The sequence below is a fragment of the Martes martes genome (genome assembly GCF_963455335.1).
Source record: "Martes martes genome assembly, chromosome: 14".
Taxonomy (NCBI): Eukaryota; Metazoa; Chordata; class Mammalia; order Carnivora; family Mustelidae; genus Martes; species Martes martes.
The window spans coordinates 86,357,535-86,501,189 of record NC_137902.1 but is presented as its reverse complement, the minus strand read 5'-3'; the positions used below and the strand labels follow the sequence as shown (position 1 = coordinate 86,501,189).

Genomic DNA, 143,655 nt, shown 5'->3' with positions numbered 1-143,655 from the left:
AAGGAGAAAATAAAACAGAGGAGAGAGAGGAAGTATCAGGCTGGGGGAATCACAATTCTAGGCATGGAAGTGCCCCGAGAAATTGAATTTTGAGTGCATATCTGGAGAAGGTAGAGGAGCAGGCCACGTAGGCCTTTGGTATTTGAAGGAGGGTTTGCCAGAGAACGGAGTTGCAAAGCTGGTGGAAACTTTCTCAATGTGTCTGGAGAACAACAAAGGCAGATCTGGCTGAAGATGAACGCGTTGAGAAGAAAGTAAATAGAGCTGAGGTCAGAGAGTCATGAGGGTCAGATCACATGAGGTCACTGTAAATACTCGGGCTTTTTATGAGGAACGAGAAGGGAGCCTTTGCAGGGTTACAGGCACAGGAGTGATATGATCTGACGTATGTTTTTAACAAGACTGTTACGGTATGTGTTTGAGAAAAAGTTAAAGGCAAATAAGGAAAGAAGCAGGAGGACAAGTTAGGACGCTTTGGCCATATTCTGCATGAGGAATGATGGTGGCTTGATCTGGGGAGGCGGTGGTGGGAATGGTGAGAAGGGGTCAGATTCTCGATGTATTTCCAGGAAAGAGCAGGCAGATTTGCTATTGGACCAGACTGGGGTGAGAAAGAAAGAAAGAGAAGGGACAATACAGCATCCAGACCTGGGGCTGACTCCCTGGAAGTAGGGAGCCACCATTTCTTGACATGGGGAAGACGTCAAGAAGAGTATATTAGAGCAGGATGCTTGTCACACATCGAAGCGAATGTGTCCCAGGCACAGATGGACACGTGTTTGCAACTGAATGCAGAGGTCGAAACTGGAGATAGTGATTTGGGAGCCGCTAACATACGACAGCATTCAAAGTGACGAGAAGAAATCGCACGGGAGTGAGAGTAAATAACAAAAGAGAAGGCCGTCCTGAAAGATTCATTTATTCATTTGAGAAAGAGAGAGAGTGAGTGTTCCTGAGTCGGGGAGCGTGGGAGGGGCAAAGGGAGAGGGAGAGAGAGAACCAAGCAGGTTCCCCACTGAGTGCGGAGATCATGACCTGAGCTGAGATCAAGAGTTGGAGTGTTTTCTCTCTCTCTCTCTCTTTAGGATTTCACTTATTTACTTGACAGAGAGAGACAGAGAGAGAGTGCAAGCAGGGGGAGCAGTGAGCACAGGGACAGGGAGAAGCAGGCGTCCCTCTGAGCAAGGAGCCTGTCATGAGTCTCAATCCCGGGGCCCAGGATCAGGACCTGAGCCGAAGGCAAGTGCTAAACTGACTGAGCCCCCCAGGCACCCCGAGAGTTGGAGTCTTAACTGACCGCACCAACCAGGGGTCCCAAGGAGGCTTTATTTAGAGGTCGTGGAATTGAGGACAAACCAGCAAAAAGACTGAGAGGAAAGAAAAACTAAGGTATAGGAGCAAAACCAGGGAAGTCATGTGAAGAAAGTGTTTCAAGGAGAAGGTGCTCAGCAGTGCGAAATGCTGCTTTAGGTCAGATCAATGAGTCCTGAGAACGGGCGTTGGTTATAGCAATAAAGAAGTCAGTGGGGAGCTTCCCCAAGAGCAGTTTTGGTGGGGCAGTGGGGGCAAACGTTTAATTTAAGGGAGTTAATGGGAGAACAAGAGAAGCAGAACTGAACACAGCAAATATAGATAACTAGTTTAAGGAGGGTTCTGTAAAAAAAGAAAGACATGGCAGAAACAGGGCCAAGAAAGTGTTTTTAAAAGGTGGGAGTACTTTCAACATGTTTTTAATACTGACGGAATCCGTCTGCAGGGTGGGAAATCCATCATGCAGAACACAATGAGAGAATTGTTAGGGCAATGCCTTTTGGTTGGCAAAGGGAACAGAGCTGGGTGTGAGGGGTGGAGGCACAGGAGAAAAGGCAGATGCAGGTGGGTAGGTGGGGAGGGGAGGGGGTAGGGGAGGCGGTGGGAGACATGGCTACACTTTGGTTTCTATATGCTTTTCGGAAATGAAATAAAATTTCTGGTTAACGTACTTCTTTTTTAAATACAAAGATAGCCATGGTAGAGGTACTGAGCCTGGGATGAAAAGAGTATCTTTATAATCTGAAAAGTCTGCACATTGCTAATGATGTCACCCTGAACAGTGAGACAATGGTGTACTAATATTCCAAGACAGCCCAGTGGCTTTTCTCCCAAATAATTCTTTCTGACACTGTTATCAGACTTTTTTTTTTTAAGATTTTATTTATTTATTTGACAGACAGAGATCACAAGGAGGCAGAGAGGCAGGCAGAGAGAGAGGAAGGGAAGCAGGCTCCCTGCCGAGCAGAGAGCCCCAATGCGGGGCTCGATTCCAGGACCCTGAGATCATGACCTGAGCTGAAGGCAGAGGCTTTAACCCACTGAGCCACCCAGGCGCCCCTGTTATTGGACGTTTTAAAGTGTTTTTTCTTAACAATCAACTCTATTAAAATAACCCCACAATAATTAGTTCTTTTTATCTAAACATCAGCCAGTTGCTAGTTCAGATCTTTGAGTCAGAAAGTTTTTCTTGCCATCTCTTTTTTCTCAAAGTGTGTTACATTCATGTCTCCTGGGCATTAGTATGTGTAGTCTAGTCTATTTCAAAAGTTGGTGATAGGGGCGCCTGGGTGGCTCAGTGGGTTAAAGCCGCTGCCTTCGGCTCAGGTCATGATCCCAGCGTCCTGGGATCGAGCCCCGCATCGGGCTCTCTGCTCAGCAGGGAGCCTGCTTCCTCACTTCTCTCTCCGCCTGCCTCTCTGCCTACTTGTGATCTGTCAAATAAATAAATAAAATCTTTAAAAAAAAAAAAGTTGGTGATATATGGCTATTGATTGCTGCATTCATTCAATTTGCAATCTATAGCTACTTTCCAGTTCAAGCTATTAAATGTGGGAACACGGGATAATGGGCCATTTGCTGATTGCGGATACTGATGCTCATACTGCAAATTGGAAAGGATAATCCTAAAATGTTTAAACAATGTTAGGAAAAGGCTTTTTGTTTGATCATTGGTTGAGAATAAAAGGTCCAAGTAGAGTGCTCTATTTTTTAGGTGGACTCACTGAAAGTCAGGATTGAAAAACTCGAAAAAATCACCTGGTCTCATCATTCATTTGATGCTTATGCCCCCTTATAACCCCCCACCCCACCCCCCGCCTGCTGAGTGGTGGCCTGTGCTTAGCTCCAGCACCAAGGAAGTGACTACTTTATTCCTCTACGTCATAGAAATTCATCAACTCTGAAAAACAACCTGAGGGTTTTGAAGGGGTGGGGGGTGGGAGGTTGGGGGAACCAGGTGGTGGGTATTAAGGAGGGCACGGATTGCATGGAGCACTGGGTGTGGTGAAAAAACAATGAATACTGTTATGCTGAAAATAAATAAAAAAATAAATAAAAGTTAAAAAAAGAAAAGAAAAAAAAGAAATTCATCAACAAAAACACATTAGTAGCTTTCTATTCAAAATTACTTTTGGAACAGTCAAGAGATTTTCCAGTTGTTACTCAAAAAACGTAAATCAGAATTAGGCTTTTTTACGTAAATACAAAATGGGATTGCAGATGGCATACATATTTTGTGGAGTAGGGGGAGGTGCAGAGAATCCTCAGCTAATCTTGGTATGAAGTGCTAGTCCTTTAATAGGTGAGTGTACACAAGGGTATACGGACTCTGAGCTGTAGGGTGCTATCCCAAAGGAAGGCTATCTTCATTTCCTTTCTTTTTTTTTTTTTAAGATTTTACTTATTTGACATCGAGAGAGGGAGAGGAAGAGAGAGAGAGAGAGTGTGTGTGTGTGTGTGTGCACAAGCAGGGGGAGGGACAGGCAGTGGTAGAGGGAGAAGCAGACTCCCCACCAAGTAGGAACTAGACCCATGTGGGACTCCATCCTGGGACTCTGGGATCATGACCTAAGCTGAAGGCAGATGCTTAACCGAATGAGCCACCCAGGTGCCCTATACCTTCAATTTCTTCCATAACCTTGACAGTGCTATGGACACCTCTCTTGTCTCTGCCTTAGTACAAGATATCCATATTGCTACACTCAAAATCCCACCCTCCGTCATAATTGTGGTCAGAAGATTGAACTGATGATAAATAACGTTTAGTCAGATAACTGGACACCACTACACATCTTTTTTTTTCCCTCTTGAAATCACATCATGCACAGTGAAGAGAAACCATTTCAGTTTAGTTGAATTTGATGTTTTGCTTTGTTTTATTCTACATGGTTAGAATTAATTCCGACTGATACAGATTTTTCCATTTATGACATGAACCTCGGGGCAGGAAAGTTGATGAAAAAATGATTTCCCTGAGGAGAGAGACACCAATAGAGCACAGGATTTTCAAGGCAGTGAAACTATTCCACCTGATAGGACAAGGGTGGACACATGTCATTACACATTTGACAAAACTCATCAGGTGTATAACACACAAAAACCAAACCCTAATATCAACTATGGGCTTTGGGTGTTAATGATGTATCAGTGTTGGTTCACCGATTATAACAAATACGCCATTCTAGTGGGGGATGTTGATTATTTGGGAGGCCGTGCAGGTTGATGGGAGGGGTAGAGGGGAACTGTATTTTCCACTGCATTGTGTTGTGAACATGAAACTACTCTATTAAAAAATAATTCCACAAACCTTTCGGATACAAACATAGGTTTTTGAAGAAGTGGGACCTCTCATTTCCAAAGTGTTCTCTTGTCATTAAAAACCTTAGAGCCATTCTTGATAAATTAATAAATTTCTATACATGGCAATTAAAATAGTACAATGAAGGCATTTGAAAAGAGGGCTTCTTTGATAAATAATTTTGTACAGCAAAGAATCACGCTAATTTAGTGGTATGATAAACCACTAAATGTCTGGAAAAAAGCACCACAGACTAGGAGCATGAGATTTTAAGACATTTTAAAAACAGAACCTGAAAATTGGGGGAAAGATTGTCTCAAGTAATTGTAAAGTTATCTTTAAAATAACTGACTATTTTCTCTGTGTTTTCTGACTGTTTCATAACTCAGCGGCAATTGCAGCCTCATAAAAATTGGTAGTATTTTCTAAGAAATTGTAATTGATTTTTTTTAAAGATTTATTTGCTTATTGGGGGGTAGAGGGAGAGGAAGGGAGAACCCCAAGCAGACTCCATGCTGAGCACAGAGCGTAATTGGAGGCTCCATTCCAGGACCCTGAGATCATGACCTGAGCTGAAATCAAGAGTCAGACGCTTAACTAACTGAGCCACCCAGGTATCCCTGTTGATTTTATTATATAGCAATATAGTGAATCCTTGGGATCATGGAAGAAAGGAGAGGCATAAATGACCCATTTCATTCTCGGGGGACTAGAAAAGTCCCAAGGATGTCATCTAATGTGGTGGGTCATCCCGCTTCTGTGGGGGACTGTGGATAGTCACAAACAATGAGAATCCCACTGGGATTCCAACCCTGAGAGGAATCATGTAAAAGGCACTTATAGTGCCTTGAGGAGTATATGTTATGTTCCCCTTTTATTTTTTTTTTTTTTCCCTGAGAAGAGCACGAGGTTTTAGGTAAGATTCTACATGCAAGATGGACATCCTGCTCAAGCAGAAGGGAAAGATCCTTCAAGTCTGCATCTATGAGAGGTCGTCAGAAGTTCCCAAACAGAGGAAAGAAAATAACACAAAAGGGAAGCCAGCAAGTCTGTGATTCTGTTAAGGCCAAATGGAATCCAACTCTGGACCAAGATGTTGGCCAGTGAGAGAAGACAAGGCCCGGGAGGTGGGGAGCCTACACGATCAAATCGAGACTCCAGGGCTGCAGGCAGTGGGGAAGAGGGGCCCGCAGGGCAGCAGTCGGGGAGCAAGCGTGAATGTGAGCCTTGGAAAACAAGCGGCAGCACCGAGCAAGGACGAGGCAACCGGCTGGACTCAATATACACATGAGACTGAGCTCGGGAAAAAACAACTGGATCTGGAAAAAACTGACACTTCTCGAGGTTGCAATGACTGCGTGGGAGCGCACTGACAGGAGGGAACTCAGCTGGGGCCCACACAGAAGCACCTCCGGCGGCCACTGACGGCCACCAACGGCCTTCCCTGCCTTTGCCTCCCTGCCCTCCCTGTCTCCATGACCCTGGCCCTCTCTACCTCCTGTAACGTTCATCTTCACATCGTAAGAACATCTGCGGCGGTCGCCCTCACGCACCGTGCCCGGGATCAGATGCAGAGTGGACTGCAGTGAGAGCTGGACCAAAGTCAGACAGTCCCAGCGTGCAGGCAAGTGGCAGAGAACTTTGGGATTATGTGAAGTCTTCTGCATTATAGACATTAGGTGGGAGAGTGAAATTGGCAAAATAATGATTCTCATTTTCCCCATTATTACATTTTATAGATTTCCCCTGTGATCGCATTCTATATTAACGTCTAACATAATGCCATGTGTTTGTTACGTAAAAGAAAGTTTTGTGCAAACTGCATATATCTCCGGATAAACTCCTTTAGAAATGGAAATAATTCTAACGTGCTCAAGTTTATCAGCTTTAATGCTGTTAAGTGAAAATACTTGAGCATGTCACAGCTGAGTAAATATTAAAGAAAAACAGTGAATGCTTTACATAGGTAACTAATAGCAAGCCACAGGCCAGCCGAGGTCTTTCGTTTTAATTACTTTTAATCCCTATCCCTTGTCAAAAGAACGGGAGAAGAGATGTCCTCGGTAAAATTCAAGAAATCCTATCACCAAGCCAAAATTCCCTTTATAACTAAGTTACAGGTGGAAATCGCTTTTTTAAAAATTGCCATTGGCAGGTTGTTAACACAGCAGTACTATCTGCAAATACACTTGTTTAAACACAACAGATTGCCTCTACTCAGCAGACTCATTAATCACAATTCAGCTTGCTATCAGGAGTGAAAATTACTGATGTTATTAAATTTCCACCCCATTACCTTGACTTTCATTTGGAACCACACATCAATGATTTCCTTCACTAGAAGTCACGAGTTCACCAAGCCAAAAAATCATCAAAAAAACACAATACATTTGATGGTATCTCGGAACCCTAAAGACCCAGTGCAAAGTCTCTTAAGCATTATAGTAATCTGCTCAAGACCATTCTCACACCATTGCTTCAACAACCTTGGGTGTAGACATTTCAAATAGTGTTTGAGAAAAAAACAAAACGCTTAAAGTAATGAATTTCCAGTAATGGGTTTCAACCAACCCTCTGACAAGTCTGTTACTGTCCTCAGTCTTTTTGATAGTTCCCAAATACACCTCTGCTTAAGGAACTGGAATCCCTCACCTTAATGAAAGGCTGTCAGTTTCCTCTTACTGCCTCCTCCAGGAATGTTCCTGTCCAATGACCCTATTTCCCAGCTGTCCACAGGAAACGTTCAGGGGTACCCAATCCAGGTTTGGTTCTGAGACAGATACCTTCTAAGAGAAATTGAGATTGTAAGAAACAGTAACCAATAGACAAACATTCATCAACTATTGTTCATGGGAGCTGAGATAGCCACTAACGAGGATATAGTACAAGAGACAGAGTCTTCTGAAACTTTACCGTCTAGATGTCTATAATACATGTATACGCAGCAAAAGCTAACTCGGTTCAGAATAGCAGATTGTTAGTGCTGAATGAATATCATGGGTTGGGACAGAAATCGGACTCTAGAAAACTCACTCCAGGTTACGGGATGAGATGCGCCATCCTCTCAGAGAAGGGAGAGGTATGGAGTATAAAGGAGGGAAGGGGAAACAAAGGGATAAAAAGGGGTGGGGAATCATTTGTATTTGAGAGCTAAATGGAGAGATACTGCAACAAATATTAGTTTGGTTTTGTGCGTGCTGTCAGTGTGTCTATATTTCAAAAATGAATAGGATTAACCTTAAGCACATTTTGACACTATTCATTTAAAACCTAAACTGCACGGGTCATCCTCGGGACACATAGGTGGATTCGGTTTGGCTCCATTAAGAATCATGGGAAAGAGAGTCATGGCTAGTCCTAGTGGAATTACCATCTACACTAAGATTGTTGCTCCAGGCTAACCCCCTCCCATAATCTGTCCCAACCAAATCAATGACAAATTCTCATTGTTTGTCATAAGGGCCTTGTACCGACTAGCTTCATAGCTGGCCCTGCCCCTTCTCAGATTAATAGATCTGGGAGGTCCATGAATTCTTCAATTTGCAAAATGATGTCACTTTTAAGATACCTTAGTTCCAGAAAATTAGGTCCATCCAGTCCAGATGCGGCTGGTAAAATCATAAGTTTCATAAACTGCAAAAGGCAAATTGTTGCTATTTCTAAGCTGCCAGTATCCAGTATCTGAATACAACCACGTCTTCCTGAAGGCAAGGGTCATGTCTGACCAGCATCTCTTCCGTTTTCTTTCTTTCGTTCTTTAGATTTTGTTTGGTTACTTAGAACGAATGAGCACACGCATGAGCATGGGAGGGGCAGAGGGAAAGGGAGAGACAGAATCTCAAGAAGGCTCCACATTCAGTGCAGAGCCAAGGCAGGGCTTAATCTCATGACCCTGACGTCATGGTCTGAGTCGAAATCAAGAGTTGGAGCTCAATCGACTGAGCCACCCAGGCGTCTCCCCCACCCCTTCCCTTTCTACTAAGAATTGAAGGTAGTAGCACTCACTGTGGATTTGTGTAACATTTTGCTCATTCCCTGTAGACTTTCAGGGTTGTCAGTCAAGGGGCTTGTTCTGTCCCTCCAAGCTAAATTCTAGAAGGAATTTGAATTTTGATAGGAAGGACAAAGGACTAAAAGCAATTGGCATTGATGGGTCCAATGGCAGTGCCCTGGGAAAGACTCTGCTTAGTGCCCCTGAATGCTGTCCTCATGATCTTGCCTTTCTGGAAGCATGAACAGTGAAATCTTCCTCGGTACTATAAGCACTTCTACATTTTTGTCATTTGCTATTTTTTCTTGGAAAGTTTAGCAGGAGCTGGTTTTTCTTTCAACCAATGAGGATTCGTGTTGGCACTTTCTTTCCTCTGTCACAACTTCCAGCCACAGCGTTCAAAGTGGAAAAGTTCAAACTGAGTGTCATCGGGGAACTCTGCTGGAAGCAAGGAAGACATCACTGGTACCTTGCACAAGCTGGTTTCAGTGTTGTTGATTTTAGGGAAAGCAAAGGTACACAAAGAGGCAGGGGGAGAGGACAAATGGAACAGTTTGTTCACAAAGGAACAACCCCCCCTCCTAACACTCATAACAATTAACTGTAAGACAGATCTCAGTAGACGTCATTAGGTATGCATTTGGGTGCACCATATCTCATGCAAAACACCAACACTTTCTAATTTCACTTGCTTGTTACTTCCTGGGTTTGATAACCAGGAAGACAATAGCTATTGGGCCCCTGCACTGGAGTTCTGTGACCCCTTACCTTCTTCCATCCACTGACCACTCAAATTGTTCCGCAGGAACAAATCTAGAAGGACTCTAACTACAGGCCGTGGTTGCTGCCCTTGATTTCAAAAGCACTAGAGGACCTGAGATGAAAGGTCCACTAGAGGACCTGAGATTTTGTAATAAGAAAATGTATAGTCTAAACGTTTTTTTCCCTAACCTTTTTTTTTTAAACCACAACAAAAAATTCCCAGGATTTTTTGTATTAACATAATCCCACAAAATATGTGTTAGCAATAAAATCAAACGTGGTGCAGAGATGAGGAATCTTGGAAAAAAAAAAACAACACTCCACTGGATTGGACAAGAGAAAAGCTTTAGCAGAATGGGGAGAGATCACATTTATATAAGGGACAAAAGGAAATAAAAAGGATAAAAGGATAGAAAATAGAGGTTTGGCAAAGAAAAGAGGAAGCGTGAAAAAGTAGCTGGAAGGGTCCAGCAAAATTTCCAAGCTGCTGGAGAGGAAGAGGACTGACGTGGCTGGCTTCTGGAAGTGCGGCCAGTGCGGCCACACGGGGCTCCGCGCTCAGAAGGGCCCTGCACCTGCTTGAATGCTCTGTTGTCTCTGGTTGAAATTCTTCCCGTCTTTTAAACCAGGACCCTGAATTTTCATTTTGCACAAGACCCTCAAATTATGAAAGGCTCAGAAAGGTATAACACACTATGTGTTGGCTGATCAGTGTCCCCTAAACATGTGTCCACCCTAATCCCCAAAACCTGTGAGTTTGTTACCCTATATGGCACGAAGGACTTTGCAGATGGGATTAAGAATTTGGGGGTCTGGTGCCCACCTACCTACCCAATACATTTTTCTCCTGAAAAATTAAAAAATAATAATTTTGAGGTTGAGTAGATTATCCTGGATGATCTGGGTGGGCCCTGGGTAATCACAGGGGTCTTTATGAGAGGGAGGCAGTAGAGTTAGGGTCCGCAAGAGAAAGAATGTAACGATGCAAGCCCAGGGAGTGCAGATGTGACAATGTGGTGTCCAGTTACGAGCTGTACGGAACACAGGTGGCTCCTAGAAGCTGGGAGGGGCACGGAAACGCCTTGTCCCCTAAAGCCTTTAGAAGACGCAGCCCCGCTGATCTAACTCGGACTTTGGATGTTCAGGACTCTGCGATAATACATGTTTTGTGTGCACCAGTAAGTGCGTGTCCATTTGTTCCAGAAGCAGCGGGAGTCTGAGACCCACGACACGCGTGCAAGCCGATGCGTTGCTAGTTTTCTAGAACTCGAGGCTATTAGTAAAACGAGGAGCAGCCGTCGTTGAACTTCTTCGTGCAGGCACCGTCCAGAGCCCGTCAGGTACGGTCCTGCGCGGCCCCGAGACGGTTTGCGGTGGGTATTGCGCGCGGGCGTCCCGGAGCCTCCGGCCGTCGGGGGCCGCGCGAGAACCCGGGCGGCTGCAGAGGCGGGGCGGGAGCCGGGCCGCAGCCCGCCCCGGTCCTCCGCGCGCTCGTCCCCGCCCCACACGTTCGGATCCACTCGGGGGCTTGGCCCCCTCCGTCCGCGCGCGGCCTCCCCAGGGACGGGAGCGGGCCAAGGAGGGGCCGGGGCTGGGCGGGGCGTGGAGCCGAGGAGGGGCCGGAGCCCGCGGGGCGGGGAGTCGAGGAGGGGCCGGAGCCGCTTCGCGCAGGGCCGGGCCGGGGCGGGGAGGGGGGGGCACCCGCCGGGCGCCGGAGGCCGCGGCCGCTGCCGCACACGCAGAGCGCGCCCCGGACGCAGTCGAAGGCCCCGCGGAGCGCGTCCCAAGGTGCCCGGGGTCGGGCGCGTCCGGAGTCCCCGCGCTGCGCGGCGTCGGGGACCGGCCCCCCAGGCCTGCCCCCGGCCGGGACTCCAGAGCCGCCGCCGGGGAGGGGGCGCGGCGCCGCGGCCGGCCCAGGGGGACGGAGCCCCGCCCGCACCGCCTCTTGTTTTGGAGGCTCGCGTGGTCCCGCCCCATTGGCCGCCGTGGGGGAGGCGGGGCCGCCGCCGCGCAGGGACCACAACTCCCACAAGGCCCCGCGCTCGGAGGGGGCGTGGCCGGGGCGCAGGGGAAGCCGGGGGCGGGGCCGCCTGGGAGATGAAGTGGGGGCGCCCGGCTCTCGCGCCTCACTCGCGGCTGCCGGGAGCCGGGGAGGGCGTCCCCCGCGTCCGGCCGGCGCCGACCTCTGGCCCTGGGGCCCCTCAGCCGCCGGGAGCCGTCCCCTTGGGTCGTCGCCCGGGCCGCCCGCCGTTCCCCGGCCCCGAGGGGCCCGGCCGGCCGCGCTGTGGGGAGAGGTCAGCATGAGCCGGGGCGCCGGGCGGGGGGCGGCGGCCGCGGTGCCGCTGCTGGTCACCCTGAGCTTGCTCCCGCGCGTCGTCGAGGCCCAGGTGAGCCGGGGGCCGGGGGGCGGGGACGCGGGGCCGGACGCCGGCGCTGGCGGCGAGCGGGCCGCGGCTGGGGCGCGGGCGGGGCCGGGCCGGACCCGCAGGGGCTTTGGGGGCCGCGCGGGCGGGGGGCCGCGACCCGAACCGCCGCGTCCGGGAAGCGTCCGCGAGACGCACGCGGTGAGTGCGGGACGGCGGCGCGCGCGGGGGCGGCGGCCGGCTGAGGGCGACGGGGACGGTTCCCGGAGGTGTTTCCGCTTTTCCTTCTGGTTTCTGGGGCGGCGGCGAGTGTGCGGGACCCGGGGCGGGAGGGAGGACGCCATGCCCTGGTGGGAGGGGGACGCGCGGGGGGGAAGCCCGCCCCTCACGGGGGGGGGGTCCCCGCGTCCCTCCGGAGGGCCGTGGGCGGGGAGGGGCGCCGGACCCGCGTCCCGAAGCTTTTGCGCTGGAGAGCCCCGCCGCGGCGCCCCGGCCCCGCCGTCCCCCGCTCTCGGGGCGCCGCGTTCTCGCCGCTGAGCCGGTCCGCGGCGTCCGGGGAGCCCGCGTGGGAAGCTCGCGGACAGGGCCCGTGGGTGACGGGTGACGTCTGGACGGTGGGCCGGCCCGGGGGGCGCCTCGTGACCCCTGCGGGACAGCGTGCGCTGGAGGTCGAGGGGTGGACGTCAGAGCCTTCCGCAGAGAGCCCCGGTCGCTCCTTTCGTGCAGTGGCAGGTGGCTGTGCCGGTCGCCCCTGCTGCGACGTGGGGGGGGGGGGTCCCGGAGGCTCGACGGCGAGTGGCGACGTCGTGTGAGGCGGTTGGTGCTCCCGGCTGGGCACCGCTGAAGCCGTGAGTGCGACCGTGGAAACGTGTTTTTCTGACTTTGTTCACACACTTCCCTCGTGGCGTCACGGGGTCGTGCACTAAATCCCAGAGAGCGCGAACATTGCATTTGTGTGGGTATGTTTTAAATGAGTGGTTTGGTAAAAACCGAAGGGGCAGACTCTCGGTTTCGTTATTGCTGAGCGTGTTAAAAATGCAGATTGTCTGGCCCCGTTGCCACCTGTGCGGACTTAGTGGCTCTGGATGGGACCCACGATCAGCAGTTTTAAACCGGTTACTTACAACTTGTTTGTAAGTAACTGTAACGCAGTTATCCTCCGAACTACCTTGTGAGCCCGCTTAGAAAACACTGAACTAATGGAAATCTGGAAATCTTCTAAAGAGTAAATTTTCCAAATTGTCTTTAGCAAAATTATCTTCTAGCGACTGGTTGGGTGATAGTTTTCGGGTATACATTTAGATATTTTTCTAAAAGGAGACTTTTCTCATTTTTTTTCTTTTTATAGCCTATGTTAATTGTATACTTTGTCATCAATCTGAAAACTTCACTTTAGGTTTTTCTCATCTACTAATTACATGTGTTACTGTTTTATAATTGCATGTTTACTTTTATTATATCCAAATGAATACGTATCATTTTATCATGTCCAAATGAATACATATAGTTCAAAAATTAAAGATTTGTGCATATTCAAAGGAACATTTTGTGAAACAGTCCTCAACAGTGGATACATCTGGTTACTGTTTCCAGTGGTATTTTCTAATACAGTGTTGGAGCATGTTATAGATAGTATTTAATCTCCAATGTGTTTCAATATATATTATCTCATTTTATTGGATCTGTCTCCCAGAAGTGGGGCTGGTTTACTGGTAAAAGCAAATATTCATTTCCTCTGAAAGAATTTATTTTCAACCCAGGCCCTAAAGAATTCTTGAAGATACAGTGTCAAGGAGAATAAGCAGCTAATAGCCAAAATCACCAAACACTAGGCTCCATGAATGAGGTACTAGAAATATAGACTGTGGAAAAAGACCTGTGATTTCTAGAGCTGAAATTAAAAACTCAATGGATGGATTAGATAGCTGATTATATCCAGCAGAGAAATGATTACTGAATCATGCTACCATTTTATGTCTTTTTCTACTTAATCCTCCAACACTTCCCCTTTTCTTAGCTTCATAGTTCACTAACAAAATTGGAGTCATCAGTGTAATCCATATGTGTTTACCTATTAGTTTTTGTATCCACACGTCATGACTTCCAGTGGATTATCGTAGACGAACTGTGAACTCTTAACAAAGGTCAATCCCTGTGTCTTCTGCATTAGGTCCCGTTCCCTCTTTCAAGCACGTGGCTCAACAACTCTTCCCTTTCTCTCCTGGATCTTTAGTTTTTCCTTCTCTGATGGACTGTTACTGTCATTCTAAAACACGGTGTTAATTCTAGTTTACAGTTCCCTCTCAACCTGCCCATCTCTCCTGACTCTGCTCCATTTTTCTGTTCTCTATCCAAAAAACTCCTCAAAGGAATTATCCTTACTCCTTCCATCCTGGTCCTCTCTTTAGCCTACTCCAGCTCCTCGGAAACTGCTCTTGTCAAGGTCAGTAGTGTCTTCCTTGTTAAAGCCAATAGTTTTTAAACCTTAGCTTTACCTATAGACAGCAGTTTTTTCCCTACGGTTCATCACTTACTCTCCTTGAAATACTTCTTCTCTCTGGGCTTCCAGGATGCTGTACTTTTCTGATTTTGTCTTGTCTTTCAGGCTAGTCTTTCCAGTATCCTTTGCTGGTTTCTCCTCTTTGGGCCCCACCCTTGACCACTAGGATGGCGAGAGGAGTGCTAGAGAAGGAACTCTATAAAAGCTCTTAAGACAAGATTGATGCATTTCCAGGTGGGCGAATAGACCCTTGCTGGGAGGGTGGGTTGGAGGCAGAGAAGGTCTGTACTTTCACCTCCTAATACCTTGCCCTACGCCCCTATCTATTCTATTTGGTACTTCCTGAGTTGTATCCTTTACAGTAAACATAAGCGTTTCCCTGGTCCTGTAAGCCATTGCAAATTACTGAACCAGAGAAGAGAGTCATGGGAACCCCGATTTATAGCTGGTCAGTCAGAGGTACAGGTGGCTTGGAACTTGGGACTGATATCTAAGGTGGGGACAGTCTGTGTGTCTGAGCCCTTAATTCTGTGAGGTCTGCTCTGACTCCAGGTGGTATCAGAACTGATTTGGGCACTCAGTTGGCGTTGGAGAGTTGGAGAATTGGTTGGTGTGAGAAAACCCCGGGTTCCAGTAAAGCCAAAGTCTTATAATGGTCTCTTATTTCTCCTTTTCACCTACTACATAGTCCCCTTTATTGTTCCTCAGAAACATTGGGCAAGCTGACTGCCTCGGGGCATTTATAGTTTGTGTTCCCGATGCCTGGAGTGCTTTCCCCCACTCTCCCAAATCGTGTGGCTTGTTCCTTTTCCTCCTTCAAGCGTTGCCAAAATTTGACTGAGACCTTTTGTAACTCTTCTTTTGAAAATAGTAGCAACTCAGTCCTGCAATGCCTGTTCCCTGGTTTTCCTGTTACGTTATTACCATCTGACAGACTCTGTATGTGGCTCATTCTTTTTTTTTTTTTTTCCCTTTCCTATGAGCATGTAAGCTCATGGAGGGCAGAGATTTTTGTCTGTTTTTTTTTCTTTCTTTCTTTCTTCTCTTTTTGCACTCCCAGCAGGTAGAACAGTGCAAGGCTTATGTGAGGCAGATTCTCAAATACGTTGAATGAATGAATGAATGAATGGAAAATAAAAGCATGAATTATTCAGAAGGAAGCTCAGAGAGATAATGGGATAGTAAATTTTAAAGAGAGCTTAAGAGACACAGTCTAATATAATATGTCAGGTTGGAGTTCCAGAAGAATGTACCAGAATAAGGAAAAAGTATTGATTCCTGCATGTTAATATGAAAAAGACAACCCAGGAGAAAAATGAAAAACAGGTATTTCACACAAGAAATACACGTGTCTTATGGAACATAAAACATTATACTTCATTAGTACAAAAATCAGATACCCTTTTCTGCTTACTCTGTTGGTAAAAATTTTTAAAATATCAAATAATGGTGGTGCCTGGGTGGCTCCGTTGGTTAAGCAGCTGCCTTCGGCTCAGGTCTTGATCCTGCGGCCTGGGATCGAGCCCCACATCAGGCTCCCTGCTCAGCGGAGAGCCTGCTTCTCCCTCTCCCTCTGCCTGCCACTGTCTACTTGTGCTCTCTATCTCTCTGTCAAATAATAAATAAAATCTTTTTTTTTTTTTGAAGATTTTATTTATTTGACAGTCAGAGATCACAAGTAGGCAGAGAGGCAGGCAGAGAGGGGGGTGGGTAGGCAGGCTCCCTGCTGAGCAGAGAGCCCGATGTGGGGCTCGATCCCAGGACCCTGAGATCATGACCTGAGCCGAAGGGGGAGGCTTAACTCCCTGAGCCACCCAGGTGCCCCAAATAAAATCTTTTTTTAAAAATATCAAATAATGGTAAAGATATGATTTAGCAGTAACTTCTATCTGCTGTTGGTAGGATTGTAAAGTGGTATACCTGTTTTGGAAATGAGCTATAGTAATTTCACTTGTAAGCATATAAGCTGGAGAAACTCTTATAAATATATACAGGGAGATAAAGAAAAAGTGTTTGTGTAGCATTATTCTTTAACTTAATCTGGAAACAAGCTAAATATGGATTGCATTAGTTTCCTGTTGCTGCTCTAACAAATTACCACAAATTTAGTGGCTTAAAATAATACAAATTTATAATCATGTAATGCTGTAGGCCAGAAGTCTGAAAATGGGTTTTACAGGGTTAAAATAAAGGTATCAACAAAGCTGCATTTCTCCTGGAGGTTCTAGGGGAGAATCATCATTCCTTCCCTTTTCCAGGCTTCTAGAGGCTGCTGTGTTCCTGGCCTGTGTCCTTTTCCATTGTCTTAAAAGCCAGTAATGTAGCACCTTCCAGTCTGACTCTGACACTGTCTTCTTCTTTCAAGGATCTTATTATTGAGTCTGCATAAATAGTCCAGTATTAACTACCATCTCAAGATCTTAATCACAGGGGCGCCTGGGTGGCTCAGTGGGTTAAAGCCTCTGCCTTCGGCTCGGGTCATGATCCCAGGGTCCTGGGATCGAGCCCCGCGTCGGGCTCTCTGCTCAGCAGGGAGCCTGCTTCTCTCCCGGTCTCTCTGCCTGCTTGTGATCTCTGTCTGTCAAATAAATAAATAAAATCTTTAAAAAAAAAAAAAAAAAGATCTTAATCACATATGCAGAGTCACTTTTGCCATGTACTATAACATATTCACTGGCTTCTGGAATTATGGCATGGTTATCTTGGGGGGCCATTATTCTGCTGACCTTACAGGTCAACAGTAGAATAAATACACTGTGATATTTTCATATAATGCAACGTTTACAGCAGGGAAAGTGAATGACCATAAAACTCATTATGGTGGGTAGCTGTCAAAAATATTAGCAAAAGAAGCATGTCATTAATATTAAAGTTCAAAAACAAAAAGAACCCTCTATATTGTTTAGGGATATATCATATGTGATGAAATTGTAAGGAAAAGTAACTAACAAAAATAAGTTATTCTACCTCCAGGAGGAGGGAGATGACTATAATTAGAAAGGGACTTAAAAGATAATAGCCAGATTCTATTTCTATTTTGTTTTAAGATTATTTATTTTCGAAAGAGAAGGGGTGGAGGTGGGGAGAGGGAGAGAAGCAGGTTCCCTGCTGAGCAGGGAGCCTGCAGGGACGGCCTGAGGCTCCATCCCAGTACCCTGAGATCATGACCTGAGCTGAAACCAAGAGTCAGATGCTCAGCCAAGAGGCACCCAGGCACCTATTTCTGATTTTAAAAATTTGGTGATATGCAGGCTTTTGTCTTAGTATTTAAGAGTTAGAAATAAGTACGTGATAATTTTGTATACCTTACCCCAGCCTCTACCACAATTAAAATATTTTTTAAAAATATGATGGTTTACTAAAAAGGAACAATTAAGAAATATTTTTAAGAAAGAGCAGTCACTGGATAAAGTATTTTTAAAACCTAGAAAGTTGTCAGTTGGTATTTCTACTCCCCCCACTCTCCACAATTACTTAGAATTTGAAGTTTTACAAATAGTAAGCTAGAGAAATGGAATAAAATGCCATAGAGTTAGTGACAGGATCTTAGTAACTAGGATAGTAAAGCACCTGGAATTCTAGAGCCAAAATTGTTGTGAACGATCCTTTGTTCTTTAAAGATCATATACCTCTGACTGTTTATGTTGTAGGGAGTTTGGGGACACATTTGCATTCCTAGGGGGAAAACATGAGAAAAAAATAACTGGGAATTTCTGGTTTCCATTTTTTGATCATCTGTGCATAGATTCCTCTAATGGATCACACGAATGATCTTTAACAACCTGAGTCCCCCTTTTTTTTTTTAATCGAGGTAAGTGCAGGTTCCAAACAGTTGTAAGAAATAATACAAAGAAATGCCACCTACACTGTATCTAATTTCACCCAGTGGTATCATTTGGCAAACATACAGTGCGGTATTATCACCAGGACATTGACACTGACGCACCCGCTGATCTTACGCAGAGCCCTCCTAGTCTCCCTTGTGTCTGTTCACTTTTATCACCGTATCCACCACCATAGTCAAGATACTGAACAATTTCGTCACCACAAGGATCCTTCCTCTTGCCCTTTTTAAAATAATTTAATTTTTTTTAGAGAGGGACTGGAGAGGGGCAGAGGAGGGAGAGAGAGAATCTCAAGCAGACTCCCCACTGAGCACGGACCCATTGCGAGTCTCAGTCTTATGACCCTGAGATCATGACCTGAGCTGAAACCAAGAGTCAAAAGCTCAACCGACTGAGCCACTCAAGCACCTCTCTTCTTGCCCTTTTATAACCACCCTTCCCTCCTTTCTGCCCCCCTCCCTGACTCCAATTCCTCTCCCTATTCCAGTCCTTAAGCCCTGGTAACCAATAAACTTTTCTCCATTTAAAAAATGTTGTAGGGGCGCCTGGGTGGCTCAGTGGGTTAAGCCTCTGCCTTCGGCTCAGGTCATGATCTCAGGGTCCTGGGATCGAGCCCCGCATCGGGCTCTCTGCTCAACAGGGAGCCTGCTTCCCCCCCCCCCCCCCCGCCTGCCTCTCTGCCTACTTAAGATCTCTGTCAAATAAATAAACAAAATCTTCAAAAAAAAATAAAAATAAAAAATGTTGTATAAATGAAATCACATAATATGTAACATTTCGAGGTTGGCTTTTTTTCACTCAGCCTGATTCCCTGAAGATTCATCTGAGATGTGGATGTCAGTGAGTCCCATTTTTAAATTCAGCTGAAGAATGTTTTATGGAAATTTTGGATTCTGAACTCATTTTGTAAATATCATTTTCTGTTCAGTTGATGTATACTTTGAGTAGTGGATAAAGCATATATGTATATATATATATATGTACATATATATTATTTGGGACTAAGTCTCATTTTTACTTTGGAAAAATTATTTTAACTATGCTAAGCGTTAATTTTCTTATGTGTAAAATGAGGACAATAATACCTATTTCATAGGTAACATGTAATGTTCTTAGCACTGTGCCTGTCACATAAGTGTTTCATAAATGGTAGTAGAAAAGAAAGATGGGGTTACTACAGCAGTATTATTACAGTCTATGACTTTTAGGTTAGTCTTGGAAGAAGTTGCTTTAGCATTCCTACTACATTTGGATTTTATGTATGTTCGGGGAAGGGGAGGAACATTCAGTATATTTCTCCAGCCACTAAACAATAATGCTTAGTTCTTCAGAATAGGTATATCTAATCCTTCTGCTGTTCTTTATCTAATTGGCTATAGTAAAAAGTACATGATTGTTTTAATGTTATGTATCTTTTTTTAAAGGATTTTATTTGAGAGAGGAAAGGAATGAATGGGTGAGTGGCAGAGGGAGAAGGAAAAACAGGCTCCCTATTGAGCCTGTTCTTGATCCCAGGACCTTGGGATCTCTACCGGAACTGAAGGCGGAGGCTTAACCGGCTTAAAACGACTTAATCGACTTAACCGACTTAACCAACTGAGCCACCAAGGCACCCCTTTAATGTTATGTATCTTAACAAAGACTAGTTACCTCAAATGAATAAACTGTCTTTTTATACAATAGTACAGATTTGCTAAGGTTGAAATATCTATAATTCACATATTTTAAATTTTATATGTATATATTCCCCACCCCCAGGTTACTGGAGTCCTGGATGATTGCCTGTGCGATATCGATAGCATCGATAACTTTAACACCTTCAAAATCTTCCCCAAAATAAAACAATTGCAAGAGCGAGACTACTTCCGTTATTACAAGGTATAGTTATAATTCTTGCTTCCATTAGTAGCAAAAATTTTAGTATATGTGCTGCCGAAGCGAGCACAGTAGCAAAAATTTTTACATAGCTCTCTACAGAGGTGACTTTTATGACCCTTTTGAAAACGCATTTTGACTTCTCGGAACGCTCTGTGTTGTTGTTTTTTTATCATTGGAATATATTAAGTGTTGCAGTGAAACCTGATCATCGTTTTGAACACTAAGAACCTGAACCACCTTCCTGTGTTTGGGAAATTCCTCGTCTTTCGGTTTTGGTTTGGAGACAGAGACTGCTTCCGTAGAATCGGAACGTGCCACAGACTTATCTGTCAGCCTTCATTGTAATTTAGGCTCCACCATCTAGACCCCTTCCCAGGCTCTGTGTTGTGCGCGTGGCCCGTCCTGTGTTAGTGCTGTTCGCCGTGTAAGTACCACAGCAGCAGACGGTGCCCGGGGAGCTCACTGGAGGGGCTGCCGAGCCAGGCTGAGGGCACAAGCAGAACAGCCTTCGTAGTAACACTGCGCAGTTGGTTCTTAAATTGAGCGCTCTGCTCTAGACCTTTACAGAATAACCAGTGCTAGTTTAAAGGTAGCAACAATAAGCAGTATTCAAAAGCAGTATTTTAAATCGAAGAACAGTATTTTAAAAGCTGCTGTTATGCTTTGTTTTGCACTTGCTCTCAGTATTCAATTGGGTTTATAATTTCTTTGATATTCATTTTTAGTTTCTTTTAAAAATTGAGCATGATTTTCTTTCTTATCCTGATTCTATATAGCTATCTTCATCTTTAAATATTTCTGAGGATAAAAAAAAATTAGAGCAGGAACTAATGGCCATTATTTTTATGTCACCACCAAAATTTTGGCACCATTAGCCCTTTTTTTTTTTTGGAAGGTGACAAAAAATTTTATTATGTCATGTGCCTAGCAAGAAATGCAGTAGCCATTTCCCGTGTTTTTGCAACACTCTATATCAAATTTCTGGAAGAAATTCCTCCCTAATTTCTGGAAAAACACTTACACAGGTGTCTAATTGGTCTAATTGACCAAAAGAGGGAAAGACACTTTGGTTAACAATCCTATATGCATAAATATAAGGGGGAGTGATTGTTTCTCGAAGTAATGTTAGGGGTTACAGGAGGAGGAAAAATGGAAGTTCGATAGGCAAACATCACAGTATTCTAAGAAAACGTTCTAATCAATTTGATGAAATTATTCCATATGTAATGGGAACATCCCCTTACTTCCCAAGGGAGGGTAATGCAGTGATCTAGTTAATGCGTTTGTCTCCGAGTCAAGGATATTCCGGTGGCGATTGTTCCGTTTTCTAGTTCTGCCAACCTACAAATTAAACAAAAAGGGCATTTAACCACCGCCAGTATACTCTTCATACACTAGTGGCAGAAAAGGAAGGCAAAGAAAATAGGTTAATTTTAAACATGTGCAAACATACTGATGGTTGAACAAGGATGCCTAGGTGGAAGCCACAGTCCCCCTGTCAACTGCTCAGTTGGCTGCTGAGTTGGTATTTACAGTTTCTGACACTAGCCACTCCATTTCTTTATTCACCGAATATTTGTTGAATAATTACTGTGCAGTAGGCGCTCTTTTTTTTAAGAGGTTTCCTATTTTTATTATTATTATTTTTAAAGATGTTGTTTGTATGTCAGAGAGAAAGAGGGCACAAGCAGGGGACGTGGCAGGCAGAGGGAGAAGCAGGTTCCCCGCTGAGCAGGGAGCCTGATGCGGGGCTTGATCCCAGGACCCTGAGATCATGATCTGAGCTGAAGGCAGACGCTTAATGACTGAGCCACCCAGGCGTCCCACAGAAGGTGCTATTCTAAGTGCTGTGGCTACAATAGTGAATAACACAAAGACTCTGACTTCATGAAGCTTTTATTCAGATTAGGAAGGCAAACAATAAACAGTGAAATATAATTTCATATGGTTATTAAGGTTAATGCTATGGAGAAGAATAAAGTAGGAGACAGAATAAATTAATGGGGTGGGGAAGTTAGGTGGCTTTACTGTTAAAGAAGATGATCAGGAAAGGAAGGTATTCGTGCTGTGCCATTTGGGTAAAGACCTACATAACGTGAAAGCCATGACAAGATATAGAGAGAGAACATTCCAGGGAAGGAGAGTAGAGCTACAGGTATAAACGTCTTGAGTGCAGGCATAAAGGTTGAGTGTGTTTGAGGAATAAGATCAGCCTGGCTGGAGCAAGGTGAGTAAGATACGGAGAGTCGGAAAGTAAGAGCCAGATGAGAAAATCTTATGTAAGGATGTTGAGTTTTAGTGTAAGTGTAATAAGCTTTTGGGGGGATTTGTACAAAACAGACTCTTAGGGTGTGAGATAAGAAATAGAGAAACCGTGTAGGTTTTTGCATGAGACCAGATGGAAAGTGATAGGGGTTTGGAATAGGGCAGTAGAGTTGGAAGAGGTGAAAAGTAAGCAAATGAACATCGTATATAAGAGGTAACACCAACAAACTTACCTGATAGGGTGAATGTGTGCTGTGAGAGTAGAAGTGAAATCGAAGATGATGTGGAGTTTTAAGCATATTACAGAAAAATATATCCTGACCAAGTTAATCTTATTCTAAGAATGCAAGAACAAGGCTTTTAGGTCCTCAACACAGTTCAACACACATTCCTAATTTTTAAAAAATTTAATAGGAATGATGGATACTTCCTTAACATCGTTTTAATCTTAACCTTAGCATTGCCACCATCTTGCTTGTTGGGAAATAGTAGAGGAATTCTCACTTAGGTGAGGGACCAAGGGTACCCACTGTTCTTTACTGCTGGAGATATTAATTAGCATACCAAACAAGAAAGAGCAACCAGAGGCATAAACATTTTAGAGAATAAGTGAAACTTTCTCCATTTATAAATGACAAAAGAATACTAGAAAAGTCAAATAATGAACAAAAATGATTAAAAAAATGCATTAAGATAGCAGGCTATAAGCTTAATATCCAAAATTCCATATCTTCATAAATGTAAACAATAAGGTATAACAAACAAAATCCCCATTTACATTAAGCAGTCAAAAAAGTCACTATCCACCAGCCACATTATTTTCCATCACAAAACTCTGGATGTTCCTTTGTAGCACTTACTACAATTTGTAATTAAACAAACATATATGATTTCTGTTGCCTCCAGTAGACTCCAGGTGGGTGAAGTACTTTTTTATATCTCTTCTTTGCCCTAGACCCTACACAGTGCAGATAGTGGGTGCTCAGTGTACACTGAAGCGGGTGGGCGCTCGAGAGAACCCTAATGGGTAAGGTGCTGACAGACATCAAAGTAAAATGCTGCCCAGGGTGTGCAGGTGAGCAGTGTACTTGGACTTTATTCCTTTTTTGAAGTGTCAGAGGACTAATAACAGTTACTTTTAAAAAATTAATATTACAACTGGGTGTCTGAAAAACTGCAGTTTAAAATTTTGAACCCTACAGATGCCACAGGGTAGGAAGCTTTTTCTTCTTCCCACCACCACGTCCGTGGTGCCCAGCACAGGGACACCTAGAGAGTGTTGAAGAACTGTGCCATACGTGTGCTAACATTTATCCAATCTTTCTCTCAAGGTCAATCTGAAGCGACCGTGTCCTTTCTGGGCAGAAGATGGCCATTGTTCAATAAAAGACTGCCATGTGGAGCCCTGTCCAGAGGTAAAATAAATTAAAAAAAAAAAAAAAAGAAAACATGGCTTCCTCTTGGGCTCTTAGATAAGCATGAATTTATATTTTAGGCCACTGTTAATGGATTTAGACTTGTCCTCAAATTCATATGCTGTCAGCTCTCTCTTTTTAATCACGTTATTGAAGGTTTATTTTATGCTTGTCACCAAAATGGGTTTGAAGAAACTCTTGTACCCAGTAGTAGTGATCGGTTGTGGACGTATAGAACGGTTCTAAGTCCGGTGGAAGCCTGGGCAGCCTGTTCTAGGACCGGATCTACAATTGGCAAACTCTTATTTCATGTTTATTGAATATGCATCTTATTTCATAAGAAAAGTGATGTTACTGGACCTTAAATTTTACATTTAGAGTGGGAATTAGAGTGAGTAAAGTAGAGGAATTTCAGGCTTGGTATGAGGTCTTCACTTGGTGGTTTTGTTACATTAAAAAAAAAAAGCTATACTTATATTTTAGACTTTGTTTTTTGACATCTACCATAATTAATTCTTCTTAAACAGTAATTCATTATAAGCTCTGTTTTCATTTCACTTACTTTTCTTACCTAATCAATTAATCTAGTTTGTTATCCTTAAAAATGGGGAAAAAACCTTCTTAACCAATGTTCTTTCTAAAGGGACAATTTTAAAAATTCTCTTCATTTTCCTTTAAGAATAAATTTTTTTTAACTTTTTAGTCAAATAATTTCAGACCTACAAAAAAATTGGGAGAATAATACCAACAGTCCTCATTTATTTTTATTCAGATTCCCTGAATGTTTATCACGTTTGCTTTATTATTCTTTGTATATATTATTTCCTGAACTATTTGGGTATAAATTACCAACGAGGTGATACATTACCCCTAATTACTTGTGTTTCCTTAAAAACAAGATTATTCTCTTATGTAACCACAACATAACTAACAAAATCAGGAAATTAACATTTTTATAATACAAATGTCTAATCTATAGACCTTAGTCATATATTGCTGAATGACTTAATAATGTACTATATAGCTAAAAAAAAGTGTTAAAATACAGTGTTACATTCACTTCATGTGTACAAAATAGTGCTTCAGTAGTTCCATATACTACTCAGTGCTGATCAAGATAAGTGCGCTCTCAATCCACTTCACCTGTTTCAGCCATTGCCCCCTCCTTATCTCCTCTCTGGTAACCATCTCTTTGTTCTCTAGTTAAGAGTTTGTTGTTTTGGTTTGTCTCTCTTTTTTGTTCTTGTGTTTGTTTTGCTTCTTAAATTCCATGCATGAGTGAAATAGTATGGTAATTCTCGTTCTCTAACTGGCTTGTTTCCCTAAGCATTATACTCTCTAAATCCATCCATGTTTTGCAAATGGCAGGAGTTCATTCTTTTTTATGGCTGAATAATATTCCATTGTATGTGTATACACCACATCTTCTTTATCCATTCATCTATTGATCGACACTTGGGCTGTTTCCATGGGTTGTCTATTGTAAATAATGTTACTATAAACATAGGAGTGTAGGGCACCTGAGTGGCTCAGTGGGTTAAGCCTCTGCCTTCGGCTCAGGTCATGATCCTAGGGTCCTGGGATCGAGCCCCGCATCGGGCTCTCTGCTCAGCTGGGAGCCTGCTTCCCCCTCTCTCTCTGCCTGCCTCTCTGCCTACTTGTGATCTCTCTCTGTCAAATAAATAAATAAAATCTTTAGAAAAAAAATAGGAGTGTATATATCCCTTTGAATTAGCGTTTTTGTATTCTTTGGGTAAATACCTAGTAGTATAATTGCTGGATCATAGGATAGTTCTGTTTTTAATTTTTCAAGGAACCCGTATGCTGTCTTCCACAGTTACTGCACCAGTTTGCATTCCCACTAACAGTGCACGAGTGTTACTTTTTCTCCACATCTTCGCCAGCACTTGTTTCTTGAGGTTTTGAGTTTAGTCATTCTAACAGATGTGAGGTGATAGTTCACTTTGTTTTTGATTTGCATTTCCCTGATGATGCGTGATGTTGAGCATCGTTTCATATATCTGTTGGCCATCTGGATACTGTCTTTGGAGAAATGTCTGTTTGTGTTTTCTGCCCGTTTTTTAATTGGATTATTTGGGATTTTTTTTTTGGTGTTGAGCTGTATAAATTCTTTATATAATTTGGATAGTAATCCTTAGTTGGATATGTCATTGCAAATATCTTCTCCCAGTTAATTAGGTTGTCTTTTAGTTTTATTGGTGGTTTCCTTTGCTGGGCAGAAGCTTTTTATTTTAGTGTAATCACAATAGCTTATTTTGCTTTTGTTTTACTTGCCTCAGGAGACATACCTAGAAAGATATTGTTATGGTCAACATCAGAGAAATTACTGCCTGTGCTCTCTTCTAGGAATTTTATGGTGTTATTTTATGGTCTCACATTTAGGTCCGTAATCCATTCTGAGTTTTTGTGTGCAGTGTAAGAAGTCCCGTTTCATTCTTTTGCGTGCAGCCATGCAGTTACCCTTTGTTGAAGAGACTTTTTCCCATTAAATATTCTTGCCTGCTTTGTCAAAGATTGACAATAGCATCGTGGGTTTATTTCTGTGCTTTGTATTCTGTTCTGTTGATCTAAGTATCTATTTTTGTGCCAGTACCATACCTTTTTGATTACTACAGATTTGTAATATAATTTGAAATCTGGAATAGTGTTCCCTCCAGTTTTGATTTTCTTTTTCAAGATCGCTTTGGCTATTCAGAGTCTTTCGTGGTTCCATACAAAGTTTAGGATGTGTTTTTTCTAGTTCTATGAAGAATGCTGTTGGTATTTTGATAGGGATTGCATTAAATGTGTAGCTTGCTTTGGGTAGTATAGAAATTTTAACAATATTTGTTCTCGTAATCCATGAGCATGGACTGTCTTTCCATTTCTTTGTGTCATCTTCAGCTTCTTTCATCAATATTTTAATAGTTTTCACAATCAGGTCTTTTCACCTCTTTGCTAAGTTTATTCGTAGCTGTTTTTTTATTTTGGGGACTATTGTAAATGGGATTGTTTTTTTAATCTCTCTTTCCACTGCTTCCTTATTAGTGTATAGAAATGCAGCAGATTTTTGTACATTGATTTTATGTCCTGAAACTTTACTGAATTCATATTTAGATCTAGGAGTTTTTTGGTGGAGTCTTTAGGGTTTTCTACATAGAATATCATGTCATCTGCAAATAGCGAAAGTTTGACTTCTTCCTTAACCAGTTTGGTTGCCTTTTATTCCTTTTTGTTGTCTGATGGCTGTGGCTAAGACATCCAGTACTACGCTGAATAAAACGGGTTAGAGTAGATATCCGTGTCCTTTTTCTGACCTCAGGGTAAATGCTCTCAGTTTTTCCCCCATTGAGTATAATGGATTTTCTATATAAGGCCTTTATAGTTGAGGTATGGGGGTAAAGGTTGATCAGGGTGAATGATTTTTTTTTTTTTTTAATGGATTGTTGGACTTGGTTTGCTAGTATTTTTGTAGAGGATTTTTGCATCTATGTTCATCAGAGTTATTGGCCTATAGTTTTTTTTAATTAAAAAAATCTTTTTGTTATTTTTTTAGTTCTGTTTTTTTTTTTTAAGATTTTATGTATTTATTTGACAGAGATCACAAGTAGGCTGTGGGGGGGGGGGTGGAGCTGGCTCCCTGCTGAGCAGAACTACAGAACACTCATGAAAGAAATTGAAGAAGCCATAAAAAGATGGAAGACCATTCCATGCTCTTGGATCGGAAGAATAAATGTTGTCAAAATATCTATATTGCCTAGAGCAATCTATACTTTTAATGCCATTCCGATCAAAATTCCACCGGTATTTTTCAAAGAGCTGGAGCAAATAATCCTAAAATTTGTATGGAATCAGAAGAGACCCCAAATTGCTAAGAAAATGTTGAAAAACAAAAATAAAACTGGCGGCATCACGTTACCTGATTTCAAGCTTTACTACAAAGCTGTGATCACCAAGACAGCATGGTACTGGCATAAAAACAGACACATAGGCCAGTGGAACAGAGTAGAGAGCCCAGATATGGACCCTCAACTCTATGGTCAAATAATCTTCGATAAAGCAGGAAAAAATATACAGCGGAAAAAAGACAGTCTCTTCAATAAATGGTGTTGGGAAAATTGGACAACTGTATGTAGAAGAATGAAACTCGACCACTCTCTTACACCATACACAAAGATAAACTCAAAATGGATAAAAGACCTCAACGTGAGACAGGAATCCATCAGAATCCTAGAGGAGAACATAGGCAGTAACCTCTTTGATATCAGCCATAGCAACTTCTTTCAAGATATGTCTCCAAAGGCAAAGGAAACAAAAGCAAAAATGAACTTTTGGGACTTCATCAAGATCAAAAGCTTCTGCACAGCAAAGGAAACAGTCAACAAAACAAAGAGGCAACCCACGGAATGGGAGAAGATATTTGCAAATGACAGTACAGACAAAAGGTTGATATCCAGGATCTATAAAGAACTCCTCAAACTCAACACACACAAAACAGATAATCATATCAAAAAATGGGCAGAAGATATGAACAGACACTTCTCCAATGAAGACATACAAATGGCTACCAGACACATGAAAAAATGTTCATCATCACTAGCCATCAGGGAGATTCAAATTAAAACCACATTGAGATACCACCTTATACCAGTTAGAATGGCCAAAATTAGCAAGACAGGAAACAACGTGTGTTGGAGAGGATGTGGAGACAGGGGAACCTTCTTACACTGTTGGTGGGAATGCAAGTTGGTGCAGCCACTTTGGAGAACAGTGTGGAGATTCCTCAAGAAATTAAAAATAGAGGTTCCCTTTGACCCTGCAATTGCACTACTGGGTATTTACCCCAAAGATACAGATGTAGTGAAAAAAAGGGCCATCTGTACCCCAATGTTTATAGCAGCAATTCCCACGGTCGCCAAACTGTGGAAAGAACCAAGATGTCCTTCAACGGACAAATGGATAAGGAAGATGTGGTCCATATACACTATGGAGTATGATGCCTCCATCAGAAAGGACGAATACCCAACTTTTGTAGCAACATGGACGGGACTGGAAGAGATCATGCTGAGTGAAATAAGTCAAGCAGAGAGAGTCAAATATCATATGGTTTCACTTATTGGTGGAGCATAACAAATAACATGGAGGACACGGGGAGATGGAGAGGAGAAGGGAGTTGAGGGAAATTGGAAGGGGAGGTGAACCATGAGAGACTATGGACTCTGAAAAACAACCTGAGGGTTTTGAAGGGGCGGAGGTTGGGAGGTTGGGGGAGCCAGGTGGTGGGTATTAAGGAGGCCACGGATTGCATGGAGCACTGGGTGTGGTGCATAAACAATGAATACTGTTATGCTGAAAAGAAATTTAAAAAAAAACATAAAGAACTGGATTTATAAAATAAAAAGGAAATCAGATCCTGAAAAAAAAAATACTCATTTGAATTTAAAAAAAAAAAAAGATTTTATGTATTTATTTGACAGAGATCACAAGTGGGGGGGGGGGCTGGCTCCCTGCTGAGCAGAGAGCCCGAGGCAGGGCTTGATCCCAGGACCCTGGGATCATGACCTGAGCCGAAGGCAGACGCTTAACCCACTGAGACACCCAGGCGCCCCATGTTGGAAATTTTTTGATTACTGATTCAATTTCGTTGCTGGTTATCAGTCTGTTTAAATGTTCTTTCTTCCTGTTGCTGTTTTGATAGATTATATGTTTCTAGGAATTTGTCCATTTCCTCTAGGTTGTCCGGGTTTGGAGTATGTAATTTTTCATAATAGTCTTCTGTGTTGCTTGTATTTCTGTGGTGTCCATTGTTACTCTCTTTCATTTGCAATTTTGTTTGGGTCCTCTCTCTTTCTCTCTCTCTCCCCCTCCTTTTTTTAAATGAGCCTGGCTAGAGGTTTATCAATTTTGTTTATCTTTTCTAGGAACTAGCTCCTGATTTCATAGATCTCTTTTATTTTGTTTTTAAAAAATTTTCTTTATCATTTATTTGTGCGCTAATCTTTATTATTTCCTTCCTTCTGCTGGTTTGGGGTTTTGTTGTTCTTTTTGTAGCTCCTTTATGTGTAAATTTGGGTTGCTTGAGATATTTCCTGCTTCTTGAGGTAGGCCTGTATTATCCTAAACTTCCCTCTTAGAACTGCTTTTGCTCCATCCGCAAGATTTTGGACCATTACGTTTTCATTTTCATTTGTTTCCATGTAATTTTTTATTTCTTTGAGGTCTTGGATGACTCATTCATCGTTTAGTAGCGTGTTATTCAACCTTGATGAATTTGCGCTCTTTTCAGATTTTTTCCTGTGGTTGACTTCCAGTTTCATAGTGTTGTGGTCAGAAAAGATGCATGGTATGATTTCGATCTTCTTGACTTTGTTCAGGTTTGTTTTACGGGCTAATCTGTGATCTGTTCTGGAAAATGTTCTGTGTGCACTTGCAGAGAATATGTATCTGCTGTCTTAGGATGGAATGCTCTGAAAATATCTTTTAAATCCATCTGGTCTGGTGAATGAAGCCATTGTTTCCTTGTTGATTTTCTGTTTGGACAATCTGTGCATTGATGGAAGAGGGCTGTTACAGTCTCCTGTTGTCATTGCATTCCTGTCGATTAGTTTTTTTATGTTTGTTGTTAACTGTGTATTTGGGTGCTCCCATGTTTGGTAAATATTTATAATTGTGTATCTTCTTGTTGGAGTCTCCCCTTCATCATCATATAGTGTTCTTCTTCATCTCCTGTTACAGTCTTTGTTTTAAAGTCTATTTTTTTTTGATTCAAGTATTACTACTCCAGCTTTCTTTTGACATCCATTTGGGTGACGAATCTTTCTTCATCCTCTTACTTTCAATTGGCAGTTGTTTTTAGGTAGGAAATGAGTCTCTTGTAGGCAGCATTATAGATGGATCTTGTTTTTTTTATCCACTCTATGTAATCCAAAGACACCCTATGTCTTTGGATTGAAGTCTCTAGTCCATTTACATTGAAGTAGTTAATGGAAGATATAAATTTATTACCAAGTTGTTACTTGCTTTGTGATTGTTTTGTAGTTTTTCTCTGATCTCTCTCTCGCTCTTTTTTGTGGTGTTTTGGCTTTTCTTAGTCATATACTTGTATTCCTTTCTCTTTATTCATTATCTATTGCTGGTTTTTGATTTGTGGTTACCATTAGGTTTGTATATAACATCTTCTGCGTATAGCAGTCTGTGTTAAGTTGATGGTCACTTTAAGTTTGAACCCATTCTTTATTCCTTTCTGCTTAACATTTTGGACATATGGTGTCATATTTTATATCCTTTGTGAATCTCTTGACTGATATTTACAGATATTTTTATTGCTTTTATGTTTCCTACTTTTCCTACTCTTAATTACAGTTTTTTCTTTCCACTCAAAGAGTCCCCTTTAACGTATGGCTGGTGTAGTAGTCATAAACTCCTTTAGTTTTTGTTTGTCTGAAAAATTCTTTATCTTTCCTTCTATTCTGAATGATAGGCTTGCTGGATAGAGTATCCTTGGCTGCAGATTTTTCTTTTCAGCACTTGAAATCTATCATGCCACTCTCTTCTGGCCTACAAATCTTCTGGTAAAAAAAATCAGCTGATAGCTCTATGGGGTTTCCCCTTGTATGTAACGGTTTTCTTTTCTCTTGCTGCTTTAAAATTTTTTTTTTCTTTATCACTACTTTTTGCCATTTTAACTACTATGTGTCTTGGTGTGGATCACCTTGGGTTGATTTTGTTGGGGGATCTCTCTGCCTCCTGGATCTCAATATCTGTTTCCTTCTCTAGATGCAGGAAGTTTTAGCTATTATTTCTTCAAATAAAATTTCTGTTCTCTTCTTTTTCTTCTTCCAGGATCCCTGTAATTTGAATGTTATTACACTTAATGGAGTCACTGAGTTCCCTAAGTCTATTCTCATTTTGTATAACTTTTTTTTTCTCTCACATGCTCGGCTTGATTACTTTCCTTTACTCTGTCTTCCAGGTTGTTAATTCATTTGCCCGTTTCCTCTAGCCTACTATTTATTCCATTTAGTGTATTTTTATTTTCATTTATTGTGTTCTTCATCTCTAATGTTCCTTTTTATTTCTGTGTTAAGGGTCTCACTAATGTCCTCCATTCTTTTCTCAAGCCCAGTGAGTATGTTTATGACCATTACTTAAAATTTTCTATCAGCCATATTACTTATATCCACTTCACTTCGGTCTCTTGCTGTGGTTTTGTCCTGTTCTTTCATTTGGGACATATTCCCTATCTCATTTTGTCTGATTCTCTGTATCTGTTTCTGTGTGTTAGCGAAGTCAGCTCTGCATCCTCCTCTCGAAGGTCATGGTCTTATGAACAAGATGTCCTGTAGTGCCCTGTGGTAGAGTTGTCCCCTATTCTCCGGGACCTCGCACTTCAGGGACTGTCTCCTGTGTGTGTTGCACATGCTCTGTTCTTGTGTCCTTTAGTCCAGTTGTCTAAGAGGCTCTCTTAGCTTGTTGTGGGCTGTGTTTGGTCCCCCGCTGGACTGCTGCACATTTTAACAAGGTGTGTGCTGGTCTGTTTGTGAGACGAGACCTGTTTCCTGCACTGGCGGATGGAGGGCTGTGTGGGTGGGGTACCAGTTTTAACGGGATGTGTCTTGAGCTCCTGCAGGGTCCACAGCTGCCCAGACTGAGGCCCTGCGAAACGTGTGGGTCAGGAGAAGCTGTGTTGGTGATGTTTACACTGGTCTTCCGTGGGAGGGGATCCAAAGCAAGAACTGAGACAAATGTGTGGAAAAGGGGATTTTACTAGGTGTGGGTGGGTGGGGCTCAGTGTAAGCAATTTAGCTAGGAAGTGTTGCATAGTGCTGGTTCCCACAGGTGCGTATGTGTTTATGCTGTGAGTGGGGGTGCGGAGGTGAGGGAAATGGTGCCTGCCTCCTTTGGTCCTGGAGGGGTCTCCTTGTGATCCCTGCCTTTCGGGGCATGCTCTGAGATTAGTAAATCTCCTCCCATATGCCCTAGGTGTTTTTCAAATTGCTGCTTCTATGTTGTAGCTACCTGGGCTGTTTGTCCTATCTCCCCCCCCCCCCCCCCCGCTGTCTGTTTTAAGGGCAGGAACTCTGGTTCCTAATGCCTTTCAGCTCTCCCAGAGTGGAGGTGCTGATTTTTAAAAATCAAGGCTTCAAGTCCCACTGGTTGTAGGAACTCCTGCATTTTGGAGCCTCTGGCTTTCAAAACCAAAAGTTATGGGGCTTGGTCTTCCCCGTGCAGGAGTGATGGTCTGTTTCTCACCCTTCCCCGTACCTCCAGTTCTTGACTGCGGACAGCCAAGGCCTGTTTCGTTCCCCACTGCCTCTCTACCCTTCCTACCCAATTCGATGTGGCCTCTTCTCTGCCTTTAGTTGCAGAGTTTGGTCTGCCAGTCTTTGGGTTATTTTCTAGATTATTTGTGTGAAGTTTTTGTTTTCTAGTTGTATCCATAGGATGAGGCGAGCCTAGGGTCCTCCTACCCCATCATCTTCCCAGCCTCAATCCCAGCTGGTTTCTTTCATGCTTGATTTAGTTACTAGTTTTACATTTTTCATTACTTCTAATAATTCTCTTCTGTGATGGTTAGGTGTTATTCATGACAGTCATCTGTGCTGCCTACCCCAGTATTTCTAAAAGGTTTATTGTTAAGATTTGCGTAAGGCAAGTTATTGTATTTAGCATCAAACCTTTAGAAAAGCTGCTAAAGATTTTGATTTTAGCAATTATACTATACTAGTCAGAGGACACACTGTAGCCAGCAGTCACTTTTGGTTAGTATTTCTTCTACATTTTAAATTCAGGTTCGTGGCTGTTAGATTTGACTTAAGTTTTATAGTCTTCTCTCTTCTGCCTTCTGTTAGATGTACTAGCAAATACTAAAATAATAAAATGCTGGCAACAAGTAATGTTTTCATCTATTAATCTTTTTATTCATTAGGGAAATATCTCTTATCATTATTGATATTCTTCCACCTGGCAGGAGTATATTTACTCTGATTATTTCGTTAAATTTACCTAAGTTAAAATTTATCATGACACATGAGAAGATTTTAGTAGGTATTTTGCTATACCATAGATTCCAATGCTGGAAATCAGTCCCCTAGATTGATTAGAGGATCAACCTATGATTTTCTGCTTTCAGATACAATTTTTTGTTTAAAATTGTGTCTGATGGACCAGTTATAATGATTTCTAGGTTTGCTTATTAAAGCCTGAAACTAATTATTGGCTTTGTAGAAAAGAAAGCTGGACATAGGGATTTTCTGTTAGTACACCCTGATTACCTAGATTGGTAAACCGTGGTGAATCCTGTGCACCAAGGAACTGATTCTGTCAGTGTTAATCCCAAACTGCCTTCACTTTAGATGTCCGTTTAGAGCAGAAATTGAGATTGAGCATAAAATTTTTCAAAGAACTTTGAAAATTTTTAAAGCTTCTGTTTCTGTGGTAGGAACGTTTATGGAAAAGTGATTTTTGTCAGGTTTTTTTTTAACCTAAAAATTATGTGAACTATTCCATACTGCATTACAGTTTAAATTATAGCTGATTTGGGGGTGCCTGGTTGGCTCAGTGTTGGTTAAGCCTCTGCCTTCGGCTCAGGTTATGATCTCAGGGTCCTGGGATCGAGCCCCACATCGGGCTCTCTGCTCAGCAAGGAGCCTGCTTCTCCCCTCCCCACCGCCTGCTTCTCTGCCTACTTGTGATCTCTGTCAAATAAATAAATAAAATCTTTTAAAAAAATTATAGCTGATTTTGACACTGTTATTTTGTATATGTGGTTCAGTTTGCTAAATTATGATTTACAAGTCCATAAATTGGCTTTTTATTAGATAGTATGAAAACAATTTGGATGAATGTTCATTTTTTTTATCATAGAATAAAATAGTCTCTGTATTTGAGCAGTGGCATTACTAATTTGTGAAGAAATCTCAAGAAAAAAATGAAGATAACTTCCTAAATTTTTCTTGTTATTCTTTTAAGAGCAAAATTCCAGTCGGAATTAAAGCTGGGAGTTCTAATAAGGTGAGTCACTTTTCTTCCTTGAATATTTGTGCTTTACATTGTGAAACTTACCATTTCCTGCTTGACGGTGGTTGCAGAAGAGAACATTTTGCTCCATAGTCCCACCTTTCTAATTGTTGCCGCAGGCAGAGAGCTTGTATGTTTTTACAGTTAAATTATATAGATTCTTTTGAGATACATCAATTCTGTCTTCTGTAGAAGAACTACAGTGGTGTAGTATAACTACAGTATCAGATGGCCTGTGCAACAGGTGTTTTATATTACATGTATTTTTGTCCTGTGTTCCAGCTAGTCAACCTGCTATCTTCAGGATTATACTGTATAGAGTACACAGTTATCAAGGTATTTGGGGCATAGTACTTTTAAATGGCATTAAAAATTTTTTTATTTTAAAAATATTTTTTCAGTTATTTTTTATTCTTATGCTTTTGAAATTTTGTCTCTGTTGATATATGTAGCTTTGTTAATTTTAATAGTTGTGTAGTACTCCATAGTATGAGTATCTCATTGGTTAGCTCTTCCTCTGTTGATGGGCATTTCAATTGTTTGGAGTTTTTTGCTATTACGAACAGTGATGTATCAGCATTTTCATCCTTTGTCTCGTTGTGTACACCTGTAAGAGTAGATAGGTAGATATTTAGAAGTAAGGTTGCTGGGCCATTGATTATGCCTATCTTAGCATGACGAGAGAGTACCAGATACTTTCTAAAGTGGTTGTACTTCATTTTTGGTTTTGTTTTTTAGTGTTGCTCTGGATATGGTCTGAGTTATAAGACTGTTGGTTCAAGGGTTTATTCATTTTTACAGCTCTAGATAAATATTGTCAAATTACTTTCCCAAGAGGGTTTTCTTATTTTACATGATCACCAACATACCAGTGGTAATTGTTTTTAATGTCTTCTTTAGTTGGTGGAAATTTGTGACTCATTTTGATTTCCATTTCTTACGTATGTGAGAGGTTTTGATAATAGGATGTATCTGTGTCATCATTGACAGATTGCCAGTGGAACTTGAAATAAAGAGAAAACTAATAGTTATTACTAAACTTACTATGTACTTCTTTTCAGTACTCGAAAGTGGCAAACAATACCAAAGAATTAGAAGACTGTGAGCAAGCTAATAAACTGGGAGCAATTAACAGCACGCTAAGGCAAGTTTAAAAAAATATTCTCTTATTTAGTATATTTATATCAGAAATAATCTGTTTTTCTTGTGATTTTGATGAAACAGTAAAGTTTCAAGTCATTTTTTTTTTCAAGTCATTCTTAAAAGGAGAAGTTATTCTTCATCCTAAATTTCATGATTCCTTTTCTTCCTCCTTTTAGTGGATTTATTCTTAAATTTCAAAAATATATCATCAATAGTGACTTTATCAAAATGTAAAAATATAGAAGATTGTTTCACCAGCAGGACTTATGAATCCATTCTTCCTGGCTATTATAGTAAAAGGAACTTGAACCTCTAAGTCTTTTGTAAATAGTAATTCAATCTGTGTGTTACATTTTGAACAGTAAAAGTTACGATTACCATGAACTATTAAGTTTTCATAGTTTTTTTTCCTACTGACTTTTCCTTATTTTCTCTAAGTAAAAACCTGCTTGTGAAGGCCAACATAATTTGTGACTGGTCTCAGATTATCCACTCTGAAATGACTGAACATATCTATAATTGAGAGTAGGGAATGGATTATTACTAATCTTGTCAATTTCCCTATTTGCTTAGGTTGGCATTTGTGTACTATAATTGTTAGACTTAATAAAGTTATCAGTCATTATTTATTGAAAAATTTTAATATAGAAAACTAGAGAAGATAATATAATAAGATAACATAATAAGATAATAGAATAAATTCATTCCAAGTGAATAGATATTAACTTTTTCTACTGGGTTTTTTTTTTTAATTTTTTTTTTTAAGATTTTATTTATTTATTTGACAGATCACAAGTAGGCAGAGAGGCAGGCAGAGAGAGAGAAGGGAGGAAGCAGTCTCCCTGCTGAGCAGAGAGCCCGATGCGGGGCTCAATCCCAGGACCCTGGGATCATGACCTGAGCCAAAGGCAGAGGCTTTAACCCACTGAGCCACCCAGGCGCCCCTCTGCTGGGTTTTTAAGAAGAGAGAAATATAGATAAATTTGAAATCCCCTATGCCCTATTTCCCAATTCTATTTTCTTTCCTTCTTAGAGGTAACTACTATCATGAATCCATCTATGGTTTTGTTTTTATTATATATATATATAAAATGATGGTTATTTTACATATGATTTTATTTTTTCCTTATATAAAATAATACTGAATTTAACATCCAAATTTATTTTTACACTGTACATTTTGCTTTCCAGATCTGTGTTAAAACATAGGAGATTTGTCTCATTCTTTCAGCTGGTGAATGGTTTTTATCAGATGACTATTACCTATTTTACTTATCTGTTCCTCTACTGATAGACATTTGAATTATTCAGATTTCTTACTTCTACAAATTATGTGACCTTGAGTGCCCTTGATAATTTTTCTGGCGTACACTAGGAAATTCGGCATGCACTAGTGAGATTGCTGAACCTTACGACGCCCCCGTGTACCTGTTCTTGGTATTGCCTGAGGGCTTTCCAAAGTGCTTGTACGGCTGTGTACTGCCTCTGGGGCTGAGAACTGGTTTTGGTCTCCGCATCCTTGCCAAAAATTAATAATGCTTGCAGATGAAATAGCATCTCATTTTTGTTTAATTTGTATTTTGTTGATTACTAGTAAGTTTGAGCATTTTTTTAATCTGTTTATTGCATATTAGTGTTTCTTCATGAATGCCTACAATATATGTCAAGCACTGTTCTAGAGTAGTATTAAGCATATAGTGGTGAACATGACAAATTCTTTTTCTCATGAAGCTTAATCCTCTTTGGAGATCTGCAGTAAAAAAGTAAAATATATAAGAAGTAAGCAAAGTGGTGATGAGTGCCTGGGAGAAAGATAAAGCAGAGAAGAATGACAGAGGGCTAGGGGTGGTGTGGATGGGGATGGGGAAGTGGCACTGTTTTAGATTGGGTGGTGAGAGAAAGCCACAGCAGTAATGGGACATTTGAACAAAGTGCCCATGAAGGCATAAGTTGTAAGTCATAATATGGCTGCCTGAGGGAGAAGTATTCTAGGCATGTATAATTGTTAGTAAAAAGGACCTGTGACAGGAGTGTGCCTAGATGATTTGAGGAGTCCCAAGAAGGCCAGTGTGGCTGGAGTACAGTGGTCAAGGGCAAAGTAGTAGAAGACTGAGTCAGAAGATGCTAGGGATGGGGGCAGGGGTAGGGTGGGGTGCAGGGCTTGGACACAGTTATGAATACTGCTTTTAAACGGAGTGGAATGAAAAGTTGCTGGAGCACTGGAGAGAATGCTTTGCGGCAGCCAGGTGCTGTGTTATGTGGTTATTGTACTAATCCAGGTAAGACAGAATGGTGATAGCTGTAGAAATGATGAGAAGTGGTCAGATTCTGGACAGATTTTGAAGAGCGAGCTGACAGGATTTGCTGAAGGATTTGATGTGGGGTATGGAAAAAGATAGGAGCTATAAATGACTACGAGATTAGGAAGTAGAGGTCTGTGCTCCAGCAGCGGCCTAGAGAGTGACAGCGAGCACGTCGCTCAGCGTTCCCACGTGTTGCCACCTTCTGTGGAGCCTCCGCCTCCTCTGCTGGGCCCCCGGCTTCCTCCTCTCCAGGCTGCGGTTAACCCATACGCCCACTGGGCTCCACAGTGGCGACCCCAGCATCATGGTGAGTGATGATGAACCAGGTGATCACCTAGACTTATTCTGTATACCTCATCATTATGCTGAGGATTTGGAAAAGGTGTTTATTCCTCATGGAATTATGGACAGGACCGAGCATCTTACTCAAGATATGATGAAGACATCGGAGGCCATCACATCGTAGCCCTCTGTGTGCTTGAGGGGGGCTATAAGTTCTTTGCTGACCTGCTGGATTGTATCAAAGCACTGAACAGAAATTGTGACGGATCCATTCCCGTTACTGTAGATTTCATCAGACTGAAGAGCTACTGTAATGACCAGTCAACAGGGAACATCAAAGTAAATGATGGAGATGTGATCTCTCAACTTTTTTTTTTTTTTAAGATTTTAGAGAGAGAGAGAGATTGAGAGAGAGAAAACCAGCAGGTAGAGTGGCTGGCAGAGGCAGAGAGAGAAACAGGCTCCCGGCTGAGCAAGGAACCCAACGTGGGGCTCGATCCCAGGATCCTGGAATCATGACCTGAGCCAAAGGCAGTGGCTTAACCCACTGAGCCACCCAGGCGTCCTGACCTCTCAACTTTGACTGGAAAGAATATCTTGATTGTTGAGGATAAATTGACACTGGCAAAACAATGCAGACCTTGCTTTCATTGGTCAAGGAGCATAATCCAAAGATGGTCAAGGTCGGAAGCTTGCTGGTGAAGAGGACCCCTTGAAGTGTTGGCTATAAATCAGACTTTGTTGGATTTCAAATCCAGACAAGTTTATTTTAGGATATGCCCTTGACTATAACGAATACTTCAGGGATTTGAATCATGTTTGTGTCATTAGTGAAACTGGAAAAGGAAAGTACAAAGCCTAAGATGAGAGTTCATGTTGAGTTTGGAAGCATCTGGAGTCCCATTGAAATTATCAGTAGAATGTTCTAGGTCTGTGGCCATCTGCTTAGTAGAGCTTTATTGCATGTATCCTCTCAGAATTTTATCCACTTTGTATTTTAGAAATGTCCGTTGCTGCATTCCTGAAGTCTTTATTCGCAGTACGAGCCTATAGACTGTCTCTTCCTCTTTGTGTGGAGTATTGTTTGACTTGTGATTGAAAAATAATCTCCTAAACCACACCACTGTTGAATGAAAATATTGAAATTGTATCTGTAAGAAACATTTAAAGAGAAGATATATTAGTTTTTTAATTGGTATTTTAATTTTTATATATTCAAGAAAGAACAGAAGTGATTGAATATTGTTAACTATATACCACTGTGTGTTTAGAAGAGTAAGGAGCAGTCAGTTTTTGTATCAGAGACAGCATCCACAGTATTGTTCTGTTGGGTAAACCATATGTCTTGGAATTATTTTACTGTTTCAGTAGAACTAACTGTTTTCTCGTGTTTAGTCAGATGATTTCCAGGGAATCTGTGTCAACAGTTCCTTTTAAATACAAATCAATAAATTCCAAAAAACGTTAAAAAAAAAAAGATTTGGAACTAGAAAAATAGGAGTTGCCGTTTACTGAACTGGGGATACTTGCAGGAGGAACAAGTTTGATGGAAAATTATAGTTCAGTCTTGGACTTGCTACATTTGAGCTGCCTATGAGACATCAGTTGGAGATGTCGAGCAGGTAGTTGGATCCACAAGTCTCAATTTCAGGGGAGAGATAAAATGTGGGAGTCATGTGTGAATATATGGCATTTTAAAACCATATGACATTACCCAGGAAAGAATATAATTAGAGAAGTTATCCAGGGATTGGGACTTAAGTCATGATAGAATTTTAAGGTGCAGCGCCTTTTTATATTCTTTGCTGTTGTTTCTCCATGGTGAAACAACATGGGGTTGGCGTGGGGTGTGGAGGTGGGATAGTATGTACTTTTAAAATATTATTAATTTGGGGGGGCCTCAGTGGCTCAGTGGGTTAAGCCTCTGCCTTCAGCTCAGGTCATGATCTCCGGTCCTGGGATCGAGCCCCGCATCGGGCTCTCTGCTCAGCGGGGAGCCTGCTTCCCCCTCTCTCTCTGCCTGCCTCTCTGCCTACTTGTGATCTCTCTCTCTCTCTGTCAAATAAATTTAAAAAAATATATTATTTGCAGGCATTCCTCAATTGCTGTGTGTACTTTTCTGGTCATTACCACGGTCCAAAGTTAACCGTAATTTTGAATTACAGTAGCAGAAGTTAATTTTGCCTATTTGTATAAAATAATATGGAATGTATTTTTTGTGTCTGGCTTATTTTTATTAAGTATCATGTAATGAGAGTCATTCATGTTCTTGAACTTAGTAGTAGCATTTAATTCTTTTTTTCATTGGTTTCCATAGTTAAAACTGCACCAAAATGTTCCCATCCTATCATTGATAGTTGGAGTTTTCCACTTTGCAGCCGTTCCAAAAAATATAGTGGCGGACATTGGGTGGTTGTATTTGGTATGCAAATCTATGTAGAATATACCTAGAGGTGGAATTAAGTAATACTGCCAAGTGGTTTTCCAACATGACTCGTAAAATACATTGCTACTGGTAGTGTACGAGAGTTCCTCATTCCACAACTTCTCCAGCAGTTGGTACTGTAATTTTTAAACAGCCTTACTGAAATTTAATTGACATGCAGTATACTGTACCTATTTAAATATGCCACTTGGTGTTTTGACAAGTGTGTACACATGAAAATCAGTTTCATCGAGATAGTTATTTTGTCTGCCACCCTGAGAAGTTTTCTTCTGCTCTTTGGAAATCGCTCTGGCCCTTTGCTTCCTGCCCCTGCGTTGCCCACTTCGAAGGCCACTGCTTTTAACCCAGCGCCATCTTGACAGGAAGTCCCTGGTAAAGACCAGGAAGTTGTGACAAAAGCAGCTTGGCATCCATCTTCAAACTGACTTCTAGAAAAGCTGAACTACTTCCCTCCTAACCCATCTATAAGCCAGACCGAGCCAGCTCTGTTAGCATTAGATTAGCCTTCAGGGTCTTGTCTGCCGCCGTGGCTTTCAGGCAGGGCGTAGGATGAAACGATCAGCAAAGCATCATCACATAAGAATCCTCAAGGATAAAGTCCTCTAAATCATATTATTAACAAGAAAATAGGAATTTATGTCACAATTGCTTTGTTCTTGACCATTTTCAAACAAGACTTCTCTAATGAAGTAACATAACTATAGTTACCATCTTAGCTGTAACTAGAACTTAGGCCTTCTTGTTTTATCACATCCTGTATTCCAGCTGAGTCAACTATGATACAAGTATTTCCATTAACTTGTATTATTAAGTTAATTGAATGTTCCCATAGGAGGAAAAAAAATCCCACTGTGAATTAAATCAGCAACGTTTATTGATAGTGGATTTTGTGCAGCCCCCCTTATGTGGACTTCTAGTGGTTATGTCACGTAGCGGTTTCTCAAAAACAAAATAAATTCTCGGCTGTAATAGTAACATATTTAGGAACTACGTGATTTGTACTTGGTACACGAATAATTTTTTTACCTTCTTTTTTTCCTGTTGTGTAGTAAATAAAGAAGGATAATAGCTCTCTTATAGATGTTGCTGTTATGTGTGTAAGACAGAGACGGTCTGAAAATAGGTTAAAGTGAATATAGGTCAGAGTTTACTTGAATGATTGTGGTTGTTCCAAGATCTCCAAATAGAGATCTTGATCTTATATTTTATTAAATGTGAGTTAGTATGGAAAGTGAATGATATGCCATGATTAAAGTGACATTGGTGTTACCAGTGAATACCATGTAAGAAGGGAGATCCTAGAAATGCAGTTTTTGGTATTTTTGTCCTAAAAATGCAGAAGAAGCTTAAGTTAAAGGACTTATGAATGTAAATTTAATTCCTACTTTAGAAAAAAATGATTGCTGCTATTTCTAAGTCAGTCGAAAAGGCAAGGTTGACTTTTGTATTTAACTACATCTCCTGTATTTCTGTAAATTAATTTTCTAGTGAAAATTATTATTGAAATAGGGCTCATAGTTTTAGTATAGTTAAATAGAAATACTTTATGGAAGTTAATATCTATATTTGTCATGTAACTTGTTATCATTCCTTCAGGTAACCACTAATTGAATTTATGAACTATATAAATTAAAGGCATGACCTCAGATGATCTGTTTTTAATTATATAAGATACAGTGTAACATTTTCCATTCCCAATTTAAATCATTTTTCTTTTTTGTTCCGTCTTTCTCCTAGTAATCAAAGCAAAGAAGCTTTCATTGACTGGGCAAGATACGATGATTCACAGGATCACTTTTGTGAACTTGATGGTAATAAACTATTGTAATGAAACTATTTTAACCTTAATCCTTTTGTAAGAAATGGAAATCAGTGAAAATATAATCAGTTATACTTTGAATACACTGGGTGTTGCTGAGTGGATCTTATTATTCGTAATGGCATTTATTGAGAGCTTATGTTCTCGCGTGTGCTGAGTGCCTTAAGTACATTATTGCTAATCTTTATAGTTACCTTAATAACTGTGTATTATTTCATGTCCGGGGAAACTGAGTCTCAAGAAGACTAACTTGCCCAGGATCACACAGTAACAAGAGGCTGAGACAGTATTCAGTCCCAGATCTGACTGGATCCCATACCTATATTTTACCCATCATGACACATCATCTCCTACGGACCTCTATTCCAGGCCACTTAGTTTAGGTCTATGAACATATAAACGTGTTCACACTGGAATTTTCTGGAGGTCCCAACAAACATAAAGACACCTTGCAGTGTTGGGGAGGACACTAATTTGACTTCCCCACAAGCCTTTTCCCAAGAGTCCCCTGGAATAATATGAAGAGAGGGCGCTGTTCAACAGTAACTACCATGACTCTTACTTCAGAAGGTAATTGAAGGGACTCAAAAATTTTGATCTAAGGAGAATATTCCCAAGAATTGTGCCGAGTAAACTTAAGTCATTCACTTGGCCTCTCTTCACTTTTTACCTTGATATCATAGGTGGTGGAGAAGAATTTGGGGTTCAGGCATGCATGGCTGGAGGCAGCAGGAGTTCCTCAGAACTTGGAAGGCACTCAAGTAGTCATAGAGCTTCCTAAAGGGTTTTAGGGGATCCGTCTGTAGAATTGTGCTCGTCAGCCAGCCTGGAGTGCAGCAAGTTAGAGTGAGCCGCTACAATAGTACAGCGAGTTGGGAGGTTGCCAGGAGGTGGAATGTTATCACCATGGTTTATAGGGTTTCAGCAAGGACATTTTTTGTTTTTCACAGGTTTTATCTATGTATGTATGTATCTATCTATCGAATGTGTGCAGCCGGGAGGGGCAAAGGGAGAGGGAAAGCGAGAACTCAGGCAGTCTCCGGGCTGAGCGTGGAGCCTGACTCAGGGCTTGATCTAACCACCCTAAGATCATGACCTGAGCCTCAATCAAGAATCACACATTCGGGCACCTGGGTGGCTCAGTGGGTTAAAGTCTCTGCCTTCACCTCAGGTCATGATCCCGGGGTTCTGGGATCGAGCCCCATATCGGGCTCTCTGCTCAACATCGGGCTCTCTGCTCAACGGGGAGCCTGCTTCTTCCTCTCTCTCTGCCTGCCTTTCTGCCTATTTGTGATCTCTGTCTGTCAAATAAACAAATAAAATCTTTAAAAAAAATTTTTTTTAAGAGTCACGCACTCAACCAACTGAGCTGCTTAGGCAACCCCAGCAAGGATTTTTTTTTTTTTTTTTTTTTTTTTTTTTTTTTTTTTTAAGATTTTCTTTAGTTGAGAGAGAGGGCACAGCGGGGGGAGCAGCAGAGGGAGAAAGAAAAGCAGACCTCCACCCCCCTCCCACACCCAGGTGAGCAGGGAGCCTGTCACAGGACAGACCCTGGGATCATGACCTAAGCCGAAGGTAGATGCCTAACCAACTGAGGCACCCAGGCACTGCACTTGCCACCAGCAAGAATATTTTTAAGAGATCTGAAAAAAAATTTCTTTGGGTATCTGGATAGAATAATGGGAAATTCATAAAATACTCCTGTTATGATATTTAGAATTGGCAAATGTTTCATCAGAGCAAGCTGTTGTACCTAGGTTAAGGATCGGCATCACTGCTTACTCTTTAATTTGTTCTCCAGTTGTCATTCTAATTATACTTAGTGTTCAACACTCACAGTCACTTCTTGCCAGCTTATCATTTTACCTATTTTTTGCTTAAAATAAAAAATTTTTAGTGCTTAATTAACAAATTTTTAAATTAAAAATCATTTCTGTGAATATTTCTTATAGTAAATGTCAGTATATATGTCTTTTATAGGTATTTAACAAAAAATGCTACTCCATGCCAGAGATCACTTGGTATGAGCAATGATGTACTCAGTCACCTCTCATCAATATAGTGTTAACTAATTTTTTAACATTAGCTCCTTATATTATAAAAATGGAAGAGTTGTCCTACAAGAATTTAGGATTTCATAATTTAAAAGTTAGTAATTTTTATATTATGTGTAGTCCTGAAACATATAAACCATTCTACTGGTTGGATGACCACTACTTCTCTGGGTGGTAATGTTTGTGTATGTCCCAATGATTTATATATACAATTTTTAAAACACTTCAGAGTCGCTTTAGAGTCATTGTCTAGTTATTTCAGTTATGTAAAACCTTTTGATTAAAACAATCTAAAGAATATTCACCCCAGTTTATTGGAATATATCTCTACACCCCTGTTCTCCGTTTTGTTTTTGTTCTGTCTTTGTTTGAAGAGAAGATGACCCTTATAGATCAAATAGTAGATTTTTAAATAATTTAACAGTTCAAGGTCAGCTGCTTTCCCTACTCCTGTTTTGTTGTTGTCGTCGCTGTTGTCTCTGTGTGTGGCCTCTTCTGCTTCGGGGTTCTGCTCAGATGTCACCTCATCAGAGAAGCCTGCTGTCACCTGCCTGTAGAAAATAGCAACCACTCTCGTTGTGAGTGTTGACACTGCTGCCCGCTCTGAGTACCAAGAATGACCAGAGAGTGCAGGGCAGGTTATTTAGTTAATCTGTTTGTTGTCCGTCTGCTCCAACTAGATTGTCAGCCACCTGAGGCCTTGTCTTTCAGGTTCACTGCTTTACCCCTAGTGCCTAGAACAGTGCCTGGACATGGTACTTGCTCAGTAAATGTTTGCTGAATGAAGTTGTTGGTTCATAAATAATCTATGTAGTATGACAGCTTTTTACTTTTATATTTTATATTTTTATATATTTATATATATTTATATATATATATTTATATTTATTTTTATATTTTTACTTTTATATTTTATATTTTCCCTTAAAACGTGTTCATTAGGGGTGCCTGGGTGGCTCAGCCAGTTAAGCTGCTGCCTTCTGCTCAGGTCATGATCTCAGGGTCCTGGGATCGAGCCCCACATCAGGCTCCCTGCTCAGTAGAGAGCCTGCTTCTCCCTCTCCCTCTGCCTGCTGCTCTGCCTACTTGTACTCTCTTATCTCTGTGTCAAATAAATAAAAGCCTTTAAAAATTTAAAAAAAAAATGTTCACTAATAAATTTAAAGTTTTGCCTTAAACAGTAGTTTCCAAATCTGGCTGTGTGTCAAAATTACTTGGGTGCTTTATAAACTATAGATTTATAAACTATAGATTCTCCTAACCTGAATAAATTCTGTTTTAATAATGCATTACTAGCAGTCGAAGTTAGAGTTGGTGATGGAGGGTGGGAGGCTCGATCCTGAGTCTACAGCAGTAGTTTTTGTTTGTGTCCATAAACAAAGAGCCTGCATGCTAAGTTGACCTGTGCTATGTTTGAAGAGATATTTGGGTTAGGAGGTGTGGAGGACTGGCTCACATCCTCGAACGTGCCGTGTAGCCTCCTAACACTAATACTCAGTTAAGTGACCGTGAAAAGGAAATTCATTTGGGGAAAAAAGGTATACTTGCAAAGGAAGAAAAAGCATTAGTTGAAATTGATGAATTCCCAGAATTAGGTATTTTGATTCGGTGGACATTCTTCGAATCCTTTGGTAATGGTTAGCACGGTCCGATGGAACAGTTTGGGAAGAGCCTTACAAAGGCGGCAAGAAGAGAAAGTTCAGGGGAGGAAGACATAGTAGGGGTCCAGAGAGCAGTATCCAAATGAAAGCTACAGCTGTGCAAATGGAAAGAAGTTGTAGTTTCTGAACAGGTTAATTAAAATCGTGTCACCGGTGGCCCCAGGGGAAGGATGGGGGTCCCAGCACTGGTGTGTTTGTGGGGGGACTCAGCCTGTGGACGCACCCTCACCCCTGCTTCCTCGTCTAGATGCCGTGAAGTTCTTGTCGGTGTAGGTCAGGGCTGGAGAAACATTTTCTTCTGTAAAAAGTTTAGACTTCGTGGACTGTACGGTTTCTCTTGCAACTACTCAGCTGTGCCATAATTGTGTGAAAGCAGCAAAAGAATGTGGCTTATGTTCCCATAAAACTTTCTTTACAAAAAGTATACAGACCAGATTTGGACTATGGGTCATAGTTTGCTAACCCCTTCTATAAATTAACAAGACCCGCCTTTCATGATTTGAAAAAGTATTAAAATTTTTAAGAACCACTTAAACCAGCAATGCACTTTTGATTCAATTAAGGGAATACACTTTAAGGACATTGAAAATATGTTTTGAGTTAAACATTGATATACTTGATTTTACTCTTGTGATTTTTACTTCCTTAAGGTATAATGATTTAAAATGTAGTTTAATATCTTGTTGTTTTTCCTTATTGGTTGTTTAGTTGGTTTTGTTGGGTTGGTATTAGTCTGAGGTGTACATTCATAGTTGACCCCACACCTGTGTAAACTTACATGCACACACATTCTTTATACATGTGTACACACATATCTCAATGAATATATATGCTTCTGATAGGTTTGGTATTTGTTAATACTCAGATCAGTTTTATAAATGAGCTTAATCAAGACCACCTCAGAGAAATTAAAAATATATAACAGAAACTAGTGAACTGTAAAACTTCTGTTTGAACTTTAAAAGCCACACTCCATAATTTGAATCTTTCTTTTTTTAATGAAGATTTTTTTAAATTACTGTTTTTAACTCTTGAACCAGTCCATGTCCTTGGACAGTTTCTGTAAATCCATCTGTAAATTACCTATTTTCTATGCCTTAACTTATGTAGTGGAATATCTATATAATGTTAGGGTACAAATAGAGCCAATATTCTTCAGTTCATGTTTCTATTGTCTGTAAGTTAGATCTAACTTGTTTCTTTGTGTTCTTCCTACTTCCTGCAGAAGTACCAGGTAGTTCTTGGATGGCATGGATCAGGATGCCATTTTCCTCTTACAGTTATGGATAATCTCAGTTATGGTCAGTGAATGCTCAATGAATATTGTTGGTTAAAAGGAAAATACACTATTAGTAATAAAAAAAAGAGGGACCATATTTTAATGGCCATATTTGGCCCTGTTTTAAGTCAGGTGCTGCATACTATTGATTTAATCTCGTGACATGAAAAGGTAGGATGCGTACAAATGAAGGAGTACCTCTGTGTCAACATGGATAGTTCTTTCGTTTCCCTGTATTATGATCATCCACTTGTGAAGCATGATCGTTACAATTTTTCTAAAAGTATGAAAGCATGTATTTCCCCTTTCTATCCAGAATGTAAACCTTGATCATTAAGACCATTTTCTTTATCATTTGTATCCTTCAGAGACCTGTATTAAATGTCCAAATAGTGAAGAACTAGTAAACACTCATTTGGATTTCAACACAGAAAATAGTTATTTAGGGGCACCCAGGGTGCTTAGTCGTTGAAGTGTCCGACTCTTGGTTCCGGCTCAGGTTGTGATCTCAGGTCATGGGATGAGGCCCGTGTGGAGCTCTGCACGCCGCGCCGAGTCTGCTTCAGATTCTTTCTCCCTCTCCTTCTGCCTTCGCCCCCCCCCCCCGCTTGTGTGCTCGCTCGCTCTCAAATAAATAAATAAAACCCTAAAAAAAGAAAAGAAAATGGTTAATTTATATGTCTTAACAATTTCCTGAAGTTGTGTCTGCTGTATATTGGCTTGAGAGGGCAAAAGTACTCTGTATGAACAGTGATAGAAACAAACCGTCATGTGTATTTGTTTAAACTAGAGCACTGTGTAATTCTAAGATCAAATTTGAATCCTGAAGTTATTGAGCCATTTATTTCATAAGTCCAGAGTAGAGAATAGCAGGAAAAATCTCTCTTTTTAGAATACTATATGCTAAAAAAATGTTCCTGAGCCTGTGTTTAGGTAAGTGTATGCATAAGGAAGAAATCAAATCAAGTAGTAGAACAGGTTATGATTCTGTTAGGTCTTTTCAATCCCAGTTGGTTAAAACGTAGGAATGTTGAATGCCTCTCAGAAGGGGAGGGGTGTTCTGTTCCTTAAGAGCGCACTGAGTATCCGAAGGAAAGGGAGGAGTTGTTTTTTCCTCTCAGGAGTGTAAGTTATCCCGGGTCAAGCACAGTCGCGAGTGTGCTAACCACTCTTTCGCTTAAGTTGGACATTACTTGAAAAGCATAGCCTTTCTCTGACCTTTTAGTAGTTATGTTTGCATTACAGTGTTACATTTCAGACAACTGGTGACCTATGGGTGCTTTTGATGAATTGTTTCTTGTTCAGATGAGCGATCTCCAGCTGCTCAGTATGTAGACCTGTTGCTGAACCCAGAGCGTTACACCGGCTATAAAGGGTCCTCGGCGTGGAGAGTGTGGAACAGCATCTACGAGGAAAACTGTTTCAAGTAACTGGAGGGGGTGTGGGAAGGAGGAGGAATGGCTAAAGGGAGGGTAGAGGAAGGGGAGTAGGATTCTCTTGGGAAGAAAATTATGAAAAACCATTTGATGTTTGAGTGTCACACTTGCTTTTTCAGGCCTCGATCTGTTTATCGTCCTTTAAATCCTCTGGCACCCAGCCGAGGTGGGTTTTTCATACATCTCCATGCTTTTAGAGGTTATTTACAAAATTTCTTTGTACCTAAACTTAATCTGAGTAAGTTTTCAGCTATTTTATATTTTCTTTAATTTGATCAAAAGTGAAAGTTTAGTTCATAGTTCAATGTCAAGTTTTCTGCATGTTTTATGTAATTGCTGGCATTTATTGAGTGCCTGGTATGTGTCAGGCCCTAAATAAAAGAGGGGTTTCGTGGTAAATAAATCAAAATATATGAGTAATCCATATAACAGAGGCTTCCCAGGGAACTCTTAAAAATCTGGATGCCCAGGCCCTACCCCAGACTAGTTAAATCAGAATCTGTGGGATTAGACCCAAGTGGTGGTGGTGGTTTTTTTGTGGTTTTTTGTTTGTATTTTTAACCATCCAGATGATTCCAGTACGCAGGCACCTTTGAGAACCAGTGGCTCCCAACATGCTTCTCAAACTTGAGTGTGCGTATAAATTACCGCAGAGCCTTGTTGAGATACAGGTTCTGATTCTGTGGGTCTTGAGGGAGGCGCAGGATTCTAAGCGCTCCCAGGCGATGCCCGGCGTGCTGGCTGGTCCACGCACCACGTCTGAGTGCTAAGGATACGGAGTTGTTCAGATACTCGTGATGCCCGCAGCAGAATGCTTCCCGGCAGGGCCCCCGCTTGCCCCACTGGGCTGTTGAGCACATGCAGTATGGCCGGCGCAGAACCAAACTTGACATTCCATTGAATTTGTTTAAATTTAAGAACTGAAGCAGTGCAAAAAATATTTTTGTCATTAAACAGAATTTCATTGTTTTGATAGCTCTCGCCTCACACAGTGTACGATTATTGCATTGTAGCACATGTATGCTTTTTACTTTTTAAAACGTGGATCCTAGGAAAAATTTTACTAGAAATTCGCCTTAGAAAAAAATTGAAATTATATATGTGGTTGGCATGATATTTCTATGGGACAGCATTTATGGAGGTTAATCAAACTTACTGGGCACGTACTCAGTCTGTCGTCAGCAAGGAGCCAAACCCGGGAGCAGCCCTGTCATTGACTTACCATTCTCTTGTTTTCTTTAGACCAGGACTGATTTAAGAACTTGAATTCCCTGGTCTAGTTGTATCTATAAGACATTTCTGAGACCCAAAGAGACACAGAAAGGTTAACCGAAGGGACTGCCTTCAGATGCTGTCTTATAATGCAGCAAATGTTCTTCCGCAAATCATTCTGATACTGCTGGAAAAGGGAATTGGATCATGAAAAAGGTGTGCATGGTTTCTTATCCTTTGCCTGTTTTACCCTTATAACTTATAAAAATGGAAACCACACACACACACACACTTATAAAAATGGAAACAACACAAAAGTTATATAAAGTAAAAAGAGAAAGCTCCCCCTGCCCTGCTCCCATGCCCACCCTGCCCCCACACCTCTGTTCCATAGTATAGAATTTGGTGGGTATTCTTCAGCTCTTTTTTATGATCACTTGTGGTTTTTCGTTTATTCGTTTTTGTTTGTTTTTTATTTTTAGGATTGGAGTTAAAATTTTTTTAAAATAGAGGTATGATTAACATACAACATCACATTAGTTTCGGGTGTTCTGTATAATGTTTAGATATTTGTGTATATTGCAGAATGATCACAGTAAATGTAGTTAACCTCTGTGACCGTAATTACAGAATTTTTATTTTTGTGATGAGAATTTATAACTTTCAAATACAGTGTTATTAACTGTAGTTGACAAGCTGTACATGACGATCCCAGGACTTACAAGCTGGTACCTTTTGACACCCTTACATGTCTTGCCCACTCCCCACCGCCTGCCTCTGTCAACACCCATCTGTTCTCTGGATCTGTGAGCTTGGGGGTTTGGTTTTGTTTTTAGATTCCATGTGCAAGAGAGCACAGTATCTGTCCTTCTCCGGCTGACTTCCCTCCACATGAGGTCCTCAGAGTCCATCCATGTGCTTGCGAGTGGCAGAATTTCCTTCCTTCCTTTTTTTTTTTTTTTTTTTTAAGATTTCATTCATGTATTTGACAGACAGAGATCACAAGTAGGCAGAGAAGCAGGCAGAGAGAGAAGGGGGGGAAGCAGGCTCCCTGCTGGGCTGAGAGCCCGATGCGGGACTCGATCCCAGGACCCCGGGATCATGACCTGAGCCGAAGGCAGAGGCTTTAACCCACTGAGCCACCCAGGTGCCCCCAGAATTTCCTTCTTGTTTGTGGCTGAATAATATGATCACTTCCTTTTAAAGCAGAAGATACAGTTAATTTAACGAAACCATCCCAACCGAAGAAATACCTCACATCCATGTTGTGACAAATTAGAGACGCGAGACCACTGGAAAGATGAGAGGAAGGAGAGCACCACTTAGGAAAAGACAGAAGCGGCGGGGGCGGGGAGGGGGTGGAGGAAACCCGTCCTAAGAAAGAAGGGAGACGCAGGACCGGGTGGGGGGAGCGGGGGAGGGGAGGACGGGGGTCCTGGTTGCAGGTGAGAAGTCCACGCGGTAGTCAGGGCGCCCGGGCTGATGCTGCCTGCGCACGGTTCCCGCCGGGGCTGCCGGTGTTGGCTCCGGGCTCTTAGCCTCTCAGCCTGGCCGCGCGCGCTCCTGCCGAGCTGAATGGTGAGGCTCTCCGGCCGCCTCTCCCACGGCTTTCGAAGGACAGGACCTTTCTTTCCAGAAAGGAAACCTGGTCTCAGAATCCCACATCCAAAGGTGGTCAAGGCAGAGCCGCGGTGGCTCCCTACAGCCCAGCCTCCGGCTCCTTCCCGCTGCGTGGGCAGCTCGGTGGCACCCCAGTGAGGGTTTCACTGATCCCAGTTTGGGAAATACTTTTCTTAAGGTGCGTGTAGGTGGAGGAGCGGTAATTTGGAAGAGAAGAGAGAGTCGTGTGTATAACGGTGAAAGGAGTGCCTGTGGCCATTCGTTAATTATTGAATCTAGTGATCTTTACGAGTAGTCTCAGATATTTTCTGGTATTATTTACTATATAAGACATATGAAGATCTTGTACTTTGGGCCTGTATTCTTGTTAAGAAGTCTCATTTGCAAGGTGACTACACCCTGACCGCAGTCTGTAGTATAATTAATAGTTCAACACACAATAAGTTTTAATCTCATTTTAAAGTAAATAGAATTGGAATCTGAAGTGTGGAGGACAGTTTCTAAAATCCTGTTTATTGTTTTCTTTTTCAGGAGAAGATGATGGTGAGTTAAAATTCTTATGTTTGGGTATGCCTCAAGTGTAGAGGAAATGTTTTTAATGATCACAATTTGATTTTTCCTCTATTTAATTCAAAAGAAAATGTTTATCCTATTTTTTCAGAAATAACTACCAACAAATGGTGACAAAAAGATTTTATAATGTAAATTTACCCTATGTTTAAAAAAACTATGAATTCCCTTTTGCTGAAGTGTTTCATATAGAAACCAGGATTACATTCCAACTTCCCAATTCTCTGGCTACTATAATCTACTAAAATATGTTCTGAAGAAATGGAGAGAAGTTAAGATAGTTTTACCTGATGATTTGTCTTGTGACTTTATTTTCTTCCTGACTTTATAATTTATAATCTGTTTTTATAATACTTAATCTGGTGAATAGTGATTTATCAACAGTTGGTTTTTCAAGGTTACCAGATGAATGTCATAATAAATTGCCCCAAAACATCAAAATAACTATTTCAAGTGGATGTTTACTTATCTGTGTTCAGGGTCACAGTGATGGGCATTGTGCAGGATAGAAATATGTGTAAAACGTTACACCTTCGCTCCAGGAGCTCACAGTACGTAGCAGGAATGATAAGCACTGTGCACGATGACAGGAAGTGCTGCACATACAGACTACATAAGCCGTAGGTGGTAGAACTCTTCAGAGGTGGGACAGAGCCTGTCTCACTGGAGGGATCTGGAAAGCTTATTACAGAAAGTGATATTTGAAATGAGTTTTGAGTAATGGGACAGATGTAGTCTGGTAGAATTGGATCCTGTGTGCCATGAGGAGAAAATGGCATGGACCAAAGGAGTTGGAAAGGGAAGAATCAAGCGTATTTGAGGAGACCCTGTTAGCAGGAGGGAAAACTTTATGTAGGAGTAGTTTAAGTTAGCAGGATGGGAGGCCAGATTATTGAGGACTTAGGGGCTCCACTTTTCCTGATAGCATTTGGGGTTTCTCGAGTAAACAAGTCAGATCACGATCAGTGGCCCTTAGGAGGAGTTTGTTGAGTGAATTAGTATGTGGGGAAATGTTTGTGTAGATTTGCAAAGTGTGAAGAGTCTCGGGAAACAAAGCAATTCCTCACCATCTAATTTATCCCCTAGAATCCTTGCTCAGTCGTCTATGTGTTGAGTTTTTCTTATGCTTCGCTTTTCTTAAAACGGAAGTAGGTAACTTACAAAGTGCATTAACCATTTCGATCTGTATTGACTGCCATTTTTGTTCCTCTCAGAATAGTACTGATCTAGAAATAGACCTTTTAGCATTAGTACATAGGTAAGTCAGATCCCTCTGTATTCTAGTCATTGACTTTTCTGAAAAATTATTTTGAAAATTAAGGGATTTTAAAAATATTCCTTGAAATTTAGTAGTCTTAGATAATTGAGGAAATATACATAGCTTTACTACTCAGGTAACAAATGGAATAATTACTAATTTGATTTTTGTATTATAATTCACTTTGTTTTTTCTAGAATTTTTAAGGAGAGGAGTTCTATGGTTGTTATCAAAAGCAAATTTAAGATTTTTAACCTTCCATACTTATGGATATTTAATCCTTCTACTGAATAAGATTTACATAATATTTTGACTGAAATGTTTCTTAAAATTTTTGTTTAGTTAAATGTCATTTATAAGAAAATTGTCCAGAGTTACTCAGATTACTTCAGGGCTTTATTTTCTAGGACTGTATCCCTGGTTTTCTACTTCATGTGAAGCAGTGGCCACTTCTGGAGATACTCCTTAGTCTGTCATAGGAAATATGTTATATACTTAATTTATTCTAATTTGTAAATGACTATTTAAAATATTTTAACCCACATCTCTCTCTGTGTGTGTGTGTGTGTGTGTGTGTGTGTGTATTTTGGTTTTTTGTTTGTTTGTTTTTAAAGGAGAATCGTTCTACACGTGGCTGGAAGGTAAACTTATATGTCTGCATTTTAAATTTATTGGATTCTTGTTAAAAATGTATGGATTAATTTAATATATTTTTGTAAGTTCAGGATTCATTACCTAGACAACTAATTGTAACAGTGCTTGAAAGAGAATAATATATTTTAAGTTACTGTATTTTAGGATACAATGGCTTAAAAATTTTGAGGCTGTTGCTCAGCCAAGAATAATCAGCATTAGGAAAATACACAGGACAGATACTGTCCTCAGGTTTTTGTAACCGGCTTCTCAGTGTTATTTTGATTCTGTATGAAAATTAATTCTGTATATACCACTCATCCACACTGCTTTCTAGTAACCATTATGCAAACCTACTTTGTAAACAGAGACCTTCTTTTTGGAAGGAAGTACTATATATATATAAAATATATATCATATATAACTTATATATTATATATTTATATATTATTTATGTATTTTATATATTTTATATAATTATATGTATAATGTATATATATGAAATTGAGGGAAAGTAAATTTGATTTCAGGAGATTTTAAACAATGTTCACACATGTTAATATAGCCTAAACTTGTCTAATTAAAGGATAAAGCAATATAGATCCCAGTAGGTACTTTGCATTCTTATGTTTTCTAGTGTTGAAAATACGAATGCTATTAATGGAAAGCTGAAACATTCTAGGACTTTAATAGCTTTGTTAAAAAACTGGATATATGATGCTTTTTAAAAATTTACCAAATTGCCATTCATTTATGAAAACAAAAGTTAAAAAGTATTAATGAAAAATAAGCAAGTTGAATGATACAGGAGATCATAACCTTATAGGAACTCTACAGAGTAAAACCAAGTACTTCATTCTATTTTATGTTTGCTAATTGGTGATGTCAACTTGTGAACATAATTTTTCTTTGTTTTTAATGAAGTGTCTACATATATTGGCCGTTTCTAAGGTGAATGTTATTGATAGGCCACTAATACTAGGAGTGATATTGATAAATGGCCCATGGGGAAGATGATTCTTAACTTTGTTTCATTAGCTGTCTTGTAAAGACACAAACTGTGAAAAGTAGTATTTAGGTTAAAAGAGATGGTGAGAGACTCTGAATATTGACAGTGGAAGATGGAAGTGAAATGTATGGGCAATAATGAATTCTAGGGTATTCTGTATTAACCAATTTTTTACTATCCTACTGATGGGAACCCCTGAATATTGATATATGGCTTCAGAGAACACTCCTATTTTTATAGGCAACTGACTCAACTTTTCTGAGATTGTTTCCTCATCTGGGCCATGAAACTGACAATTGCCAACCATCTTACCTACACAGTGTCCAAATGTCACATAATCTTATGACAGTAAATCTAGCCCTTTTGTGAGAGAAAAAATTATAGTCAGTGTCTTATAAATCACTTGATGAAGGTAAATTTGAATGAAATTAAATCCAAAAGAAAGAGACCCACTCTCTAAATCGGATAGTTGAACTTGCTCTGTATTGTTAGAAATAGAAGCTGATATAAAGAACTGAAACTCAACACCTGAAAAACAAATAATCAAGTCAGAAAATGGGCAGAAGACATCAACAGACACTTCTCCAAAGAAGACATACAGATGGCTAACAGACACATGAAAAAATATTCAATATCATTAGCCATCAGGGAAATTCAAATCAAAACCACACTGAGATACCACCATGCACCAGTTAGAACGGCAAAAATTAACAAGGCAGGAAACAACAAATGTTGGCGAGGATGTGGAGAAAGGGGATCCCTTTTACACTGTTGGTGGGAATGCAAGCTGGTACAGCCACTTTGGCAAATAATATGGAGGTTCCTCAAAAAGTTAAAAATAGAGCCACCCTATGACCCAGCAATTGCACTACTGGGTGTTTACACCAAAGATACAGATGTAGTGAAAAGAAGGGGCACACGCACCCCAATGTTCATACAACAGTGTCCACAATAGCCAAACTGTAGAAGGAGCCGAGATGCCCTTCAACAGATGAATGGATAGAGATGAAGTGGTTCATGTAAACAAAGGAACATTAATCAGCCGTCAGAAAGGATGAGCATTTGCATCAATACGGATGGAACTGGAGGGGATTATACCAAGTGAAACAAGTCAGACAGAGAAAGACAATTTTATGTGGTTTCACTCATCTGTAGAACATAAGGAATAGCACGGAGGACATTAGGGCAAGGGAGGGAAAACTGAAAGGGGCAGGAATCAGAGAGGGAGATGAGAGACTATGGGCTCTGGGAAATGATCTGAGGGTTTCAGAGGGGAGGGGGGTAGAGATTTGGGTGCCCTCCTGATGGGTAATAGGAGGGTGCGTGTTGTGATGAGCACTGCGTGTTATATGCAAACAATGGATCATGGAACACTACATCAGAAACTAGTGAGGTATTGTATGGTGACTAACAAACATAATAAAAAAATAATATTAATCAGGGAAAAAAAGAAATAGAAGCTGGTAAATTTTTACTTTGTAAATCAGTCCTTGCAGATGTTACTTAACAGTCATCCAGGAATTTCAACCAGTAAGCAGTGTACATTGACTGTTCTATGTGAGCAGAATCCTATCAGATGGAGTGCAGGAGTATGACAGAAAATTATTTTATGTAGCCTTACTGTGTTGCCTACCGTGTTATTTAACACTTCCTTCAGGACTTCTGCAGTTGGATCTGCATCATGCAGGGAAAAGCCATCCAGCATTTTCCCGCCGACTGTATTGTGGGTCTTATTTGTACACTCAATTGGCACATGTTTTATTTTTACCATTTTGCTTGAAGTTACCTCATTTTCAGTTCACGGAAGTAACTTTCTACTCCTCACTCTCACTTATCCATCCCCATTTCAAGTACAGAGCTTTGAGGGCTTTGCAGAGGAGAATGGCCTCCTGGTTTATGCTCTTATTCTAACCATATGTATCTTCACAAGCTTTGCGTTGTCTGTTTTTCCTTCTCTGGTCTTTAGACATCTTACTGGGTGTAAGCACTGCTTAGAGAGGTAGGTTAGAAGGAAGAGAAAGTGAACTTCAGATTTGATCATTTTGCTGTTTGGTAACAGATTTGACTGAAAGTTTTACTAGAAGAAAAGTAAGTAACTAATGTTTTATCTAACTTGTTCATGATGGTGGTATCCCTTGCTACCCTGAACATTCAAAATTGTCCATATACTTTTATTTTTTTTAAAGATTTTATTTATTTATTTGGCAGAGAGAGATCACAAGTAGGCAGAGGCCGGCATAGAGAGAGGAGGAAGCAGGTTCCCTGCTGAGCAGAAAGCCCGATGTGGGGCTCGATCCCAGGACCCTGAGATCATGACCTGAGCCGAAGGCAGAGGCTTTAACCCACTGAGCCACCCAGGCACCCCTGCCCGTATACTTTTAAAAGAAGCTGCAAAAAAGAACTTAATTTTTACTTTTTGGTCCCCATTTGTAAAGATGGGAATATTCTAGCAAGAATTCTGAATTAGAGAATGAAATCTCAAAAGAATTATTTTTTCCTATGAAAAAATACTTGCTTCAGAGCCATATAGGGCAGAACATAGAGTAAATTGAAGATCTAAAATATCTTGGGAAAAAATGCAAAGTAAGCCACATATATACTCTTAACATTTTAAAAATCCCTCAGCTTATAAATGAGGTTATTTCTTAGTTCCTTCCCACTATTGAAGCCCATTTTCCTCAGGAGTAGTTTAAAAAAATGACATAAGCCAAAAAATGCTGTTGGATGGTAAGGGAAGGAAAGAGCCAATTGCTTTGAATTTAGTGGATTCTTAAAACTTAGGTCTTTGAGTTTTTCTTTATTTAAAAAATTATCTATAAAGAACCTTTTTTAGAATTTTTTTTCTCTTTTTATTATGGTAAAATATATATAATGTAAAATTTACCATCTTAACCATCTTAAATTTAGTGGCATTAAGTACATTTATAATGCATATTACTCTTATAATAAGAAAAAATCTTTTAAAATTGAGGCAGAGGTAGGATAAGAGAGTGGAATTATCTTGACCTCCATTTGAGCAAAAGGATTAAGTCTACATAAAATAATTTTCCATCATATTCCATCACTCCATCTGATATAATTCTGTTCACATGGTAGATAGTCAACATATATTGTTTATTAGTTAAAATTCCTAGATGACTCTTTTCCAGGTTTGAGCTCCTTGCAAGTGGACCATACAGTTAAATAGACCTGGAGAATTCTAGGGCAGAGGATTAGTAAGACACACTAAAGAATCTGGAGGAAGAGGACAAATGGAATGCAGTCTCTTCTTCCTCCACAATCAAGTAGGTTCACAGAAAGAATATCTCTAGGGAAGGGGACAGGAGAAACAGCCATTGTTAAGCCAAAGCAGTGACTTTGAATTACATTTGCTTTAGTTTAGCCAAACCCATGAAAAGTCTGTGCTCTTGCCTTCTAGGTAGCATGGGAGCTTGCCAGGTACATCCATAGTGCTCAGACCTCCAGAGCCCCACATTTTCTGCCTCATTCTGCATTAAGTTATCATAGTCATAACTCCATTCTAAAGTCAGAATCTTATTTTATCTTCTAGGGAGAGCATCTTGATCTAATAATTTTATATTATTCCTTGATTATTTTTAATGTCCGTGAACCTTAACTTTAAAAATAAGCATGTGTACTGCATCTTCTTGACTCAGTATTTTCGTTATCTAAATGGATGTGATTTCTTTTTCAATATTTTTCTGAATAGGTTTGTGTCTGGAGAAGAGAGTCTTCTATAAGCTTATATCCGGACTTCATGCTAGTATCAATTTACATCTGTGTGCAAATTATCTTTTGGAAGGTAATCACATTTTTGTCTAGAAATCTTGCCTTCCATTAGTGTAAAAATTGTTGGAGGGGGTATATTCTCTAGAGAAAAAAATCCTATTTATTAAAGCTGTATTTTATATTTCATTTTCTCTTTAGAAACCTGGGGTAAACCTAGCTGGGGACCTAATATGAAGGAATTTAAACGCCGCTTTGACCCTGTGGAAACTAAGGGAGAAGGTCCAAGAAGGCTTAAGAATCTATACTTTTTATACTTAATTGAGCTTCGCGCTTTATCAAAGGTGGCCCCATATTTTGAGCGCTCAATTGTCGATCTTTACACTGGAAATGTAGAAGAAGATGCTGACACAAAAACCCTTCTACTGAATATCTTCCAAGATACAAAGTAAGAATTGGGTATCCATGATCTGAAATTCTGCAGTCTGAATATGAATGAGATGGTGCTTGAAATAAAACAGAAACTGACTCCTTAAAGTTAGGAAGAGGGAAGATTAGAACTGAGAAGGAGCGTGGTCAGTAGAACGGGAGAACAGCCTGGTCACACTTCAGAATCGGCTCTGTTTTCAAACAGAGCTTTGAGTTTTATGTAGTATCAAAGTTTAATGCTATTTTATTTTATTTTGAAGATTTATTTATCTTAGAGAAAGTGAGGGGAAGGGACATCAGCAAGTGAGAGGGAAAGAGAGAGTCTTAAGCAGACTCTAGGCCGATCGCAGGGCCGGACTCGGGGCTTGATCCCACGACTCTTAGATCATGACCTGAGCCAAAACCAAGAGCAGGATTCTTAACTGACTGCGCCACCCAGGTGCCCCAAAGTTTAATGTGATTTTAATGGGTTTTTTTAAGCCAATTTTTAAAAATTTTAACTTTCTTTTCAGTGTTCCAAGATTCATTGTTTATGTACCACACCCAGTGCTCCATGCAATACGTGCCCTCCATAATACCCACCATCAGGCTCCCCCAACCACCACCACCCTCCCCTCCAAAACCCTCAGTTGCTGTTTAAATTCAGATGGTGCTATCCACATGAAAGTAGATACCTAAGGGAACATTAGCTTTACCTTCTAGAATATACCTCTTCTTAAAAAATGCTCTCTGTAAAATTTCAGTTCACTGGTTGTTAAAATGAGCACGAACCAAAGTTGGATTAAGAAGTGTTTAGAGACGCCTGGATGGCTCAGTTGGTTAGACCTGCCTTCGGCTCAGGTCCTGATGCTGGGGTCCTTGGGTCCTGGGGATTGAGTCTGGCATTGGGCTCCCTTCTTGGCAGGAGAGTCTGCCTCTCCCTCTGCCCCGCCCCCCCGTGCTGGTGTACTTGCTCTTTTTCTCAAATAAATAAAACCTTTTAAAAAAAAGTGTTTGAATTATGCATTAAAACTTCAAACATCTTTTTAATAGAGTGTTGCACATTTTTCACATAAATTGCTTTTAAGTTCAGTTTTTGATGATTTTTATCATGTAATTTCTTTAAAACATTACAGTCTTATAAATTACAGAGCTATTTTATGTTGCTTTACTCTTTTATTGAGTAGTTTACATGTGAACTATGTGCCACCTTCCTGTGTTATTAAACTTTACACACAAGTAAATTACGAATTGTAAATATTTGTGGGGATAGAAAATCTGCCAGAGCTCTACTCCATAGTACGTGAATTTTTCGTCTGTAACTTCTAGTGTTGTCATTTCATCAGGTCCTTTCCCATGCACTTTGACGAGAAATCCATGTTTGCAGGTGACAAAAAGGGGGCCAAGTCATTAAAGGTAAAAAGTTCTTGATTGGAGGACGGGGTTGGGGGGGGGGGTAGTTGACTGGCTGTGTTTTAATCCCTTACATCTAAACTCCTCTTGCCCGGCCCTCCGCCTTGTTGAAGTTGGTCTGACTGGGTTTTACTATAAATGGCACAGAAAGCTCCTTCTCCAGACTTTTCAATTCGTTTCTCCTTTCTAAGAAAGTTCGGCCACCTCTTAGTGAAGCTTCTGTTGTTAACTGACGGGTGAATATGGCACCTTTGTAAAGGTTTTTTAAAGGGTGTTATTTTGAGAGAAAAGTTTTCTTACTTTAAAATCACAGTGCGTATTGTTTTGATTTAAAAAATCATGACTGTTCACCACTTTGAAGGCAATAAATACTATATTTTCCTAAAGTTTATTATGGAATATTTTATGGGATGTTCGAGTTTCTGGAACTATTATGCTTTTGTCTTTATGGACTCTAACGTGAAAGGCAAAAATCACCTGTTACCCTGTAATGTCAAAGGAGAATGTATTTTAGGAGCATTTTCAAGCTTCCTGTTGGGAGCTCTTTGTTTTCATTTGCTTACAGCGTATCAAGGAATACATTGTAGCCTTAAAATGTTCATAAAAGTATTTGAAATTGAATGGCAAATAGTCTTCTATTTGCAGCTCCAAGGTCTTATATATGTAGTTCTGAAACCCAGAAGACTCCTAAACCTGAAACATTTTTCTTATGTTTGGTGCCAATTAATTTGTTGGCAAAACCTGACCTGTACTGACATAAGACTATTTATAGTGCTTTTTTAAAAATGCTGCTTTGTTTGAATATTGTGTTTTGCTACAGAACCATTAATATTTATATATATAAATATATATTATATATTAATATATATGATTAATATATATTAATCGTATATAAATATATGATATATTAATATACAATGTATTATATGTAATTAATATATAATATTAATATATAATATATATAAATATAATCTATAAATATATAATATAATATATTTATATATTTTATTATTGTAATAAATATGTAATATATTATATAATTATATATTAATATATACTATATATTAATATATATGAGTGTGTTACACACTCTGGTGGGGTGTTTCATAAATAATGGATGTACTATATTTCTAAAATTTGGAATTCTGAAACATATCTGGCCCTGAGATGTTTTAGATGCTCACTGATAAATGAGCGCTGAGTGATCCTCCATTGGTAAGAATCCCTTGGTGCTTCTGAAGTGAAGTAACTTAGTCACAACTGTATTTTGATTTTGGAAAGTGGTTTTGTTTTATGATTATTTAGGGTATATTGCTATCGTGATATTGACTATAACATTAATTTATTTTTGCAATGCTTCCTATTTTTTAAGTACTTACATAAGTAGCTCTGATTCTCTTTGTGGGGGAGGAAGATAGGAGGGAGAGAAGAACTAACTGTCATCTATGAATAGCTGGAAGTTGTGTTTTCTGTTTTCAAAGGTGTGTAAAGGAGAACTTAAGTCCTTTTTTTCCGTTTCCTCCCAAGAACGTGAATTGCATGAGAGTGAGGAGCAGAGGGCTTCTGTGTTGTGTACGTTGTCTTCTAGCCACAGGGTCCTGTTTCTTCGGAACCTTCCTTCAGAAAGCGGCCGGGCAGGGCTTCTGGTGGCCAGAGTTTTGGGCTGCTTTCCTCTAGCTTCTTGCAATAAAATGTTTACCTCGGTACAATCAGATGAAATTTATTTTCTATGTTTGTCACATGGAAAAGATGAGGAAACTCTTAGCTACTGTTAGCTTCAGATGAGACTGGCCTTAGAGTCCTAGAAACCAAGCCCAGTTGCTCACAGGCAGAAGAATAGTGCCCCCCGCCCCCCTAAGAGGAAGCAAGGATCCAGTTAGCAAACATCCCTGGAGAGGCTTACTGGCAAATGCAGGGGACAGAGAGAACACACCCATCGTAGAGCCCTGGGATCTCCCGTGCTGATGCAGCCCCCATTGCAAACAGTGTGTGGTTCTAAGGAAAAAGATGAAAACTGATCATTGGCCTAAGACTGGCTTTCCGATTTGGACTCACATGAGCAATACATGAAAAATAAGTCAAGCATAGTACAGATATGTTTACCACTGGCTGTATGCAGGTATCAAATGGGGCCAGCAGTAAAGTTCCTTAAAAGTAAAAACCATGTATCACTTACTTTTGTTTTTCCCATCATGCCTTTGTTGGTGCTTTGCACAGAGTAGCACCTCAATAAAAAGTTTGTTGAATGAGCATGTGGAATGAATGTTATGAATTTCCATGGCTAGTTGTTTCAGTGCTGTGTTATGCCACACAAATCCAATTCTTTTTCTTCTTCACTGTTGAAAAACACGAGTCATTCATTAATCTTCAGAACTTTTATTTCTTGTAAATCATACAAGTACAGTTTAATTTATAAAACTCTAATGAGAATAAAAATATTTTCTGCATGTTAGGAGGAATTCCGCTTACATTTCAAGAATATCTCCCGTATAATGGACTGTGTTGGATGCGACAAATGCAGATTATGGGGAAAACTGCAGGTTTGTGTTTTGTTTTCTGTTTTAAAACTATTACGAACCTTAAATATTCCTACTGGGAACTTGCAAGTTTTTATTATAATACCCTCACTGTTCGTTGAAACAGAAGATCTAAAGCATGGCGTTTCTGCTTTATTGATGTAAAAGTTGAATGTATTAAATCTGTGTTGTATGTGTAAGAATGTTTTTCCTATTCTATGCTAATGATTCTGGCTTTATTTTATCTGTTTCTATTGGTACAGTCTTGAGATTCATTTCTGAAGTTGGTGGTTATAAAGAGAATGTTAGTATTTCATAGACCCATATAAAAATAAAATATAAAAAGGCTTAATTATCAAGCTTCCGTCACTGAATTTATTTTAGTGATCAAAAGAAGACCATCTAGTCACAAAAAAAGTTGTGCCGGGACACCTGGGTGGCTCAGTTGGTTAAGCGGCTGCCTTCAGCTCAGGTCATGATCCCAGCGTTCTGGGATCAAGTCCCACATCCAGCTCCTTGCTCCGTGGGGAGCCTGCTTCTCCCTCTGCCTCTGCCTGCCACTCTGTCTGCCTGTGCACGCTAGCTCTCTCTCTCTCTCTCTCTTTCTCTAACAAATAAATAAAATGTTTAAAAAAAAAAAAAAAGTTGTGCCAAGAAGGCCCATTTCTCTCTCTATGTGCTCAGTGTAAAAAGGATTGTTTGATATTTTGTCTTACTTTCTCACAAAGATGATAAGTCAGAAAAATCAGGAGACAGAATTATTTTAATTATTTTAATACATCTTCTCTAGTTCTAATAATTGGTAAATTTTTAAGTGTAGTTATCACTCATAATTTCTAAGTTTTGAATTGCTAGGAGCTGTCAAGAATGCTTTCAAGGTTACATACTGAATATTGTAATCCTAATGTGATATTTTCTAGGTTAAGAAAAGGCATTTTAGTAATTTATGTCCGACAAATGTTGAACTATTCAGGTTCCTTAACAGTTAAGATAAATTTATCATACATAAGTATGAGGAAGTAGAAACTGTATTATGCAGTTTAACATTTTGGTGAGAAGTTCAGTTCATGCGAATTTCTTGACTCTCATCACAGCGGCTGCGTATTCCTTTCAACCTTTATAGTAATTATTACATTAATTGTTATGCGTATCTATTTTCTTTAGACTCAGGGTTTAGGAACTGCCCTGAAGATACTCTTCTCTGAAAAAGAAATCCAAAAGCTTCCGGAGAACAGCCCGTCTAAAGGCTTCCAGCTCACTCGACAGGAAATAGTTGCTCTTTTAAATGCTTTCGGAAGGTAAGAAGGTTTTCACGGTGAAGACTTGCGGGGTTTTGCTGGTTTCAGCAAACTTCAAAGATCATCTTCTCTGCTAAAGTAGTTTGTTTTGCTTTATTTGGTCGACAAAGAGAAAGAGTTATATACTGTCATATCCGCACTCACAAGCCAGGGGCTCAGCAGGTCACAGGAAAAATTGATAGTGTGAGGTTGGCAGTGTTTCTGATAACCTTGTCAGTTTTGTGGGGAAGATATTCTGACATTCAGCTGGCTGTAGCTTGGTCAAGTACAGTAACGGGTAAGGAAAGGAAAGCTTGGTTGAGATGGTGGTGAAAGAAGAAGAGATTAAACCTCATTGCCTTTTTTTTTTTTTTTTTTTTGAAGATTTTTATCTATTTGAGAGACAGCAGATGCACACAGGAGCAGCGGGGTAGGGGCAGGTGGGGAGGGAGAGAGAGAATCCCAAGCAGATGCCATCCAGCCCATCTCGGGGCTCGATTCCATGACCCTGAGATCATCATGACCTGAGCTGAAACCAGGGCTTGGAAGCGTCACGCACTGAGCCACCCGCTGTGCACGAGCTGCTCTTCATTTCTTAAGCTGAGGAGGCGTTTTCCCTCTGCTCGTTCTTAACCCCATTTTTCCCTGCATAGGCCTACAGTTTACTTTTGGTTTGTGCCACACATGGTTTCAAACAGATTATGAATTTGCCTGCAGAGATATATATGGTACCAACTAGCTGAGGAATATAGAACAGAAGGAAAAGAATTTACTTCCCTAGGAAGTAAAAAGTCAAGGCCGGGGAGCCAAGGGACACAGAGATTATTTCTTTCTTTCTTTTTTTTTTTTTTTTTTTTAAGATTTTATTTATTTATCTGACAGAGATCACAAGTAGACAGAGAGGCAGACAGAGAGAGAGGGGGAAGCAGGCTCCCCGCCGAGCAGAGAGCCCGATGCGGGGCTCGATCCCAGGACCCTGGGATCATGACCTGAGCCGAAGGCAGAGGCTTAACCCACTGAGCCACCTAGGCACCCCTATTTCTTATGTTTTCTTAACAAGCATTTGTAAGCTAAAGAGGGGCAGTGAAGTGAAAAATAAATTGTTCCTTCCCCGTCATGTATTTCTCCTGTTGTTGCCATGTATTTACAGCTGGCTGTGTAGGTTGGGATTTCAAGCATAAGCTAGACGTGGGGTGTCCATCAGTAATTAGTACTTCCTGAAGAATTTCATTCACTCACTTATGAGGCCTGTAAATAAGATAAAACAGGAGAAATTAAATTTAGAGTATTTAAATGAAATTTAAGTGAAAAATATTTTCAACAATTTACACATTTTAAATCCAAATAAGATTAAATTGAGAAAAAAAATGATGTTGACTTCCTCAGAATGTCTGAGTCTCAAAGAAAACATCCATAAAGGCAACTCCATTGGCTTCAGGTCTCCATCTAGAGTCTGGTATTTCCTTCTACTGAAGGAAGGTGCAGAGAACTGGGCTCCCAGCCAGCCGTGCTGGAGTTCCGCAAGCCTGGGCCTGCTGTGCGCTGCCCGCCCGGGTTCGGGCGGGTCACTCGGCTCCCCTCCACGCACTGTGAGTGGGGGCGATAGAAAACCTTCTCCAGAGTTGACATGAGGATGGCCTGAGGTTCAATGTAACTGCACTTTCCAAACTACAAGATGGCAGCTGGGGCTGTGATGCTACTTTACAAACTCCTGGATGGCTGGTGCTCTTGTTTTTCAGTGCTTAAAATACTGTCTGTGAAAACTGTTCTCCTAAGGACAGTGACACTTGGAGTGGGATGCTTACACAAGTAAGGGTACAGCCTAATTTAATCTCCTTTTTCCCCTCCAGGGAAAAACAAACACCAGTTTACCCGTGGGCTAATGAAAGCTCTTAAAGTAATCCTCTTTCCCTGTCCCCCCAGTTATAAAAATAATTCAAGGTCATCATAAAATTTTGGAAAAACATATGAAAGTATAATTTAAAAATAATTAACAATCACTGCGATCCCCACTACACCGGACTGTTTCAGCATTTGATATATTTTTAATGTGTATTTTCCCTCGACTTGTAAGTAAAATATTTATGTGTTTGTATGTATATGTTTATATATGTATGTGTTAACAGAGTTGAAAGCATTTTTTTTGTACTCTCCTGTTTTACTAGGCATTGTATTATAATCATTTGCTGATATTATTAAATTTTTTTCATAAGCATTATTTTGTTTTTTGAGAAGAAACTGTAACATATTCGTTTTAGGTGCACAATGTAATGAATTGATACTTGTATATATATTGTGGAACTTTCACCACAGTAAGACTAGTTAATATCACCATCACACAGCTACAGAATTCTTTTTCTTGTGATGAGCTTTAAGGTTTACTTTCTTAGCAACTTTCAAATACAAAAGCATTATTTTATTTTTTATTAAGTTTTAAATTCCAGTATAGTTAACATGGAGTGTAATACTAGATTCAGTTGTATAATATAGTGATTCAGCAGTTCCCTAAAACACCCAGTGCCCATCAGAAGTGCCTGCCTTCATCCCTATCACCTATTTCCCCCAAACCCCCACTGAGCTCCTCTCTGGGAACCATCAGTTTGTTCTCTGTAGTTAAGTGTCTGTTTCTTGGTTTGACACTCTCTTTTTTCACTATATGCCAATATTCTTTTATAAGGACATACCACATTTTACTTAGCCACTCTCCTTTTAATCTTAGTTGAGCCCTATTTTTTAATCTATATGGATTCTGTACATCTACTTTTTCCTTAGAGAATGTTACAGGTTTTCTTAATAATTGTTAATGGGATCTTTTCATTTTATCTTCTACCTGATTATCAGTCCTCCTGTCCTTAATTTGGCTGTCACCTTTGACTTCTCTGATCGTCTCCCATTTGTGTCTAAGTCAGACTTTGCACTTTTTCATTCTGAACACGCCTCCTGCTGCTTACCTGGGCTCTCTTTTTTTTTTAGTTTTAGGCCTTGGTCTTTTTACCGTATCTTCATATATATTTGACAGTTTTGTTTTTTTAAATAGGTACTTTAAGGTACAGCATATGGTTTTACACATTTAATTTGTTTAATAATCATATTCTGTTGTTTTTGCTAATAATTAAAAACTGTCTGGATCCTTTGATATTCTGAGGATTAGAGTAAGAATTCATTTTCTGCTAATTCCACAACTTGCAAGAGTAAAAAGAAAATGTTGAAACTCTAGAGAGCATGGACTTTTTGAGAGGTTATATAATCAAGAGACAGGATGAACTGGTAACCCTGAAAAATTACTTATTTTATTTCAGTCTCAGTTTTCCTCAAATTGGAACATCAGGGTTAATTTTATCTACTTTATAGAATTTTTTTATAATGATTGAGCATATGTGTGTGATACGCTCAGGACATAGCCTGACATACTAACCTCTTGGTATAAGAGAAGTTCTTATTTATTAAATACTTAGAGTAAAGAAAGAAGCTTAACACTGTGTACTACGTCATCTTATGTCATAGAAAGAAAAATATTAGATTTTTATTATATCAGCCCTGAATTGTATATTATCCTTAAACTGAGCTTATAGAATTGTTTTTTTATGATTCCCATTCCAGAGTTTTACTTCTGGTCCTGGGCCCAAAAGCATGCCAGCATTCATTCACTCGTTCAATAATTACTTATTATTAACACTGTAAATAGTGGTGGATGTAGGGCACAGGTATTCAGCAGTAGATAAAATAAACAGTCTTTACCCCTGTGGAGCTAACATTACCCCCCATGTGGTCAAAACTCCATGCAACTTTTGATTCCCCGAGAACTTAACGACAATTAGCCTACTGTTGATCGGAAAAGCCTTACTGATAATACAGTCATTTAGCACATATTTCATATGTTGTATGTATTATATGCTATATTCCTAAAACAAAGTAAGCTGGGGAAAAGGAAGTGTTAAAATCATAAGAGAAAATACATTTGGGGCGCCTGGATGGCTCAGTGGGTTAAGCCTCTGCCTTTGGCTCGGGCCATGATCCCAGGGTCCTGGGATCAAGCCCCGCATCGCATCGGGCTCTCTGCTCAGCAGGGAGCCTGCTTTCCCCCTCTCTCTCTGCCTGCCTCTCTGCCTACTTGTGATCTCTGTCTGTCAAATAAATACATAAAATCTTTAAAAAAAAAAGAGAGAGAGAGAAAATACATTTATAGTACTATCTTTATTGAGAAAAATCTGTGTAAGTGCCCCACACGGTTCAGACCCATAGTGTTCAAGGGTCATCAGTAGGGTGTTTGGGGGACAACAACGAAGGAGTGGACATTTGGAGAGGAATGTGCAGAACGAACTTATAAGACCAGTTGTAAATGATTAGAGATTCTTTGTTGTAATGAGTTATTCGCATCACTGTTGCCATCATTCATCTAGAATCTATTGATAACAAATAACTGGCTCCCTTTGCCCCTCCTAACCCAAGAGTGAAGAACTTCAGCTGGGTGTTCCCTCGGTCTTTAATAAGTAGTTACAGCACATGCATTTAAAAATGGAAGTTTCATTGGTCAGTGTTGCATATATTCTTTTATTTTGAATTTTGCTTTCAGGTTATGGCTCATAGAATAGTATCTTATTCGAAATATACACACATGAACTATACTGATACGTTCTTTTTTTCCTCTATAGGCTTTCTACAAGTATAAGAGAGTTACAGAATTTCAAAGTCTTATTGCAACACAGTAGGTAATAAAGGCTTTTCTATGTCTAATCAGAGACATAATCTGACTGTGTGAAGCCTGTTAGTCTTGGACATTCAGCAGAAGGAGACTAATCTTCAAAGACTTGAAGAAGGAATTCTGAGCTCTTAAAGAGAAAATTCAAATGTTCACTTGAATATTTATGATTTTTAATAGATTGTCAATTAGAGATATTTATAAATGAAGTATATACGTTGAAAACATGTAAGTTATACTAATTCTGTGTTTAATTTCATGTTTCCATCTGTTGAATATTCTGCTGTTCTGTTTGTTTAGAATTGTTTTTTTTCTTATTCTGTTCTTTATTTCCAGTTGTCGGACTTAAATGACCTTCCTAATAAACACTGTTAGCAGTCTGTTATGGAAAAGGAGAGCTAGAGAACAAATGTTGCTTCGGATTAGGACCCGTGATAAAAATTGATCGGTGACTTTTGTGTTCTTAGCCTTGCTTGATGTCACCTTCTGTAACCCGGAAGTGCCAGTGTGATGAACGGTCCTTGCAGTGTCTGGTTACCGAGGGACTGAAGAATCCCTAGGACTTCAACTTCAGTTTCATTGGTTTTCAGTTAAGATTGTTAGTTGCTGCTGCTGTTGCTGTTTTGTTTTGCTCTAAAGGTCCTGCTTCAGTAAAGGTGAATGTGTGCTCTCCCTTCCCTTAGCTGCCCAGCCGGACAGCCCATGTGTGTCATGGGCTGCTCCAGAGGGTTCTTGACTTGGAACCCATACTATGTATCCATTTCCTTTGATTTTGCATGTCTTTGCCCTGTCTCCAATTTTAGAAAATTTTTGTCCACTTTGAGAAAAAAATTTGCATAAATATGTAAGTTTCACTTTGGTAAAATTTGAATGCGATTATATGGACTTATAATGCCACTTTAAAACAGTATACATAAAATTTACCCTTTTAAGCGTTTTTGTTTTTTTTTTTTTAAGGATTTTATTTTAGAATACAATCTATGCAATCCTCTCTCAACCTGAATTTCTCCGGCAGGTTATTTAAACAGGTAGATGAGTTCGAGCCTCGTGAAGCTTCCCCTCTCCCTACCTTTCTTTTCATTTTGGTTCATCCTATATAAATGGGGCTTTGTGTGACTTGTACCAACAGATGACCTTCATGTCCTAAGCTCATTTTCTAAAACTGCAATTTAAATATCCTCCAATATTTAAAATATTCTTTTAAAAGCTGTTAGAGCTAGAATGTGATTAACTTGGAAGGAGGCATCTGTGGAGTAATGCGGGTACGAAACCTAGAGTTTCTCCTTTGGCTCTTCAGTCTTTAATGAAGTAAGTGCTCTTAAACCCACACCTTACCTGCCAGTCTGAAGCGTGTTCCTCCGCGACTTAGTGGTGTATCTTAAACTGTCTTTAGTCGGCTCACCCCTCTTTTAAAAATATTTGGTCATCCCTTGGAGGGATATGGTTGAAAGGTGTAAAGTCTCACTAATTATTTTCTTGCCCAATTTCAACCTTTATAGACCCAGGGGTTTTTTTGTTGTTGATGGTGGTGACTTTTTGTTTGCTTGTTAAGTTGAATAAAACGGGCTTGATTGGAGCCTTCTCCACTCCTTCATTTTTAGGGAAGTATTGTGTGTAGGAGAGGGGAACCTTAAGGTGAACTTGTCTAAAAAGTGAATACGTAATCTTGCTGGTAAATTAAAAAGAATCATTCTTAGTGTTCATTCAGAGTTTAAGAAAATGTGAAAGCTTTGCACTTTGTCTATTATTACTGTAAGTTTAAAAATCTTTTTGGTAGTGTTACTTCACTGTTCCCTCAGTTAAAAGCTATTATTTAAATTCTGTTAACCAGAGAAAATCCTTGGTCATTTCCAGTGATTGTTGTTTTTTGTTTTTGGTTTTTTTTCTCCTTTACTGTGATTTGTTTCAAGCTTAGGAAAAAATTGTATATTAGAATGAGCTCTAGGAAACTAAAAGGTTAATATTAAAAGTTCTTCTCAAGTGTTTAATAAATTTTTGCACCACCAAGAAAATAAACGAATGACATATTCTTAAGCTGAAATTTGATTAACTTGATTTTACCACAGATTGGATTGTGGGGGGGAAGCCTACATTTTTGTGTCTGTGTGTATTTCTTAAATGATTGTATAGGTGTAGGACTGTTTTGTAGCCTGGTGATACTGTATGATCTTTGTGATATAACCTGTTTTTCTGTGTCCCAGACCCTTTGTCATGCAGAGACACTAGAGGACTGACTGCCTTGTGCAAACGCTTGGCTGGTAATTCCTCTCTCGTTTTGTCTTTATCTCATCACCTAATTTCAAAGTCCAGCACTTGATAATATAACTGACAGAAATGATTGTACCGGCTGACAGAGTCGTGAAAATGAAGGAAAAGAACTCCTTCCTTCAATCGCACGAGGGTTTTTTTCCTTAAGTGGCATCTGTGTAAGTTAGAAATACTATATATTAAAATTGGTGAAATTTGAACGTTTCTCCTGTGTTGATTCTTAGATTACAAAGATCAGACAAAATAGTAAGTTTTCCCAGTTTTGGAATTTGATTAAGTCAAATGCTGTGACATTGTAACATTGTGAATTTACTCGATACTTGTAGTCTCTCTGTGTCCATGAAACACTGCCATATTCTCCGACTTTACCCAGGTGCCAGTGTAAATAAGAAAGGACAGCTATTTTTTTTAAGATTTTATTTCTTTATTTGACAGAGAGAGATCACGAGTAGGCGGAGAGGCAGGCAGAGAGAGAGGAGGAAGCAGACTCCCTGCTGAGCAGAGAGCCCGATGTGGGGCTCGATCCCAGGACCCTGGGATCATGACCTGAGCCGAAGGCAGCGGCTTTAACCCACTGAGCCACCCAGGCGCCCCAAAAGGACGGCTGTTTTGATCTTCATCAGCATTGCCTTCAGCTGGAAGTTTGGGAACAGTTGACAGTAAACCTGTCAGCAGAATGCAGAGTGAAGTACCTGCAGAAACCGTAGCTGTTCACGCAAGCACACGGACCGGGCATGTGGTGTCATGGAAAGTTTCTGGTAAAACAAAATCACACACGCAGACACACACCCAGGCGGGCGAGTGTTCTGGTTTAATGTCGACAGGTGCGGCCTTGATTCTGAACTCCGTTTGTTCAACTAATTTGTTGTTGTGCCCACCAGGCTGTAGCGAATGTGAGTTAAATAAATGTTTCTGCAGTTTTCCTTTCTTGTTCCCCTCCCCGCTTTGAAATGATCCCCCTCAGGAGCTGAGGACTGGATTATAACTTGTGGGGGTGGAGGAAGTACATGAGGAGCGCGAGCGTGTTTCTGACCATGGCAGGCGTCGGCAGCCACTGTCGGCGGCGCTTTCTACGGGTCCCTTAATCCTCACAGCTGCGCTGGTGCGACTAGTTGGCAGGTACAACTACTAGCCCGCTTTATAAGAAAACTGAGGATAGTAGTGACTGACTCGTCTGTAGCACAGGTTCTAGGTTGTGGGGCTAGAGTTTAAAACCAGAAAGTCTGGGGGCGCCTGGGTGGCTCAGCCGTTAGCGTCTGCCTTCAGCTCAGGTCATGATCCCAGGGTCCTGGGATCGAGCCCCACATCCCTGCTCGGCGGGAAGCCTGCTTCCCCCTCTCCCACTCCCCCTGCCTGTGTTCCCTCTCTCGCTGTGTCTCTCTCTGTCAAATAAATAAATAAAATCTTAAAACAAACAAAAACCAAAAAGTCTGACCCCAGGTCCTTAGCTAGCATGTCCTGTATCTGTGTTACTACCTAAGTTGGCTTATTACTATACCACTAAAAACTGGGGACTTTTAGCATCTTCTGATGTGTGCAGAGTCATAAAGCTTTTTAAATCTCCTTTATTTTTCAAATAGGTAATACATTCGCATGGTTCAAAGACCAAGAAATAGGAAAGGCCATACAGTGGAATGTCTTCCCGTCCTCGGCCCCTCGTCCATACTGCATATCCTCCCCAACCCCTCGCCCCGTGACTCAGTTCTTGGTTCCTTGTGTTTCCATCCATACATTTTTAGGCATATACAAACAAATACAAATGTAAAGTCTTAGTTTTTCCCTCTCATTTTTACCCAGAGTGGCGCCCTATACATACCATTTGCTTTGACTCACTTTAGTTTTCATGGCAGTCTTCCCACGTCCCTAGACCACTTACTCAAAGTTTTCTTTTCTTAGCAACTGCTTGGTATTCCATTCTATGAATGTGTAATAGTTTAATTAACCAATCCCCTATTAATGGGCATTGGATTGTTTCCAGACTTTGTGTATATGTCATTTCACACATACATAAATATGTACTTATAGAATAAAGTCCCCAAAATGGAATTTTGGGGTCACAGACCATGATAGTAGAATATTTCCCTCCCTAGAGGCAGTTACCGGTCCTCATATCCACCTGCAATTAAAGACCGCACCTGGTAACCCACCCCCTTACCTCTGTAGATACGGGTTTGATGTTTGCCATTCTGATTGATACAAAATTACATGACATTGTGTTTTAGTTTCTATTTTTCTTACAAATGAGGTTGACTCCCTTCAACATGTTTAAGATCCACTTGTAGTTACTTGTGTTCATAATGTTGCCCATTTTTCTACTGCATTGTTGATCTTTTATCAGTTTCTAGGAGTGCTTGCTTACAGATAGTAATCCTTTGTGATGAGCTCTAATTTTTTTTTTTTTTTTTTTTTTAGTTTGGTGTCTGTCTTTTGACTTGGCTTATGATGGTTTTTGTCATGCAATTTTTTTAATTTCTCAGTTTCTCAGTGGTTTCCGGACTTTGAGTCATAGTTCGAACACCTTCCTCGCACGGCAGTAATTCACCTAGTTTCTTTTAGAGTTTTCATGGTTTTTCGATCTAAGTTTTGATCCCTTTGGAGTGTGTCCCCCAGTGTAGGGTGTAAATTACAGATCCAGCCTAATTAGGTTCCCTAGGTGGTCACCCAGTTATTCCAGTACCATTAACTGGACAGTCTGTCCTGTCCTCCCTGGTTTGTGATGCTACATTTATCGTCTATGACACTGCACACGGCGTTAGCTCCACACCGGGGTTGGTTCTCTTTCTGTTTCACTGGTCTATTCACTCAGACACCAGGACCACAGCCATTTTAATTACTCAGGGTCCATGGTTAAATATCCGGTGTGCTGGTCCCCTCTCCTCTCCAACCCCTACTGCCCTTTTTAAAAGCAGTTTTCTTTAGCGGGGCTTGAGCGTTCCATATGAATTTTAAAAAAATTCTTTAACCTATAGATCATGCTGTAGCTCTGTCCAGTTGTGTTTCCTCTTGAGAGTTGCACTGTGTCCCTATTCTCTTAGTCTTATACTTTATCAGATAAAGATCTACTTTTTACTGCCTGTTGTGTTATTTCAGGATTCTGTTTGCCAGTGCCCAAACACGCGAGGGCAGAGACAGGACGTGAGGTGCCTGTTGAGTTATTTCAGGATTCTGTTTGCCAGTGCCCAAACACGCGAGGGCAGAGACAGGACGTGAGGTGCCTGTTGAGACAGAATTTTATCTCAGTGCTTCTGTTTTAAGACTGAGTTCTCAGATCATTCCTGGAGACTATCCTTATGTAAAGTCCTTAAGTCCTTTTTTATTCCATTAGGAATTCTCTACCCAAAAGTTGGATATCTGAGAAAACAGGGATAGGCCCTTACATGAGTATTATAGTTGCCTAATCCATACTCAGTGGATGAAAGTGCAAGTGAAAGAAGTTACCTTTAAAAAAAAAAAAAAAAAAAGACACGGTCTACCACAAGAACAGGATTTGACCATTCACTGTTGTAGACGCTGGGAACAAAGCAGTGAATAAAACACAGATATCCCTGGCATCAGGCAACTTATGAATTCTGTAACCTAACTAGGCTGGGTCTGGTTCATAGTGAGAGCTCACCAGAGAAGAACAGACCAACCGAAGAGGAACAGCTCGTGGAAACCTGTTCAATGGAGACGGTGCTCTCGGTGTGAGTGAAATTTAGTGTCAGCTTAATGGTGCCAACCCGTTGTCACAGAGGAAAACCATCCAACTAACTCTCCTGGGTCAGTGTGCGGTTCTTCAGCAGCACCTGGATACATTATGTCACTTTCCATATGGATTTCCTTCACAGAAGATACCTCCAAATGGTAAGTGTTCTCCCTTGGGTAGGTATTGAGTCTACAGACCTAAAGCCTAGGCTCTGGGCTAGTGAATTCAGTACGAGGACAGCCAAGGATCCTCAGCAACACAAAATGGCCCTGGCAAATCAGTTGTTGAACCCAGACATGGCTTTTAATATCTCAGTTAATGCCTTCAAGGAGCACCATGACTAGGGACCAGAGGGCAGTTGCAGGTTAACAAGATTCGTGGGAAATTGAGGTTCAGAGAAAGGGACGCCCTTTGAGGCTCACATGGACTAACGAGAAAGGTCACAAATCTAGATGGGGGAGGCATCTGGTCTGTTCTGACTACACCAAAGTTCAGAGGCAGGAAATATGTTCTGGAGATAGTGTCTAATGTTCTAAGTAGTCGGGCAACCAGGTTGCAAAAGGGAAGACCACTTTGGAGGCTACAGGGGAATTAACCTGTTTCTGGAAAAGTAGAGGACAGGTTTCAGTCCCAGGTCAAGAAACAGATGAAAGAAATCCGGCTTTAGAGGAAACAGGCGGATACCATTAGGAGCTGCAGAGTCACTGGATTTGGATCTGAGGACTTTGGTCCCTACTTGATGACCCAGGCAGAGCTCCGCACGGAAGGAACCCGCCTCAGTGCCCAGGCTGAGAGCCGCATAGAGATCGAGGTTAGGGGCACGGGTACAGCTTTAGCATACTTCCCGGTATTCTGACCCATTAGTGCAAGGGCTTTCCATATATCCCTACCGAGGCTCTAAGGTAGGGTAAACAGAAGGATGTGGCTGAATTTACAGACTAGACCCCCAGACTGGCAAACCCCTAGTCATCCCAGCATTTGGCTTAGTAGGCACTCGGCAGACACTGACTGAACTCCACTCCCTTCATTCCTTTTTAAATGTTTCCTCACTTGGATTAGAGTTTTTGATGAGAATTCCACTTTTTAGCCTGATCCTTTCCAGCAGCTCCTCTGGACCATGAGAAGTCTTAAATAGCATTAAGCACAGTTAGAACTTTTTTAAAATAAAATTCTCCCCGGGACAAAAAATGGAAAAGCGTATTAGATATGTCTTCAATCAGACCTACACTTGTCTAGATTTTATCATACAGTCCTCTAAAGTGAAGACTTTTTAATAAAGTTTCTCCAGTTGGAAATGCTAAAAAACCAAATATTTAGACCCATTTAATTCTAACGTAAGTTTACCTTTATTAAAAAAAAGATTCATTCTAAAAAATAAAAATTCTAGTAATATCTACTATGTAAATATAAATGAGAACCTTTTTCTCTAAGCACTTTTTATGCTCTGGAATTTAGTAATGCCTGTTCTCCTAATAGGAATTAAATGTTCAAGGAATTAAAGAGCAGTTCTATTGGATTTTGGGAAAAGAGGATATTTGGGGACACAGAAGTGAATGTGCCTGATGATCTACGCTGCTGAACATGGTAACCAGCGTAGTTTTAACAACACACAGATGCGTCCAAGAAAGTACTGGCATAACCATGATGTGTGTACTGTAAAAGTCAAAAAAACTCCTTACAGTCCACAGCTCCCTGTGTAACGTACTCTGGATGTTGTCATCAGTGGCTCAGTTAAATGGGTTAATTGTAGAAAGAGCGAGCCAGTGCAAGACATCTACACAATTGGCATTTTTAGACAGTTACCTGCAGAAGACGACCCCTTTTATGCCTGTTTCCAGCAGGTGCCCAGAAATACTCACATGCAGCCTTTAGTGTTGAATCAGACTTAGTACCAAATTTCCAGTGACACTGCCTCTTCCCCATATATTTTTAACTTTCAAGTGACCAAGGTTTTAATTTCATTATGTTGCTTTAAAACAGGATGGTTTTGGTGTTTTATAACCAGTAATCTCTGTTCTTTGCCTTCTTTGAGCCTTTAATATTTCACATTAAGGAGAAGTTTTGTTAGTGAACCTACTTAACACCGTAACACAATTAGGAAACTAAAGAAATTTTAATTTCCCTTTTCACACCTACCATACCTATAATGTTTCACAGGGTACACATGGTCATTTACTATGAGAAAAAGATTAATACAATCCTATTAATATTCTAGATGTGTTTACAATACTTGTGTTTTAGCAAAACTTTTTAAAAAGAGAAAGAAAAAAGGGCTCTTAGAACATTTTTATCCTTTCCAATAAAAAAATAGTTCAAATAGTAGCAGCTTTATCATAAAAATAGATTATGGCTTTTATCACTTAATGCTGGTTATTGCAACTTTCCTGCCAGCAATAACAGGATAATGTGTTCCTACAGCATGAGTATAATAGTTGGATGATTTTAGCGATTTTATTGCTGTATTTTTAAAAATATACCTACCCTTGAATGACCTAATTGAAGTACTTTCTGAAAGCATGATTTAAAGTTTTTAAGTCTATGCTTGGTCTGCCTTTAAATTCTCCTAAGCATTAGTAACAAAGATAGCATGACAAGTAGGGTGTTCTTGAAGCTATTTAGAAGAATAACAACTTATAATATTTTAAGGCAACCCAAATAATCAGTGCAAATTTTGCTTCAGTCTAGAACTGCTCTGACAGTCACTGTCTTCCGTGACATGTGACCCCAATTCTTCCATATACTGAAAGGCAAGAACACTACTATGTTGGATGGTGCAGGATAAAGGCATTCTGTGCAAGTGAAAAACCCAGTCGCAAGCCATTTTTTACAACTTGAGATGGCAATTTTAATTACCATCAAGAGAAGCAGACTTGATCTCTGTGAAATCAATGCCCAGAGAGAAATCCTTTCTGAAGACCATAATGAGAAATAAGAGATACTGGCAGTGGGTTTCATCCTGAAGGCACAGCGTAACTGTCTGTCCGTCTGCTCCTCCTCCTTCTGTCCCGAGAGGTGAGATTTCCTAGACAGAGCAGATCACGTCTCTCTGGTAACCATCCTTCCTCCAGTACCTTCTGTTTTACAGAAAATCCAAGCATTTAACCTCCCTGACACAGTTTCCCATCGTAGGCAGTGGTACTGGATAGTCTTGGAGGTTTTAGACTTGCACCGTGGCTGGAGTCCCAGCTGAGTTCATTGAAGCCGTCGTCTGGAACGTTGCCTCTTCATGTGGCCAAGGGACAGGAATCGTGCTCCTGGGTACCAGGGAGCAACTCCCATTTTAAAGCTGCTATCGCCAGTGGCCTGATTTCAGAGCTACTTAGAAATGCAGGCCATTATTTTAAATACGGTGGGAAAGTGCAGGAAGACTGAGGACTGCATACAGCCTGGGGATGGAGGGCGGAGAACCTCTCCTCCGCTCCTGGACTGTAATGAACGGTCCGCGGTTTGGGAAAGGTGCCGTCTTGGGAAGGCCTGAGGTAACGGAGCCTAGATTTCCCTGGGCTGGAAAACTAGACAAAGGTTCTGAATACAGCAGAGGAGGCTTAGCAGTGTGGGTCAGCTCTAGCCGTGTCTCTAAGGGATCCACTTGTCGCTGAAGGGTACACATTAGGGCCCTGCTCAAAGGAGTACCACACTTTTGTCAAAATTTAGATTCTCTGAGACAACAACCGTCTGGACCTTAAAGAACTCGAAGGAAGGAGCCAATTACCTTGTCTGTAGTCTGTTGATAATCTGCTACAGCATAACTTAACACTGGAGTTAAAACTGGCTTTCTAGATGTCAGCTGGGTTTCGAGTCTACCCGGCTCAGCCCCTGCACGGCCTGAAGACGTGAGGGTCTGAAGATACGTTAGTCCGAGAGCCTGAAGCCACCAGCAGACCATGTGCTGTGGACTTCGAAAGTGGATTATGCATAAAGTCCGTGCAAACTACAAACATACATTGCAATAACATTCTCAAAAAATCCTAGTACATATTTTAGCATTATTATTTAAGTTATATAAAATACGTCTTTATAAAAGTACAGAGTTTTTTTAAAAGTTTAAATTATACCCACTGAAATAGGCAGCCAGGCTCATTTTTTAGTACTAAAATAAGATTTTATCAATCTAAATTATTGCTTAGTCCTATAGAGCCATTAGAAACCTGTAACAAAAATCAAGTCCTATTTCTTAAGAAAAAGTGCCTTATAAAAATTCAGCTGTCAGGAAGTTAATCTCTTTGAAGGTCTTCACTTGAGGAATGTTCCATAGAATTATTGACTGATACTACCCATGGCTTGGTTTGTCAGGATCCAAAACTGGGTCTGGTTGGAGAGTTCCCACTGGTGCCAGGAAGCTGTTAGTTTGTTGTCCCCAGTCATAGTAGTCTGGAGCAAAACTTAAAAAGAAAAAAGAGATAGTTTGGTGACTTGAAACATTATACTTTCTATCAGTGACATCTCTATTTTAGTCGGACAGAACTGAGATTTTGTATAAACTGTAGACAATCCCGGTTTTTAAAGTGGCTTCTTGAAGCCCACGTGCAGCGGCTACAAGTTCACCTACTTGGTGAATTCAGGGCGCCTGGGCGGCTCAGTCGGTTAAGCACCAGGGATCTAACTCTTGATTTCGGCTCAAGCCCTGACCTCAGGCTTGTGAGATAAAGCCCCGCGTTGGGCCGTGTGTGCGGAGCCCGCTTAAGGCTACCCCCCGCCCACTCAGGCTTGCTCCCTCTAAACAAAACAAAACAAAAAAAACACTGGGCTCCACAGAGCCCAGAAGCATAGCATTACTAGAACCATAAACCAATCACTACGTGTAACAAAATATTTTGCCAAAAAGTCCTATCTGGTACGTCCGGAAAAGTAACTTCAGGGTGTCCGCTTTGTCATCTGCAGAACACCAGCGACCTCAGCGCCGCCTCGCTGGGCTTCTGTGAGTTAAGACCTACCGAGCGCTCGAACAGCACCTTAACGCACAGGAAGCGCTCGCTAACGTGCACCTCCCTGTCCTCCTCCTGTAGGCAGCGGAGGGGGGGGCTTCTACCTCAGGAGCGAGGGCACTCGGCTCTGGGCTGCCTTGGGCAGATGGGGGGCTAGGGCCGCTCCCGCGGGCCCCAGAAGGACGTGCAGTGGGGAAGTGGGGAAGAGCCGTGTCGGGCTGAGGGTTCGAACAGCTCTGGACCTCCGGAGTCCTTGTTCACTGGCCCGCTTCCGGACCTCTGTGCTGCACAGCCGCCGGCGCGCTGTGTGCAGGCTGCATCTTCTCTCCCCCAAGCACCACCTCACATTCTTTCTGGTTCCCTGCTTCCTCGTCCACTGAGAAAGCAGGATACCCCACCGGCTTCTCTGTTCTTGGGTCCCCAAACAAGGGCTCTTTTCAGAGCGCTCTTCAAGTTTTCCAAGGACATTTACTGTGCGTCGTAAGGAGCAGAAAACCCAGGCTATCTTCTCTTGTATCATTCCGCCTGGGACTGGGGGGCGGTTTGTATTAAAATGATCGCTTTTAAAGGTCCCAAGGATGACCAACAACAAGCTTTCACTTCCAAGAAACACAGCCGGAAGCCTCCCTTGCCCAGGAACTGCACCAGATCCTGGGAGCACAAGCAGAGAGCGGAGGGGGCGCAGGGAGCCCTGCGTCAGCCGTTCGTTGTTGCTTCCCTCCGCTCTGCTCACCCTGAAGGCCCAGATTCACCGGCAGGAGAAGGGGACATAAGGACCACTGGGCCGCGGAGGGTGGCTGAAGTGTCACCGGAGAGGGCAGGGAACCCCAGGAGCTCCCACCCCTCCTGTCCGCCCCACACCTGTGGGAGCAGAATCCTGGGAGTGGGGCGCCACTCTGGTGACACTTTGTCTCGTCCTCCGGGGCTTCCCCTCCATTTCCTTCACCCTCCTCCCGACTCCAGGGATTTTCTCTCGGACTGAACCGATTTCGTGGGTGCAGCGCTCAGACTCCTCACCGTGCCTCTGTACCACGAACCAGGGTCTCACCTTCCCTCCTCACCGTGCCTCTGTACCACGAACCAGGGTCTCACCTTCCCTGAAGTCCCTGAGGGGCAATGTTCCAGGCAAGGTCATCATCACTGTCATATCTTCGAGGGTTGTCAAAGAAGTAAGATCTGGGACTGAATCCATGGCTGGGGACCATTCCAGGGTTGCTCTAGAAAGACAATTAATTGTTCAGTTTGCTCGAGACAAAGATAAACAAGATCTCTCTTGCAGGACACTGCAGATGCTGTCCTCATCTCAAAGGAGGACGGACCTGTGCCGCTACAGTGCTCGTTTCAGTTGCATTTATATTTAAGAGGTGTTATCGTTTCCTTTTCTCAGGATGGACAAAGTCTTCTTTCAGAGTTCCGCGTGCAGCAATGAATTACCATCGTTTTAATCCCTTACTGAAACACTAGGCGATGCCCAAATTAACCAAATTAGATAGTCCCAGATTAGCTATAAAACCATATAGTAATGTGGATATTTACAAGCTAAAATAATGAAATGATCATAATGATCAAATAAGTTTCCATTTCCTGCTTCTATAATCATTTCCCCCATTTCTGTCCTCAAGCTGAGTTCACCATTCAAAAAATTTCAAACGGTTTCAAGTAAGCAGAACATCAGAACTGTCTTAAAAGGCAAATCAAAGCTGGCATAAAATCCAGAATTTGCTTGAGGTCCTTGGACCTATCGTCAGTGGTCTATTTTAAAGTTAAACAAGTTCTTTATAGACCCAGGATCTATAAAGAACTTCTCAAACTCAACACACACAAAACTGATAATCATATCAAAAAATGGGCAGAAGATATGAACAGACACTTCGCCAAAGACATACAAATGGCTACCAGACACATGAAAAAACGTTCATCATCACTAGCCATCAGGGAGATTCAAATTAAAACCACACTGGGATACCACCTTACACCAGTTAGAATGGCCAAAATTAGCAAGACAGGAAACAACGTGTGCTGGAGAGGATGTGGAGAATGGGGAACCCTCTTACACTGTTGGTGGGAATGCACGTTGGTGCAGCCACTTTGGAGAACAGTGTGGAGATTCCTCAAGAAATTAAAAATAGAGCTTCCCTATGACCCTGCAATTGCACTACTGGGTATTTACCCCAAAGATACAGATGTAGGGAAAAGAAGGGCCATCTGTACCCCAATGTTTATAGCAGCAATGGCCACGGTCGCCAAACTGTTGAAAGAACCAAGATGCCCTTCAACGGACGAATGGATAAGGAAGATGTGGTCCATGTACACTATGGAGTATGATGCCTCCATCAGAAAGGACGAATACCCAACTTTTGTAGCAACATGGATGGGACTGGAAGAGATTATGCTGAGTGTACTAAGTCAAGCAGAGAAAGTCAATGATCATATGGTTTCACTTATTTGTGGAGCATAACAAATAATATGGAGGACAAGGGTAGATGGAGAGGAGAAGGGAGTTGAGGGAAATTGGAAGGGGAGGTGAACCATGAGAGACTACAGACTCTGAAAAACAACCTGAGGGTTTTGAAGGGGCGGGGGGTGGGAGGTCAGAGGAACCAGGTGGTGGGTATTAGGGAGGGCACGGATTGCATGGAGCACTGGGTGTGGTGCAAAAACAATGAATACTGTTATGCTGAAAAGAAAGAAATAAATAACTATTAAAAAAAAAGAAAACGGCAGTGTCTGTCAGGGCTGACTACGTAACTGATAAGAGCAGTGAAAAAGGAAACTGTGGAGCCCTTGTTCATGAAGTAGGAAAAAATGATGTTTAAAGGCATTAATATGAAAAATAAAGCTTTTTCCTTTAAAAATAAAAATAAATAAATAAAGTTAAAGGTATGAAGCAAGGTTCTCACTATACCATGAGTATTGATACGGAAACTCCTCCTTTTCTAAGACTCATCTAGCCAAATTCAGGAAACAAAATAAAACCTAGATAAAGTGGGAAGCCTGAAAATTTATGATTTGCAGCAGTTCGAGAATGTCCATGTAAAAGAAAGAAGCTGGATCCTAACCTCATTACACCTATACAAAAAGTAACTCATACAACTATGAAAAAAGTAACTCAAAATAGATCGAAAACCTAAATGTAAGAGTAAAAACTATAAAAATCTGGGAAGAAAAATATAGGGACAAATCATGTCCTAGGATTTGGCAAAGGATTCTTGAATAGACACCAAAAACATGAACAACAAATATAAAATTCACCAAAATTAAAAACTTCAAAAGACACCATCCGGAGAATGAAAAAACCGCCACAAGAAGGGGAAAAAATATTTGCAGAATCCTATCTGACAAGGGACTCAGATCTAAAATACATAACATAAAGAACACTTAAAACAATACAAAGACAACTCAATTTAAAAATGGGCAAAAGATCTGGATAAAGATACAAATGTCCAGTAAGTGCATGAAAAGATGCTTGACCTCATTAGCGATCAGGGCGAAAGGCACAGCCATCCGGGACATCTAGAATCAAAACCTCCGTAAGTGCTGGGGAAGAGGAGGGGGACCCAGAGGCCTCCTGCCGTCCCAGCACGAGCAGCGGGCACGTGGCACACCCACTGTGGGAAACAGTCCGGCAGGTTTTTTTAAAAGTGCAGCCCTGACTTCGGGAAGATGGCAGAGAAGGGCCCGACGCGCACCTCGTCGCACGGACACACGGATAACGCGTCCACTTAAATAGCCCAGAAAATGACCCGAAGACCACGATGCCGTGGAGAGAAGAGGACACGTGAGGGCGGGTGGGGAGAGCGGACACGTGGTTGGGAGCTTAAGGGCCAAGGCCACCTGCAGCCAGGACGGACCAGAGCGCGCAGGGAGGGGAGACAGATCCTCACGCCTGGGAGCCTGCAGGGCACGACTTCCCATAACATTTGTCTCTGCAAACCAGGGGGGCCACGTTCCCCAAGTTCCTACAACCGCCTGGCCCTTAAAGCCCGGAACTTTAAAAACCAACAGGCTCCGTTCTGGGAGAGGCCGGAGGGAGAGCAGAGAAGCAGCCCGGAAGGGCAGCTGGAGAGACGCCTGGGGCAGACGGGACAGCGAGTTCCTCACTGATCTCACAGCCCGGACCAGAGGGACACATTTCCCCGGACACTCCTCCAGGAACGAAGGAGGGGCAGGCACCACCGCCCCGCCCGGCCCCCACGCAGAGCCTGGACGGGGCCAGCATCCAGTACACAGCCTGCTTACGTGGCACCCTGCCCCCCCCCCCCCCCGCGCAGCTGGGCCTGCCTCAGCTCTGGTGCAGCGGGCCCCCTCCCCAGAAGACCTACGCAAACCCTGCCAACGTGCCGTGTCCCCACTGAAGGTTTTGCAGGGCCTCAGTCCTGGCAGCAGCCGTGGGTCACCTCCCGTGGAGGGCGCTCGCTCCCTGTTAAAAACGCACACCCTGCGCGTGCCCTGCAGAGCGGCCCTGGCCAGCCAGTGTCCTCGGGGCTGTGGGCACCCCTGGCAGAGCGGGCACCGCTCATCCCACTCGCACACCTCGTGGAGCGGTCTGGGCTTGGCAGCAGGGGCGCCACCCCTCTGTAAAAGGACAGGGCCACCTTGTTGAAAGTGTGCACCCCACCTACTACCTTCAAGAGCTGGAGAGGTCGCAGATTATCTGCACAGAGACAGACCCCAAGAATTACATAAAACGAGCAGAGGACTATGTCGCAAATGAAAGAACAGGACAAAACCCCAACAAAAGACCGAAGTGAAACATATCAGTAGTATGGCCAATAGGAACTTAAAGTAACATCCTAAAGAGACTCCCTGGACTTGAGAAAAGAGGGGAGGACATCAGTGAGACCCGTAACACAGGGACAAAGAAGAACCAGTCAGCAAGAATACATGAAATTTAAAACACACCTGGTGCAACACGTCGCGGGCTAGAGGAAGCAGAGGATGCGTGAAGGGCCCGGAGGCAGAGCAGCGGAGCGCAAGCTGCGCGGGTGAGGAACGGAAACGGAAAATGCGAACAGGTTCTGAAGCTCGGTGACCCCATCAGGCATAATAACCGCGGCCCTACAGGAACCCCAGGAGAAGAAGAAGAGAAAAGGGAGCAGAAAATTTATTTGAAGAAAGAACAGCTGAAACCTTCCCAGTCTGCGGAAGGAAACAGGAAACAGATCCAGATCTGGGAGGCACGGAGACCCTTCAAAACAAACTAACCCAAGGAGGTCCAGACCATGACACACGGTAATTAAAATGGCAAAAAATACTGCTAAAATTTTTTTTAAAGCAGCAAGAGAAACAAAGACCATTCACATAAGGGAAACCCCATAACGCTATCAGCTGCTTTTTTAGCACAAACTTTGTCGACCAGAAGGGAGTGGTGTGACATACTCAAAGTGCTGAAAGGGGAAAGTCTGCAGCCAAGAGTACAAACACTCCCATAATCTGAATGGAACCACCAATGACCCCAACCAGTCAACGCAATCTTGGAAAAGAAAAACTGTAGGTATCACAATTCCAGACTCCAAGTGCTATAACAAAGCTGTAGTCATCAAAACTATGGGACTGGCACAAAATACACATATGTTGGGGCACTCGGGTGGCTCCGTTGGTTACGCATCTGACTCCTGGTTTCAGCTCGGTCATGATCTCAGAGCTGTGCCATCAGAGCCCACGTCAGGCTCGGCCATCAGCACGGGGTCTGCTCTACGTTCTTCCCCCTCCTCTCCCTCCCTTTCCGCTCCTGCCCCAGCTCACAGGTGTTCACATTCACACTCTTCTCTTCTCTCTCTCTCTCTCTCTCAAAAAAAAAAAAAGATCAATAGAACAGAAAATCCAGAAATAAACCCACAATTATATGGTCAATTAATCTCCAACAAAGAAGGTAAGAACATGCAATGAGAAAAAGTCTCTTCAACAAATGGTATTAGGAAAACTGAACCACTTTCTTACACCATACACAAGATAAGCTCAAAATGGATTAAAGACCTAAATACGAGACATGAAACTGTAAAAATCCTTTAAGAGAGCACAGGCAGTCATTTCTCTGACACCAGCCACAGCAACGTCTTTCTAGCTATGTCTCCTTTGGCAAGAGAAAGAAAAGCAAAACTAAACTACAGGGACTTCATCGAAATAGAAAGCTTCTGCACAGCAAAGGAGAACAAAACTAAAAGACAATCCACTGACTGGGAAAAGAAATAGGTATGCACAGATGACACATCTGATAACGGGTTACCATCTAAAACATATAGATAATTTATACAACTCAACACCCCAAAAAACAAATAATCCAATTAAAAAATGGACAGAAGACATGAACGGACATTTCTCCAAAAAGACTTACAGATGGCCAACAGATGTGTGAAAAATACTCAACGTCACTCATCATCAGGGAAATGCAGATCGCGACCATGATGAGAGATCACCTCACACCTGTCGGAATGTCTAAAACCAACAACACAACAAACAACAGATGCTGGCGAGGATGTGGAGAAAGGGGAACCCTCCTACACTGTTGGTTGGAACGCAAGTTGGTGCAGCCACTGTGGAGAACAGTGTGGAGGTTCCTCAAAAAATTAAGAACAGAACTGCTCTACAAATCCAGTAATTTCGCTACTGGGTATTTACCAAAATAATACAGAAACACTAATTTGAAGGGATACCTGCACCCCTATGTTCACAGCAACATTATCTACAATAGCCAAACTGTGCAAGCAGCCCAAGTGTCCACTGGGGGATGAGCGGGTGAGGACGACGTACACAGCGGAACATTACGCAGCCATCAAAAGAATGAAATCTTGCCATGTGCACCCACATGGATGGAGCTAGAGAGTATAATCCTAAGCAAAATAAGTTCAAGGAAGATAAATACCACGTGATTTCACTCATATAGAATTTAAGAAACAAACCAAATGAGCAAAAGAAGAAAAAAAAAGAATGACAACCCAAAAAACAGATTCTTAACTACAGGGAACAAACAAAGGGTCACCAGAGGCGAGGCTGGTGGGGGATGGGAGCTTCGTGAGGAGAACTGGGAGCCACTTGTCCTGATGAGCCGTGAGGACTCTGTGGGAGGGCGGAGTCACTGGACCGTCCACCCGAAACTAACACAACACCGCACGTGAACCACACTAGAATTTAAAAGAAATTTTCAACATAGAGTTACCATATGACCTAGCAACTGCATTCTGAGATATATACCTAAGAGAAATACTTTTTTTTAAGTTTGATTTATTTGAGAGACAGTGACAGAGAGAAAGTGTGCCTGTGGGGGGGAGGGGAGGGGCAACGTGAGGGAGAGAGAGAAACGCCAACAGACTCCACGCTGAGCAGGGAGCCTGAGGCGGGGCTTGATCCTGGGACCCTGAGACCATGACCTGAGCCTAAACCCAGAGTCCGATGCTTAGCTGAGTCCCCCAGGCGCCTCGGAAGACACGTGCACACAGAAACCTGTACACGGGTGTCTAGAGCAGCGCTGCTCCTAGGAGCAAAGAACCAGAAACCGGTGCGAGTCCGCCACACGACGGAGTGTTACTCAGCCATGAAAAGGAGTAAGGTACTAATACGTGCGACAACACACATGAGCCCTGTGCGAGGAGACAGTCACAGAAAACCACACCGTGTACGGCGCATGCCCGTGGAATTCCAGCAGGGAAATCTACAGACAGACGAGCAGGTGCCTGGGGCCGGGGAGGGGAGTGACAGCTTATGGGTACAGGTTTCCTTTTGAGGTGATAAAAATGTTTGCAAAACTACAGTGGTGCCCGTACACATCTGAAAACACCCCAAGCCACTGAGCTGTACACAGGACATGGGGGGTTGTACGGGACGGGAATTCTATCCCGGTAAAGCTGTTTAAGCAAGACCAACAAAACCAGGGAGGTTCTCAAACTTCACAGCGCACTCAAAGCACTGGGGGTTCTTCACATTTAAAACGTGGATTCCCAGAACCGGCCCTGGAGATTCTGACCTAGGAATCCGCCCTGACCCCAAGGGCCCTGGGACTCTGATGTGGACGGCCGAGAGCCGCGCTCTGAACGCGGCCACGCTGGGCTCGGCCGCCGGGGGAGAGGCGTGTTCACAGCGACCGCACCGCGCATCCAGACGGTCGATCACGGCTGAAGGAAGTCCCCACCGGCAACGGGCTCTTTTAAAGTCCAGGAACGGGAGTTGGGTTATAAATCCCCACCCACCCACCCACCCAGAGGAATATCAGACTGTTTTTCTTCTCCAAGCAATTACAGGAATTACAGAGAGCGGTAAGACTGTTGCCGAGTCACACAGCAGCAACTGAGTTTCTCCAAACCTTACGCCAAGGAAAGCCACAGCGCAGCCCAGTACTCATCCTTACGGACTCGGGAGCCAGGCTGCCGTGGTGCGATCCCAGCTGTGCCTCCGACAAGCCCCGTGATCTGGAACCCGTTTCCTCATCGGACTGTGATGATGGTTTCCAGCTCAGAGGCTGAGTGTGAGCATTAGAACACGAATGTATCTAAAGCGCCACCCCGCGCCGTGCCCGGCCCACGGAAGCGCTCCACCATGCCTGGCTCCCTCGACCAAATTCTACGCGACCAGATGGCCTTCCCCCCGGGAGACTCGCCTAAGGAGATTTTACGAACACCCCAAGCCCAATCTGACACCCACGTTCCCTGCTAATGAGAGTTCCTTCCTGAGTAGAAAAGGGAAAATGTTTTTCTATTTAGGACTATGCCTCCCTCCTACTGAAGTCACTTCCTTGGGGTAAATCAGAAGAAAACACGGTTCAGGGCAGAGAGAATCATTTCAATTCACTACTAAGCTGCTGTCCATGGGGGCTTAGCCTCAGTGTGGCCCTGAGATCTGTTCCGGCACCAGCAAGGCTGCCACTATTTCTGTGATTAGCGGGTTAAGACGTGACTTGCCCTTTCCACGGTCTCAACCCCAGCGCGGACGGTGCGCAAGCCTGCCGCTCCGGCTGTTCTGCAACGGTGGCACCAACCGCCCGGCCGACCCTGGTTTAGAGACCGTTTTCCTCGAGAATGCCTTTGCTGGGGTGCCTGGCTGGCGCCGTCAGTTACGCGTCTGACTTGGTTTCAACTCAGGTCGTAACCTCAAGGTCATGAGATGGAACCCCGCACAGGGCTCCACACTCGGCGGGGAATCCGCTTAGACTCTCGCTCCCTCCCTCTCCGCTCCTGCCCACCACCTGCCTGCATATGCGCTCTCTCTAAAATAAATAAATCTTAAAAAAAAAAAAAACAGCTGTAACAAGGCCCTAAACATTATTAGTTATATTAAATCTCAGTCTCTGTGTTTTTAATAGGTTACGTGACAACACGCGAAGTACACACACGGCGCATCTACTGTGCGGAGGCTGTTTTCAGGGAAAGACCTCGTGCGGCTGTTTGGGCCGTAGCTACATTTCTTCGTGCCACTTCACAACTCTTACAAACCAGGCTTTTTCAGACATGAGTGTTTGGCAGACCCTGTCTTGAGAGTATCTGAAGGGAACTGTCAGACGGGCGGACAGTATTTATCATTGATCAAATATGAGCTTTTCAGCAACAATGAAAAAGCTTTGGAAAACTTGTATCCCCCACCACGAGCCGGACGGCATCCCAGGACTTCAAAGATTCTCCTGAAATGATCAGTGGTGATATTTAATGAGTGAATTTTAATGTCTGAAAGATCTGCGTAACTCAGTACGCCAGTATTTTCCAAGTGACCAATATAAAAGGCCGTGTGTGCGTAAAAGATCCATTCAAAATGCAAGATAAACTGAGGGATGTTAGTGTTTGACACAGTCTGAGGAGTTTACTGCTATGGTTTTAGATTCCGCACTGCAACTGACTGTTATGAAACCATAATTCGTTCGCTTTTGATGCACTTCAAAGAAAAATACCCACAATTATGTTAAAGGGTATTAAATTACTCAACTTTATTGCAAATATGTATTTCTGTAAGGCTGGATTTTCCTCACATACTCCACCAAAACAATGTATCACAACAGACAATGCAGAAGCAGACAGAACCCAGCTGTCTTGTATTAAATCAGATACGAAAAAAATCGGAGAATTTTACAACAATGCTACTCTCCTACTTTGTTCTGGAAAATGTTCTTTTTCAGAAAAAATTTTTATGGCAACATATAATGGGTTTATTATTTATAGAGAATTAATTTTTTTAATTTTACACACACGCACACCCCTCTCCAAACAAGAGCTTTGGCAGGTCCTCAATAATTTATCAGTATAACCCTGGAGAGTCAGAGAATCTTGAAAAAGAAGAACACAGCTGAAGGCATCATGCTCCGTGGTTTCAAACAATATTACAAAGCTACAGTCATCCAAATAGTATGATACTGGCATAAAAACAGACACACATATCAATGGAAGGACAGACCGCCCAGAAAGAAATCCACACTTACATGGTCAAGTGCTTTACAACAAAGCAGCCATGACTATATAACGGGGGAAATGACAGTTCTTTCAATGAAGAGTGCTGGGAAAGCTGGACAGCCACCGGGAAAAGAATGAAACTGGACCACTGTCTTCTTATACAACACACAAAAATTAACTCAACATGGATTAAACACTTGAATGTAAGAACTGAAACCATAAAACCCCTAAACGAAAACCCAGGTGGTAAGCTCCCTGACGTCAGTACTGGAGATGATGATTTGGATTTGACACCCAAAGTAAAGGCAACAAAAGCAAAAATAAACAGGTAAAGCCACATCCAATGAAAAAGCTTCCAAGAGCAAAGGAACCCACAAACAGAATGAAAAGGTAACAGACTGACGAGGAGATGTTTGCAGATCGCGTATCTGATAAAAGGTGAATACCCAAAACGTATGAAGGACTCCCGCAACTCGACAGCAAAATGTAATCCGACTAAAAAATAGGCAAAGGACCCAAACAGACATTTTTCTCAAAGACCTACAGACGGCCAACAGGTACATGAAAAGATGCTCAATGTCGCTCACCATCAGGGAAATACGAATCAAAACTACAGTGAGCGACCACCTCACACCCGTCGGAACGGCTGAACTCAAAAGACAGGAAACAACCAGTGCTGACCGGGATGTGCAAAGGAACCCGTCACTCTCGCGGCTGGTGGGAACGTAGATGGGCGCAGCCGCCGCGGGACACAGCGGAAGGTCCGCACAAAAGTAAGACCAGACCCAGCCCATGATCCAGCGATCCCACTTCTGCATTTATCTGAAGGAAATGAAAACACTAATCCGACAGGATATCTGCACCCTCATGTTCACCGCAGCATTATTTACAAGAGCCAAGAGATGGAAACAACCCAAAAGTCCATCAGTGGATGAAAGGATAAAGAACTATACTGGAATATTACTCAACCACCAAAAAACAAACAAACAAACACCCAAATCCTGCCATTTGCAACAACATGGATAAACCTTGAGGACATTATGCTGAGTGAAATAAGTCAGAATACGATAAATACCGTATGATCTCGCGTATGTGGAATCCAGGAGCATACAGTGAAAACCGCCGCGTGGGTACAGAGAAGAGATGGTGGTCGCCTGAGGTGGGGGACGGGGAGTGGGCGAACCACGTGGAAGGGGTCAAAAGGTACAAGTTCCCAGTTACGGAATGACTAAGTCCTGGGGACCCGCGGACAGCACGCTGACCACACGTAATAACAGCGCGCGGCACGTCTGAAGGTAGGTAGAGCGGACCGTGAAAGTCAGCCCAAGAAGAAACATCATAACTGTGTCATGAGGATGGCAACCGGGCTTGTCAGGATCGCTGTGTAACAGCTACAGATACCCACTCCCTACGCTGTACACCTGAAACTAACACGTCTATTATAGCTCAGTAAAAAAATTAATGACAGGGCGCCTGGGGGGCTCAGTCGGTGAAGCATCTGTCTGCCTTCAGCTCAGGTCATGATCCCAGAGTCCTGGAATCGAGACCCACATCGGGCTCCCTGCTCAGCGGGGAGCCTGCTTTCCCCTCTCCCTCTGCCTGCCACTCCCCCTGCTCATGCTCTCTCTCTGTCAAATAAACAAATGAAATCTTTTAAAAAAATTAATCCGTGTAAAGTGTCCCGAGACCACCATGTTCAAGAACCACGGCTCTAGAGAATACTCTGAACACCTTGAACTCTATTCAAGTCCAATAACCAAGTAACCGCATCTACATGGAGTGTGTTAAGGAAGCCAGGTGTCCCTGGATAATGACATCTGTGAGTACACAGCAGACATTATCCCGTATTCATTTAGTAGAAGGACGTGAACACTATCACACTAGCCTTCCTCTTGTTAAATCTGGACGTCTACCCCGCGCTTCGGGAGCCCAGTTCTGAATCCTCCGAGACACGAGCTGATAAAAAGGTACACGCAGAGGCTGGGGGAGGCCTCCACGAGCCCCGGGAGTCAGCCTCAGCGACCCCTCACAATCCCCTGGTCCCGCGAGGTGCCCAGAAAACTCCAGAGAAGGAAGGAAAATAAAGACCTGGTCTCTCAGCCTAGAACCTGGGGCCCACCTGTCCCACTTCCGCGGCAGGGAGCCTCCAGCGTCTAGGATCTGACTCTACAGATGCCTCCGGCTGTTTCCACAGCAAGTGAAGGTCAGAGGAAGTGCACGGCCACGGTCCTGCAGCCACAAATAACGGAAGTGGAGGAAGCGGATCCCACGGTCTAGAAAACGCTACCCACTGCCTTCTCTGCCGGGGCCGCAGGCAGGCTGGGCTGCCCCACACGCCCCAGGCCAGGCAAGCTTCCCCCTCCCCTTGGTTTCTGGTGCATCGGTGACTATCCAGAGATGAATAAGAGAAAAGTAAGAAAAAAACGGGGTCAGGGTGCTTGAGTGGCTCTGTCAGCTCAGCAGCCGACTCCTGGTTTTGGATCAGGTCATAATCTCAGGGCATGGGATCGAGCCCCACGTTGGGCTCTGCACTCAGCGGGGCATCTGCTTGGGGTTCTCTCTCTCCCTCTGCCCCTCCTTGCCTCTAGCATTCTCCCTCTCAAATAAATAAATCTTTAAAAAGAAAGAAAAAGAAACAGGGTAGAACACAACTGGTCGGTTGGTAATCGTATCTGCTTTCCTTGTTGCCCGCCCACACATTTGGCTCGCATTGGCCAAAAGCCATTCTCTGTACTTTTCTGGGGGCTTCATAGATCAGCGACTCAAAATACTACCCCTCGTTAGTGTGGCTAGAATAATTCACGGAGCACAAGCGCCCAGGAGTTTCCTCACTCTCGCAAGCTGTGCATTTTCTGTCATGTCCTGAGAAAGACATTTATGTAACGTTGGCTCAGCAGAAACGGGACGGAACCAGGGGAGTGGGGTTAGCAACCCTCATGATGTTTTTATCTCCCTGTCACCGAGTTCCCAACTCACTGTCCAGCATAACACAGAGCTGAAGAACTCAAGTACCGTTTTCTATTTCCCTTTCCGAAAATAAAAGCTTATATATTTGGTTCACCCCAAGTCAAGGCTCAGATACCAGTGAGATTTGTTGCACTGGGAAAAGAGTCACTATCTTTAGGCCTTGAGAGGCAACTTTCATTTCTTCTGAAAGAGCAAAGCTGAAAAAATGAATTTCCCTCAAAAAGAGTTAAGGGGAAAAAAAAAGAAAAAAAATAAAAATAGATAAATATGCCATGGAAAAAAGACAGCCTCTTCAATAAATGGTGTTCGGAAAATTGGACAGCTATATGTAGAAAAATGAAACTCAACCATTCTGTTAAGCCATTCACAAAGATAAACTCAAAATGGATAAAAGACCTCAATGTGAGGTAGGAATCCATCAGAATCCTAGAGGAGAACATAGGCAGTAACCTCTTAGACATTGGCCACAGCAATTTCTTTCAAGATATGTCTCCAAAGGCAAAGTAAACAAAAGCGAAAATGAATTTTGGGGACTTCATCAAGATCAAAAGCTTCTGCACAGCAAAAGAAATAGTCAACGAAACAAAGAGGCAACCTACAGAATGGGAGAAGATATTTGCAAATGACACTACAAAGGGCTGATATCCAGGATCTATAAAGAACTCCTCAAACTCAACACACACAAAACAGATAATCACATCGGACAATGGGCAGAAGACATGAACAGACACTTCTGCAATGAAGACATACAAATGGCTAACAGACACGTGAAAAAACGTTCATCATCACTAGCCATCAGGGAGATTCAAATTAAAACCACATTGAGATACCACCTTACACCAGTTAGAATGGCCAAAATTCACAAGACAGGAAAAAACGTGTGTTAGAGACAGGGGAACCCTCTTACACTGTTGGTGGGGATGCACGTTGGTGCAGCCACTTTGGAGAACAGTGTGGAGATTCCTCAAGAAATTAGAAATAGAGCTTCCCTATGACCCTGCAATTGTGCTACTGGGTATTTACCCCAAAGATACAGATGTAGTGAAAAGAAGGGCCATCTGTACCCCAATGTTTATAGCAGCAATGGCCACGGTCGCCAAACTGTGGAAAGAACCAAGAGGCCCTTCAACGGACGAATGGATAAGGAAGATGTGGTCCATCTACACTATGGAGTATGATGCCTCCATCAGAAAGGACGAATACCCAACTTTTGTAGCAACATGGATGGGACTGGAAAAGATGATGCTGAGTGAAATAAGTCAAGCAGAGAGAGTCAAGTATCATATGGTTTCGCTTATTTGTGGAGCGTAAGGAATAACACGGAGGACATGGGGAGATGGAGGGGAGAAGGGAGTTGAGGGAAATTGGAAGGGGAGATGAACCATGAGAGACTATGGACTCTGAATAACAATCTGAGGGTTTTGGAGGGGCGGGGGGTGGGGTGAGCCTAGTGGTGGGTATTAAGGAGGGCACGTATTGCATGGAGCACTGGGTGTGGTGCATAAACAATGAATTCTGGAACACTGAAAAGAAATTTTAAAAAATAAAAATAAACAACTAAATAAATAAGAGTTAAGGGAGAAGACCGTCTCAGGCAGACAAGGGAACTTTTTACATCACAGCAGGACGAAAGAGGCGCGCTCCTAAAAATCTAAGGTCAAGCCCCAACGGCATGCGTTGTGATGAGAAGCAGGAGACAGTTTGCACAACTAGAAGATGGTTTACTTACAAGGTCCTTCGCAGGGTTTCTAACTCGGAAGAAGTAAACGACTAAGGTGGTGGGTAAGAGCTCCCACACGAAGAGGACGACCCCGAACACCACGTATCCGGCGTCTCCCAGCTGGTTCTTCAGATCTGCCTGTTGAGACGGAGGCACGGGGTCAGCACACTGAGGTTTTGCTCTGGCTCTTGCTAACGTGAACAAAGGCTAATTCTACTACGGTGCGACTCCTCCCCCCTGCAACGTGCATGTGGAAATCAGGTAATAAGCCAGGTGGGGAGTCATTCCAACCACACAGGGCAGAGAATTCTTATCTTCAAAACAGTCAAACGTGGGAACTGCCGATCTCTGACGGTTATTACTCCACCCTCCAAAACCTCCTCATATCCAAGCTAAGTCTCTTGAATGTCAGTCTTCTTTCCTTCAACAATCAAATAGGGAGATGTTAGGTCACTCCCTCCCACATATTTTTCAAATATTTTATTTATTTATTTATTTATTTATTTGAGAGAGAGTGTGTGAGAGAGAGCACAATAGCGGAGAAAGTCAGAGGGAGAAGCAGATTCTCCGCAGAGCTGGGAGCGCGATTCGGGATTCGATCCTTGGACTGCGGGATCATGACCTGAGCCGAAGGCAGCTGCTTAACCAGCGAGCCACCCAGGCGCCCTCCCTCCCATATCTTTGAGGACAGCATATAACTGTCACCCTCTGTCTCATCCCTAGGATAAACCCATCAATTTTTAAACTTCTCTTCCTGCTCCCCATATCCTATTCTTTACCCTTTAAGCTGGCTGCAGGGGAGATCACCTGGAAAAAGACTGTTTCGAGTCCAGGATGTTTGTCTGGACCAGTGGGATGGCCGACCGGGCCTGGTGTGTGGTCTGTCCCCCGTCTGCAGGGCCCAGGATGAGTGCACAGGGGCGCATCTGGGTAGCTCCCCCACAAAGGGCAGCGTTTCAGACAAAGTGCACCAAAACCAAGCCATGAAAAGCCGATCACCTAAACAATCCTTCTGCCTTCTAGTGCATCGTGTTTGGGGGCAGTAGCCGAGCAGATCAGGCCCCTCCAGGAAGCCGTCTCCCCATCTCTGCAGCCCACTTCCCATCTCTAACTCAGCTGGGAAGCACGCTGGCCCCTTCCATTCTACGTGGATAACGTGCCGCTTGGGGCCAGCTGTTAGGTTTGCTCCTCGATTATTTTGGTTGCAACACACAGGTCTAGATATTCATAAATAAACATTCCCCCTAAAAACAACAGAATTTTAAACATTGTGTTATTTTAAGTTTGTTACCATTATAAGCCCTTACCGGAAAGAAAAACTGAAATAATTATTTTGTTAAAGCCTAGTGTTTATGGTTTAGTGTTTAATGGGTATGGGGTTATGGTTTGGGAGGACAAGCACCTTCTCGAGACAGACAGCGGTGACAGTAAGGGGACGGTGCTGAATGCCAGGCTGCTGTCGTCCGCCCAAAAGTTGTTACGACGGTAGCCATGGTGGACATTTCACTACAATGAAATCCTTCAGGTCTTACGAGTAAGTCTCTCATTTATTGTTCCAAGATTCGATTTTTATATATTTGATTTTCTCCAAAGAGGGCACACCTTTGGCAGTGCCTTGCCCAAATCTCTCCCATCCTGTACAGGTGGGACTGGTCTGGGCAGTGGTGGTCTGAACCCTTCCGAATTCTAGCCCCTTCCCCGTGCCCCTTCCGAATTTCACCTTGTCCTCCCATGCTCATCGGGGTCACTTAACGTCCTCTTCTGGAGGGTGAATCCAGCCCAGGAGGGAGCACTGCTGGGACTGGAGACGTGCGTTTGATAGAGTTGAGCATTCAGTTACTTCCAGGGACAGTTAAGGAACTTTCCGTAATTCAATCCAGTAGAGCCCTATTATAAAGCAGAAGTTCTGCGTGTTGTAATGGCTTATCTGTGTGTCCGTTTTCCTCAGGGGACATAAACTCCTGCTGCGGGGCAGGGAGGCCATCTGTGTACGTTTGTAGCCCCAGCGCTCTGTCCTGCACGACAGAGACGAAGAATCGGTATTTCTCAAACGAGAGGATGCGACCTCATTCCCATTCTTTTTTTATTTTTGGCTTTTGTGAACAAGAATGCCAGATGATATGTCACTGCCTTTGTTCACTGCTTTGGAACTTACGATTCACGAGTCTCTAGCATATATTAAAAGGGCGAGAATATCATGGGGTGACCACTGGTAAAATGAGATTTTACCCACACCTTCAACCCCCCAGTCATTTTTGTCTCGCTCTCCTCAAATGCTGTCTCCATGCTCCACTTTTAAAAAAACCATAGTTTTAGAAAAGCCTGGATGGGTCAGTCATTAAGCATCTGCTTTCGGCTCAGGTCGTGCTCCCAGGGTCGTGGGATCAAGTCCCGCATCAGGCTCCCTGCTCCGTGGAGAGTCTGCTTCTGCCTCTGCCACTCCTGATGCTTGTGCTCGCTCTCTCTCTGACAAATAAATAAATTCTTTTTAAAAAAGCCACAGTTTTATGTATTTTTTGAAATCTGCATACAATCTGTTTTACCTAGGCAAACTTCACCCTTTAATAAAACCATCTTACATTTATATGGAAGCACTTAAAAACGTTTTAAGTGCTGTTTGTCAAGAGCCCCAGAAATTAACGTGTGTGTGTATGTGCATGTGCGTGCGCGTGCAAGCGTGCGTGTGCACCTAGATGCTAGCTGTCTCAGAAGATGTGAGCTGGACAAGCCAGGTACTATGATCCCACCTGACAGACGCGGACACAGATACCACACAGGTAAGTGACGGTCAAGGTCACCCAGCAATGCAGCAGCAGAAGCGAGGAGCCCCTCTCTGCCACACGGGGTGCTGTGACGCACAGAGCTGCTGTTCGGGGGACACGTCCCAGGAGCCCACTGACCTGGTCTGAGACATTGTACCAGTCGTAATCAAAGGAATGGACATTCCTGCTCTGGGAGAACGACAGGATGAACAGGTTGTAGCAGGCTCGGGAGGTGTAGAGAAGGATGACGGTCACTCCGACGGCTGTCACTTGACACACAGAGGAGCCCTGCAAAAGAGGGAGCCGTGAGGGGAGGCACCATTCCAGGTCCAACACCCCAGTCTCATCCTAGAACCTGCCATGGCTTCAGACCCGGTAAACCCTTCAGCTCTGGGGACCCACACCCAAACCTCACCTCACCCCACGCCCCCTCCTCACATGTCAAGGATCTCCATACAGACGCTTCCAAATCTGGGAGTTGGTTTGAAGAACCCTTAAAATAGGGGCCATTTGCCTAAAGCCCAGGTTTGTAAGAATGAGAAAGTCAAGTGGTTTATGCTGTTCGATCTCCAGGATCTCCCAACTTGGGAGCCCACTGCCCAGCGTCCGGCGTGGGTACGACCAAGCCCAGCAGGGTGGGGACCGGGAGAGCAGTCCTGTGGACCACGGCCCTGGGCAGGGGGCACTTCCTCAAATTCCAGCATCTTCTAGGCTGGAAGCCCTGGTATCACTCCAGACTTGCAAGTACATGGAAATTGGTGATTTGTACCCCCATTTATGAAGCTATCCATTTACAGTCCATTAAAGGGCCCTAAGCTAGAAACATATAGTTAACGTGACCAAAAAAATGAAACGGGTTTTTGAAATTTGCATTGAGAAATCATACATCAACAAGATACTATTTTATTTTGCCAGTAGCAGTTTAACAGCCTGTTTGCCACAGGGCTGATCTAAACGGTTATTTGGCAACCAAAATGTAACTCTTCCCATAAAAACCACGATTCTGTTTTTTTTAAAGCCTTGGATAGCCCTCACACGGGAGACAGTACAAACAACAGACAAAACTCGAGTCAAAATCAAGTCTGACATCTGTCAAAACTCATACATGAAAAAGCTACTCCTGCCACACTCAAGTCTCAAGGGACCTCGCCAGAGGTCAGCCTGATCACGGATGCCTTGCGAAGGCTTGTGGTTTCTGAGGTCAGATTTTAATCTACTGGTCACTACTGAAGACGCAATATCGTGGGCGACAGAGCTTCCCACGGTCTTCAGACATGAGACTAATTACAGCCAGGTGGGCCGTGCGGCCAAGAAGGCAGACACGGGGGTCAGCCAGACAGGGGGTCCACCAGAGGACATGGTTAGAGGCAGAGGAATTACAGAAATCATTCAATCATTGCACAAGTGCAAAAACCAAGGCCCCCTCCCCAGCCTCCACTCTTCCCTGGGCTTCCCAACCAAGGGAGACTTGGGGTGAGGCTGATCGGGGGCCCACAAGCATGTCAGCCCTTCCCTAGAACTCTGGGGGAAGGAAGAGCGAACGGGCATTCTAGGGTGTGCAGCACACTGCAAACCGAGCCGGCCTCCCCTCCCGGCTGCCTCCATCTCCGACCGAGAGCACGGCGCAGGGGCCGGCCTGAACTCCAGGGGGCAGTGTCCTCCCTGGAGTGTCCACTGTCCTCTCCTGGGCGCATCAGTCAGTCCTGAGGGGAGCCTCCATCCACATCTGCAGAGCCTGCGGCCAGACCACGAGTCCGAAGCCTGGCTCTCCATCGCCGGGCTGCGTAGGGCAACGCCGGGTACTGACCTCCAGGGCCTGGTCTCCCAGAGACCTGGGAGGACGCCATGAGCTTACGCAGGCCAAATGCGGATCTCAAAGTGCCTGGAACACAGGGAACACTCGGCGTGTTTCTACTGGTCTCATCGGCACAAGCAATCGGCGCGTCCTTTAAAACGTTGGTTAAACACTGTGTCTATGCACAGGCCGCCTCCCTGCCGGTAATTCCTCACGCTCCCACACATCAAAGCAACCCTTCTCACGTACGAAGTTCAAGGAACGACACGGCTCCGGGTTCTGGCAGCCAGGGTACGGCCAACCATTCACAGAACGTCAGGTGTGGAAGGTGTCTGCTGAGTTCTGTCTGCGACCGGGAAACTGTGTTCAGAGTCGGCTTAACGAAGGGATCTGGACCACGCGTCCACCTACCTTTGACTCCAAGTAAATGTTGGCCAAGGACATCTTCGAGATTTTGTAGAGACAGACGGAGAGGGAGACAGCACACAGCACGAAGAGCGTGTCGTTGATGGCCACGCGCACGGAGACGATGACCTTCCTCTCCCAGCTGCCTGTCCTCACCAGCACCGCGCAGGTCAGATTCACCAACAGGAAAACGAGGCTGATGAAGAGCGAGGCCAGGTAGAGGGGCAGCCTGGGGAGAACCAGAGAGCGCGGTCAGCCCCACGCCTGCCTGCGCGTCCCGATCGACCCCGAAGGAAAACGCGGCCCGGCCCGTCGGCGGCTGGAAGTGGACCCGCAGAGTCCGGACCCGCAGAGCGCCGACCCGCAGAGCCCGGACCCGCAGAGCCCGGACCCGCGGAGCGCGGACCCGCGGAGCCCGAACCGGCGGAGCAGCGGCTCTCACATGCGGATCACAAACCAGCTACAGACGGTGCGTCGGGAAGCCGCCGTCCGAGCCCCGCTCTCCCTGCCTCTGGGAGGTGGTCAGATCTGTCCCCACCCCTGCCCGGGGCTGAACGGACACCAGCTGGCTGGGTCCCCGGCCGTCTGTGCCCCGCAAGTTCCCGGAGCCGCCCGCATCCTTGTGACCGGGGCGAGGCCGGCGGACTTCTCAGACGGACTGAAACCCCAGGCCGCGGCCTCCGGCTGCTTCAGGACGGCCCCTGGTGTCTACCTCCTTCGGTAAACACGCCAACAAGGTACAGACGTGCGGGGCTCAAAATCAGACTGGGTCTGCGTTGACTATGTCTGTAAATCCAGAAAAAGAAAACTCTCGACTAAAAGCGGTTTTGAGGGGCGCCTGGGTGGCTCAGTCGTTAAGCGTCTGCCTTCAACTCAGGTCATGATTCCAGGGTCCTGGGATCGAGCCCCGCATCGGGCTCCCTGCTCGGCGGGAAGCCTGCTTCTCCTCTCCCAGTCCCCCTGCTTGTGTTCCCTCTCTTGCTGTGTCTCTATCAAATAAATAAATAAAATCGTTTAAAAAAATAAAAATAAAATAAATAAAAGTGGTTTGAAGCTAGAGTCTTCTAAAGCTGTAGCAGACCGGGACACAAAAACCTGGATGACAGGGCGCCTAGCTGGCTCAGTCATTAGGCGTCTGCCTTCGGCTCAGGTCATGGTCCCAGAGTCTTGAGATCGAGCCCCACGTCGGGATCCCTGCTCAGTGGGGAACCTGCTTCTTCCTCTCTGTCTCCCCACTACTCGTGCTCCCTCTCTCTCTCTTGCACTCTCTCTCCTATAATAAAATCCTAAAAAAAAAAAAAAAAAAAAAAAAAGACTCCTGAATGATAGTCCCAGCTCTAGACACAGTCACTGATAGGACCCAAGGCAGGGGGGAGGGGACACAGGGAGAGAGAGAAGTGTAGGGGAAGTGTGAAGAAGCCGGGCATAACGCGATGCCAACCGTGTGGTGCCCACGACGGCTAGTACGGTCGACGTCCCCAGCTCCCTGCCGCGCCTTTCCATCTTGGATTTTCACACAACAGCAACCCAGCCTCCATCCCACCCTCCTTCCTTCCCCTCCCCCTACCCTCATCAGCCCGGTGGGACCCAGAGACACACGGAGCCAAGACATCAGGCCAGTCTCTCCTGGCCACTCTGGGCTGCGTGTCCTTATCTATAGAAGCGAGATGAGGTCTCCCAGCCTGCCTCCAAGAGCCGCCGTGAGAAGCCATCGGGTTCTGTGCCTTCTTATCATGTCAGTCCTCTGTCCTCACCCCACGGGGCTTCACGGCCTCACCCCAGCTTCCCCTTCGGTCAGCAGCAGCTCCTAGAGAGTCTTCATGTCATCCCATCACCCTTTCCTCCGCAGGTCGTTCCCTGCAGACCCCACACTCTCCCAGGTCCCCATGACCTACTCCCAAACCGAAAGGAGTCAGCTCTTGGTCGCCGTCTTTCCCTGCTTTCCCGGAGCCCCCCGTCCATCACTCCATGGCCCTACGCCTGCCTCCTATTCCCCTGTCTGACCTGCCCCTGGACAGTCCCCGGTTCCTCTTCCTCCCCCAAAGTGACGACACCCGTGGCTCTCCTCCACCCCGGGGAAACGCGCTTACTCGTGCAGCCTCAGTTACAGCCTCGGACGCCCAGGTTCCTACTGCTCGTCTAAAGCCACCGCCCTGTCCTACATCCAGACTCACATTCCAAACAGCCTGCCACTGGGCGCTGTCCCCTCACACCAGGTCCACGCCTAACTCCCAAAGTTCCTCTTCCAGTACTCCTCTCGGCTTTCCTATTTCTCCGAAAGGCACCACAGTTTCTCTGTAGTGTCCTAAACGATAAAGATCTTGAATTACACCCCAGTTTAACCAGCTGTCAAGTTCAACAGATTCTTTATTCCTGCTCCCCTCGTTGTGGGTCCCCCTTTCCCATCGTCACCAACTGCATGGCCTCGTGCTTCTAAAACCAATGTGACAGTGTCCAGACGGACCCCCCACCCTCAACTCCACTCCGGCACCCTCCAGTCCCCTGTACTTCCAATCAGTCTCCAGAACCAGGTCAAACGATGGGCGCCCCCCATCCTAATCAGCCAGTCTGTGCGCTGGCCGGGAGCGCATCCAGGTGCCCCACGCCCCGTCTTTACACAAGCGGAGCTTTCTGCTTAAAACCTGCCTGCCCTTCCTTCTCTATCCTACCCCACTCCGTGAGCCTCTAGGACCACCTGCTAAACAGAATCCTATTCGTCCAGTATTTGGGGGTTTTTTTAGATTTTATTTATTTTTTTGAGCGAGCGAGGGAGTGCTCATGCACACAGGCAGTGGGGAGGGCAGAGAGAGAGGGAGAAGCAGGCTCCCTGCCTAGCACGGAGTCTGATGACGACAGGGAGCTTGATCCCAGGACCCCGGGATCATGACCTGAGCTGAACCGCCTGGTTTAAAGAAATCAGCTGTGTGGTGAGGCTTGAGACAACATGGGCAAAGCCCTTATAATCTCACATTAAGGTCCACGTCAGAGAGCAAAATCATAAAAGTGGCAAAACAACTCTGTTGTGGGAAAGGCAGACGAAAACCTACCATGGAAAACATGACTGTGTCTCCTCAGAGTTGGACGGGGTTTCTGTAGGGTGGGGTGGGGGCGGGGCGGGGGGGCACTAGATTTGGTTTCTTTCTTTCCACATGTCTCTATTCACAAACTGCCAATCCTTTTCTATTTTATATTTTTTTCTAAGGAGTTTATATAACTTTCATAATGAAAAAAAAAAAAAAACCCTTGCAAAACTTAACTGTTCCCCCGGGGCCTACAGCTCTGGAGGACGGGGAGATCGGGGTGCGGCGAGCGCGCGGGGGGGAGGGGGGCAGGCGAGCGGGCAGGCGAGGGGGCGCTTCCGCGCAACAGCGTCCGACCACCCGGCCCGGAACGACCGCTGCTCGGCTCAAACGCAGGGTCGGGACAAACGCCTATACGGAGAAGGGCGGGCGAAGGGAAAGGAAAGCGGTGGGACCCCGGGCGTCCGGGAGGGTGACTCTGCTTGTGAGCCCCGCGGGACCGGCTCGGGCGGGTCTGCAGGCGGCGGCGGCGGCGGGGCCCGACCGCAGGGCCTGGGGACCGCGAGCGCCGCGGGCTCTGCCCCTCCGGCGGCGACGATGGCGGCGGCGGCTTGTAAAGTGCGGGTTAAATTTCTCTTCTGAGATTCCTTCCAGAGTGGGAAAAGCGAAGCCTGGTTCGTTGTGTTTTTTACTCAAAGGTGGAGGGAAAACAGTCCAAAACGCTGAAAATGAAGTGGTCTGACCCCTGCGCGGCACTGGCGCCTCCCAAGCCGAAGACGGACAACCGCGGCCTGAGAGACACGGAGCCTCGCGGGCTGCGACTCCGGCGAAGGGGCGCGGCGTGTCGGGGACGGGGGACTCGAGGGGGACGAGGCGGTCCTGGCGGGCGGAGTGTAAAGCGCCTTCGGAGACGCGCCGCGGCCGCGCGGGGAAGCCGCCCCCACGTCCGGAGCTTCTTTCCCAGGGAGCGGCGGCTCAGCGGGGGGCGCAGGAGCCGACACACCGAAGCAGCTCGACGGACACGTCGCGGCCTGACACGTCCGCGGCAGCATCAGGCTTGAGGGAAGCGCGGAACCGGGGCGCCCGGGGGCCTCCGGCGCTGGGCCGCCGCCTTCCGCTCGGGTCAGGACCCCGGGGTCCTGGGATCGGCCCGCATCGGGCTCCCCCTCCCCCCCTCCCCGCGCCCGTGTTCCCTCTCGCTGTGTCTCTCTCTCTCAAAAAATAAATAAAATATTTTAAAAAAAGACGACGAAGTGGGGGAGCGAACGAAGATGGACGACGGGCATAAACACGAAGAACTCTGAGGACGTCCTTAGGGCGACGCAGGAGCGAAGAGGCTCCTCCCACGGGGCTCACGCTCGCGGCTTCAGGAAACTCCTCCGTCCTCTCCAGCCCGAACACCTCACGCGGCGGAACTTCTCCCGCTGGTCCCGCTCCGTCTCCGCAAATCCCCTCCCGCTGAAAACAGCCCACCCTGGTGTCTGCACTTTGGTTCCAGGACCAGGAACTGCAACCCCCCCCCGCCCCCCACATCGAACGGACCCACCCCCCAAGGGCTCGGAGGCCGAAAACTTCCGAACCAGCCTTCCTTTGCGACCAGAGCTCTCACTGGCCACTTCCGGGAGACACCGCGGTCCCGCAGCTTCAGCCGCCACCCCCCGCCGAGACCAGCCCCACAAGCCAATCAGAGCGTCTTCCCCCTCCCCAGTCTCCCCCATTCTCGGCTCCCCGTCCCCGGGGTGATCCATATTTCTAGTCAAGAGGCCGGAGGCTTAGATTACGGGTGTGGAGGAAGGGCCAGCTATTTTCTTACCAGGGAAGGGAAGGGACTGTGTACTTGGAACTGCTCCTTTAAAGGGTTCTCCTTCAGACCAACCTATTTCCATGGTGGACCGTCAAGTCCCAGCTGAGTCGTCTAGTAGAAACAAGCACCAAACTACCCAAAAAGTAGTGAACAAAGACTTCAAGTTTAGGTGAGAAAAACAAACATGGCACCCTGAGTCTCACGACTTCTCTCTTGGCCCAAGTACTGTCGTATTACTTTCTGAATTTCAGTTTCTTTGGATATAAAATGGAGATCAAAATATACATTCTCATGATCTTAAAAGTTTTCATCGTAAGAAACAACAAATTTTGTAACCATGTTCGGTAATAAATGTTAACTAGACTTACTGAAGTGGTCATTTTGCAATAGGCCAATATCAAATCATCCTGTGGGATACTGGAAACTAATATAATGTTGCATGTCAATTATATCTCGACAGAAATACACTTCCAGAATGTTAAATAAAAAGTGTTTATAAATTTAAAATTATATATTTAAATAAAATACAATATGCACCCATTTTTACATATTTTTAAAGCCACAAAATAATTTAATTTTCATTTTGATTCAAGAAGGTCAGTGGCCAAAATTGCTTTCCCAGAAATGTCTGCTCGTGCCACTGGAGCTCTTCTGGGCAGGGACATCAGAACGCCACACACCTGCCCCACGTCTTCTGAATGCCTTGCGTCCTCTCCCCTTTGACCAAGTCTGACCATTCTTTAAGTCACCAGTTTCTTTGCTCTTGGGGGTTCTGGGGTCACAGACCTCTGAAAATTTGGGGAAACCTACAAACCTTCTCTATAGGAAAAACGTGCCTACCCACCCCTTCACGTAAACTTGCCCTGTAATCGAAGGCACTCCCTTCCAGGTTACAAGCCCACCCTTTCAGTCCAGCGCTGACTGACTTTCCACAAAACTCCTGTGGCTCTCACAGTACACGGCAGCCCAGGCCAGAGACTGCCCAATCCCCCGAACATCACCTGCTTCATCGGATTCTGGGAGTTTTGGTGTTGCTCAGGACACCTGCACAGGGTGTCGGCTCCTCGAGGACACAAGCTACATTTCTGCCTCAGGCTGCCTAACCAAGTCCTAAATAGTTGAAAATATATTTTCCAAATGAGGATGGAAATCCCCCCGGGTACTTACCGGTATTTGAGTAATTCTGGAGAATATTTTGACTTGGCTTTGAAAATCACCTGCAATGACAGACAACATCGGAGTTGGGATACCATATACCGTCACCAACAACCCAACACCGTCCCTTGCAAGTCCTCTTTCCCCTTACACCAGGCGCCAGGGCCCCGGTTCTGAAACTGAGACGTTGGCTTTGTGAGAATGCTTGTTAAGCTAAACACTTTTCAAGCTATCCACGGAATTCCAAAAGTAAAGATATTTATTAAGCGTTTGCCTTCAGCATCCTGGGACTGAGGCCCGCATCAGGCTCCGCACTCAGTGGGAAGGCTCCTTCTCCCTCTCCCATCCACCCTGCTTGTGTTCTTTCTCTCGCTGTCTCTCTCCATCAAATAAATATTTTTTTTTTTTTAATAATGGAAAGGGGGCGCCTGGGTGGCTCCGTGGGTTAAAGCCTCTGCCTTCGGCTCAGGTCATGGTCTCAGGGTCCTGGGATCGAGCCCTGCATTGGGCTCTCTGCTCAGCGGGGAGTCTGCTTCCCCCTCTCTCTGCCTGCCTCTCTGACTACTTGTAATCTCTGTCTATCAAATAAATAAATAAAATCTTTTAAAAAAAATTAAAAATAAAAATAAAATTAATGGAAAAGGTTAAAAAAAGGCAGGGGGCGGGGGACTAAAGGTATTATTGGTCTACCACAGCCAAGTACTTCTCTTAGTAAGATTCACATCTGTACTTCCCCTAAAGATCAACAGTCCACCCTCACCCTCCCTTAGAATTTTCACTGGCACCAAATTCATGTTGTTTGAACCTAAGCGTCCACCCACCCAGGTCTCAAATTCGGCAGCCCACTTCCAACGTCTCTGGGCTATCGAAGCATCAAACGACCATTATTTACAGGAGAAAACATCACACGTTGGAATCTCTCCACATCTTTCGTGTCCTGCCCCATCGCCGATATGTCCACGCAGGGCACAGCGGCCAGCCCGGCAGAGCCTCTGAGGAGGCAGAGGAGAGGCAAGGTAGGTGGCAGCTCCCACTCCAGCCCCAGCTGCGACGTGGCCTCTATGGCCACAGCACGTGCACATGGGGGCTTCTGAGGCAAGCGCAGGAGGCCCCCAGGGGTGTTGGGGGGCTGGCTGGGGGACTGAGACGGGGTAAGACGGAACAGCAGGACACGTGCTCATGCCTGCGCTCTCCCCAGATCCCTGGTGTCCATGCGGCGGGGGCAACCCTGGAAGAAGGGCGAAGCCCCTGCTTTGGGTGGTATCGGGACCCGCGTCCCCTGCTGCCCAGCAAGGCCTCTGCACCGAGTTCCCAGACCCGCTCCCAGCCTCGGCCTGGCCCGCTGGCCCTCTCGGACCCACCCCTCCCCACCAACCTCGCACACGCTCTCCCGCTTCTCAGTTCTCTTTGTGTTCGGTGCTTCTCCCACATTTTGCTCAGTGCCTGAAAATAGCTAAGGGGCTGACACAATGCCCGAGCTGGATGGAGGGAAGGACAAGGGAGAACAGGGTGGGCACCGCAAGTGGGGGAAGGGAGGCGCGAACAGGCAGCTCTGGGACCTCTGAGGCCACGCCACACAGGAGGTGAATATCGCTGCCCGCCTGCCGAAGGAAGACTCAGTGAGAAATCCGTGTGCAAGAGGGATATCTGAAGTAACCCCAGGAAATGCTTCGGTGGATCCCAAGTACGTGGCTAAGCGTGCTGACGCAGAGGTCACAGGGAGCCTCCGTGGGGACTGTTTGGGTCAGTTCCCAGAATACATCTGCAACAGGAGAAGTCATTTCCCTCAGGAGCCTTCTAAAAGGCATTCCCCTGAGGACCCTCAGTAGGTAATTCTGACTTATATGTGCAGAAGAGGCACTGTGGAAAACAGTATGGAGAGGCTTCGAAACATTTAAAGAAGGAAGATCATATGATCTGGTAATTCCACTACTGGGTATTTACCCAAAGACAATGAAAACACTCATTTGAAAAGATATCTGTACCCCTATGTTCACTGCAGCATTATTTCCAACAGCCAAGATATGGAAGCAACCTAAGAATCCCCTGACAGATGACTGGATAAAGAAGACAGGGTATGTATACACAATGGAATATTACTTGGTGTTAAAAAAGAATGAGATTTGCCATTTGCAACAACGTGGATGGACCTATGGGGTATTATGCTAAGTGAGATAAGTCAGAGAAAGACAAGTACTGTATGATTTCACATTGATGAGGCATCTGGAAAAAACAAACAAACAAACAAAAACAAACAAGTAGACTCTGAAATGCAGCAAACTGGCGGTGGCCAGAGGAGAGGTGGGTGGGGGGATGGGTAGAATAGGTGATGGGGTTTAAGATGTACAAACTTTCAGTTATAAAATAAATAAGTCACAGAGTTGAAAAGTACAGCATAGGGAAGATAGTCGGTATTGCAATAACGTGATATGGTGACAGATGGTGACCACACTCCTCATGGTGAGCATGGAGTAATGCACAGACTTGCCCAATCACTACATTGTACACCTGAAACTATTACAACAACTGTGTGTCAATTATACTTCAATTAAAAGAAAAAAAAAAAGGAATCACCCGGGGAACTTGCCAAAGATGCAAATCCCACAGCCCCACCTGGGGAGGAGTCTGGGGAGGGGCCCAGGAACCTGCATGTCACTAAATTCCCCAGCCCAGGTGATTCTGACTCAGCTAGTCCAAGGACGGCCTCTTGAGAGATACCGCTCCTCTTGAATAGCTCCGCAACCATTCACTTACAACACGCGGAAAGAGGCGATCGCAGTAACCGGACGACACGGAGAGTCAGGGCACAGCGCAGAGACCAGAGATCAGGGGACGCTGGGGGTCCACGGACAGTCCCCCAGCCAGACCTCCCTCCGATGTCCAGTCACACGCTGCCATGGGAGACTCTCAGGAACAGACTCCATGTCTGGGGAGGGGGACACGCAGATACTCCCACAGACTTTACAGAAAGCATATCCACCCATCCCCCGGCCCCCACTTAAGCCACACTTTCCAAGCTTCATCGGTAAGCATTCTGAACCTACAAATGATTTTGCTTCTGACATGAGTTCTGTATCTGTCCTAAACTGTTTTTGGAAGGAAGTAGGAAGTGGGAGTTGACATGACAAATAAATTGAAATGTTTGGTAATTAGACAAGTATGTGGCAAAGGACACTGCCCTTTCTGTAAAGGGGTCCCGTAGTCCGGCTTCACCTGACAATCCCCCCTGGCATTTTAGGCAAGTCCCATCACCTTTGGTGTTTCTCTGTAGCCTGTAAGGAGAAATGTTACAAAACAACCTCTCTTAGGAACAGATTAATGCGGGACTCCAAAGATTTGCTACAAAATATGACTGTTTCACGCGACACAGAACAACGGTTTTGGAAAAATTCGCCTTAAATAGTACTTGGGCCTTGCTTTTAATAATTCTTCATTATTTAAAAATGTTAGTAGTTTTTACCTAAGAATTCACAGATATTGGGCAGCTAAGTTGGTTAAGCATCTGCCTTCAGCTCAGGTCATGATCCTGGGGTCCTGGGATGGGGCCCTGCGTCGGGCTCTCGACTTGGAGGGGAGCCTGCCCCTCCCTCTCCTCTGTCGGCTGCTCCTCCTGCTTGTGCTCTCTCTCACGCTTTGTAAAATAAATAAACAACGTCTTTTAAAAAAAAAAAAGAATTCGCAGACATCGAAGTGTAGGGAAGAAACTACAGTATTTTTAAAAAGTGCTTGACCTTGTCAATATGCAAATATCTTTAATACTGTGCCACACTTAGGGGACTTGGTTGGTGGCGGGTAACTTCAGCCCGAGTGACTCAGTTTACTCACACCCGCCAGGCCTGCCCTGGTGCTCCTGGGTACGGCCCAAGGACATTCCACGGGACAGCATCCCCAGACAGGGGACAACCAACTCAGCTCTGTGCAAAGCGCTGGCAGGACTGAGAGAAAACTGTGACAGTCCTGCCTTCAACAGGCCTACAGCTAGAGAGGGGACACCCAGAGGTGACGAGCCGGGACGCAGACCAGAAGGCTGCAGCCTTCGCTGGTCCGAGCTCAGGCAGCGAGCAGGTGGGCACCACCTCGTGGGGGGCACCTCGGCCTCCTCCGCCCCCGGCCCCCGCGGCCCCATCCGCACACGTTCCGCTGGGAGTGGACTGCACAGTCGGGTGCGGGAGGCCGGCGACCGAGGCCAGCCCGGACCCGGAACACCCTTCCTGGAACACGGGGAAGGACGGGGTTCTCAGCTGCCACGGTCAAATACGCGGTCTAGCACTTAAGCCTTCTCAGCAATCACGCGCTCTGCCCCAACGCCTCCCCCTGCACACACTTACTCTGAGCCAGGGCTTCTCAGGGCGTTCCTCCAGAATTGAGAACTAATAAATGCTACTGGAAATTAAGCGTCAAATGATCAAATAAATTTAGAAACTGCTAGGCTACATGGTTTTCCCCACAGGAATTTCCCAGTCTTTAAAGGACTGCTGCAAATCGTCAAGAAAACATATAGCACGCGGCAGTTTTCCAAACTTACGTGGCCACTTACAGTCTTCTGAGTGTTCTGAGGAACAGAGTTTGGGAAACACTGCCCTAGCCACCAAGCATGGACAGACACTGTCCGTGTCACTGTTCACCACAGCCTTAGTAAGAGTCACGGTGACTATAACACAACAAACAAGAAGGGTAACTTTAAAACAATACTCAGACCCCCCCCCATGCAGCGCCAGCAGCCACGCAGCACCCAGAGCTCGAGGGGCCCGTGGGTGAGGCGTTCCACCCCGAGGGGGTCCAGAGCCTCACCCACAGAGCTCAAACTCGTCCCTGCCTGGAGAGGGAAAGTCGTCGCCGGGGAAAGACACAACCTGATCATCAGTAAATCATCTGATGCTCTCGAAACGAACAGCCGAAGTGACAACCACATCAAAAGACAAGCCTGACCAGGATCTGTAAAAACTCGATCCACGGCCGATCATCCGTGACACATCTAGGCCTCAATGCAGCTGGGTCTACTCAAGCTGAGAAAATCCTCCTTTATTCTTCAAGTTAATTCTTAATGTTAAGGTCCTTCAAGTTGCACTTAAATTCCTGGCATTTCTGAACTGCAATATATGTATACACACATGCACACACGCCCCACACACGTACAAATACACATATATGTACATTTTGACAACACAGCGCCCGCCTCCGTTACTTCAGGTGTATAAATACCCGGATCGAGTTTCCAGGAAAATGAATCCAAACTCTCCTACTCACCCCCACCCCGATCTGTGCTCCGAGCGACGTCACTGGCTGTTGACTCGTGCCCAGAACTGGAGCTAAACGTGCTGGGTAAGCGCTGGTCTCTGGCCGGCCCCGGGGATCCCTTGTCTCACCGCCCGTCTCCTACAGTCTGTCCGGCTCCCGCTCACCGCAGCAGGGACTGGGCCGGGAGGAGACAGCTCCTGAGGGAGCGGCAGGCGAAGACGAATCACCCGTCCCTACTCTATGGTGCTCCTGACGGCACGGGCTCTGCCTGTTTGGTACAAAACCAGACCCACAGAATCGGAGCGGACGAAGACAGAGACCACGGGAGAAGCTGAGGAACACGTGAGGCCCGACGAAAACCCGTACCATTCTCACGGGCAGACGGACGGGGCGCGCACCTGGTCGGCGACGGGGTGCGCTGCATCTGGACTCGAGAACTAAAAATGGGGAAGAGCTGCTCTCTGACCTCGAGAAACTCACAAGCAGACACACACACCCCCGAGGTGGGAGGAGGGCAGAGAGGTGGGAGGCGATCTGAGGAGGAGCGGGGAGATGTGGACAGGTGTGAGGGGCCGTGCGAAGGTGTGGGGAGGTGCAAGGAGGCATGAGGCGGTGCAGGGAGCTGCAGGGAGGGGTGAGGCCGTGTGAGGACGTGTGAGGGGATTTCTGAAGGTGTGAGGAGGTGTGAGGGGTCCGGGGAGGTGTGAGGAGGCACGAGATAGTGTGGAGAGGTATGCAGAGGCGCGAGGAGGTGTGACGGGATGTGGGGAAGGCATGAGAAGTGTGAGGGGGTATGAGGAGATATGGGATGGGAGGTGTGAGGGGCGTGATGAGGTGCGATGAGGCGTGAGGGCAGGAGAGAGCGTGGGGAGGTGAGAGATGGGAGGTGTGAGGGGGCATGAGAGGGTGTGAGGAGACATGATGCGGCACGAGGAGGCATGAGGCAGGGAGGTGTGAGGAGAGGAGGCCGCCAGGCAAGGGGCACCTCAGCGCCCTGGGGAGGGCAGCGTCACAGCCACAGGGCTAGGCCGCGAGGGCCCGTCAGGCCGGGGCAGCAGGACGCAGGAGGGGTGGGATGGGGGTAACCCCGTCAGCAATCAGGGTGCAGGGGTGAGGACGAGAGGCAAAGGGCCTCTGTGGGCTGAGCAGGAAGGACAAACAGGCGTGTGTTTAAACGCGAAGGGAAGACAGAAGGGAAGCGAGGAGTGGTCCGTCGGCGGTCGGGGAGATGCGGAGTGACCGCTCGGGCTGCAGCGTTTCTTTCGGGGCTGACGAAAATCTCCTAAAGTCGGCCGCGAGAAGGCTGCGCAGGCTGAGAGCGCCCCTGAAACGGGCCGCCTGGGAGGTGGGCCACGTCCCCACAAACACGCAGGAGCGGCGGGGAACTGGGCGGCGGAGCAGGGACCGAGGGGCCCGGGTGGGGCCCGGCCCGGCAGCGGAGGGGAGCGCGGCCGGCGGGGGGGCTCTGGGGGGGTGAAAGAGGGAGGCCCCGCCGGGGCTGGGACCTTGCTTTTACGGTGGGGAGACCCAGATAATGAGAAGGGCTCTGGGGGTCGGACTGGTGGAGGGAGAAGCCGGACGGCAGAGGGCGGTGGACGGTGCCCCGAGGGAGGCGGACGGCGGGAAACTGAGGGGGCCCAGGAGGGGGTCACGGGGACAGCCGGTGGCCCTGGGGGACTGTGCGGTCTGGCTGGAGCCCTGATGTGAAGGGACAGTCCGCCGTGCTTCCTGGGGAAAGAGAAGGTGAACAAAGGGACCAGGCCTTTCCCCGCCGTCCGGCTGCTGGGTACCGAGGCGGGGAGACCGGGGAGAACACCGGGGTTTTCCGGCGCGGCCACCGCCCTGAGGGCTGGAGCGCGGGGCGGGGCGGGGGCGGCGGCCGCTCCCCTCAGAAAGGCAGCATTTCCCCTCGCAGACGCCGGGGTCTCAGCTTCACTTCCACTGCGGTAAAAAGTCCCGCCCAAAACTGGTACCACGGGAAGAAAGCCGGGTGACTTCCCAAGAGGTCATCCGGGGCTGCGGACGCCACCGCGAGCCATCCTGGCCCCTCGGGTTCTGATTTAAGACCACGCTGAGGGAGGCGTGAGGGGAAGCCGGAAGGCCCGGCAGACCCTGAGGCCGCGGCAGAACGTGGGCAACCCCCGGCCTACCTGCGGGCCCGCCTTGGGGGCCGTCGGTCACCCCAGGCCCCTCGCACCACCCTTCAGAGGATGCCAGCGGGCCCAGTGGATGACGTCCGCGCCGGCGCCGGGGCAGAGCCTCTCGAGCAGCTGCCGACCCGGTCCCTCCCCTCACAAACCACAGCGCGCCACCCTGTCAGCAACTGTTCTCCTCTCTGAACTCCCGCTCGCCCGCTTTCCCTCCCGCTCGCCCACGCTGGCATTTGCTGCCTCACGATCATTTTTCCCAATGTCATGCTGGCTGCTTCTTTGTGGGTATGACAGTGTCCCTTGTGCATTCAGCGAAATTAAACAAAAGTAACCGCTGTCCCCAGAGGCAGTGTCCGCGGCTGAATGGAGCCCTTGCTCCCGGACTCGCACTCGGTTCAGAGGCTCTGTACGCAGCCGTCCTGCTCCGCACCACCCCCCGCCTGACCCAGGTCCCTGCGTCTGCCCTTCGGGGCCACCACTCCCGGGAAACGAACAGGCCGAACAGACACTCCCCACCTGTCCCGCCCGAGCGGGCTCCAGGCTGCGCACACCCGACCTGCTGTGCTGGGGGCCGGCCACGGCTGAGGCCCCGGGGAGACCCTCCCAGCAGCCAAGCAGGCCGAAGTCAAAAGAAACCAGTATGCCTCTCCACACACTCTCTTTAAAAGTTTTATTTATTTATTTGACAGACAGAGATCACAAGTAGGCAGAGAGGCAGGCAGAGAGAGAGGAGGGAGCAGGCTCCCTGCTGAGCAGAGAGCCCAATGCGGGGCTCGATCCCAGGACCCTGGGATCATGACCTGAGCCGAAGGCAGAGGCTTTAGCCCACTGAGCCACCCAGGCGCCCCCCCCCCACACACACTCTCTCTTTAAATGTATATATGCAAATTCACTTGAAAATGTTACAAATTTGGACCACCTGGGCGGCTCAGTCCTTAAGCATCTGCCTTCAGCTCAGGTCACGATCCCAGGGTCCTGGGATCAAGCCCTGCATCGGGCACCCTACTCAGTCAGAAGCCTGCTTCCCCCTCTCCCACTCCCCCTGCTTGTGTTCCGTCTCTCGATGTGTCTCTCTATCAAATAAATAAAATTTTTAAAAAAGAAAAACAGGAAAATGTTACAAATTTATGGTAGGTTTAAACTTCATTATAAAGTATGTCACATATACCCGAAGAAACCACGTAACTCGGGGACTCCTGGGGGGCTCAGTCGGTGAAGCGTCTGCCTTCAGTTCAAGTCATGACCCTGGGGTCCCGGGATGGAGTCCTGTACCGGGCCCCCTGCTCCACGGGGAGCCTGCTTCTCCCTCTGCCTGCTGCTTCCCCTGCTTGTGCTCTCTCTCTGACAAATTCAAAAAAATTTTTCACAAAAAAAAAGTAATAAACTACTTAGCCCACACTTATGTACCCACTGCACAGTTCAACCTGCAACACAATCCTCTTTGCTCCAGCTCAGTTTTATTTTTAATAAATAAAAAAGGTATCACTGATGCCCCAGACATCTCTCCCCCCAGTTCTAATCCCTCCCTCCTCCGCAGAGGTAATCACTTTCCGAATCTAGCCTCACCGTCCCCAGGAAGGCTTGCGCGTCTACTGTGCGTGCGTGCATGTGTTCACAAATAACTCACCGTATATCGATACAGTACCTATAAAAAGTACAGAGTACCATCCTGGGTGGTTTTTCACTTCATCTGAACAACATTAACACTCTGCACACCCTCGTGCAACTTGTTTGTTTGCCCATCCTGACGGGTTCACAACGCCTGAAGGTTGGAACACACATTCCCACTGAGGCCCAGTGTCCCCCCGTCCACAGGCTGCAGCTGCGTGTCCTTCTCTGGCACAGAGACATGTAAAGATGGTTAAGAGCGTGGACTCGAGCTGGCTCACCCGGACCTGAGTCCTGGCTCCAACCGTTGGCAGCCATGCGACTTTGGAAACGTTACATAACCTCTCTGCGCCTCAAGTACCCCATCTGTCAAATGAAAGTAACCACAGGACCCACCTCGCAGGTTTCTGAGAGGGTCAGGTGAACTAACACACATCCCGCACTTAGGCAAACGCCGGTCACCTCGCAGACACTCCGTGTGTAGGTGTTTGCCACCCCTGCTGCTGTTACTAGTCCTTGAACGTGTTCTCAAACCATGACTCCAAATACACACTACTACACCGTGACCACAGAGGCCTTCTTGACCATAAAAGGAACTTTCACACTCTGAAAGGTTAGGAACCAGACACATTCGCTGTTCGCACTTATGGACCCTCCGTGCTGCCCACTTCCTGATACATCGGGGAAATTATGCAAACCTGAGACGCTGGTCTGCCCAGGTGACAGGCGGCGGTCAGCTGCCTCCCTCTGAGCTTCTCTGTGCTGAGCACCCTCACTCACCAGAGCAGGGTTACAGGACAACACCAGTCTCTGAGACCCAAAGGGGGCACTTCTCCCCTTCTGCAGGAATCCGAGGACGTGCACGAGCTCTAGGGGGTCGGCCATCAGGTCAGCTCTCTACGAAAGTGAGTGCGAGCCTGGTGTCTTCATGGGTGCAGAGACGGACCATGCCCTTAAAGCCATGGAAATCCATGGAGGAAAACGGCCTTAGAATTCTGCGGTTCGACAGCCTGAAGCCTGAAGCCAGGTGGGCTCTGTCTGGGTCCCGGGCAAGCCCCAGGTGAGGGGCCTCCAGGGACCGGGCTCAGGGTCAGGTCGTCACCATTTCAACTCCTGCCTTTGAACTTGGCCAGCTCACAGCCAGAGGAGCGAGTCCCGCTCACTTCCTGGCCTCATGCTGCCCCGAAGAACACAGACAGAGTCCCCAGCAACGAAGTGAGCTGCTTTTGCGCGTGATCTCAGGAAGGACAGTGACCCTGCCTCCCCTCTGAACTCCCCTACAAGTGGTGCTAGCTGTCTCCCGCCCTCCTGACCGCTCTGCTGTCCTGTCCCGTCAGGCTGACCCGACACCCGAAACGTCGCACAGTGGGGGAAGGAGCAGGACTGGTCTCGCGCCTGGACTGCCTGACTCAGTGCTCACTCGGGGAGCAGAGGGAAAGGTCTCACAGGAAAGGGCATCTTCACTTGCTTCCTCCCGTCCTCTCCTGTTCCCAGTTTCCACCGTTCGGCCAAGTTCTGCTCCCACCTCCACGCCCCCAGTGGCTCGGGACAGCCTCCCTGTCCTCGTCAACAGAACTGGGTTCCATCGGACAGTGCCCACACCAGCCTTCCGCCCACTAGGCTCTAGGCCGGCGGGCAGCCCAGGAGGGGCAGTGGAAGCCCGGAGAGCGCCCCTCGCAGTCCGCCAGCGGCACACGGGGCCTGGCCCTCCGTCCCTGCTCACCCTCGCTGGCCGGCGCCGAGCGGCGGACTCAGGGGTGCGGCTAGCCAGACAACCAACAACCGGCTTGGTTCAGCCCTGATGACTTCGCTTTGCCTTTCTGGGCCTTGGTGCTCCTCCGTGAGACGAAAGGGTTAGTCCCAAAACCCGTTCAGGTGCCTTCTACCCCTAAACCTCTAGGACATAAAGGGCCTCGCCAGAGCGCTGTGGCCTTTGCCCTGGGAAGCCCCGCCCGGGCTGCTGCAGCCTGTTTCTCAGGGGCATGGGCCCCACCTGTCAGGCGGAGGAAGGAGCCGGGCCCAGCAGCCCCCACAACAGCCCGGGCCCCAGAGGCCCAGTCCCACCCCAGGCCCACCAACTCCACTGGGCAGAGGCCACGGGGAGAAGACCCGCCATCTCGCTGGGACAGATGGAGACGGACCGTGCAGACTGGCCTCCCTGGCGGGATCCTCTCTCTTCAGCCTCGTGAATGGAAAGGACCTTGACCACACAAGGTGCCACGATCATCAGTACGTTTCCGAACCGCTCCTATGGCAACCGCCACCACAGGTCACGATCCGCCGGTGGAGGCCCTCCCTGCTGCCACTGTTCCAGACGTGCATAACACGCACGTGAAATAACGCGTGAGTAGCAGGGAGGAGACCTCTTCCAGCTCGGGAAGCTTAGCCGGGGGGTCAGCGGTCTGCTAGGCCCAACGGCTCCAGGGAGAAAGGCCCCGTGTGACCACAGCGGCCCATGTCTTACCGCGGCAACAATCCTTGCACCGAATCCCCCGGAACGACAACGTAAGATAGCAGGGAAAATGCCTCGGGTGTCTTTCCCTCCCCCAAATAACTCTGCCTCAGGAGTGGGGAGAATTCTGACATTCCCCGGGAATCTTGCCCTGACTAGGAGCAGTGCGGCGCTGGCTACGGGCCGCCCGCGGGGGTCCCCCCAGATCACGTGCCGAAGTCCCGCCGCTCGGTCAGCAGACCAGGCCTCTGGGAGGCAGTGAGGTCAGGAGGGCGAGGCCCTCGTGAGGGGCACACAGTGCCGTCTCTGCTCTCCGCCACGTGCGGACCCAAGGAGAAGCTGCCATCCGCAACCTGGAAGGGCTCTCAGCAGAGCCCAACCGCGGCGACACCCTGATCGCAGACCCCCAGCTCTAAAACTAAGAGAGTGATTTGCTGCAAAACCCCCATGGTATTTGGTTACAGCAGCCTGGGGAGCCCAAGACAGTGCAGACACTGCTCCTCATATCCACCCCTGACAGGACGGACCTTCGGGACACCCCAGAGAGGAAGCGACATGGCGGGACACGGGGACCGAGGCCTCCTTCTGCTCCTGGAGCTGCCCCGGCTCACTGTGGGCCACTGGGTGGGGCCGGCAGGGACCAGGACGGTGAGGGACAAACCCACATCCCATCAGAAACAAAGAAAGGAACTGAGAATGGCACAGCCCACGAGGACAGGACCCGGGGGGGGGGGGGGCTCTGCCACCGCATCTGTGCAGGGCTATCCCGGGAGGAGGGGCTGTATCTGCTCGGAAGGGTCCCGAGGGCAGGAATGGGAGCCAGGCAGACGCCCTCCAGGCGCCCCCTCTCCGTCCCCACGCGCTGAACCCCAGGAAGCCGCCTCTGGGAACAAACCAGAGCAAATGGGTTTGCCTCACGTTTACATCGTAACAGACGTCACTGGTTCTTTAAAAACACGCAACAAGCACCCTACAGTGAGACTCGCAGAGATGAAGGAGGGACCTAAGCCCCCAACCTTCCGCTGGAAACATCCCACTGTCCCCAAGCTGGCCAGGGGCACAAGCGGTGTTCGTCACGTGGTCTGTTTTCCTCCCTCAAGGCAGGAGCCATGTTTGTCCCCAGTCCTGTCTACACAGCATCCAGAGAGTCACAGGCTCCCAGAAACACACGACAGCCCACCTCCACGTCCGTCAGTGGGGGAAAGGGTGGCCAACGGGGGCAGATACCTACAGAACAGCCTCCAGCCTCAAGAAGAAACGTCATGACAACTGCCACGACATGGATGAGCCTTGAAAACCTCACGCTAGGCGAGAGACGCCGGGCCCAGAAGGCCACAGACGGGGCGATGCCTTTGGTGGGAAACATCCTGAACAGGTCACTGCATGGAGACAGAAAGCACACTTGTGGCTGCCCGGAGCTGGCGCGAGGGGAAGGGTTTGGGGAGATGGAACCGTTTGAGAAGTGAGCAGAAGTGGCAGCTGCAGAGCAGGAGGGGCTTAAATGCCACCAAACTGTACACACACAATGGTTCCTTTTATGTTGTGTGGATTCCACCTTAATTTTAAAAACACGCTCGTTGACTGAGCGGAGGAGTCTCCAGGTTGCAGTGGAAACTGGGGTCGCCGTGTGACAGCTGTGCGTGGACAGACGTGTGCACCGTCCCCTGGGGCAGGAGTGCAGCCCTGATGGGGGGCTTAGCCCACAGAGAGCCGTGGTGCTCACATTCCGCGCGCTTCTCTCCCTGCTGCGCCTGCCACCGGTCACCCACAAGGCCCGAGGGGCAACGCAGTCCCCCACAACTCCTAGGTCTGGAAACCCCCAAAAGGGCAGCAGGAGGTAGGGGGCACCCTGGGGAGTATATCCCATAGTGTGTGGGGATTTCTGCCCTGCAGATCATGCTTAACAAGTGTCTGCCGTGAAAGGGGTAGAGGCCTGATGATGTCACACGCCGGCCACAGAAGGGAACCTGTCTCCTGGTGGCCAGGGGCTGGGGAGACACAGACGAGGGCCCTGCACCGGCTTGATGTCTTGTGACATCATGTCTGTCCTTCCCCATAGTCAGTGGCCCTTAGGGAAAGAAATCCCAACTTACTGCCTCTGGAACGGCACTCTCTAAGCAGGAGACGAGAACCCAAGCCCGTTTCCAACTTGTCCCAGCAAAAACAACAGGATAAAGATAGGATGCGAGCTTGGTGATAAATGCTGGGTTTGTTCTAACCTTATCCCAAGGACCAAATCCAGCTCACAACCTGTTTTTAGATAGCCTGTGAGCTAAGTGCAGTTTTTATCTTTTGAAAGATACACACACACACACACACAGAACACACAGCAGAGATCATACGGGGCTCAGAAGGCCTAGGATACGGACGCAGGCACCCTGCACTCCTTCCTTTCTCGAGGCCCCCCCACACACAAATTTGAGGAAATCAACCCACTTGTAGAGAAAAACCACTCGGACTTCATCTACCCCCATTGGTGAACAGACTCTTAACCTCCGCCCAGGGATAAATAAAAAGTGGAGTATTTACAAGGCTCTGCAGGCTCCCTGAGTGCCAGTGCAGCAGACGTCATCGCGACCACTGGCTGAGAATATTTCTGTCCGGAGAAAACCTGACCTGCCTGCATGTCAGGCCTGAGACGGACCCACAAACCAGGAGGAGGCTCCTCTCCCCTCGCTCGAGCCTCAAGGACAACAGGTACCGACTGACCGAAGCCGTTCTCCAGATCACGTGATCCGCTGTTCTCAAAAACCTGAGAGTCTCCGAGCGACGGCGCCGGATGAGTTGCCTTCCATTCCGCCGACGGCTTTCTCCGGGCAGGCCGTCCCTCACCACCCTGACGGCGTCACCTCCAGGATGCGCTCCGCCCCGGCGCTGGAGGCCTTCGGGGGCCGAGATGAGGGACACACGACCGTCCCTGGTTGGGGAGGGCACGTGCAGCTGGACACAGCCGTGGGCATCCCCCACCCCACTAGGCCCTGCTTGTCTAACCCGGGGAAAGACAGGGGCACTAAAAGATGCCACAACACCTTGTAGGCGGCAAGGTGTGTGGGGCCCAGACCAAGGCTCCCGGTGGGGACAGGAGCTGCAGGTCCGTGCTCAGCACACAAGGACACGGCCGAGAGGCTCAGCTCTGCTTCTGCTGTCGGGAAATCAAGGCCTCAGGGTCCGGGAAACAGGACTCGGGGAAGGCTGAGTCTAACGGCTCCCAAGAGTGCTGAGGGCATTCCCGAAACGTGGCTCAGCTTAGGCCAGCACTGGAACGGTGATAACCGGAGCGGAGAGAAGTAAAAGCTTGCGCTCCAGTGAGAGATCTTGGGCAACTGGGCTGTAGCATCAGAAGGTCCCTGCTTAGGGAAATTTTTAGAAGTGACGCTCGGAAGCTCCTTGCTGGGAGGGGCCGATGGTGGATGGTCAACTGAATGCAAATAAGGAAACTTCTCCTGGGCTCCATGTGTGCCTGCCCTCGCAGAGGCACACACGGAGGAACGCACACTAGCACACACACAGGTACACACACACAAGTGCACACACGGGCATGCACACAAGGGCTCACACACAAGCACACATACACACACATAGATGCTCACAAGCACACACACAGGTACACACACAGAAGCGCACATACAGGCACGCACACAGGCACGCACACAGGTACATACACATAAGCCACTGAGTGACCACAAGGGGCCAGTGTCTGGGACCAAGAGGTCATGGGTGTGGCCCACGGAGGTGAGGCCAGCATAGTCCCTGCCCTGGTGTGACTGTTTGGCCCCAGCTTTGGAAGAAGCTACTTGGGGGCCGCCGCAGGCCTGTCTGTGTGCTCCTAAGTTTCTTTCTTCTTCATAACCACGCGCAGGCCCAGAAGCCTCCCTCCTCACACTTCCAGGATTTGCACCCGGCACACAATAGGATTTGGTAAACCTTCTTTTTAAAAGATTTTATTTATTTGAGAGAGAGTGAGAGAGAGAGCATGAGAGGGGAGAGCGCCGGAGGGAGAAGGAGATCCCTGCTGAGCAGGGATCCTGATGCGGGACTTGACCCTGGAACTCCAGGATCGTGACCTGAGCCAAAGGTAACCAACGGAGCCACCCAGGCGCCCCATGGTAAACGTTTCTTGATTAAATGGACTGCCCAGAACCCCAGCAAGACTCACTTATTCCTAAGATCAACAACCCCTTTTCCTGGTGGGGGAGGGAGAGATGGTCCCTGATTAGATTTTGGCTGCCTCCTGGTTCCCCATCACCAAGGATGGGGACGGGGTGCATTCTGAGTTGGGGTGGTATGTGCAGCAAACACAGGCTCACGGGTGCTGGGCCTCTACCCGACTCTTCATCCCAGGCTGGTGACCTTGGGCAAGTACCTAGAAGCCTCCGGGGCCTCAATCAGTTCATCTGGAAGAGGAAGGGCTGGGCTGCCAAACGCCCTCCCTCCCCAGCGCTGGGCTCCAGGCCCCCTTCTCTCCCCAGCACTGGGCTCCAGGAGCTGTTACCTTCCACACTCCCGCTAAGGGAGGATCGAGTGTCCCTGCCACTTTATAAGCACAAATGTTGCAGCACGGCACTACAAGTCATTTGGATGACACGGTGGGGGGATAAAAGGCAGAGCCCCCCCCGGGGGTCAGACCTTCAAGACCGTGGTTTGGTGTCTGGGCAAGAGCCAGAGTCCCTCTTTTTAGATGCAGAAAGGGCACTTAACTGAAGGGCAAAGGGTACAACACAGACAAGCTCTCCTTTAAGCAGCTCCTATCAGGGGGATGCGCCCCCGGGGTGGCTGCTTTCCTGATGAGGAATGTCAGTAACCAGCCACGGGAGCTACACTAGGGGTGAAGCTGGGATTCGAACTCGGTCCTGCCCGCACGCTCCCTCCTCCTTCCATGCCCAGTGCTGCCCCCTCATTTATAGGCCCTTGCCGGCACACCATGACCCCCAGACTCCCATGATATGCTCCGACACCCCCCATGAGCCGCAGCTCCCCACCCCCAACGGCCCTGCGGCAGCTTCCCAGCCGCCCTCGAGACACGCTGTCATCGCGGCTTCTGCGTCAGCATCCACGAACCACACGCCCTGCCGCCCCGAACCCAGAGATCGCTTCTCCTTTCCTTCCTCAAAATACCCTTCTCTCGTGGCGGGGATTTGTCACCGGGCTCAAGACAAAGCGGAACCAGTGAGACCTTGAGCCCACTCCACTCCACCAAACTCGGGTCCCTAAGAGTCAGAGGTCCAGACCCGTGATTCCAAGGGAAAACGGCTGGAAGGGATGGCGGCCCAGGCATCGCTGAGCCCGTGGCCACACCAGGAGCTCTGCAGACAGACCTGCTGGCCCAGGGGCTGCCCGGGTGCAGAAGCCGGTAGCCTCTCTACTGGGCCTCAACCCCACAGCCTGGTGTGGAGGGCACCCCGACAGCCCAGGCGCAGAGACTCCCGTGTGCTCTCGGGGTCCTGCTCTGCTTGAAACCTCCGTCTGAGAGGCAAACGGCGGCCGAGGAGCAGGCTCCGGAGGACGGACCTCCGTTCAAGCCTTGGCCCTACCACTCCTGGTGCAGCAAAGAGCTGAGCGGGAGGGACGCCTGGGCGGCTCAGTCGGTGAAGCCTCTGCCTTCAGCTCAGGTCGTGATCCAGGGCCCTGGGATCCCGTCCTGCGCGTTGGGCTCCGTCTCCCTGTCCCTCTGCCTGCCGCTCCCCTGGCTTGTATGCACGCTCTGTCTCTCTGACAAGTAAAATCGTATTTAAAAAAGAAGAAGAAGAAGAAGAAAAGATCTGAGTGGGAGTTTGGCTGTCCCCAGGACTGGTACTGGGGACCAGAGCCAGATACGACAGGTACTCAACACTCCATGTTCCAAAGACAGCCCCAGACGTTTGGGGCCAGTCACATACCTCACACAGGGCCTGCTAAGAGTCAGCAGAACCAGTCCTACCACTAGCCTCCTCCCCACGTTCCAGCCTGTCCCAGGAGCTGGAGAGCAGAGAAAGGAGTCATCAGCCCCGGCAGGAGAGCAGCGCTCATGCTAGGAGATGCAACCCTCATCCCCGGTCACTGAGGAGAAAACCCTAGAGGAAATGCTCAGGGGGATTAGGAAGCAGGAACCTCATCACCCCACTCAATGGACAGTGACCGTGCTGATGGGAAGGCTCAGACCCAAGGGGTGTTGACATGACAACAAAGCAGATTGCGGAGAGAGTCCCAGCAGCGGCCCACCTGTGCCGTGGAGGTCTAAGGGCACCAAGACTTCGGGGTCGGGGGGGGGCAGTATCTGCCTCCACCTGGGATTTCTGTAGGTGGCAGAGAAGGAAGGAGGGCAGGTGGGCACCAGCCCCTGACCTGCGTGGCCGGACCCAAAGAAGGGACTGGGCGGGAGGCAGACAGCAGAGGGAGCCAGGATAAGACAGAGTCCGCCATGTGGACACAGCCCTGTGACAGGGTCACCCCCAGAGCCCACGGTGGAGCAAAGCCAGCAGTGAAGAGGCAGAGCGTCCCCTAAAACCACCCTGCCCCTCCTCGGGCCAGCCCCAGAAGAGCCAGATTCCAAAGATGGGGGGCGAGGCTCAGCGCTCAGGACACACCCTTCCCCTGCACTCCGAGCCCTGGACAGAAGGGACCATGGCCCTCCAGCGGCCGGGGCAACAGGAGGTGCGAGGCACGATGGGCCAGCTCCTGACCACCCCGCCCCCCAGAGGGAAGATGATAACACCTTCTCCCCTGTTATCAGGGAGGCTCCACACAGACGCCTACGCCAGCCCCAGGCGCTGGGCCAGACACAGAGCACAGGACAGTGACAGAGGAGACTCCCTCCAGTCCAAGAGCACTTTCCAGTTCTTCCCCAAAACTTCTGCCACGGTGCCCCTCTGCCAGGGCCCCTCTCCTTCTTCCCACCCGCCTCCCCAGCTGCCACAAACCCGCCTCCTGAGGGCTCGGGCCCCACGGAAGCCTCCCACAGCTTAAATATACGCCACCTAAGTCCCCTGAGTTATCGCTTAACTGGGTGGGGTATAAGGTTTGTACCCCCCAGCCAGGGGTTCGGCTCCCAGCAAAAAGGGGCTGCAACTGTGGTAGAGTATGTTTCCCCATCTGAACACTGTACCACAAAGCACGGGCCATCGCTCAGATGCCAGCGATGTGGGGGACCTCCCAGCCCCTCCATGCCCCGACCAGGTAACCTCGAGCGAGCCACTGAACCTCTCTGACCGTCCACAACACAGGGACCGTCTCAGCACTACCATCAGAGGGCCCTTGCGAAGAAGAGGCCAAACCAGTTCGAACGGAGCCTGGCCTGGCACCCAGTCGGGCTTCGCCATTATCTGCGGCTCACCCGCGCCCTCCCGGATCTGAGGACTTGTTCTGAGATGGGCCCCAGGGAAGCAGTCATGCTTAAAAGCTCCCTGGGCTAGTCCAGTGGTTGAGAACCTTGTCTAAGAGAAGGCACGCGGACGGAGAGGTAGGGAGAGACGTCAGAGCTGAGAGTCAAAGGAAGGGTGACCCCCTTTCTAGCTCCCCAGAAGTATCAGAGTATTTGTCAGGAAGCCAGGGGACGGCTTTGCTCTCTAGAGCCTCGAAGACCAGCACTTAGGCATCCCCTTTTCCTGCCAGCCATCCCGGAGATACGAAAAGCAATGAGAGGTGGAAGATACAACGAAGCCTGGGCCAGGGCTTGAGGCCTCTTGGCTGGAGAGGCTCTGTCTGCCTGGTCACTCTTTCCCTCGCTCAGCATTTACTTGCCAACCAGCAGATGGTGCAGAAAATGTGCGGCCCGGCCCCTAATCCAGCTAGTGCAGAATTTGCATGTGATTAGTGGAGAACCAGGGTCCTGGCCTGCGTTTTTTTTTTTTTTTTTCCTCTTAAAAAGGAACACAAATACCTAAATACAAAACACGATCACAGTCACGGTTCTTCAAGTAACATCAGCCTACCTGACCTTTGTATCTTGCTGGAACTACCCCTTTGAATCCAATTAAAAAGCTAAAGCGTCAGCAATGGAGCTGAGGACTGCCTGAGTAACCAGGTTTTGGGCTCAAAGGTAATTTTTGGACAGATAATACCTATGACTCGTGCACTGGAAAATATGCGGCTACAGCAGACTTATCAGAAGGCTGTGAGCGCAGAGCTGTTTTACAAGACTATCACGGCCACTAACTAGTACCTATGTAAGACTATCAGGGCCACTAACTAGTACCTATGTAAGACTATCACGGCCACTAACTAGTACCTATGTAAGACTATCACGGCCACTAACTAGTACCTATGTAAGACTATCACGGCCACTAACTAGTACCTATGTAAGACTATCACGGCCACTAACTAGTACCTATGTAAGACTATCACGGCCACTAACTAGTACCTATGTAAAACTATCACGGCCACTAACTAGTACCTAGCTCTTCCGGAGCCAGACCTGTTTCCTGCCGATTCTCTCTGGGGCTCCCACAGCACTGCAATCCTTCTCTACTTTTTCTCGCCTTTCTTTTTTTTTGAAATAAAGATGTTTTCTTTAGAGAACAGGGACACTGTTAAAAAAGGAGAATGCCTGCCTGCATCGGGCGTCTGTCGGTGAGAGAGCTCTGCAATTACCCTCACCAGATGACACCGGCAGAGCCCTCGTGAAAGTGGACATTTCAGGGCTTGGAAAGCTAATGAGAATCAGAGATGATGATGAGGGCGTGTATAATTACACCTTTTTGCAATACCTGACATGGTATTTACAAAGCACTTTACAATCACCGTCCTTTGCTTAAGTCACAGCAGCCCAGTCAATTCACATGTTCTCCCATTAGCTTATTAAAAATATGCCTCATAAACTAGCTCCTCTGTGCCCATAAAAGAGCCCCGGTAAACTTGATGGCTTTTTCTTGGGGCCTCTCCATCCAGCTCAGACAGCAAGCACTGACCTCCCACCCAGGCAGCTGGGGAGCTGGGTGTCACCCCCAGACTGTTCAGCAGCCCTGAGAAATGAAGTCCGAAGCGCTGGTTCATTCAGCAGGGCTCGAAGCTGGAGATCAAAAACATCTCATCCCAAATGGGTCAGTCCCGTCCCGCCATTACTCAAAAATATCTGTGTCTGACCCCAATCTGGAGGCCAGCGTGCACATGACCTTTCCAGGCTCAGGTCAGGTGCTCTGGGATGACGGGACGGAGGAGTCAGTCTAGAGGTCGAGCCTCCGTGGTGGGCACAGCTCCCGCCAGGCCCCGTTCTAATGCGTGCGGGAAGCGGCCCCTGTGCCCGGCCAGGGCGGGCCCAAAACCCACCGGGTGGCTACCGGGGCAGGCCCTCAGTTTCGCTCTCTCTGTCGCCTCATTTGGGAATGGGCGGGGTGGGGGGGAGGAGAACGGCCTGCAGGTAGGACAGGGCTCGGGCGACCCCAGAGCCAGTGCCTTCCGCCCACCCTCGGGGCTCCGCGACCGCCCCCCGCAGCCGTAGGCCCTGCAGCTGGCGCCGCGCGCGGGGCGGGGGACTCTCCCAGGTGAGCGCCCCCCAGGTGAGCGCCCTCCGCCCCCCCGGTGAGCGCCCTCCCCCCCCCGGTGAGCGCCCCCCCAGGTGAGCGCCCTTCCCCCCCCCGGAGCGCCCGCCCCCGCCCCCCCGGGAGCGCCCCCGGACCCCCGCCCACCTGCGCGAAGTAGAGGTTCATGAGCGTGAGCGTGAAGAACTGCAGGCACACGGGGAAGCAGTAGAGCAGCCAGAAGACGAAGGGGCCGAGCGCGTTGGCCGCCACGAAGTCCCTGAAGTAGAAGGAGAAGAGGACGGTCCGCAGGGAGGCCCAGAGGAGGCAGAGGAAGAGGAAGACGCTCTGGTAGCTCAGCCGCTTGTGGCCGTAGCGCAGCACCAGCCACAGCTGCGCGTAGATGAACACGAAGAGCAGCGAGTAGAACGCGGTGTAGACGACGGTGAGGCCGAGCTTCACGTAGGGCGGCACGGCCGGGGTCAGCGTGGGCGGCAGCGAGTCGTTGCGGAGCGGGTCCCACGGCGGAGCCGCCATCGGGCCCGGGACGCCGCGGCGGGGCCGGGGGCGCCTCATCTGCGCTCGCGGCCCGCGCCGCCCCGGGGGTCTCGGAGCCGCGCGCCCCGCCCGGAGCCCGGCGCCCGCAGGAAAGAAAACAAGCGGCACTTCCTCCCGCCGCACCACATGACCCGCCGGCGGCCGCGCCCGCCGCCCCCGCGCGCCCCTGCGCCGCCCGCCCCGCGCGCCCCTGCGCCGCCCCGCGCGCCCGCCCGCCCCGCGCCCCCCGCCCGCGCCCCGCCGCGCGCCCGCCCGCCCCGCCCCCCGCCGCCCTGCGCGGCCCCGGCGCCGCCCCGCCCCCCGCCCCCCGCCGCCGCACGTCGGCCCCCGAGCCGCACGCGCCCCCGCGCCCCGCCACGGCCCGCACCGCCCCACGTCAGACCCCGAGCCGCGCGGCCCGCAGCGCCCGGTCCACCCCCGCGCCGACACCGCGCGGCCCGCACTGCGGGGTCCGGGCGCCGCCCCGCCCCCCCGTCCCGCCGCGCTCAGCGCCTGAAGCCTCGGCCCCGCGCGGCCGGCTCCGGGCTCCCCGCGCCCCCGCTCTCCGCCGACGATGACGGACTTGTTTCGCAGAAGTTAATTCAGAACAACAAACTTTAAGTCTTTTTTTTTCTCATTAAAAGTAGAACTGGCTGAGAAGCGGCCGGCGCTTCCCCGCGGACTCGAAATCCAGAAGGGCCCGGGGCGAGAGCCCGTGTTTGTGGGGTCGCGCACGCCGCAGCGAGCGAAGTGGTTCCCGGGGCTCCGGCCTCGACGCGGGGGGACAGGGCACTCCTCCCTCGGGGGCACAGGGCACTCGTCCCTCGGGGGGACAGGGCACTCCTCCCTCGGGGGGACAGGGCACTCCTCCCTCGGGGGCACAGGGCACTCGTCCCTCGGGGGGACAGGGCACTCCTCCCTCGGGGGGACAGGGCACTCCTCCCTCGGGGGCACAGGGCACTCGTCCCTCGGGGGGACAGGGCACTCCTCCCTCGGGGGGACAGGGCACTCCTCCCTCGGGGGCACAGGGCACTCGTCCCTCGGGGGGACAGGGCACTCGTCCCTCGGCGGGACAGGGCACTCGTCCCTCGGCGGGACAGGGCACTCGTCCCTCGGCGGGACAGGGCACTCCTCCCTCGGCGGGACAGGGCACTCCTCCCTCGGGGGCACAGGGCACTCCTCCCTCGGGGGGACAGGGCACTCGTCCCCGGAGACCCGCCGCGCCGGCTGCGCCCCTCCCGGCAGCGCGCTAGTGCGGCGAGCGCTGAGCCCGAGCCCCCCGGGCCGCAGGACTCCGGGTGAAGCGCGACTGCTCTGAGCTCACGGGCTCCCGGTCCGGCCCAGCCCGGCCGGCCAGACCCCACGGCCGCTCTTTCGCGGCCCCGGAGACGGTCGCTCCTCCCAGACGGAAAATTGGACTTGCCGGACGCCCCAGGACGTCTGCGGGGCCGGGAGTTGGGGAGTGCCCGGGGCAGGGAGAGGATGCCGGGCCGACCTCTGGACGCGAGTCTGGGCAGAGGAAAGAGGCCCGAATCTGCAAGGCTCCAGTAATTTCTTGTGACTCCTTTTTTCATCTTTATAGTCAGCTTCGTGCCGAATTGTATGTTTTTTTTCCGAAACGGGCCCCGTGGAGCCTGGATCCAGCTCTCTGTTTCCTCCCAATTAGTGTTTACGCTTCGCCAATCCATTTCAGGTGCTTTGTCGAGGCCAAGTGTGCCTTTGGTGCCAAGCTCCTTTTCTCCTTCCTCTTTCTCTTTCCATCGCGGAGAGACAACGGCCCCCCCACCTCTTGTTCCCCTCAATCCCTTCTGCACAGGGCAGCTGGAGTGACCTTTTTTCTTTTCTTTGTCATTCCCACGCTTAATTCCCTTCGCTTGCCCCTCATCTTCGGGAGAATATAGTCCACATTCCTACGCTAGCTCAGCTCCCTGACTTGTCTCTCTTAAGAGGTGTTACAGAGTATGAAACACCTCTTAACTCCCCTACACCTGGACAATTCTTTCCACCCCTTCCGCCAACAACTGGCCAAATACGATTCATCTATAAGGAGGTTGCTTCCTCCAGAAAGTTTTCCCAGACTTCACCGCCCACCATCTGCTCAGGATTAGGTCGGAGCACCTGCTGCTCACCAAGCAGCCTTGCGTAATTGGCCGCTGGACTTGTTTGTAAGTTTCCTTGGGCTAGAAACGATGCCTTGTTTACCAGTGTCTTCCCTGTGCTTGCCTGGGCGTTCAAAAAATATCTGTTTATGTTTTCTTATGCTGAAAGAATGTAGTTTGTCATCAGAGGCTCGGGCTCTGATACTTCTCCTCGTCTGTAAAACCTCTATTCACGACACTACCTTACGATCCAAGATGGCTGCGGCCTCTCCAACCGTGACATCCGCCTCCCGGGCTGGCATTAGGAAGGACGGGAGAGAACTAGCAGGCACTTGTCCCTTCCTGTTTATGGAGCCTTCCCAGAAATACCACAGAAAGCATCCACTTTCACCTCATTGTTAGAGCTTAGCTACCCTAATGAGACAACTGCAAGAGAGATTAGGAAATGTAGTTTTTATTCCATATGGCCAAAAGTCAAAGTTCTGTTATTATGGGCAAAGAGGAGACTCCATTCGGGAAGGAACTAGCCGTCTTTACCAGCATCAAATGTGCTTTTTAGTATTCTGACATATCTGAAAATAACAACCATATAAAATGCTTCCTCTTAATATAACGCAACATACCTTGCACACTTGCAAAATACCTTCGCTCCTCCCCACAAAGGGGTCACACTGAAGGATCATTTTCTGTGTCCAGCTTGAAGTCCAGGACCTGTGGGTGATAGTCATTCCTCCTTTAATTCTGCCACGACCCCGTCTCAATATTCTGATCTTCTAGATTAACTTATCTATTACTAATTTATCCTATATAAACAGAAGAAAATTAAAAGTAAAAAAGGAATTAGTTAAAATACACATAAATATACATATGACACAGCAAGAAAGAAAACATAAGAAGTTAGAGACCTTATTTTTGCAAGTAGTCATAAGACTGTAAGTGTTATAAAACTATGTCAATTTAGGACTCCTCTCTTTTTTAAAAGATTTTATTTATTTGACAGAGAGATAGAGCACAAGTAGGCAGAGCAGCAGGCAGAGGGAGAGGGAGAGGCAAGCTCTCTGCTGAGCAGGGAGATGTAGGGCTCGATCCCAGAACCCTGAAATCATGCCCTGAGCTGCACGTAGCCAATTAACTGACTGAGCCACCCAGGTGCCCCTAGGACTCCTCTCTTAAATGCATGTTATAAAATCTTCATTTTCTTTTATTAACCATCTCAGCTAATCAGGAGATAATCCTCACGTCTGAGGGATCTGTGTATGTTCATTTTTTGTAACAAAATGCATTGCTTTCCATTGGACATGCCAGTACTACAAGGGATCCCTATCCCATCATATGGATCCCCATAGATCCTATTGGCTCCCTTTTGCCAATATAACAGCAACCTTACATCCCTTTGAGAGCCACTATCATCAAAGTCAACACTAACTCCCCATTTTTGCAATCTCAAACACTCGGATGAAGAGTCTGAAAGAGCCAGTGTCTTCATTTCAATCTCAAGGGAAATGCACTTGGGTCCTCTGTTAGAAGGACTCCTCCTTGGTTGCTGTGACCTTCAAAACTGGAAAGCCCAAAGGAGAAGGGAGAAGAACCAAACACTTTGTAAATGAGTCATTCGGCGTAGTAGAGAGGTCATCGTCTTGGGTCCTGTATGGAGAAACACCATATATTGGCCTTGAGACCAGAAGATATCCTATGAATACAGGACAGTCATATTGTCTTTAGAGGTGTCTCTTCCGGCAGGCACTAAGTCTACAGTCACCCATTCCATTACTCTGTAAGCCATCTGCTACTCAGGGACAGATATTAGCTCACTTCATTTCTCCTTTTGATAAAACGTGAGGTCCTTAGTCAGAAGCAATATTGTGCGGAATACCATGATGACGAGTGAGGCGCTCAGAAAGCCTGAGCATGATAGCACAGGCATGGTGGGCAAAGACAGTAAATCCAAGTTCAGAAGCATTGTCTATTCCCATGAAGACAAACCACTGATCCCCTCCATGAGCCAAGAAGTCTGTGTACTCTGCCTCCAGGTGGCTGTGTAGGACTCCTCTGAATTTGGCACCTTTCAGAACCACCTTTCACTCACAGTTGGTTAGTGGTGCAGGAAAGAAGCTAGATTGGCCTTGGGAGGGGAAGTCTAAGTTGTTAAAAACATAGATAATTTCAGTCTCTACCTACGTGGTCAATGTGTCCATGACCCACCGAATAAGCAGTGGGTTAGCTGGAGAGAGAAGCTGACTTACACCCATGGGGAAAGTTAACCGGTCCTCTTGAATATTGAGAGTCTCTGGTGTCACTGGGTCTTTTGGTGACCTGACTTGATAGCTTGATGGATCAAAATAACAGCAGGCTCCAGATGGGCAGCTCAAACTGCATGGTAAATGGACTTTCTTGATAGGCATTCGGCGTCTTCCATGGCCCAGGAACAAGCCAAATACTTTGCTCGAAAGGAAAAGAGTCACTTGAGAAAGAAACCAGGGGTTTTTTCCAAAACACTGATAGCTGACACTGTGATTCTCCTAATAGGGCTTGTCACAAGTCCCACACACGCTTCCAAACACCATTGACGCTCAGAGCACCATTGGATCCACTGAGCCAAGGGTGACAGAGCAGACTGCACTGTGGCCCAAACAAGATGGACAGTCTTCTCTATCTCTGGGCCATTCCTCAAAATTAGCTCCCTTTGAGTCACCCAATAAGTGGGTCAGAGAAGCACACCTAAAGTGACAAATGTTGCTTCCACAGGGAACTTTGAAACATTGTCTCCCTTTTTCCTGTGGGGGGTTGTGTGAGGTACAACAGCTCCTCCTTTGCTTTGGAGCAGCTATCTTAACCTGCCTAGATCGCTAGACTCTCTAAAGTTGTCTCCTAAGGTCACAGGACCCTGGAGGCTCATGAAACTTACATCCCACACTATGATGTGCATGTTTCTTATTAACATATCTAGAATAACTATGATGCGTGCTCTTTAGGTCCTCAAGCACGATATCATCAACGTAGTAGTCACTGTGGTCACTGTGATGTCCTCGAGAACGATGAGATGATTACAACTTCGATAGACCAAATTGTAGCGTGGAATGAGAGTCGATATAACTCTGAAACGAGACGGGCAGCCGTCCTCGTCAGATGAGACAACACGGCATTTGGAGTTCTTTGCTTAATAGGAAATGAGAAAGAGCATTTCCTCCATGGGCTGTGTGGATTTGTTGTACAAAGTTACCACCTTATAGGCTTATGTTGACCACTGTGACTCTCCAACACCTGTCCCTCTTCTACATACCGGACAGTTAAATGTAGACATTGTAGGAAGTTACTACTTCTGTAGCATTCAAGGTCAGGCCTAAGAATTGCATAGTCTGTTGAGGACTTGTCAGATCTGGAGCATTTTGGTTTGCTTCTATCATGTGGATTATATAAGGCCACAGAGAACCACCCGTCTATTTTGGTGCTAGGGCTCATGATCAACTAGTTTCTGCCTAAGACATCTGATGTGCAGACAATTCTTATTTCCAGACTGGCCTTGAGAATGGTGACAGTCAGCGTGCCTTCCACTGAGATGACCTTGCCTCCCCGGTGGTTGTGCCACCGCTGACCTCTGGCACCCGGAATCCTGGCAAATGTGAGGGAGTCTCTTTAACTCTGGCAGCTCTCAACAATCCCTCGTGTACATGAACCAACGATGACAGTGCTTCTGAGAGACGGTGGCATTTCCCTCACTAGCAGATTTCTCAATGCCTTGATGAAAGGAGCATCTTTCCGGCCCCTCTCAGGGAACCGAGTTAGGAGACCGGTGAATGGGTCATACACAATATAGCCACACTGGCACTCCTATTTCCTTGGGTCGTGCTTCTCCATCAGACCAAAGGAATTCATGCATTTCAACTTCTCTTGGTGTGGGCCACCAGGTTTCACTCAGCCAAGTAAGCAAGCAAACAGAACCGCTCCCCGGGCTCCAGGAAGCTCACTCAGCTAGAATCTCTGGGGAAGGAAACATCCCATTCCTCCCTCCCTGGTTTACTATCCTCAGAATTGATTCCCACATGTATCCCCAAGCCTTTCGCCAATATAGAGACCAAAGTCTTGCACTTACTTTGGTGTGTAAATCTACCCCCATCTAGATTTGGCTTTATAACCTGAGGGACATGTTGACATTTAGCTCTGGTTTTGGTCTGAAGACCAGTGAGACCAAGACAATGAGAAGAGAGGAAATATGAAGGGACTTGGACCCGCCCCCGCCACCCGCAATGCAACTTCCTCAGGCAAGAACATTATACGTCTTCAAGCAAGTGAGGAACAATAGGGAGAGGAGCTACTTCCTAACAGGAGGGAAGGTTTGTCCACCATGAATCCTCAGTCCCATGTGTCCCATTTCCCGCTCTTTCCAATCAGTCCCCTAACCACCAGTGAGGGATGAGAGGAGGCTGTGACTCTAACAGATGTTGTGAATCAGGAACCCACAACATCTGTCTTTTGGTTTCAGATGCTGTTGCAAAAGATAAGCGTTCTTTCAGTAGTCATCGAAAGCCCCTTGTTTTCAGACTGTGCCTTGAACTATCATTTAAGACTTGGTCATTCGCCGCTTCATCTTTCCAGCCATTGGGATCAACCCCTCTACCCCACAGTTTGTGACTTCTTTGTGCCCTCATGCTGTGCTCTAGAAGCAACCACTAGGTTTCTCAATGCCCTAACTTCAGTGGGAACTTCATTGTGCTGGGTGATTGCTACAAGCGACCACAAGCGATCATTTGTGCATGAGCTGTCTTCATATGACTTGAATTTTCATCGTCATTAAATCCAACAAGGCTAGATAATCAAGCTCAAATTCTCCCCCATTTCCTGAGGGGGTGTTGCTGCCAGCCCTCTTGGTGTCAATTTCTGTATTTCTCAGGGTTCTTGGTTGCAAGCAATAGAAATAGTTGGGCATCACTGTACAATGTTCCTCCTTTTATGTGGACTCCATTATATTGGATTAGGACCCATGCTAAGATCTCATCTTTTTTATTTTTTATTAACATTGGTTTGTTTAAGCAGAAAAAGAATGTATCAAAAAGTGCATTATGTGGCTTACAAAATCTTCCAGACTTCTGCAGGACTGTGGAATGTGGAGGCTACGAGAGAGGAAGGATGCCCAAAACCATGCTGCAGAACAACCGAGCGCTACCATCACCAGCTCTCACGCGCTGCTTTGCATCACAGACTACACCAGCGCTGACCACTGGAAACTGCCTGTTTCTGCTGGGAATGAAAATAGTTGCAGAGGACAGAAAACCTGGTTAATAAATAGGTTAAAAAGAAATGCTTCTTTTTCTCCCATATCTAGAAGTCAGTTGCTGCCAAACATGGATTCAACCGTCCAAGAAATCCGCCGAGGACTCTGGCTCTTCTGATCTCTCTGCCACCCTCAGCACACCGGCTCTGACAGCTCCTCAGTGCTGTGCCCTCGTGGTGGCCACATGGCTGCTGCAGCCCTAGATATGACATTCACAGCCAAGGCAGAAATCGGGAGAAGACAGAAAGGGTGACTTCCATAGCAGGAAGGCAAGAGTTTTCTCCCAGAGATCTCGAGACAGACTGCTCAAGACAGACACACACCTGTCGTGTGTCATACACTCCTCTAGTGATGCAAAGGGAACTGAGAAAACACACATTTGGCGTGACTGAGCTCTATAGTAGGGGCAGGCGAGGGAAGGGGTTGTAAAGGATGTTGGGCAAGGGAATCCCTCTAGAATAAGAGGATGAAGTTCACACTTCTCTGAATCAAGAACTTCCAATGCAAAGTCTGGGGCAAGGCCATCTGATTGGCAGAACCCAGACCGAGTTCCCATATCCTAGCATCCGTGGTGGCTGGAAACATAAGCATCCGGCATCTTCACTGTCTACGGTGGGAGCTCCTACTTCCTGAGGTACGAAGTTCCCCAATGTGGGAAGGGAGTTCAGACGCTACAGGGCCAACATGGAGACAGAGATCTTCCTGCATTGTTATAGACCTTCCCAGATCATCGTCTCCACGTGGTTAAAAGTTTAGAATCGAGGGGCGCCTGGGTGGCTCAGTGGATTAAAGCCTTTGCTTTTGGCTCAGGTCACGATCCCAGGGTTCTGGGATCGAGCTCCGCATCGGGCTCTCTGCTCCGCGGGGAGCCTGCTTCCCCCTCTCTCTGTCTGCCTGCCTCTCTGCCTACTTGTGATCTCTGCCTGTGAAATAAATAAATAAGAATTTAAAAAAAAAAAAGTTTAGAATCGACTTTTGGGGAAACAGATATAACATTTGTATGACGTCATCATTTTAAAAAATTATCTGTCAGCCGTCCTCAGAATTCTTTCAAATATTAAAGAGTGAGAAGAAAGCATCCAAAGAAGGAAATCTGTTTGCCCCTTGACTGGTTGCTGAGGTCCGGCTACCATGAGGCATCTCTCCCAGCTCTGAACTTGCCGTCCCAACTGAGGGTACCGCTATCCAGGATCCGCCCCCACCAGTTGCACGAGTGCCCCAGGCCTGCAGACCACAGCGTGTCCACCCTTCGGGACTCTGCCTACCCTCCCCATGCTCCATGCCCCCTAAAATGCATCTGTCCAGAGGACTAGGACTTCCAAGACAATAAGGAGCTCATTTAGATAAACAGATCTTTGCCGGTGCTCTCCCGGGGAAAAGCACCCTGTCCTGGTCGGTAGGACAGGCACCCTATTCCGTGCTGATTCCAGCTGCAGAAGTGTAGGATAATTAGAAACCACAGAACCCACGCAGCCTGCACCATCTAGGATATTAATAAACGCGCCCAGAAGGCCCACACTCACGGGGGGTGGGGGGAGATGTCAGGGGAAGGAGGCTGCGACAGCTGCTTATCAGTATTCATAGGTGTAGGTTGTTAGACAAAACCTCTCAACAGTCCCACTTGCCCCAGAACTACGGCTGGTTTACATTTTAAAAGTCAACCCCTGGGGCGCCTGGGTGGCTCAGTGGGTTAAGCCGCTGCCTTCAGCTCGGGTCATGATCTCAGAGTCCTGGGATCGAGTCCCATATCGGGCTCCCTGCTCAGCAGGGAGCCTGCTTCCCTCTGTCTCTCTCTGCCTGCCTCTCTGTCTACTTGTAATCTCTGTCTGTCAAATAAATAAATAAAATCTTTAAAAAAAAAAAAAAAAAAAAAAGTCAACCCCTACAAACTTTGTGTCACGTGGCTTGCCAGATCCCACTCCTGAAAGATTCCTCTTTTGCTCTCAGCGAGGACAGGTTCGGACTGCTTTGCCCACCGAAACCGACAGAAAAGCCTAACGATGATCACTTCGTTTTCGTGACCAGCATGTAGCAGGTGTTTGACTCGTGATCAGACGAGCCACTGATCCGCTGGCTGCCCTTTCTGGTCGTAGCCGTGTCTTGTGGGGGTTTTGGTCTAAACGGCAGCCCGAAACTTCGAACGCTAAGGGTTGCAAAGGTTTCCGGAATGCTGAGAGATTCAAGGGGGGCAGGTGAAGCAGCATGAGGGAGAAGGGTTTTGCCGGCGGAGATTACTCTGGGGTAAAAGTTCCTATTTCAACAAATAAATCTGACCTGTTGTGAAATATGAATGACTGACGCACCTATTTTTTTTTCTCATGCTTGTCATTCCTAAATTAAAAGACTAGCGGGGCACCTGGGCTGCTCCGTTGGTTGGGCATTCAACTCTTGGTCCAGGCTCAGGTCAGGATCTCGGGGTCCTGGGATGGAGTCCCACATCAGCTCCCTGCTCCGTGGGGAGCCTGCTTCTCCCTCCGCCTGCCGCTCCCCTTTCTTGTGCACTCTCGGACAAATAAATTATAAAATCCTTTTTAAAAAAAAAAGGTTTCATCCCTCCCAATAGGAAGCATGTCAGATTTTAACTCCGTCAGGTAGCCGCAGTGGGGTTATGGGTAACAAACTCCAGATCTAGGACAACGCTTAACCGGTTTCTAAGCAAACAAACAGAAGGTACAGCCCTCCCAAGGGTTGCTCAGAAGTGCCCTTTTCATAATTCAATCATCTCATTAAAACTTTGGTATTAAGTGGATCTGGGGGGAAAAAAAGGATTTAGTACAAATTGGGGCCCACAGAGGTCAAGAGCATAGAATATTGCCTACTTGCCTGAAAACAGAACGGAACGTTAACTACCGTCGAAAACCCGAAAGCATACCCTGCTCCAGGGAAGTAATTTTCAGTGGTTTGCTCGAGTTTCAGGGGAAAAACTCAACCCAGTTCTTTCCGGGATTTCTTGGAAAGTCGCTTAAGCAGCCTGCCGCGGCCCCCCGACCTTCTTCGTGTCCTGTTACTGTCTCTAGAAAATGCGGTGCTTTCCACTCGGCAGAGAAAGCCGAGTCCATCCGTGGTATTTCATAATGTCTCAGGGCCTGAGAAGAACCGTATCTTATTCTCAGGGTAGAAGTTTCCTGCACAGCAGGGATAATTAGTTGTTAAAATTATACCCCAGGTCTCCCGGGCGTGCACAGGGTTAGCCACCGAGAGCGGCCGGGATCTGTTCTGCAGAAAGGCTGGCTCTGGCCACGGCCCAGGGCAGAAGGAAGGAAGGTGAAGCGTGTGCGTCCCAAGTCATTCGGAGAAAGTTTCAGAGGCTGGGCTGCGGCTGGGTTTCACGGGTCCTGAGGCTCCCTTGGTGTTGGGAGACCTTCTTTAAGGAAAGAAAAACAAAACTGCAAGTACAAAAATTAGTTAAAATTTAAGAAGCTGAGCAGTCCCACAAATATTACAAAATCCAGGGGAAGAATGCAGCAATTTTACTAATTAATTGTCTGAGGCATTTCCACATACTTTGTTCCCTATATTTTCTGGCTGCCTGCACCTCACGGAAGACTGACTCTGCAGTGTCATCGTCTGTGGGGGCAGTGGAAAGGTCATTCTTTTCTCTAGCACGATTAATCGGATACCGGTTTTATCACTGAAGTTCAGGAGAGCTGCGACTTCACAACTAGTTAACGGGAGTTATGTCGACGTTTAGGGTTGCTGCCGGGTTGGGAAAACGTCAATGAGCTTGCTTTCACTTATGGTCCGCAGTTTTCGGGGCATGTCCAGTTCTCCTGGGCAGTGCTGAGCGTTAAGGAGTCTGAACCAATGGCTCTCATTACCCAGTGGGTGGTGATGGCCCTGTCTGGGGGTATGAAAAGTTGAAGTTCTCTTTATATTTCAAGTCCCATCTGCTGCAAAGGAGAACAAAGGCCACAGCAGGAAAAAACGCAGGTCAGCACTTGGGGCCCCAAGGCTTGGCCACACCCAGGGCCTCATTTGCATTTTTCCTGTGAGGCTGGGCACAGGGACGCTTTGTACTTGGAAAAGGAAGAATGCGCTCCCTGCCCACGATGCCGGGCAGCCTCCACCATCATGCAGTCTGGAGACCAGGCAAGAGGGAGAGAAAGAGAAGGAAAATAGGCAAACTTGGGGACCCTGCGGAGGGCGGGGCGCGGTTCCTGGCGGTCCGCGTGGTCAGGGCTGGTAGGATTTCAGCAGATAGATGCCCTGGGAACAGACCCACGCTTCTAGAGGAGACAGAGAATTTAAACTCGGGGCAGAGGCTCTAGCAGCAGATCCTCAGCCAAATGCTTGTCCATGGTGCTCCCAAAATGTGAAAGCACCCCGAGGATAATAGTCCCACAGCAATCATGCTGACCCCTTGTACTGCCCCGAGAGTAAGGAAGCTAAATGTAGGAGTTGGCTTGGGCTGCCATAACGAAGTAACCCAGGCCGCTCGGCTCACACGACAGAAAGGCATTTTCTCGAAACTCCAGAGGCTGGGAGTCCGGGATCAGGACGCCGGCACCAGGGGTCCCGGCGAGGACTCTCCCCAGTCGCCGGCTTGCTGCGTCGCCACACGTGGGGGTGGAGGTGAGCTCTCCGGGGCCGCTTCTCACAAGGACACTGATCCCACCACGAGCGCCGCACCCTCATCACCTCTCCCGACCCAACTATCTCGCAAGGGCCCAACTCCAAATACGATCGCATGGGGGGTAAGTCTTTTGACACATGAATTTTGGGAGAGACCTAATTCAGGTCGTAGCACCAGCTAAACGAAGGATCTAGAGGGTGGCCGAGCCCCTCCCCTCTGCCCACAGGAAGAGCACAAAGCCACGCCACAGCCACTTCGGCCCTGGCTGGGCCACCCCGTGCTGCCTCAGCACATTCGGGTCAGGGGACCCCGGCGGCTGTCTGCGCGCACAGACTCACCAACCCAGCTTCTGGACAGTCTCCCACACGGCCGAGCCAGGTGGCTTCCCGGAGCGCACAGAAGCCCCAAAGGAGGACGTAGGCCATTGGCAAGCCCAGCGCTAAGCTGCTGGCAATGGGTCAGAAATGGGTCCCTCTGGGCCCCGGGGTGGGACCGACAGGGACTGTGCCTCACTGCTTTACACACGGCCTTGCTGATAACCGTGCTTCTTCGTGTCCAAACTAGGTGACGAGGTGATGCACCCACAGTGGCTTGTGAAAAAGTGAAATAAAATATGCATCTGAGCCTTTAGCCCCGTGTCTGGCAGATTCCACCATCTGGGGGCAGGGAACAGTGCTGCTGCTGACGGTCCCGCGACCGCGATGGGGGGACCATAGGCGGTGAGGGGAGCGGGCGGATCCGTCCCCTCTGATCTCCCTGCCCCGGCAGGACAGGTGACTCAGCCGCACGTGCCCTGAAATGAGCGGTGACTTGGAGACCGTGTGATGCCTCATCTCCGGGGCTGAGAGTCACGGGTTTAAGATGGAAAGAGGAGGAAGTGCGGCACTGGGGAGGGCTGAGGGGACAAGGAAGAACGAGGAGTGCACGGAAGAAGAGAGGTTTGGTGGACAGAAGAGAAAAGGGATCGGATACGGCAGGTGGCATGGGCTGTGAGGAGGGACGGGAGGCAGGTTTGGGATCTCCGGGAGGAGGCCGGAGCATGAGAAGGTTGGGGGAGGGGGACCAAGGACAGGGAGTAAATATGCTTGAGGAAAAGCAAACAGGCAAACAAACCAACGACAATCATCTCTAAGGTGTTAGAAGAAAACATTTTCAAGGATAGTATTTCACGCACTCCTGAGCGTATCCCCATTTGTTTAACACACTGTGCTCTCCGGCCAGTGGTGACGAAAGGCTCAGAGAGGTTACGAGACTTCCCCGAAGGCACACAGCTCCCTGAGGGCCGAGCTGGACGAGGAAGCCTCGCGTCTAGCTCTGAGCCACGGCACAATGCTGCCCCGAAGCACGGTGATGACCCCCCACACCCCCGCCCGCCCAGGATGAGACCACAGCCAGTGCCTTGGGCCGCTGGGGCAGGCGACTTTATAAACTGTAACTGGCCCCCACCTGACCTGCTGTCCTTTAATATGTAGCCACCTGCTGGACTCTGGTCAGCCCGGCAAGGGTGGCGAGCCCCAGGGCCCGGGGCAGCCTGCCCTGTTGCGCTCCAGTGAGACCTGCTCAAGTAAGCACTTGGCAATGGCATTTGAAGTATGAGCTGCTTCACAGGCTTGGTCGCGTTCTCGATCCCACTTGACTCTGCAAACCCCAAGTTGTAAGAGATCTGATGCTGGCCGGTAGGATGCATCTCGGCGAGCACTACTGGACTCCAAGGAGCTGAGGGCCAAACCGCCGAGGACGAGCTGGGAGCCCCACAGACTCCCCCGCTGATCGCCCGCACCCCAGGCAGCGGGCACGGAGGCAGGTTCTGAGAACGCAGAGCTGGTTACTGCCCGGGCCTCGGCCTTGAGGAGTGCAGGGCCAAGACAGACATGTGCACCACATGACCAGGGAAGCCCCGAGGAGGGAGGTTCCGTCTCTGGGGGTGGCGGGGGTGGGGGGCACCTGAGGGGAGTCACCAGCAGGGGAGGCCTGGTGGGGGCCAACAAGCACCGCAGGGCTGTCTGGAGGCTCCGAGTCCCCAGTCCCCGGAGCATTTCTGCACGAGGGAGGGGCCGCAGTGAGAGGGAGGGGCCTGGCCAGCAGGTTAGGATCTTACTCCGTAGAGACGGTATTAGGACCTTTTAAGCGGCAAATGTCACAAACCACCTCCCGTGAACTTACCACAGAAGCGGGATGGGTTCGCCAAGGAATCAAAGCTCAGGGAGGCAGAGGGGGAGCTGGCGTTGGAGGTGTTGGGGTGAAGGCGGGACCCTGGGAGGGACCCCTGGAGGTGTCTGCTCTCTGTCCCCTCCTGGAGGGTCAGCTTCTCCCCACAGCAGGCAGGTGGCAGCTCAGCTCTGCCCACACACCTGCAAAGAGCTGGTCAGGAAACTGGCTTCCATCCCCAGGCACAGCCGGAGGGCTCCTGGGGCAGATGCCCTGCGGCCCACCTTGGGGTGTATATTCCTCTTGCCCCCTCCTTCACAGGTGACAAAAGTAGGAAACTTCTCTGGCGTGCCTGGGAGACTCAGTCGTTAAGCGTCTGCCTTCAGTTCAGGTCATGACCCCAAGGTCCTGGGATCGAGCCCCGCCTCGGGCCCCCTGCTCAGCGGGAAGCCTGCTTCTCCCTCTCCCACTCCCCCTGCTTGTGTTCCCTCTTCTGCTGTGTCTCTCTCTGTCAATTAAATAAATGAATGGAATCTTAAAAACAAAAAATAAGGAAACGTCTCTAGTGTAATGTGTTCGGGAAATGAGGGGCTGAGCATGGTGTGTGAGTCTGGCAGGGCTACCAGAGCAAAGACCCGCGGAGTAGGGGGCTTCGACAATAGAAATTCATGATTTCACGTTTCTGGAGACTGAAAGTCCAAGATCAAGGTGTCCGCAGGTTTGGTTTCTTCTGAGGCCTCTCTTTGGGCCGACGGATGGCCACTTCCCTGTGTTGTCACATGGTCGTCCTCTGTGTGAGTCTGTGTCCTAATCTTTTCCTATAAGGACACCAGTCATATTGGATTAGGACCAACCCATATGACCTCATTTTACCTTAATTACCTCCTTAAAGATCCTATCTCCACATACAGTCACATTCTGAGGCAGTCGGGGTTCGGACTTCCACATCTGAATTCTGGGGGGATAGGATTAACAGGTGATTTGAAGTGAATCCTAGCTGGGAGGTAAGAGTGCGTACGATATTAATTTCTAGGACCCACTGGGTTCTGGCTTTGTGCCAGACACTGTTCCAAGACCTTTTCATGAAGTGACGAATTTTATCTTCGTAACAATCAATGAATCGAGATTTCCCAATAAAGTGCTTACCTCCATTAAAAAACAAAGACAAAAAGCAAAAGAAAGCAAAGGCCCAGATGGAGGGGGTGGTCTTGGAACGGAGCAGGAAAGATGCTGGCGGACTCTTGTTTGCAACAGTCTCTATTGAGGACAGCACCGTCCTTAAAACACACTACAAAGTCATGTTCTTTCTTGTCCGATTTGTGTTACAATACCCGCTAGTTAATTTCATCAACAGACATCAACTGAAGCCTTACTCAGTATTGGGCACAGAGCGAGGCAGTTGGAAAACTTGCAGGTATAAGGCATATTCTTGTGGGGAGAAAATTTCTTGTGTATGGATAAAAAAAAAAACCCTCTCAAATGCTGCAAAACAAACCAGTAGTAATGGTTAGCTGAGAGTGGGACTGCGAAGATAGGGACAGAGGAGTGGAGGATTGTCACTGTATGTCTTTTTGTTTATTTTGATATTTTTAAAAAGATTTATTTATTTATCTTAGTGGAGAGAGAACATGAGTGGAACAGGCAGAGGGAGAGGGAGAGAGAAACTCAAGCAGACTCCGTGCTGAGTTTGAAGCACAACATGGGGCTCAATCTCGAGACCCCAGATCAGGACCCGTGCCGAAATCAGAATTCAGACACTTAACCAACTGTGTCACCCAGGGGCCTCTATTTTTATATTTTTTTGAACCATGTACCTGTATGGCCTATTCACAAAAATTAAGTTTAAAAAAAAGTCAGACATGAACC

The 143,655-nt window shown here is 46.2% G+C and overlaps 2 protein-coding genes and 1 pseudogene across 4 annotated transcripts; 2 read left to right on the top strand and 1 right to left on the bottom strand.

Annotated features, from left to right (window-relative positions):
* The first annotated feature begins 11,527 nt into the window (after positions 1–11,527).
* Positions 11,528–69,639, top strand: ERO1B (endoplasmic reticulum oxidoreductase 1 beta). Its single transcript, XM_080822696.1, has 16 exons — positions 11,528–11,749; positions 19,829–19,948; positions 23,545–23,628; positions 34,600–34,641; positions 35,709–35,791; positions 42,559–42,632; positions 48,940–49,060; positions 49,190–49,236; positions 52,434–52,445; positions 54,345–54,371; positions 59,082–59,174; positions 59,300–59,546; positions 60,853–60,922; positions 63,373–63,459; positions 64,600–64,733; positions 69,365–69,639. The coding sequence occupies exons 1-16, from the start codon at positions 11,663–11,665 to the stop codon at positions 69,423–69,425; spliced, it is 1,389 nt and encodes a 462-aa protein (XP_080678822.1). The 5' UTR covers positions 11,528–11,662; the 3' UTR covers positions 69,426–69,639.
* On the top strand, positions 37,176–39,237 carry LOC308355461 (hypoxanthine-guanine phosphoribosyltransferase-like; annotated as a pseudogene). Its single transcript has 3 exons — positions 37,176–37,183; positions 38,382–38,729; positions 38,943–39,237. The product of its transcript is annotated as a hypoxanthine-guanine phosphoribosyltransferase-like (transcript).
* Positions 69,640–78,190: 8,551 nt separating the features above from the next.
* Positions 78,191–127,786, bottom strand: GPR137B (G protein-coupled receptor 137B). 2 transcript variants are annotated; one of them, XM_080822694.1, is made up of 7 exons: positions 127,332–127,786; positions 106,297–106,346; positions 100,312–100,534; positions 98,244–98,393; positions 95,353–95,481; positions 81,382–81,506; positions 78,191–79,746 (listed from the first exon to the last, which is right to left on the bottom strand). In XM_080822694.1, the coding sequence occupies exons 1-7, from the start codon at positions 127,737–127,739 to the stop codon at positions 79,635–79,637; spliced, it is 1,197 nt and encodes a 398-aa protein (XP_080678820.1). In that variant the 5' UTR covers positions 127,740–127,786; the 3' UTR covers positions 78,191–79,634. The 2 variants fall into 2 exon arrangements, with proteins under 2 accessions (XP_080678820.1, XP_080678821.1); XM_080822695.1 differs by having other exon boundaries at positions 79,655–79,746; positions 81,338–81,506.
* Positions 127,787–143,655: the final 15,869 nt, after the last annotated feature.

What these genes read in the sequence shown, in the direction of transcription:
- ERO1B (XM_080822696.1), top strand. Translation starts at nt 11,663, where the DNA reads ATGAGCCGGGGCGCCGGGCGGGGGGCGGCGGCCGCGGTGCCGCTGCTG. An exon ending in ACTACTTCCGTTATTACAAG is followed by an intron (nt 19,949 to 23,544) that starts GTATAGTTATAA and finishes CTTTCTCTCAAG; the next exon opens with GTCAATCTGAAGCGACCGTG. An exon ending in TACGAGGAAAACTGTTTCAA is followed by an intron (nt 49,061 to 49,189) that starts GTAACTGGAGGG and finishes TTGCTTTTTCAG; the next exon opens with GCCTCGATCTGTTTATCGTC.
- GPR137B (XM_080822694.1), bottom strand. Translation starts at nt 127,739, where the DNA reads ATGAGGCGCCCCCGGCCCCGCCGCGGCGTCCCGGGCCCGATGGCGGCT. An exon ending in GAAACCCTGCGAAGGACCTT is followed by an intron (nt 81,507 to 95,352) that starts GTAAGTAAACCA and finishes TTGTCTTTCTAG; the next exon opens with AGCAACCCTGGAATGGTCCC. An exon ending in CCTCAGGGACTTCAGGGAAG is followed by an intron (nt 79,747 to 81,381) that starts GTGAGACCCTGG and finishes TTTCTTTTTAAG; the next exon opens with TTTTGCTCCAGACTACTATG.